At 36.7% G+C, this 121,896-nt stretch overlaps 8 protein-coding genes and 1 non-coding gene across 12 annotated transcripts; 2 read left to right on the top strand and 7 right to left on the bottom strand.

Annotated features, from left to right (window-relative positions):
- Positions 1-429: 429 nt before the first annotated feature.
- gtf2e1 (general transcription factor IIE, polypeptide 1, alpha) lies at positions 430-12,631 on the bottom strand. The gene is made up of 6 exons (XM_038275477.1): positions 12,447-12,631; positions 11,265-11,560; positions 11,020-11,177; positions 2,819-3,014; positions 2,376-2,614; positions 430-1,605 (listed from the first exon to the last, which is right to left on the bottom strand). The coding sequence occupies exons 2-6, from the start codon at positions 11,552-11,554 to the stop codon at positions 1,157-1,159; spliced, it is 1,332 nt and encodes a 443-aa protein (XP_038131405.1). The 5' UTR covers positions 11,555-11,560; positions 12,447-12,631; the 3' UTR covers positions 430-1,156.
- Positions 12,632-12,739: 108 nt separating this feature from the next.
- On the top strand, positions 12,740-18,443 carry rabl3 (RAB, member of RAS oncogene family-like 3). The gene is made up of 8 exons (XM_038275445.1): positions 12,740-12,823; positions 13,352-13,443; positions 13,775-13,904; positions 14,012-14,126; positions 14,249-14,399; positions 14,856-14,927; positions 15,509-15,547; positions 15,709-18,443. Exons 1-8 carry the CDS (start codon positions 12,778-12,780, stop codon positions 15,763-15,765), a joined length of 702 nt encoding a protein of 233 aa, XP_038131373.1. The 5' UTR covers positions 12,740-12,777; the 3' UTR covers positions 15,766-18,443.
- LOC119776828 (mast cell protease 4-like) lies at positions 15,957-18,514 on the bottom strand. The gene is made up of 5 exons (XM_038275446.1): positions 18,411-18,514; positions 18,125-18,272; positions 17,839-17,986; positions 16,411-16,668; positions 15,957-16,259 (listed from the first exon to the last, which is right to left on the bottom strand). The coding sequence occupies exons 1-5, from the start codon at positions 18,460-18,462 to the stop codon at positions 16,107-16,109; spliced, it is 759 nt and encodes a 252-aa protein (XP_038131374.1). The 5' UTR covers positions 18,463-18,514; the 3' UTR covers positions 15,957-16,106.
- A 3,443-nt stretch (positions 18,515-21,957) lies between these two features.
- Positions 21,958-25,506, bottom strand: LOC119776849 (granzyme B-like). Its single transcript, XM_038275478.1, has 5 exons — positions 25,305-25,506; positions 24,988-25,135; positions 24,681-24,810; positions 22,256-22,516; positions 21,958-22,137 (listed from the first exon to the last, which is right to left on the bottom strand). Exons 1-5 carry the CDS (start codon positions 25,354-25,356, stop codon positions 21,985-21,987), a joined length of 744 nt encoding a protein of 247 aa, XP_038131406.1. The 5' UTR covers positions 25,357-25,506; the 3' UTR covers positions 21,958-21,984.
- Positions 25,507-27,735: 2,229 nt separating this feature from the next.
- On the bottom strand, positions 27,736-31,243 carry LOC119776846 (granzyme B-like). The gene is made up of 5 exons (XM_038275476.1): positions 30,024-31,243; positions 29,770-29,920; positions 28,572-28,713; positions 28,059-28,319; positions 27,736-27,953 (listed from the first exon to the last, which is right to left on the bottom strand). The coding sequence occupies exons 1-5, from the start codon at positions 30,070-30,072 to the stop codon at positions 27,795-27,797; spliced, it is 762 nt and encodes a 253-aa protein (XP_038131404.1). The 5' UTR covers positions 30,073-31,243; the 3' UTR covers positions 27,736-27,794.
- A 3,022-nt stretch (positions 31,244-34,265) lies between these two features.
- LOC119776834 (UDP-glucuronosyltransferase-like) lies at positions 34,266-38,847 on the bottom strand. Its single transcript, XM_038275451.1, has 5 exons — positions 37,871-38,847; positions 37,020-37,151; positions 36,713-36,800; positions 36,401-36,620; positions 34,266-34,730 (listed from the first exon to the last, which is right to left on the bottom strand). The coding sequence occupies exons 1-5, from the start codon at positions 38,729-38,731 to the stop codon at positions 34,448-34,450; spliced, it is 1,584 nt and encodes a 527-aa protein (XP_038131379.1). The 5' UTR covers positions 38,732-38,847; the 3' UTR covers positions 34,266-34,447.
- A 3,894-nt stretch (positions 38,848-42,741) lies between these two features.
- Positions 42,742-42,852, bottom strand: LOC119776850. Its single transcript, XR_005279841.1, has one exon. It is a non-coding gene; the product is annotated as a U5 spliceosomal RNA (small nuclear RNA).
- Positions 42,853-45,474: 2,622 nt separating this feature from the next.
- On the top strand, positions 45,475-76,274 carry nxph2a (neurexophilin 2a). 2 transcript variants are annotated; one of them, XM_038275454.1, is made up of 3 exons: positions 45,475-45,863; positions 46,126-46,227; positions 72,845-76,274. In XM_038275454.1, the coding sequence occupies exons 2-3, from the start codon at positions 46,183-46,185 to the stop codon at positions 73,589-73,591; spliced, it is 792 nt and encodes a 263-aa protein (XP_038131382.1). In that variant the 5' UTR covers positions 45,475-45,863; positions 46,126-46,182; the 3' UTR covers positions 73,592-76,274. The 2 variants fall into 2 exon arrangements, with proteins under 2 accessions (XP_038131382.1, XP_038131380.1); XM_038275452.1 differs by having other exon boundaries at positions 45,477-45,863; positions 46,087-46,227.
- A 2,799-nt stretch (positions 76,275-79,073) lies between these two features.
- On the bottom strand, positions 79,074-99,249 carry spopla (speckle type BTB/POZ protein like a). Of its 3 annotated transcripts, none has more exons than XM_038275470.1 (12): positions 99,068-99,249; positions 97,872-98,011; positions 95,861-95,978; positions 92,478-92,599; positions 92,213-92,364; positions 91,993-92,120; positions 87,286-87,463; positions 86,581-86,636; positions 84,154-84,276; positions 81,810-81,952; positions 81,648-81,701; positions 79,074-80,562 (listed from the first exon to the last, which is right to left on the bottom strand). In XM_038275470.1, exons 3-12 carry the CDS (start codon positions 95,936-95,938, stop codon positions 80,418-80,420), a joined length of 1,179 nt encoding a protein of 392 aa, XP_038131398.1. In that variant the 5' UTR covers positions 95,939-95,978; positions 97,872-98,011; positions 99,068-99,249; the 3' UTR covers positions 79,074-80,417. The 3 variants fall into 3 exon arrangements, with proteins under 3 accessions (XP_038131398.1, XP_038131396.1, XP_038131397.1); XM_038275468.1 differs by having other exon boundaries at positions 97,926-98,011; XM_038275469.1 differs by lacking the exon at positions 99,068-99,249 and adding an exon at positions 98,788-98,940 and having other exon boundaries at positions 97,926-98,011.
- Positions 99,250-121,896: the final 22,647 nt, after the last annotated feature.

Here is a 121,896-nt window from a genome sequence, read left to right as displayed (position 1 = left end):
TAGGTGCTTGAATTTATACACCTGTGGCCATGGAAGTGATTGGAACACCTGATTCCAATAATTTGGATGGGTGAGCAAATACTTTTGGCAATATAGTGTACAAGCTTACTTTCTAATAGATTTGCAATTTTTCCACTATGTCAGACTCACTACCGGTAAGTGAAAATGGAGATGAGCACATAGGATGGCCTTGGGTAAACATATCACCAGAATGATTGACAATTAGGAGGACCACTTATTTTGATGATCCACCCGGAAAAAGAACTATTCCACTATACCTTTAACTTTCATGTTTAAGGTTTTTAACTTTTTAGATAGATTTCAAAGGAATTGTATATGTCCAATAACATTTGCAATAAAACAGACACCTTGCCATACAAATGCAAAAATCTAATTTGATTTATAGTCAAAGTAATGACACGTTACAAATTTAGGCAGTGTGGCAATATCATTTTATTACAGATTCCCCAAGTTACAAATGTTCCACTGTTAACCACACAAATGAACCAAGATCACCTTCCTTTGCAGTTTTTTTGCCTGAGATAAGATTTCAGACCAAGCCTTTTGATGAGTTGAATATTTGATTCACATCATCTGAGCAGGATAATGAAAGCAGCAGGAGCTTGTTCAGTGTTTCAGTACCCTACCCCCGCACTGTGAAGTGCTCATATCTTTCACCAGTTCTCAGACAATCAATGCAATTATGCCCATTCAACACAACTGACTGGAGACATGGAGATATATGCCCAAACGTAGACAGCTGAATCCATTAAAATAAATGTTATGTTCCATCTGTCCATGAAATGAATAAACTAGTCTAAAACGTTTGTTGACAAAGAACAGAAATATTTTATTAAATTGAAACTGACTGGGATAAAAAAAAAAGAAGCAAGGTTGGCAGACTGCAAGTTATCTGTTGTTCTTTGGTGTGGTAACTTTAGAAAAAGAAAAAAAACACTCCAGAAAGGAATATTAAAATATCAGAGCTGGAAACAATACTGACTGGGCAAACATTAGCTGTTTTAATGACAGACATCAAAGCATATGGAGCAGCATCCTGTTTCCTCTTTATTAGTTTTCCTCTGACAGTGTAAGACAACAGAGGCATCAGTCAACAATCGTAGGTAAATTACAGCATTTAAAATTTGGTGCGTCTTTAGAAGAACATGTCTTGGAAGAGGTTTTGTCCCATCTCAATGTATGCCTCCTTTTCCTGCACAGACATCTGCTCCACCAGCTCAGGCCTTTGGCTCACCTCCCTGTATGAGAACGGCCGACCTCCCACCATCACCATCGGCTCATCCCCTACTTCCTCAAAGTCATCGTCGTCATCCTCTTCAGCAGCACGATGCTGAGAAACTGTGGCAGTAGTAGGACCTGACGGGAGTTCGTCCTCTGATTCACTAGTGTCACTCTCTGAGTCACTAGCATTAGCTGTTGCAGAGGCAAGACCCCTGGCAGCGGCACTCGCTCCGCCCACACCTGCTCCTGCAACAGCCTTCTTCTCGTGGATGAGCAGGGCGCGCATCACTTCCTCATTTTCATCTGCCTGGCCTGCTCCGTGACCAGCCGCACCATCCTGAGAACCGGGTACAGCGTTGCCACCTGTAGAAACCGAAATGGAAAATGTAAAAATTTCCAGGTCTTTCAGATTTGAGATAATAATTATTCATCCACAGCAGCTATAAGCCTACAACTCTTCATTATGACAAATCTTTATAAAAGTAAAATACAAAGCTATTCAATTTGGTCACTTCTCTAGGCCTACAACACATTCAAAAAGGAGCAGAGAGGCGCCTTACAGAGGATGTTGGATTTATATAATTTGGATTCTCACTCAGCCATAAACTAATCAAGTATGATTACCTCAATTGAGCAATTAAGCTAAAATAGATGTCTGACCAGGTCTGATTGCGACATGCCCTTGTTTTAAAAAACAATGTCAGCATGTGAATACTCAATAAGGCACCACTTAGAGGGAGAAACCTCAATTAATACATCTTTTTTCACCCCCAACTCCCTCATCTTTAGATTCACTCAAAGCTCTGGTTGAAACATGGTACTGGCAGTATAATACTGCGGGGATGGGATTCCTCGAGATGGAAAAACTTTTGGGTGGTAGATTTATAACACTCTTTTTTTTCCCACTTATGTTAATATTGTGTTTGTGTTATAAGTTTATGCACAAATAAAGAAATGTATTCCACCTTTCCCTGTTTCACTGTGTGTGTGTGTCTGATTTACTTTGAAACCAGATTGTCTGTGTGTGTGTCAGAGTGAACGCAGAGACGTTCTATAGTCTTAAAAAGGAAACACTTTCATTGAAAAATGCGGCGTAAAACCAGGTATTTTTGAGGAAAGAAAAATGTACTCACGGCTCCGAAGAGCTTCAGGCTCGCTGTAAGCACCCTTCACTGTACTCTGAGTCAACCACACAGGCTGTTCCTTAGGGGGTTTGCCTTCATTGATTTGCTTCTTTTGCTCATCCTGCTCTTCCATACTGATGACCACATTTTGGATGTACAAATCACTGTAGGATGATCCTTTGTTAGACCAGGCTTCACGATGTTGTCCACCTGCAGCATTTCCTGCAGCAGCTGCAGCTCGCTCACGACTAAAAGAAAATTAAGAAAGAATTTATAAAAATACATGTAGTCACCTAAAGATTTTTTTTTTTTTTTTTTTTTACATATATGGTATTATAGACCAAACAAAAGCCGGAAAGTAGGACATAACAGGCACATTAATTTCAGTGGATAATTGTGTTCTGACTGGGGTTGTGAGCAATGTGTTGCTGTGAGACTTGTTTCCAACAGACCTCTGTTTGAGAGCAGGGATCTCAGTGGGCTCCGGCTCCAGCAGGTCATGGGACAAGTTAATATCTTCGGTTTCGCGTAGGAGTGCGTAGATGGGCTCGATCTGCTCATTAAAGCGGGCCACAAGTGTTCTGGCATCAGGGCACACCGATTCATCTTCTTCTACCTCAGTCTGACAAAAGGTGCAGCGAAACATACCTGCAGGGAAAGAAACAGAAAAAAAGGCATAGAAGAGAATTAATAACAAGTAATCCATTTTAGCTTCTGTTAAAAGCTGATGTGATGAGACAGATATGATGTTGTGACCATCAAACGGATACACAACAAGGTATTTTACATGGTATGTTTATACAATAAACATAACACTTTGTAAAAAAAATTTAAGAATCACAGAAAGAAAAGGAAATCTTCCAGGCAATTTTTAGAAATAGTGTGCCAGTCTATTCCAAGTCACTTTGTTCATCTTCCTAAAACAAATAACCGTTTCTATTAATCATAAATAGATAACTTTTAAATCCAAGTGTTTACAGCAATTATATTTTCACATTTGGTAAACAGTTGGCAATGGAAATATGGGTAAGGTAAGAACTAAAAAGAACAATGAAGGCATCAACTTAATTAAGAGGAAAATTGATGTTGCAGTAGAGCTGTGGCACAATATTTAAAAATGCTTGACATGAAAAGTGGAACTTCAGGAAATTACAAAAAGATAAGTTTCCTTGCTCTGAAGATGCCATTCTTGGCACTGAAGGCCACAGCGGGGAAGGAGGGAAATGTTTAGTTCAAAAGTTCTGGTTTATTTGATAAACTGCATGTAAAAGCAAGGTCATACGTGCAGATTTCGGTGAATCCAATTAAACAGAGTCCCCCATCATTTTGAGTCCACCAGCCCATTGGGTGCAGGCAATCAAAAAATGTAATAAAAATATAAATAAATCCAGTTACCTCGGAAGTATATTAAGTAAAGCCTTTGCCAGACTTTTTAGTTGAAAAGACAAAAAAAAAAAAAAAAAACTTTTTGGAGTTTTTATCTTTGACAACGAGGCATAAAAACAGGAGAAAAAGGGATGTGAATAAGCCCTCATGCCATCTATGAGGCACAGCAGGGGCTACAACATCAGATAACAAAACCAAACTAATGAGGCAACTTAGAGTCCGATGCTGATGTTTAAGGAATGGAAAAAGGAAACTAAAACCACAAAAAGGTAAACAGGACTGTAGATGAAAACATTTGTGTGCATCAGGTAAATGTTCACACTGTCTAGGAATTTTGTTTAACAAATAAATCAAAGGTTACCTTATCACAGACAGTTAACACTAGCCAGCATTATCTTGTCCATTGTTTTAGCAATAATTTTTTTCATCTAAAGGTCATTGATTTGCCTAATAATTATTTGTTCTTCAATAGTAAGATATTAAAATATTTTGTTTTTCTATCAAAAAGGAATTTTTTATCTCCTATATTGGCAATGACTGATATGTTTTTTCCAGTTTCCTTAAACTTTTTGGATCATGACACCTTATTAATTGGGAGCATAACAGTCATTGTTTATTTTTCAATAAGGTAGACCCTTGCCACAACTACAAGGTCATGTTTACAACAATCCATGAAAAACAATATATCCAACAATATCCAATAATCATTCTGTTAAAACATCTACATGATATTTGATAATATATGTGTACATGATGTTAGTAGAAATATCAAAAACAAATCGTGTCATGTTTGTTCTTTGAGGCTGAAAAAGATGGACGTATTTATAAACAGCAGTGGTCTAAAAAGATGTCACCACAAATTTATACAGTGCATGTGTCAGAATTTCCCTATAGAGAGTAGAGATTGACCGATATAGGTTTTTATCTAAGGCAGATTATTTTGACGTCAGTCTGACCAATCCCAGATATCTGCTGCCGACATTTTTTTGGTTGCTTCTTAGAGTAGATATCCCTTTTTCTTTTTCCATTTGCATGATAACAATTGACACATTCTACTTAATTTAAACTAGGGCTGAAACAATTAATCGGATTAATCATGATTAAGCGATTATTGAAATAATCGTCAACTAATTTAGTAATCGATTAACTGGAGTACAGAGATTTTAAAACAGGGGTGGACAATTCCAATTCCTGAGGACCGGTATCCTGCAATGTTTAGATGTGCCTTTGGTTCAACACACCTGAATAGAATAATTAGATATTTAAATGGACTCTGGAGGAACCGACTGCATACTGAGGAGGTAACTCAGCTATTTGATCAGGTGTGTTGGATCATGAATGGCTCTAAAAGTTGCAGGATACTGGCCCCCGGGGACTGGAATTGCCCATGTCACTACCCGATTCGTTCAAGAAGCACGACGAAAATGTGAAAAACATCAAAATTGTCTCACAAAAGTCATAAAACATTTTTTAAAGATGTGTGTTAGTTTTCTTTAGTGAGTTAAGGATAGAAATAAGTAGTTTTAGTACCACAATTACATTATTTATGGACACCCAGATGTATATCCATTAGCGCATGTGCAGAACGGATCGTGCTTCCGGGACGGATCGGGAAGTGACAGCCCACCTCTGCTCTAAAACATGCCGTTACCTGACCCACTTAAAACAGTAATCATATCAAAATTGTTAAGAAATATATATATATATATATATATATATATATATATATATATATATATATATATATATATATATATATATATATATATATATATAAATATATTGTATTTAAGATTAAAAAAAATGTGTTTGTTCTGTCAACATGCTCTATCCAGAACTCCTCAAGTGAAAAAGTTTTAGTTTCACCTGCTTTAAATAATAAAAAAAAAAAAAAAATCTTCTATGAGGGACCTTTGGCTATTTGATTAATTGAAATAAAATATTGACTGATAAATTCATGTGCAAAATAATCATTAGTTGTAGCCCTAATTTTAACATAAAAAAATGTATTAACCAATCAACAAAATATTAACACTGATGGCAAATGGCTCCTAACGGGAACTCCAGGCATGGCTGCTGAATGCACTAATGTATCTGTAAAGGAATCCACGAATCAGCTGATACTGAAAAAAAAGAATAAAAATTTAAAGTCAATTTCTAATAGAGAGAGCTTACGATGTTCTCAAGCTCACCAAGACATAGATAAATAAAAGAACTAAACAAATCTTTGCTTTGTTTTCCTTTTATCAACTGAAGTAGACTCCAATACAATTAGGTTCCACATATCTTTGACAAATTGTCAGTAACAAGGTACGAATAAACATCCTGCTCCTTTTAGGAAGCCCAAAATGGAAAAAGTATGAAATGGAATGGGATGGCCAAAATGTAGTTTACTTCATAGCTATTTGAATAAAGTTTTAACATGATAAAGATAATAATTTCACTTTAACCAAGTTCTTAAACCTTCTATCATTCTTAATACTTTCTTAGTAAATCTTTAGCAACATCACACAGTGCCTAATCTTGATTGCAGATTAGTATTCTAGCTGATTGAGGGAGCATATCATAAAAAGCTCATTGGGTACATTAGATGGCTAACTGGTGTTTCCAGCCCTGGTCCTTAGGGAGCCCTATCCTCCATGTTTAAGGTGTCACCTTGCTGCGACTCATCTGACTTAAATCAATGGATGATTAACATTTAAGTCAGGTGTGCGGGAATGGGGACACATCTAAAACATGCAGGGCCATGGTTAGAAACCCCCCGGTTTACCGCTAATGCTCAGTGCCATTTCCCAGGAGCTTTAATGAAACAGATCTAAGGTGAATGTGGAGAAACAGAAATGATCTTCTCAGCTCCCCTCAATATCCTCTACATGACTCTCTTGTTTGCCATATTGCTAGTGGATTATAATCCTGGGATGCAGTAGATCAAAACACTCCAACACAACTCTGCAGTGCTATATATATATATTATTATTTTTTTCCCCCCAACTTGTATATTCAACAGCCTGAGATGTCACAGAAATACAGGTATCAGCTCAACTGCAATGGTATAAAATGTTTTTTTTTTTATATGGTGTAAAGTCAAGGGGCCGCACTCCTGCGGGTCCCACAGCAAACACACGGTTCTAGGATCTGGCATATGCACCAGTCCAGCCTGTCAAAACCCGTATCGCTTACATTGTCATAATGATCCAAAGTATATTATATACAAGTTGCACTCTGACTTTTGATTTTCTTAAATATGCCTTTTTTTAATACAGCTTTGTAAAACAAAACAAGAAACAAGTGAATACCTGTGGTGCATGAAGGCATTATACTAGAGAAAACAAATATAGAATAGTAAAAGGTTGGTTGGTCAAAACGGAAGAAAAAGAATTCAATTGAAAACTTACGTTAATTGTAAATTACACATTTTGTTTTAACTGCATTTTGTTTTTTTTTTTAAGTTCCTTTATTTTGGTTTTGTTCTTTTTCCATCTGAATTAAATTGGGTCTTAAATGAAAACACATGTCATTGTTTCCCAAACATCTGATTGGCTGCTGGGTGGAGCGTTTTCTAGGATTCAGAGCAATGCTGAAAGCTAGCCCGCCCCAGAGCAGAGTACGTTACCATGGTGACTAGCCTTGCTAAGAATGAATACAGCTTTATGGTACTGGACAGTCTCGGTTGAGGCAGAAGTTGTCTTGCTAACCCAGTAATCCACAGGTGGCCTAGATAACCAAATTTTTGCTGTTGTTGAATTCTCTATCTGCTTGTACAATTGAAAGCATTAAATCATATCTTTAACGGCTGTTGTAAACAGTGTGCCCCGCCCCTTGCTTCCCAACAGTTAAGAGGACATGTCTGACCATCTGCTTCTCCTCCTGATCTCAGTTTCAATAACTGGAGCTGTTCCAACATTAGCACAGACCTCATGCATGCTTTATCCCTTTGTGTACGTTGGAGAGATAGAACCAGATACAGAGTGAATGCTCATTTTGGACATTTGGTGAAGGGAAAAAAATATAATTTTGCACAGACTAAATATGACTAAAATAACTTCTGAGAAAACCAAGTCTTTAAATATTAGTGAAAGCTTTTTTGTATGGTTTTTAAAGACGAACATGCAGAAAGAGAGGTTAAAAATGCTTATATCTGTGTCATTTAAACAAAGACAATCTAAAGGGAAACAAGGACAAAAAATGAGGGAAGAGAAAGACGTGTTTTGTTAGAGCTGCAGGGTTCTGGCTCTTCACTGAGGGTCAGACTGAGACTGAGCTGAAAGTCCAGCACTGTCACTTCCCATCCTTATGGGATCCCACTGAGTGTTGCTGGCTCCGCTGAGGCAACCAGTCCATCAGACTCTAATGTGAGATCTGGCTACTTGATCCTAACAGCCTTTTATGAGTGCCTTCACAACAGTAACAGATGCAGAAATAGCTAAAGAATTGTGAGGATGCTGTAAAAAACACCAGCTAAATGATAAAGGAAACTATGAAAAGGTCCCCCCTCCCACAAAAAACAAAACAAAACAAAAAACTAGACCTTCGATATGAGTGCATACTAATTACAATCACATAAAAAAAGGAAACAGGCATGGAGTATTGATCTTTGAGAGGGACTTAATGTGTGTTATTATTTAAGAGTTTTACACAAAAGTCACAATAATATCTAATTTAATGTGTTTTGATTCATTATCTGTAAAAACTCTTTTTTGTCGAAAAACATAAACATAAAACAGCTACTGAATATTATAGTTTATCAAATTTTTTTAACAAGTATTTCGTACAGTTTTAACTAAGCTGATGTTTTAGTTAACATTACCATCAGCTGGACTAAAAAAAATAAATACATCTTTTAAAATGCTGTTTGAAAAAAAAAAAAATCTATTTTTTTTAATCCATTCAATTCTTTTTATTGCTGCTGTGATGCTGTTCTTTCTAAACAAGCATAAAATTGATGTGGTATGCGAACATTTCTTGACTGCATAATAAATGATCAAATAGGAATGTCCTGTTGTGTTTGTTTACATGCAATGAAGAGGAAATGACAGAGGATATTGCTTAAGGAATCATTAAATTCCACTGTGAAATATTTCAGATGCTACTTTTTCCAACTAAAATTTAAGGCCGAAGGAGAGGGATAGATGAATGGCCAACTCAAGGAAATTACATTTGACTAATATGAAGCTGCTGATGATTCTATTTGCTATGAATTTAACTGTCATTTCAACAATTATGCAAATTGACAGTATATCTGGAAGGAGATCTGGGTTATTTGAATAAGCTTTTGTAAGCAATAAGCAGCACTAATATATAACTACATTTAGAAACATTTTCCTGGTTTAATTTAATTATATACTTAAAGGAAGACTTGTCTGTTAGAAATATATCTACGAAATACACCTTTAAACTACCTGCTTTTTGCTTGAGGGGCAAAAGTTATAAGCACAGCGAAATAACTGGACCTCATTCTCAGACTGTTGGAAAATTTGAATGTGATGCTTTATGGGTAAAAACCACTTCAAATAAGGAAAACAAATTCCTCTCAGGGAAAAATAAAAACGTATATATATAATAAATCAGTACAGTGAAAAATACATTATTTGTTTCTTGCCCCTACACAAATGATTTATAATTTTTACTGGTGCAGTATTACTTAGCAGCATAATTGGACAGAGTGTGATTTATAAGAAATGTGAATTATAAGAAATTACCTTTACAACATTAGTTGATGCCATTATTTTTTATTGCAAGATCAAATACCCATAACAAGGAACCTGTGAAAGTATCTGAACAGCTTTCAAAGGAGGCCATAGTGATTAGCCACACAGGATAAGGAGATCAAGCAACTGTATATAAAAATCTACCACAGATAGTGTTGCAGTTTTCACTGTTTATCCACCAAGAGGTTCACAGCTACATAAAATAGGAAGAAGCTTTAGTAATGCAAGAACTAAAATTCTGTTTAACTTGTTTTTTCTCCCCCATGAGCTGTCAGATACAGCAGGTCAGCCACCACTGCAATACTTTAAACACGTGCTTTCACTGCCATCTAGAGGCAACTAGATGGCAGTGCCTCTAAAAAAAAAAGGAAATAATCATGCCTGTGTCAATTCTCAGTCATCTGGGTCGTTAAAAAACAGAACAGATTTAAATTGTAGACAATTTACTGTCAGACATGGACTGATATAGTCTAACTTTTTGGATACATGACAACCATGAAGAAGCATGATAAAGAAAATCATTAAACAGTACCTTGTAGCATCAAAGATAAATAAAAATTATCTTTATCAAAAAGCATCAATTTCACTCTTATGTTATAAAGTCATTTGATTATAGAAACTGTATTTAACTCTAAATATCTTTGGTGATTTGTGTTTGTGAGTTTTTCATTGTTCGACATCACAAATAAAAGAAGACAGGAGAAGGAAAAAATATTGTAATCTCCTTTATAGTAGTTTGTTAAACCAGGAAAGAAAACCCAAGAGCACCAGTAATAGAGGTTATCAACATTTGACATTTAATTGCAAATAACCTCTGTAGGATTGCTACTAAAATTTATACTCTACCCAATACTCAGGAAAACCCTTGAATGCATCAACATTTTAGGCGGGCAATCAACAAGCATTTGATTAATTACATAAAAAATATTTAAACTTCCTGGATAAGGGTAAAACAGTAGAGAACAACTGAGCCCTCATTTAATAACAATATAAAAATATCAAATCCCTGTTTGGCAAAACAGTAAAGATAAAATGTAGTTACATTGTCAATAACCATTATAAAACTTTTTAAATTTGATTTAGCTGTATAATTAATTATTTCACCTTTATTTTTAAAGGACCACTGTTTGCTGATGTTTGTCCAGGAGCTTGCCATTGATACAAATAATAGTTTCTTTTTACTCTTGAGGGATAAATAGAATTCTGTTTTACAATAAACTATGTTTTGTTTAAATAATCATGGTTATGAAAAAACAAAACAAACATATTTTTAAAAGAGTAAATGAGGATCTGCTCCATAATGATGTATCCAGTAGCAGCATTGTACAATTTCTGTCTTTCTGGTAATATTCTTCAGTGATGAGCTACAACTAACTGTTAGCTTCCGCTTGGCTCCCTCATTTCCTTGTGTAATTATCACCTATATTAGCCTTCATTGCTTTTATAACTCAACTATTTAGACAAACCTACTCTGCAGAAAGAATGTTTCCTAAAACTGGCAAACCACTTTCTGTTTTTCAAGTGTAAAGAAAAAGAAGATAAGAGATGCTGCAAGTCACCTGTCATAGGATCGAAAAGCTGATTGGCTTCCAGATCCGTAAAAGTGGAGAAGCAGCAGGGGCATCTGAAGGAGGCCCGGTTGGTTGAGTCCCGCTCGTCTGTCTCAATTCGTCGTCGCATGTGATCCAGCTTGTACTTCACTACATTAACCAGCACCCTAAACAAAAATAAAACGTGTTTTCTGATTTATGCACAGTTAAATGAAACATAACTATGCGAAAAAGATAAAACTACTGTGTTAAACCTGTAGTTAATGAAATAGTAGTTGTGGCGGGTTGTCTTGCCATCAGGCGCCGTCTCTACTCTCATTCGGCACTTGACAAACTTGTCTGCCTTTAGGGTGTTGAGCACAGAACGCAGCTGCTTCCGGTCGAACTTTAGGAGCTCCAGCATGTCCTCCTCTCTGACACATGGGTTACGTATCAGTACGTCCAGAGCTAAGGCATGTTCTATTCCATAAAAACCCCTTACAACCTGCTTAGCAAGCCGCTTCAGAGCTGCTGGGACTTCAGTTAATATCTCTGGTTCAATCATTGTTAGCTGTGAAGGAAAAAAAATATTGTGATTTAAATATGCTAACAAAACATGCTTGATAGAGATGTTTTAAAACACATTGTAACTAGGGGAGGCTAAAACTACCACATGAAGAGTTCTGGATAGAGCGTATTGCATTTCTTGTACAATTTTGGCATAATTACTTGTCTGAGTGGGTTATACCTTCAGGAAAAGGCATGCTTTAGCACAGTGATCTAAACAAAAACATCTAAGCACAGAATCTTGCAACTGTTGGTTCTGTTCTTTGCTCTACACACCTGAATCCATTAGAATCAATCCAGCTCTGCTAATGAGCTCATATTGGAGGCAGAGATGCGTATAATAGTTGCAAGAGACCAGCCTTCGAGGATTGGTGAGACCACAATAGTAACTGATTATTTCAATAATCAATTGCTCTGATCCTCTCAGTTTCTTTCACTGCAGTATCTTTCAAACTGTGTCCCTTTATTGCACCCATTGTTTGAGTCAGGTGTGTGGAGGCTGTAATATACCTAAATATGAAGGGTAACCCCGTTTAAAAACCACTATTTTAAAGAAACCACTGTCATAATGGAAAAACCTTGATCAGTTCTGTTTAAAAAATCCTCAAACTGATTACTTTTTATTTTACATGACCTGGCAATGCTACATTGAGCACTGGCGGTAACAGGATTTAAGCTAAGCGTCTTTTAGCCAAGAAAAGTCACATAAACGTTGTAGTAAATATCTCGTGACACTTGTTTTGTAAACCACTATCGTTTTTTATTTTATTTTTTTTTTATTTTATTTTTTTATCAGTCTTTGCAAAACGTACTTCAAACATTTTAGTTCAATAACACAAGCTAAGTGTTTACCTCATGTGAACTACATTTATTAAAGTTCGTTAGCTTACCCGTTAATCTTCCCGTTTCACAAGTTGGACAAACTGGAATGTTTTTTAAGCCATTTCAGACTAAAGTCACCAGATCATAGTGTGAAAAATAAACAGAAATCAATCAATATTCTAGACATCAGAAGGTTTTAGTTGCTAAACTTTGCTAATGCGTTACAGAATTTATCGCGAGAACGTAACCCCGGAACTAAAACTATGAGTAGGATGCCCATTGGTCAGAAACGTCGTTGGATGAAGAAAGGTTTTAAAACTAGCCAATCAGCGTAAAGAGAATGGTCTTCAAGGCGGGGATTTGTTTTGGTCCTTCCGGAGGGTGCCTTCGTCATTAGAAATGGCTTCTCTTGACAGAGTAAAGGTGTTGGTTTTAGGAGATTCAGGTAAGTTACGCTTCATTTTACAATCTAAACACTTATATATATGCAGTACTGGTCAGCATGCATTACCTTGTAGACTTTTTTTTTGGTTGCTTGAAAAACCGTTAACGTCTTAATGTAGAGTTTAATGTAGAGTGCATTATTTGTGGATTCCTGACTAGTAGACAGTTGAAACTAATCATAGTTTCATCTTTCGATATTAAATATATTCCTTTCTGTGCCATTATATTTAAAAATCACTAAAATGTGCGATTCATTTTGTGTTAACAGGCATTCAACCACAAAAATTAAAGTTGAATCTTGTCAAAAGCTTAATAACAAATAATAACTTGATAATGATAATAGCTTAATTGAAATATGATTGATCTTTGAACATTTTATATCTTAATGTTGAAAAATAGAAGTTGTATGACTTTGCGAGATGGAGGCAGTCAGAACGTTTTTCTGATATGCACTATATTCAATTAAATGTTTGTACATTTTCTATAGAAAAATATCACTTAAACTTTTAACATTTCTTCTTATTTACAGGGGTCGGAAAATCATCCTTGGTGCATCTAATATGTCAGGGTCAGGTTTTAGGAAATCCATCTTGGACTGTCGGCTGTTCTGTAGATGTACGGGTAAGCACCATTAAAAACACAAACCCTGTCTTTTAAATCATGTGGAATAGTACTGTTTGCCTTATTTGGATTTAAATGGGTTACATTTCCCTGTATAATTTTAAACAGAAATAGTTTTATTGACTATGTTTATAGTCATTAATATTATGCATTAACATGCTATGATATTTTTGTCTTTAAGATGCTCTATTCTAACTTTAAGATACAAAAACATAAAAATTCTATCAACTTCTATGCTTGTTTTTTTGTTTGTTTTTATCCAACACACCTTCTAATGATATAATGTTGACTGTAGTACTATAATAACACAACATCTCTAATTCAAATTTAGGTTCAGGATTACAAAGAAGGAACCCCTGAGGAGAAAACCTTCTACATTGAACTCTGGGATGTTGGCGGATCTGTTGGCAGTTCCAGCAGTGTTAAAAGCACCAGAGCCGTCTTCTACAATTCAGTAAATGGTGAAAACAAAAAAAAACAAAAAACTTCTTTTCTGGTTCAGAGCTAAGAAATTTTATGAAGATAAGTTAGTTTTTTTCATCTTATGCTGTTTCTTGTTGCTTTGTAGGAATCATATTGGTGCACGATTTAACAAATAAGAAATCTTCCCAAAACCTCTACCGGTGGTCAATGGAAGCTTTGAATAAGGATTCCTCTCCAACAGGAGTCATTGTCTCAAATGGGTTGGCTTTGATTTTTTATTTTTTTTTACAATAAGAAAATTTCTTAACGTTTATCCATGCAATAAGCTCCTGCCAGTGTAGCATTAAATGCTTTTTTGTTTTTTATGTTCATCTGAATGCAGTGACTATGACAGAGAACAGTTTGCTGAGAACACGGTGCCTTTGCTGCTGATTGGAACAAAGTTTGACCAGATTCCAGAGAACAAACGCAGTGAAGTTCTCACTAGGACGGCCTTCCTCTCTGAAGATTTTAATGCAGAGGAGATCAATCTTGTAAGTTTCTGTTCTTAAATTGAACTTTAGCATTAAAAGAACAGATGTTGCAACACCTAGCTCTTTAAACAATGGTAAAATTTTATAGTTGTTTGCATTTCTTATGATAAAAAACAAAATTTATTGAGTTCATTAAACAACAGATTTTACTGTATGACTTGTTTCTTTATGCTTTGAAAAAGATATAATAAAATCAAATAATTGCCCCCCTGGTTAAAGTTGCAGTTTAAAGTGTCCTCTGTGTTTAACACAGCCCAGTGGCTGCTTGCCATGCCTGGGGAACATTGTGAGGTTAATGGTCTCAGAAACCACAGTGTCACAGACTGAGGTTAATTTTTACACCCTCCTCAGGATGTAAATGCCCCTCTCTCTAACCACCAGGCTGCCAGTCCACCACCTAGGAAAAAATAAATCTGAAAATATTTTCATGTCTAAATGTTGAACTTTTTTTTCCAGGACTGCACAAACCCAAGATACTTTGCTGCAGGCACATCAAATGCTGTGAAACTTAGTCGATTTTTTGATAAGGTGAGAAACCTAAGTACTGTAATGCACACATGTGAGCGGAATTATTGGCACCCCTCGTTTACTGATCACACAATCGTGACAGAAATAGCTTGAATCTGATTAAAGTAAAAATAAATAACAATTCTATGAAAGTGAACAAAAGAAAGCCAGATTCTGATTTCTAACCACGCTTTAATGGAAGAATTAAAACAACTAGACTCATGAAACGGGCCTGGACAAAAATAATGGTACCGGTACCCTTCATTTTATTCTTATGCAATACCTTTTTAGGCAATTATTGCAATAAAACAATTCCTGTAACTGTCAGCTAGCCTCAGGTAATTTGTCCATGTGTTTAATCTTAAATTATGTGAAGGCCAGCCCTTTTAGGACACCACAACATCATTGTTCTAAGTCTACCTAAGGCTTTCCTATTATTTTTTTTCCTAAAAGAAATACATATTCTTACAAAAGAAAGTTGATACACAAATATAAAATGTAGTTGTTTTTTCTATAAGAGCTAACAGTTTAAACTGAAATTCCAGTTATTTTTATTCATTATTACTGTTGCAGTAACCAAAAAATATTTGAACTCTTGGCAGGTAATAGAGAAGAGATACTTCACCAGAGATTCAAGTCAGGTGGGTTTTACTTTCACTTTTACTGTTTGAACTTCAGAAATAATATTTTCTAAAACCACAACCCTTTTATGGGATTAACAGTAATTTTCTTTTTTCTAAAAAGGACTCGATATAAATGTTGAACTTAAACTTAGCTATGATTTTCTTTCATATCTCTGCAGATCCCAGGCTTTACAGACAGAAAAAGGTTCAACTTCAAAAGTTTGCACTATGACTAAGTTCCATGAATGCAACATTGGTGGTCTGTGGTTTTTATCATCACATCTGTGGGTTGTAGTGCTAGAGTTTACCCCCTGAAGCTATCGACAAAAACAACCCCTCCTCCATCTCTCTCTCTCTCTCTGTGGATTATATTGTATTTAGTTGATCTAAATGTAGAAATGGAAAGAATATATAAATTCAGGTGAGGTACATTATTAAAGAGTGCTTTTATTGTAAATGGCAACATATATTTGTATTCTGTCATATGCAAATCATCTACATCTTAATGTTTTTCTAAAGCTAAAATTTCTAATGGTTTTCTTTGCACATTCTAAGTAACGCATTTAACCAGATTGCTTCATGCCCGCATCACCTCCTTGATCCATGGCAGGAAGTAATGAACTTTAGTGAAAACATGTGGATACTTTCGATTATCACATTTTTCTTTGAAAGTAAAAGCTGTTATGCCTTGAACCCTGGTGTCACAGATGAGAGGTCCACCTGAATCCCCCTAAAAAGAGAGACAAAGGAAGAGTTTATCAGGGCTTTAAAGGGAAACAAACCTTTTTTCTGTTTTGTAGAAATATATATATATATATATATATATATATTTTTTTTTTTTTTTTTTAATATTTTCATTCACTGTATACCCAGTTGATTACCTGACATACTCCTCCCTGCCAAAACTTGGTGCAGATCATTAGCTGGGAATTGAAAAACTTTCCCCAAATATTTTTGCACTCAAAGCTGAATTGGATCTTCTCTTTGGCTTCCCTCAGAAGATCTGAAACTTTTTCATCAGAGCTAGTTTTTTTTCCCCAGCCAGCTACATCACAATTCAAGTTTGCATTAATTTCCTCATTTTCTTTTGCTAATGCAATTGTCTTCACATACTGGTTGAGCTTGGCCTTTTTTTCCAACTGTGAAGAGAACACATTATAGAGAACATTGTAACATTGAAAGTAGAATTGATGTGAAATAAAAAAAAAAAACAAATGTTCAATTTTGTGTCAAGTTAGCATGTTTTTTTTTTTCATGTTTTCAAAAATATTTTACCATTTGTTGGCACAAATATTTGATTAGACTGAATCTCTAAATTTACTAAGCACTGTTAACATTTCAGATTTTATATTTTATCACTTCAAACATTTCTAAACATTGTTCACCTTAAAATTGACACATCGCAACAGAAAAACAGACGTCTGTCAGCCTGTGGTAAATATGGTTGCCCAATAAGAGGTATATTAATGCAAGTATTTAACAGTACGTACCAGGATACAAAGTGGCTATAAAATACTAAATACAGACTCTTGTGTCAGTGAGAGATCTAATTAAAAAAGTAAATTGCTGCTTGAATATAACTATTAGTTCTACATTTTGGAACCACCAGCCTCTGTCCTAATGGCAGATATTGAAGGAGACGTTCAGGATGCTTAAGCTTTACAGACCATTTTATAGTCTGATTGAGGTCAATCTTGTTATTGCCAAATTAAATGGGTAAGAAAAGGATAAATAGATAAAAACTAGTTCTTTTGTAGAACCACTTTTAGTTTTAATCTCAGTATTCAGTTTTCTTTAATGGGAGTTTATCGTTATCCCACATTTGGGCTTTGCTATATTTGCATAAGCATTCTCAATCTTTTAAAATTGTGATAACACCTACCCATTTACATCTATATTCAGGTGACTCCCTTAGTTTTCATTCTATTACATTTAATTCAAGACTCACAAGGACACTTTTAATCTTTCAGCTGTTTTTTGATATTTGAACTTGAACACATACTAGGAGTCCCAGTCTTTCCAAGTAATGTCTAATAGAACTGAACTGGTATTGAGCACTACTGTGAAAGATGGACATCCTGATGGTAAAGAACATGGTAGAGCAAGTTCAGGCAGCAAGTTGTAGGGTATTTTGCTGCATGAAGGGTTTGTTGATTTTACAGAATAGATTTTATAATATAATGAACTGAGTTTTTTTATGTTTGGTTTTGAAATAAGTGAGTGAAATTAAAGTAAGATACCACAAACCATGTATTTGTAGAGAATTATTTCAATTAGGACCCATTGTAAAATGTGTTACATGAGTTTACCTTCAGTAGCATAATGTCGTATTCATACTCCTCTTTGGATTTGTATTGTGGATGTACATGGTACTTCTTCACTTGTATCTTTTGCTGACTTTCCTCCTTCTTGCTAATGTTATGTGCCCCAAGTACAACCGTGAAGTCTTGGTAACAACTAGTAAGCAAAAATATATGTTTTATGGATAATTGATAAGGAACTTGTATCTATTTGAAATATCCTTAAAGGTACACAGAAATAACATGTCATTATTTTTAAATATGCACATTTGTACTGTTTCCAGAAAAGACTCACTCCTTGCAGTGTGCTGCAGTCAGAACATAGTCCTGACGAATAAGCATTCCACCACATACATGTTGACCTTGAATTTGTAGCGATGCCATGTAGGGTCTGGAATGTGGTCTTGCCACTGTGCCACCTGTTATACCGCTCTCTGTTGCCCCTTTAAATGAAAAAGAAATGTGATTTTTATTTTATTATTATTTTTTTTTTGTAATAAAACCTTTTTTGTAATGACGAAAAAAGTCTAGCCGAATAAGTTTTGTTTTTCATTGAGAGAAAAAAGAAAAAGATTTCTTACCACAGATTGTGATTAAAAGAAGGACGTAAATGATACCACCTGTGTGTCGCATTGTTGCAGGAAAAGGATGAATCGTTTAGTTTGCAGAGCCCCCTCACCACCTTTTGTAACCAGCCTCAAAACTCACAAACGGAAACCTGGTGGGGAGGTGTTGAAGAGGTTCATGCATTAGTGTAATCACACCTATCTTAAGTGCTACTTCTCTGAAACACGGCATGATTACCATAAATGGTCAGGAAATGTCCCAACAGGGATATATTTTTTTCTTCAATTAGTGTTTTTTTTATAAAATATAAATGATCACATAGAAATAAGTATTTTTATCACATATACAAAACTACTTTTTTAAATTTTGATAGGCAGTTTGCAGTTTCTAGGCTACGCTATTAATGAAATTTCTTTGATACAGATTTCTGCTCTGATTAAAGGCAGGATGTTTGTTTTATTTGGTTCACCTTTGAAGTGAAGGTGTTTTGGCCCAGCTGAACATAGAAACCCCAACTTTAAACCACAAACTTTCCTTTTTTCTATTGATCATATTTTTTTGCCAGAGGGTTTTTATTGTATAACTTTCTTTTGGGATTTAAATCTTGGTAACTTTTTAAAAAAGGTTTTTACATAAATAGAAAACGTAAACTACAAACATGGGTTAAACTCATGTAAATCATTGACTTCGCCTAAAAAAAAAAACAGTATAACACAGAGCTTAGTGTTATACCACAATGAACCAACACAATCTACTCTTCCTATGCGACACAGTTTACTTTGGTTAACTGACAGGGGTAAGAACTTTTACACTTTAGACCTGCCTTAGTGGTTGCATCCTGTTTTATCTAACTTTTTGTCATCCAATTATTCTATTGCATCTGCCTAAGTAAAATTATTCAGTAGGTTAGATGAGTAAGTAGCTAATCAAGCACTGTGGTACCATGGTCATTAAAGTGGGTAGGAACAGTGTGTGTAAGTCCTGCTTGCACATTCATAAAGCTTATCAGCATAAGGAAGAGTGCCCTAAATCTTTCTGTTAATCATCTGCACTTAATTTGGAGTCAAACTAACAGTAAAAAAACACAGCCTGATGACATGGCTCCCCATATAAACACAAGTTTATTAACTTTATATTAAGCCTTTTTCATGACCGAAAACAGGGGCATCCAGCTATGTATAAAAAAAGACAGTCTATCCAAGACAAAAAAAATTGCACTGACCAACAAATCTCAGCTACAAATTGCTAACTGTAGCCAAATCTCTTGCACAAGGCACAGCATATGACAAGAAAGGGACACAGTCGAGAACAATCACCAGAACGGTCACTTTGCACATGGCCAAATACATGATGTCCATATTGTAGAGAAGAAGGTTTTTGTTAACATGATAAAAACCTTAGACCCATATATGAGCTACATAACAAGTACTTCAAGCAGGTGGGAGAAAAGGCAAAAAAAAAATAAATAAATAAAAACAAATCTGTAATTTCATTTTAAGGCCTTATCACCCAGCACTACTTTACATTGGACCTCAGGACATGTGGCCTATTTTTCTCTTCTCTGTTCTTCCAGTCTCCAGACCCATGAATTAAAAAAAAAAAAAAAACTGAGTTAGTTTTGTCAAAACAGCATCTTTGGATCATGCAAAAAAAAGTAATTTGTGGATATAGCTCGGGTAACGCTTGCTTTGATTCATGGCATGCAAGTGTCGTAGCACATTTCCAGGTTACGTTTGTGTGTGGTTCGCTTAAAGCTCAGATTTCAGCTCCTTGTGAGTACCTTTTGAATCTTCTTCAGACTAGTGCATTTAGTTGGACATTTATTTGGCTTGTGTCAAAAAAGACAAGACTAACATTTCCATGACTTTTGACTTTGTACAGCTGTCGCTGTATAGGAAACCAGACCACAAACTGTGTTTTGTAAAATTAACTGAAGATCCAAATAGATTCACGGAGCCGAATCACAAGTCTTAGTAAAATTACTACATTAAAATAGCAATAAAAAATGTTTTAATCTTTTTATATGCCTAATTAAAAACAGATATAAAACATTCATTTTGGTTTCTCTATCATTAATCCACTTTGTTCCAAGAAGTGTTATTGTGCTCATTTTCTTTGCTGGTTTTTAGTTATTTTTACCTTTATTTATGTAGCTTAGACTACATAAGCTAAAATTTTCCATTTGCATTTTGCAGTCTTCTTACCATAAATATGTTTCCTCCAACACCAGAATCTCTTTGGTCAAACTGTACCTGTCTCTGAATTGATATAATTTTTTCCACCTAATATCCCAAAATTAGCCAACAAATCCATTACTTCAATCAACAAGTACTGAGTTCCACACATTTCAGACCCAATGTGAAGCTTTAATAGTCTATTCTTCTCTGAAAACATGAAGTAATTAGATGTTGTTCCCTTTCTCCCTGATGGTGCTTCAGGAGTCTAAACACCAAAAACGTATCCCCATTTGGTCAGTGACAAATCTCTTGGCGAATGACAAACACTTTCAGCATCACAAAAACTAAAAACTAGCTGATCAAAAATATAACTCTTTATATAACATTTGCTTTAATGCTGGAGATGTTTAAACAAGGAGGTAGTTAACTTTGCCTTATTGACCCCAGACCAGAATTTCTGAATGATTTTTTTTTTTTTCTGTAATGCAGAATTGGTGAAAAATGCAAATATAGGACAACAAACTCCCAATCAAGCTTATTCACTTTAAGTACAGAGAAGTTTTTATTGTTCTGTTAAAAATATATTTAATTGAAACTCTAAACTTCACTTGTATTATTTTATTCTATACTCTCACTCATAATTACTGTATGTATGGGCCTGTCTGCCATTTTTGAATAACTTAAGGGCCTTGGCAGCTCATGTAGATAAGAAACGGCCAAGGGTCAAAGTCTTAACAGTTCTCCACTTCATCATGGCCATCAGGTTTGTTGCCCTAATATTAATTGTCTCTGGCCTGAGATAGAGCGTGTAACTCATGGTGAAATTGTGCAAAATTAATATAAATTCCCACTGTCCCTGTTATACACAGCTCTTATGGCGTCTTTGTTGTACATTACGAGTGTTTGGGTTTGATAGTGATAGCTTCTTGCAAATATTAAACTTTTGGTTAAAAGCTGGTCTCAGTGATTCTGTCAATTTAGAAGATTTTAGATGGTAAAAAATAATTAACCAGACTAACTTATTCATGGAGCAGCATAGGTTACTTTTTGTATCCTGCTTAGGTCACTGGGGGTAGCGCTGGAATCAACTAAGTTTGCTTTAGTGTTTGTGGTTGGACCTTTGCGTCTGCTGTTTTCAGCACAGGTACTCAGAAAAAAAGCCGTATGACTACCATTTTCAAAAAGCTGCTGTGTGAGAAACAAAGAGGTTGAAAATCTTCTTGTCTGAAGAGTAAAGTTTCCCTCAAAGAATAAAGAGGCATTTTTTATGAAGCTTTATTGGACATAATAATAATTCCTATGGATATGCAAAACAAAAATTGCAAAACCTCTATACTATATATTTTTTGTTTTTATTCTTTTTTAAATGTAAATATTTCTCCTGCTCCCTTGGCTAATTAGGTCATATGTCTTATTTCTCCATCATCTTGTTGATCCAGGGGAGAAAGAAGCTAACTTTGGTGAAAACATGTGGGTATTTTGGATTGTCACATTCATTTTCAGCAGTGAAAGCAGTAATTCCTTGAAGCTTGTTTTTACAGATCAAAGGGCCCCCAGAATCACCCTAGAAAAAGAGATGAAGACCTGGATTATATTTTTAGAAAAATACAATAAAGAAAAAAAAAATGCAAACATTCGTTCACTGTTTTTATGCATCAAAATGGAATGTATGTGATGTTTACCTGGCATATTCCTCCCTTGTTCTTGTTAAACTTGGTGCAAATCATTCGCTGAGAGGTAAAATGTTCTTTCCAAACTTGATCACACTCAATCTTGAATTGTGTCTTTTCTGTTCCTTCTTTCAGAACAGTTGAAGTAGGTTTATTTCGTCCAGTTTTGCCCCAGCCAGCAACAAGACACTCCAGGTAGGCAGGAATTTTCTTATCTTTCTTTGGTAACTCAATAGGCTGGACATTTTTATTGAGTTTAGCATTATTTACCAGCTGTAAAACGAAGCACAGATACCTTAAACCTCTGCAGTTACATCAACTTACATTTTAGTTTTACTTGTGATTCAGAAAATTTTTTTTGTCTTGTCAAAGTTTATTTCAGTGATACTTTGAAAAACGGAAATGACTAAGTGTATATCAAATAACATCTATTTCAGTTATAAATGTACAAAATGGAAATAATTTAGAAAATAGATTCCTTGTACAAAGCAACAAATGTTTGTATTTCCTTATAGTTTAAAGCAAATTAAAATTCCAAAATTTGTCTTTTGACTGATTGATTGACTTCATGAATGGATATTTATATAAATAGTTATTGCACTGGGTGTCAAATATAGAGAGACGGGTTATTGCACAGGGTTTCAAACCTACTTCAACTCTTTAGCATGGCAACTAATGTGACAGATTTTAAAAAGGATGTACGGTAGTCATGTAATGTCCTACACATAGGAAAATGGTAAATGTCCTGTACTCATATAGGCATTTTTCAAGTCAGAGGACTTGAGCAAAGCCCTTAGTATTACATTCAGTCATTCATCCATTTACACACACTGATGCTGGCAAGCTACATTATAGCCAAAGTTGCCCTGAGGCTCACTGACTGAAGCAAGACTGCTGAACATTGACGCCGCTAGACCCTCCGACCACCATCAGTAGCTAATTGAGGTGAAGTGTCTTGCCCAAGGACAAAACGACACTAAAAGCCAGAGCCGGGGCTTGAACCGTCAACCGTCCTTCAGCAGATGCCACTGTCACCTCGGAAAACTGACTTCACTATTGATATCAATAAGGAGTATTAGCCAAAAGATAATTGGTAAAGAACCTAACTTTTAACAGTATGTGAATATGGATGGAAGCTGGAGTGGAGGAAAAAGATGTGTTTTCAAATTCAACAGGCGTTGACCATTAGATTTAATAAGATTATCAAACAAGCCCATTCAGTAATAGGGGGCTTTAACAAGGTGAGGATTGTTGCTGTGGTCAGTGCTTTAAGAAGACAGATTTGTCAAGAGCAGAGGTTACATCTGTCGTATGTTTTGTATTAAGCCTTTCTTAACAGCTGACATCGCCAAAAGCACCTTATCTTAGTAAAGGCAATAATGGAAGAGATTTCTGCTTAGGGGTCCTAAATGCTCTTCTTGGATGAAACTAAATTGTACATTTCATGTAGAAATCAAAGTCCCAGAGACTGCAGGAGGAAAATCACTGTTCCACTGATGTTTTCAGTTCTGTTGAGAACCAGTAGGGGTTACTCTGTCTTCTCAAACCCTAATTTGGTCGTGGCAGAAGACTGTTCACTCTGGGTAAGGATCCTTTGTAGGTTTCTTCCTGTTAAAGGAGAGTTTTCCTTTACACTGTCCCTACATGCGTGCTCTGTATAAGGAATTACTCCAAATTCAAGGAAACAATATAAGCGATTTTCCACTGTCACTAAATGTTAATTCCCAAGGAGGGATTTCTTGAAGATAATGACTCAGTGCAACCTCCTGGGTTTCCTTGCTTTATTCATTCTGACTAAAATGAATGAATTTTTCTAAGTTGACTTTTTCCCTCTTCTCTTTAGTTTCAAGCTTTATAGAGATAATGATTTTCTTTCTACGAGCACATGGGGGCAACTAACCCTGTCAATGCACTACTACCTCTTTTAATGACCATCATATTGCTGAGCAGGGCTGGCCAGCAAACTGTCCTAAACCCCACAGGGAAACCTTTTTTGACTGATGAGACACTAATAAGCCCACTGAACACAAATACTCCACCGGACAAGGATAGAGTTTTTAATAGAAGGACATCCTTCCATTCTCCACTTATCTGTCATGGGGGGCTTGTGCTGATTCCCAACAGTCTAAACGAAAGGATGGTTTTGTAGGGTCTTAACATCAAAATTAATTGAAATACACACAAAATATGTATTTTGTTAATGAAATGTGTGTATACATTAAGATGTCTACTTTACTCTCAAAAAGAAAATGCTTGGGGTCAAGCAATGGTGCAGGTTAAGTGTGCAAGCTATGTACAGAGGCGTTGGTCCTCAACACGGCTATCATATCTTCCTCCTTTCTATAAACTCATTTCCTTTCGGCCTACTTTCAAAAATTACAATTAAAGGCCATTAGAGCCTAAAGAATGCTTTATCAAGAACTTTCAATTAGTTTACCTTAAGCAACATAATGTCATAGTCAAATTTTCCGTCATAATTTGGATGCCTGTAGTACTTTCCCACTTTGATCCTTTGCTGACTTTTCTCCTTCTCATTTAGATCATGGGCTCCCAACACAACCTGGTCACTTTGCCATTTGGGGAAAAAAAGCAAAAATTATTCAGCTTTAATTGACGACTAGTGATATGTTTAATAGAAATGTATAATCTACCAGAATTATTTGTTTATTGCACATTATCTAATCAGCATGGCAGCTGAGAAATGCTAAAGATAACATAAACTTTGAGTTTATAATTAAACATACAGTTCACAGTGTGCTGCAGTTAGAACAAAGTCCTCTCGAATGAGTATCCCACCACAAGTGTGGTGTCCTCTGAGCTGGAGTGAAGCCATGTAGGGTCTGGAGTGAGGCCTTGAAATTTTGCCTCCAAAGATGCCACTCTCAGAGGCCCCTTTATGAAGAGGGATCGTCAAATGAATCACAAAAAAAAAAATTACTGCACAAAAATTAATAAATTTGTTTATGAAATGACAAAAAACATGCACCTAATCAAAAGAAAAAGGAAGGATGAAAACATTTCAAGAACACCAAAAGGTTAAGGTATTTAAATCTATACTTACCCGAGAGAATGACCTGGAAAAAGATGAAAATGATGCTCCCTTTGTCTATCATTGGTGCTTTAATAGAAAGGAAGCAAAGTCTGCTTCTCAGGCTGCTTTCACGCCGTTTATCACAGTCAACCAACAAACTGTCACAGCAGAAACTTTGTGGGCAGGTGTCAAAGATGTTGATGCAAGCACAGTCTAGTAAAAGCTGCCATCACACCATGCTCACTATTGCATATGTCAGGAAACTTATCAGAAGACTCTTGAAGCTACAGATAAAATATTTTCTGGTGTAAACACCCTGTTTGAAGTATAGTGGAAATCAAATTTCTACTAGTTCCAAAACCCTTACTTTGTCAGCTCATCACCCTGCAGCATTACCCAAATTCACTTGACATATAGGTGATAAACTGATGCATTTTAGGAAACTCTGGTAAGGAATTTATGGCTCTTCTAAATATGTCAAAGCAGGTACAGACCATCACACTACCACCACCATGTTTGACTGTCAGTATAAGGTGTTTGTTTTTGTTTTTTTTAAAGCTGTATTAGCTTTCTGCCACATAGATTTTTCTATTGTCCGCAATTATTTTGGGGATAATTAAGATATTATTTGGGATTATGAGATAGACCTTTGTGAATTTTCGGTCAGCACGGTTATGTGGTCAGGAAGACTGTCATCATTTGACATTTTTATGTGAACCAACAAAAATTGATCTTAACTGAGGCAAGTAAGACCTGCAGTGCTTTAAAAGAGGATTTGGATTCCAACATGGCCTCCTGGACAAGTCATTGATACATTTTGAAGCGCCAGCCAATCCTGGGAGGGTTCAACACTATTCTGTGTTTTCTCCATTTGTATAAACTGGCTCTTACTGTGTTGTTAGATTCCCCTAAACCTTAAAAATAACTGTCTGGGACATGATGTACTAGAAACCTGTCAAGTATGCAGTGTATGACCACTGGGGACAGAATGGATATGGGTCATAATATGTTGCTTATATGTTGCTCTTTTAAATCTTTAACCCTTCCTCATGTTTCCAGGTGTTTTCTATTCAGGCTCTGGTAAAGATCCTTACCAGTGTTCCCTAAAAATGTGGATTTTTATTATAGTCCAGCCTGGGTGTCACCTGTGAACTAAAATTCCTCTTCTTTTTTTTTTTTTTTTTATAAATAATGACATTTAATTCATGATTTGGGACAGTTTTTACTGTGGGCTTGAGGGCTTTTCAGCTTTTTTTCTTTTTTTTCAGCTCTTAAAAAATCATTTTGAAACTGCTTTTCACAGTTTCTTTTTTGTCTCTCAGCATGTTGAACTTTGCTTAGCATGGTGAGGTGTGGGGGCTTTCTGGTTTTGCTTTAAGAATCTACAGTGATATTGTGTGACTTATTTATTTTTTTTCTTTCTTTCTGTTTTGCAAAGAGTAAAATGTTTTATCTGTTTAAACAGATTAGGTACACATTTAGCCCAAAATGTATTTCATCTAAATAAATAAATCTATTCTCTAGCAACTGTTGCCTTGAGTGGTTGAGTGGGTTTTTGTATATTTAGACCCTAAAAACCACAAAATAACGATCAGGTTTCAAATCTTTCCCTTGCAACTGCATACTTTCTGCTTGTTTTCACTTTGTGGAGCTTCATAGCATTCATTTAATCAACCCAGTACTTATTATTAAGCATAATACATACAGAAACCCAGATGGAATACATACATACAGTGTCTCTTGCTCAGCATAAACCAAGTTTTCAGGATTTGGTCTGGAATACCTATAGCTATATTGTTTGTTTGCAGTTGGTTTGCAAACAGTTCTTTGCACCTGTAGAACGTTTATCTACATGTCACATTGTATTTATAGAAAACAAGTATAGCACCACCCATTTCTGAACTTACTCTTAAACATAAAATAAAAAGTAGAGTTGGTAGTACCATAAATGATTAGCAAGAAAGTGTTCAGCTGCTACAACAAACAAAAAAGGAGAACTCAGGAAGTTGGGTTCCTGGCCCGGAGTCTTTCTGCATGGAGTTTGCATGTTCTCCCTGTGCATGCATGGGTTCTCAACAGGAGCTCTTCCTTCCACAGTCCAAAAACATGTTATTAGGTTAAATTACTTCTCAATGGATGGACATCTGTATTTATCTGAACATTTAGGGGGGAGTTGTAGCCTAGTGGTTAGAGCTTGAAATCCTGAGGTCCTGAGTTCCAGCCCCACTCCCACAGACTGCCACTCTGGGTCTCTGAGCAAGACCCTTAACCCCACACTGCTCCCCGGGCACAGCAACAAACCAGCCCACTGCTCCCCAAGGGGATGGGTTAAATGCAGAAGTATAATTCTCCAATGTGAGATGAATACATTTCAATTATCAATTAATTAGGAGTATATTTTTTTTATTGATTTAAGACTATAGAGGCAAAAACAATATAAAACATATAATCATAATGAAAGTTTCACACTTTATTAAAAATACTTCCTTATTTTTATGAAAAATAAAAACATTCTTAATATTAGTAATTCGTCCGCATAATCTGGTTGATCCACGGTAGAAAATAATTGACTTTTGTGAACACATGAGGATATGCTGTATTATCACATGCATTGTCGGCCGTGAAAGCAGTTATGCCTTGCAGCTTTTTTTTGCAAATGAGAGGTCCACCAGAATCCCCCTGGAAAACAAAATAATAAAAGACATGACAGTCGTTTCTCAGAAACTAAAATGATGTAGACTACAAAAGAATCTTGTCATTTGACTGTTTGTGTTATTTTATCACCTGGCATATTCCTCCCTTCTTCTTGTTAAATGTGGTGCAAATCATATGCTCTGAATTGAAATGCTCTCCCCAGGTTTTTTTACATTCAGCGATGGACTGGGTCTTTTCTTCCCCTTCTCTCAGAACGTTTGATCCAGGCTCATTTGGTCCAGTTTTTCCCCATCCAGCAACAAGACAACTAATCTTGTCAGAGACTTTTTTATCTTTCTTGGGTATCTCAAATGGCTTCACATACTTATTCTTTGTGGCATTATTTACTAGCTGTAAAGGAGAAGGCAATATACAGTTAATCCAATGCAGTTGGTTGTTTTTCAATCATAATTATAATCACTATTATACACTTTATAAAACCTTCCCGTTTAATCAGCCTTTAAAAAGCATATTTGGATATTTAAAACAACCATAGCTGAGTGCTGAATACCAATGTGAACATAAACTAGATACTGAGATAGAGAGAGGAGGAAAGCACAGGCTAATAAAAATATGAATGACTTTATCACAGCATTCGTGTACCTTAAGTAGCATGATGTCGAAATCAAATTTTCCAGCGTAATTCATATGTGGAAAGAACTTTGCTACTTTGATCCTTTGTTGACTTTTCTCCTCCTTGCCAATGTTATGTGCTCCAAGCACCACCACCATGTTGCCTGGAAATCTTAAAACATGAATATTGTTCCTTCAATGACAATCCCTTTTAATGTAAAACAAGCCAGCTCACAGAAAAATACACAACTAAAGGGTAACACAAAATGTTAACAAATAGAGAATGTCCAATGAACTAACAAGGAACCAATGGGTAGTTAACTAGGTATTCACTAGGGAACACTCAGCCCTGCCTTATAATGGGACTATTGCTTTGTTACCTGGGAAACACAGAATTACTAATCAGTAACTAATGGATAGTTACCAAGGGGGGAAAAAAACTACAAGATAGTTAACAATTGCTTATTAGCGTACTACTGGTTTGTTACCATAAAAACAGAAAATACATTTTCCATGTTTTTTCTGAATAATCCTTAAACCTGCAAGATCAAAGTTTATAAAAAATTTCATTTTTATTCATTTTTTTATTAACTATAAATAAGACCATAATATGCAGCTGCTTTTCACACGTTTCAGAAAGTCAGATCACATCATCGCCCTTTTATGTTCCTTAAATGGCTTCCAATATAGTTTATAATTTGTTTTATAAAATTCTCATGCTAAAATATGGACCACAAAAAGACCAGGTCTTAGTTTACTACTTTAACCTTCTAACAAAATATACTGTTTTCCAGAGGTCAAGAATCATTTAGTTTTCCCTTGCAGCAGTTTAAAGACCAAAGGTGGACTGAGCCTTTCAGTCGACGGCACCAGGGCTGTGGAGTAGTGCACCTCTACAGCTATTTTTCTTAGAATCTGTGGTCTTTTAAGATTCAGTTAAAAGCCTTGCTTTTAAAGAGACTTTTTAAAAAATTATTATGTTATTGTATCAGATTTGTTGTATATGGTGAGTTTTTGTCCTATCTTTAACATTTGATTTTAGCTACTGATTCTCTACAGCATTTTGTGATGGTTCCATCTGTGAAAAAGCACTTAATAAAAACATTTACTCACTTTACTGCTTGTTATATATCTAAAATATTTCATCACTGTTTATTAAGAGAATTACCCACTGTAAAATGTTATCCGTTTCATTAAAAAGAACCCGTGTCACAGAAAATAAACTCACTGGCAGTGCGCTGCTGTAAGAACAAAATCCTTCCGGATAAGTATGCCTCCACATGAATGTATGCCCTGGTACTGCAGGGATGCCATGTAGGGTTTCGAATGGGGCTTGGAAACTTTGCCTCCAACTATGCTGCTTGAAGTTGCTGACGTGCCTGTAAAATTTAGTCATTTTAAAATCAGCAACAACAGAAAAGAAAATATAAATGAGAAATTACATATTGTGCAAACATTCCAAAGAAACTACATAACTCTTACCAGTGAGGTGGACGAACAGGAGATAAATTATGGTCCACGTGTGTATCATAGTGGCGGAGAGCGAAAGGATGAAGTGTAAATGGCTTGCAGACCCCCAACAGCAACCTCTATAACATCTGGGAGAATTCTAGGTAAGGTGTCAGACAAGTTCTATTTCCTGTTAAAGCTCTTTCCACACATAGAGTACTACAAAGTTACTTTGCGCTGCATGCAAAACTGTCTCGTTAATTATATATTTTATTGCCTGCATTTTAAACTTCTACAATGCTTTATTTTCTTGTTTAACTTTAGCTTATGGTTGCTTATTTTATCAAAAATTAATAAACAAATAGATGAATATTCCGACCACAGGTATAAAACAACACAAAAAAGGCAAAACCACAGAAACCCCAACAATGCAAGTTTATAGGTCACTAATTTATTCAAAAGTTTATCCACAAGGTGGTGCTTTAGAGCAACCCTCTTTTCCTCTTAATAAGCCCAGAACCCGTTATTATAGTATTATCTGTTCTGAGTGTATAAAAAAGGACATTAAAGGGTTTCAGGTCTCAAACTCCTCACCTTTAGGAGGATTGAAAAGAACACTCTCTTAAAGCATGAAGCTGTATTGCACAAACAGCAATTAACAAAATCAAAAATTGTGCTGATGTCATTGTCAGTCCTTACTTCATCTCACTGTATAAAAGAAAATATGTCTGAAGAAAAATCTTTCTGTCTAAGTTTCTGTATAACAGAATAAATTAGTAAGTTCCTATTGATTACTAAACAAGCTAGTGTGTGCAGTGACACATGATGTAACAAAAAGAGGCATTTGCTTTCGTGTGAAGGAACTTGTTTTCATTGGTAACCTTTGTGATTTGTGACAGCTAACAGAGATTTAGAAATACTTATGTCTAAATCTAGACCGCCAATAGTTAATAACTTAGTTTTTATTATTTGTGTAGTGTTTGATGTATGCTGATCTGTGTACTTTTGTTACCTTATATGAGCATGCTGTGGTGTGGGGGTTGATGCAAGAAACTGAAATCTTAGACTTTAAGCGCACCTGATGGAGCTAAAAAGGTGTGGTTTTAGGATATAAAAGGGCAAAATCTAAGTTAGGCTTTTTTTCCATTCTGCTGATAAAGCAGAATGGAAAAACCAAACTTGAGTTACAGGAGTTGTTTCCCTGTATAATTTGCTCATTTTCAAATGTTTTGTTATACTTAATTTGAATAAAACCTGTTAAAACTTGAAATACTTTTTCCTTTTTGCATTACATAGAGATTTCTCCCTTGTGAATAAAGGATCGGAGATCAAACATTTCCAGTGGTTTTTGTGTGATTTTTTTGTCAGCAAATTCAACTTTGTACAGAAAAAGACAAAGTATTCAATTAGAATATTTTATTCATTGAAATCTAGGATACGTTTTTTTTAATGCGTTCCCATTTTTTTAAAATCAGTATATATATGGGTAAAATTTCCAAGAAATATGCTACTTTATGCAGACTTACAGGTACCTGTGGGAATCAGCGTCTGATCTCTATGAGGAAAAGTTCTCTCACTGGGTTTTCAGTTACGTTTAGGACTAAGATGTAAATTGAGTTTAGGTAAGGTTTAGAGGTTTAAGTATTTATTACTAATGGTAAGGCTTAGGCCAATGGTCTGGGTTGGGCTATAGAAATGACTGAAAAACTAATGGACATCAAAGAATAGTGGAAAATCAGTGTGCACGGATGTAGGTTTTCTTTTGTTCTATTATTTTGTTGCATGTTTGGTTTTTTGGTTGTTTCTTGCATTAATTTGAAACTAAAACAGACACAGGAGATGTCACCCACATTTTTCTGGGAGAACAGGTTAACTTTTTCTCAGTAGCTATAAAACATGTCATAGCTTGCATTAGGTGTGCTTTGAAATGTATTTTCTTGGTTGTGACATTTTTCAAAGATCAATGCTTTGGGGGATGCTGTTTTATAGGAGCTTTTTCAATTACTACTTTATCTTTGTCAGTGCGTTTTATAGTGCACAATATTTTATTCTCCACTCTAAAGGAGTTGGTATTACTTTCTAATAGTTTTACCATAGCTAACAAAAATGGTTAAAAGCTGTTTCATTACACAAACACTAATTAAATCTTCCTAAAGGCATACATGGTATGTTTGCTGCTGCCGTGTTGAAAAGATGGTCTGTCCTGATCTGTTGCTCTGTTGGTTCTGTTGATGTTTTCACTTTGTGTTTTGAGTTAGGCTTCGATTTATGTTATTCTTTGTTTGCTGTTAAGATTTATATCACTTTTGAAATACTTCTTAGTTTAGCCATTCTTTTTTGATGGTTTTTCAGTTATCTCCTGTTCAGTATTCTTTAGTATTTGCTCCAGTTTAATTTTGCCATTCATTGGTTGCAGTTAGGGCTGCTCAGTGGCACAGTAGGTGGCACTCCTGCCTTGCAAGAAGGTTCTTGGTTCGATTCCCCTCCCTCGGGTCTTTCTGCATGAAGTTTGCATGTTCTCCTTGAGCATGCGTGGGTTCTCTCTGGGTACTCCAGCTTCCACCCACAGTCCAAAAACATGACTGTTAGGTTAATTGGCTTCTTTGAATTCACCTCAGGTGTGAGTGTGTGCATGAATGGTTGTTTGTCTCTGTGTTGCCCTGGGATGGACTGGTAACCTCTCCAGGGTGTACCCCACCTCTTGCCCGTAGACAGCTGGAGATAGGCACCAGCAACTCTCACAACCATGCTAATAAGTGTGACAAAATGGATGGATGGATGGACAGTTGCAGTTATCTTTAGGTTATGTTTCCCATGGCTTCATAGTTGTCTTACAGTAACTTAAATCGTCACCAAGGGCCATCAGTGGGTGCTCCTCATCTCCCTGGGCCCTTCATGGTCACCCCTCTCCATCTGCTGTGCCGCGTAATTAGTCCTAAGTGGCACCTCTTTAACTGCTCCTCCTCTTTGTGTCTCTCAAGCTGCACCACCTCACTGTGGGTTTAAGCTGCGGCCACCAAGGCTCCTGCACCACAGTTTGCGCTCTAGTTTTATTTTGCCATTAATTGTTTACAGTTATCTTTAGGTTATGTTTCCCAAGGCATAATAGGTATCTCCAGTCCCTTTTCCTATCCTCTAGTTTCCTTTTGGTCATTCTGTATTTTCTAGTCATTAGTTTAATTCCCCTTTAGCTACATTAAAGTTTCTTCCTAGTTACTGTATATTTAAGCCCTATTGTATTCCCTGGTTACTCTCTGTTGCCCTCTAGTGTCCTTCTCCTTTCCCCTAAGCTCCCTCTGTCCACACCTTCACCCAATTAGTTCATGACTGCATTCATTGTTCTGTTAGACATATGTACTCCTCTGCAGTTACACAATACTGGGTTCTCTTCAATACCTCCTGAAGTTTTGTGTTACCCTCTGTTCTGATTCCTGTCTTACCTGGGTTGTTTTTGTTTTTTGGAGTTATGCTTTTGTTGTCACAACCCCATTCATTAAATCTGCAAGAAACCATCTCTGTCTTTGTCTCTGCATTTGGGTCCTCTACAAACCTCCACTCAACTTGGTGAAGTTATGACATATCTATAATCTTAGGTACCATAAAATTAATTGTTGTCATGATTTGACCAAAATAATCAATAAGAGGAAACAAATTACTATAATTTCAACATGTTTCTATGTCCAATAAATATTTGTTGGTAGCAATAATAGGTGATAAAACATCCAAAGTACATTAAAGTTTTAGTGTGATTTTAAAGTTAAAATCTTGGAAAAGAGCAACTTCTTCTTTACCTTGGCTAAATGCGACGAGACCTTGAACACATTCATATAAAATAAGCTAAACACATAAATTTCAGTTGAATATTATTTTTTTGAATAGTAAAGAACTAATAACTTATTTCCCAGAATTGTATGTGCCCTGGCACATGGATATGGTTTCAAGCCTGCATTGTTATTCTTCAAAATAGGAAAAACACCACAAGTTAGGTGTGTGGTGATTTTCCAAAGCAAAAGGTGTAGGTTATCAAATTTGGCTAGAAGAGGACCCAAGAGATTTGTTTACAGGTTTTATACAAGTGTTCAGCACTGGTGGTAATAATTTAAAAGGGTTTACATTTTGTCTATATAAAGTTTAAAACTATAAGAAAATACAACCCCTTGAATTTCACCACCCAGTGGAACTAAACTACTTTTAAATCAAACTCTGTCTGGGTAAGTTCAATAACCTCATTTTTTCGGCAGAGATTAGAGTGTACTGTCACTAATCTTACTAATATTTTTAAAAATTGTATTTATTTCAATCACTGAGAAAAGCTGGATGACAAAAATATATGCCAACTTAGTTTTTTAGATTTTTCTGGCCAAATAATGAATAGCATTATTCACATATACACATTTTACAGTACACCAGACAAAACATTTACAGTAGTGTTTGAAGTATTTACTTTGAGATGGACACTACTCAGATTTCTTCTTTCCTCCTCTCTTTCCACAGCACTTGCGAGTGCAAAACAAACAGGATTTCAAAGTCACCCACAAAACGGTGACAAAAACTAAAAGTAAAAACCCGATAACATCCAGGCTGTGGTACTGGAACCAGTTCAAATCATGTGCAGCTACTCTTAGATGTGGGGCTCCTTTGTGTCTCATTACGAACTCAGACCAGAAAACAGCCAGGTCCAATGGCTCCACAGGGCGGTCCAGATGTATCTGCGAAAGCTTCACCATCCGTTCTTTGTATCTATTGAGAAGACATAATTAGTTAGTGAGGAAAGGAGGAGGGGCTAAAAAACTGATTATGAATAAAGGCTGGAAATCCAAATCTTTTTCCATTAATCAATTTGTTCTTTTCCCCATCTAGACCTGTCATGTCAAATTTAAGACCTTTTCAAACCTTTAAATTCTGGATTAAATTATTTAAGTCCTTAGGTTTTAAAAATGGTTCAGTGAGAAGTTTTCTATGACCAGAAAATACCTATATTACTAAGGGGACGTAATCTTTTTTCTTTAGAGAGGCTGTTTGAATAGCTTTATCACCAAAGCTATACAAGAAAATATCCTCCAGGCAGGATTTGAGCAGAAGCGGCAGTCCCTTTACAGCAAAAGTAATTTCATCCAAAAATAATCCTAACCATATAATACCGAATACACATTTCAGAGCATCTAAGTGGAGTTGTCTGTGATAGGCCAACAGAGAAGTGTGCGTTTAAAGGATATGTATACACTTTTCAAATCTAAATTCTGAAGTGTTGCTGGAATTTATTTTCTGCAGCTTAAAAATATCCAGTGCAGACAATTGCTTTCAGAAGTCACAATCAAATATATAGAGGACAACAGTCAGTAATTTATTATTTTATGTATGTATAAAACATCTGTGAAAACGTTAATTGTTAAACTTTGGTTGTTGTTTCCCTTGTTTCACTGCTTCAAACAGATGCAATAATGCAACTCTTTAAAGTAGTATGAATCCCTGTGAAATAGAATCTCAATAAAATACAGTTAACACCCAATCACCAAAGATTTCAAATAAGGAACGCTAAATTGTATGGGGAAAAAAAAAAAAAAAAACTTGTGCAAGAAATGTGTGTTTTCAGGTGATCTATAAAAGTTCCTCTCACAAATGATAATATTATTGGTTTGCCCAATAATGAGTAGATTGCATGTACTTCTGTCAGTTTTAGAGAGCCATAAGTCTTTGTAATACTATACTTTAGTAGTATAATTATTTTAGAAATGAAAATACTACATATTAATTATGGTGCACTTTATATATTTATCTAAGAGTGCTACAAACAAAAGTGAAGAACTAAAAGTAAAAGTTAATATTAAATATAAATGATGAAATATTAAACATGGGAAAGTTGTTTTTGTCTGCTTGTTTACATAACTGGATTTACCTCAGCCAATTCCTCTTCAACAATCACTTGACCCAGTATACTGCAGAACAGCGAATGCCCATAGCAATTTCAGAAAACATAACTGTGCTTTTTGCAGAGCCCATTAAAGAACATTAAAGGCAAAAAAAAAATCCTTTGTAGCCCAAAGGCGGCTGGAGTTTGCCTGAATAATTTTCAAATACAATTAAGTCTGATTGCCTTCCAGTTTAAACCTGATATGTGGCGGAAATGTTTATACTATAAAATAAAAACAGCAACATCTAAATGTTCTGGATGACAAAGATTGAGATTTTCCAGACTCTGCTTTAATTATTCTAGTTCTTTCCACTTGCTTACTTATCTGCCTCTCTGAGCAAAAATCCATTTAACTGATGTCTTCTGAAGATGAAATATAGGAAATTGCAGTTTCAGGCAACCCTCTTTAAAAAAAAAATATTCAACTAATTACAAAAATGTTTATATAAATTTTCAATTATCCTTTAACCATTATTAAGTTATAAATTAAGTTTCTTACCCTTTATCGTTGATAACTTTTTTCAGCGCAGGTACCAGTGTTTCTGTTTTCAAATCAAATATATCGTACTTCTCAGCAACACTGCGAGACACCATTCGGTGTACGTTGTCCCCCTGGTCCCCAAAAAGTGGAAGCATCAACATAGGAACAGCATTACAGACACCTTCGTAGATACCATGGCTGCCACCATGAGTCATGAAGAGTTTAGCTTTGGGGTGGGCTGTAGAGCAAAACATGTCACATCGATTTTATTATCTTACTTACAATACCGTGAGAATTTTTAATTAAAATGTATTTATGCACTCAACATACCTAGGAGATCATTCTGAGGTAACCATTTCAGAAGCTTGACGTTCTTGGGCATATCTTTGGGTACTTTACCTGTATATCTCCAGAGCACCTGCAATACAAGCCAGACCAGCTCATAAACACGTGCAGACTGGATGTTCAGTCTGGCACATGTGCAGCAAAGTAGAGAGCAAAGTTCAGTAGCTCAACATAACCTTACCCCCATGTGCTGTGTGTGCAAAATTTCAATGTAAAATCATTGATAAGATTGAAGTGTTGAGTTAATGTCAACTGAACTGACTGAACCAGTGATGAAGTTGTGAATAATTACCCTCTGAGGAAGTTGGCGAAAGGCATCAAAGAACACTTTGGCCTTAGTTTCTGGCATGTCTGATACCATTGAGCCAAGTGTAAAGACAATGAAGCCATCATCTCCTGAGCCATCCACAAATTCCTTCAGGTCCTGCAAGAGGGTTGACAAGACAGTAAAGTAACCACAAGAAAAGTGAACTATAAGCTAAATCCAGTGTAATTATTTCACAATATGTAAAAAGTACATGTATATTATAAGACTTTAGAGAATTAACTGCATGTTTACAGCTACCAGGTTTAAAGCCTTTTTGAACAGCAAGCATAACTGTCTGCCTATAAAAACAAATCTATTGTTTTTGAAAATTACTTGATCCCTGTTGTCACAACGGGGCCCCGCATTTCCTTTCCTAGAGCCTTTTGGAGGAAGTCCATAAATCTGGATTACATTGCTCTCAAAATGTTTCACATTAAGAGGCAAACTTAGTCTACAACAGCCATAATTCCTAAAACAATAAAAGTACTATAAGCAGAGTTCAACTGTGTGTTTGAGCTTGCTATGGAATATGATTTTTTATTCATGTTTTTCTTCCTCTGGAAATGGGTAATGATTTAAAGTTTTGTACATTTAAATGAAAGCATTGCTGTAATTAGAGCAGCTCTTTAACTGATAAATATGTTTAACAAGGAACATTTAATCAAATGCTAACATGGCACATTTGTCTTGCTCAGAATTCATTAGCAAAATGTTTGTCTTTTTTTACAGCTTTATGTTGCATGTACCCAAAATGTTTGTTTAACAGATTTGCCTTGATTAAATACAGCTAGAAAGCATTCTTTCTTTGCCCTGAACAGATAAGTCTTCCTACTCACTTCTGGAAGAGGAGCTGTCTTTGCACAGTTGATCCCGCCTATCAAAATCATGTTTGGCATGAGAGGTTTGGGCCAGTCAAAAACAAAGTCATATCTGAGAAGCCAGATGGCCCCATGGCTTATGAGTTCTTTGTAAGACATGCCGTCTTTGATGCGCTTGCTGACCAGTTCATCAAAGTGGCGATACATGACTGTGCATATGTGAGACTCCAAAAAGGACATCATCATGTTTTTAACCCTCTCTGGGAAGGTCATACGGTCTGTGTTACCAGAGAAAGCCTTGGGGACGTAGGAAACAGGAGAGGGGCACTTGTTAGCTTTAATGTCCAGCTCACAGGGAAGACCGCGCAGAAAATACACTGCAGGAATTGAAAAAATATGTGCCAGAACAGAGCCACAGGGAAGGAAAGGATCTGTAAGCAAGATGTCAAAACCTTCTTTCCTGAGTTGATTCATCAAAGGCTCATTGTCCAATAAAGCTTCACAGCCCAACGACTGAAGAGAGGTAAAAGTCACCAGACGCTCCACATTAACAAATAAATCTGCAAGTCCTGGTTTTTGGTCGAATAATCCTTCCCGGAGCTTGTTAAAGTTCTCATCCAGTTCTTCTTTGGTATAAGGCACTTTGTAGACCTCAGTCTTGTAGCTTTCAGAACCTTGGATCAACAGGCTGCTTTCAGGCACCAGGACCGTGACATCATGGCCTCTGCGGCCGAGCTCCTTTACAAGTATCTTCATACTAAGCCAGTGGCTTCCATCCACGGGCATAACCAACACCTTCCCCCCCTGAACGGGCCCCAGACCAAGGCAGCATAGCAGAGCCAGTAGCCCCGCTGGAGGAAACCACACCCTGCTTCTCATTGCCTCCTCTCTGCGCTGCAAGCTGAGCTTTGTGTGAGATTTAGAGCTGCCTGTTCTAAAGGGGTGGCGTTCTGTGTGTGTGCCTGTGTTGAAATTCTGGAAGAAGTGCGGGTTGCATTTTAAGTCAAGCCTTTATATAACCTCAGGAGGACAGGGAAGATTCCCAGAGCTTTGTAGGGGAAGTGTCAGCACTGAGTGTGTCTTCAGTTAATCATTGTTTTGTATAACTTCACCGTTCCCTTTAAGGAGTTGTAATATTCCTTTGAAACTCATTCAGGAATTTTATTTCATTTATTTTTTTGTTGCATGACCGTTTTCTGCATTCTAAAAGTTTTTAAACTATAGTGTTTTAGAACTTGCAAGTCATCATTTGACTGCATGTTCTGCTTGTAGATTTGAGCAAAGTCCTCTCTGTTTACTTTATCTGTTCCCTCCCCCTGGAAAGCACGCAGACTCGTGCCTGGTATGCATTTGTAGTTGTAATACCTGTTTTTTGTGTCACGCACATAGATGCATACACTGCCGTTGTAGTGAGAGCGATGGCGTGCGAAGCCACTGGTAATAGGAAACCAACTCCCCTCTGAAAAGAGGAAGTGGATACTATCAAACCATCAATTCCTGGTATTATAGCACTGGTCACAACTTGCCTTACCTCCATAAGTCTAATATTGAAAGAGAGAAGAACAAATCTTGGAGTACTCATTATTCTATTATTTTAGATTGTGGGGCACCAGCAGATTTATCTAAAACAATCAAAGCTAATTATTAAAAATGGTTCAAGCTTGAACTCTGCAACCTAGAGTTCCTTCCCATTCTGCCCTTCCCCCTCTATCCAACTATTGTTGACTGTCTTAAAGGGAAAGCTTGTATTTTTTTGCTTCCCTTTACTTTTTGTTTTGGGTGGGGGTGGGGGGGTCTAGTTAAAAGGTATGAGTAGCTACTTAAAATACCTTACTTTCCAAAAAAAATCCCAATTTTTCATGAACAAATTTACTTTCCCTAAAAACTAAACTAAGAGAAAGGCAGAGTGGGTGCAGTTCTGAAGGAGACTCCCACCATCTGATAAAGATGTCAAAGAAGTTTTAGTAGTCCGTACAAAAACAACTTTAGAAAGGTAAAACTGAACTGCAATCAGATTTATATAAATACATGATTATTTATAATTATGACGGATACTTTATTTTAATTCTGTTAACTTTCTGGTTTGTAACTTTACTCACCTGAACCCATAAAGTTTCCATGGAACGTGGTAAAAATCGCATGGAAAGAGAAGATGATGCAATGTGTGGGTGGAAATGTCTTCTTTGCATTTTGAGATGATACAGTCTGAAACGTTTTAGTTGAAACAGAAGTAAATTGCGTTGTTATTTTATTCAAATATTCTTTTCATATGATTTCAGAGTATAAAGTCATGTAAAGTGAAATCAGGTGGCAGCATCAGAAAAGCTTTTGGGTGATGGGTCTAGATAAGTAGTTTTAAACCATTCATTAATATACAAATAGTGTGCCACATTCATATAAAGCACATACTCCCTCCCTTCAGCACATTGTATTTTGTGATAGCTAAGGATTCGATAAACTGTAATTCATATAATTTCATTTGAATGAGACAGTGATTGAGGCCAGAATATTGCATTACCGGCTCCACCCGGTTTACAGACATTAAGTCTAAGAGCATTTCGATTTAATCAGCAGAAGAATGACAGAGCAAACACACCTCACTGCATGCAGCCTTTTTAATCAATCATTTCTTAACAAAGTAAAAACTGTTAGAAAGAAGCCCCTCTGCTCTACATAGGAAACCCTTTGAAACATTGTCTCATTTCAGTTGCCTTCTTTTGTTAATTCTTCAAAAGATCTGTCAATTGTAAACAGTGAGTGGTTTAAAGTATGAATGTGTGCTTTCAGCCCCACTGACCTCTGAACATAGATAGCAAGGTGCAAATAGGTGTGCACCGGATTTTAGCAGCTTTAACCCACTCACTTGAAAAATCTAAAAGTATTACTGGACTTAACGTAGCTTGTTAATATCCAAGAGTTAAATATTAAGTACAAAAATCTCCAAATTATATTGATATTGCACAAAAATTAAAATGATCACTGCGGTAGCAACCTCTGCGGCAAGAAGTGATAACATTTCAGTCGTACTGTATGCACTGGATCTTCCTTATTTTGCATTTTATTACTAACTACACTAAACCTATTATGAGATTTAGAAAGCAGTCAAAGGAGAAATTCAGACTTCCTAAACCTGATATAAACTTTAATGTCCCTAACTTTTGTCATAAGCTGTTTAGACATCTTGGACCCCAACATGTTAATGATGGAAGTTACATTCCACTGTGAATTGTTAACCCACTAAATGTGAAGTGCCTCTAATTGAGTAAAGTATTTTGTAGTTTAGAATATTAGATTGTTCCTGCAGATGCACTCAACAAATCACAATTATTCAAATGTCTATTAATTTCTTTATATCAGTTCGGAGAATGAAACTAATATATTTCTTGAATTCATTACCCATGAATCATATGTCCTAATTTTTGTTCATTTAAATTACCCGTTTACCATATTTGTAATGATTTTGGTGTTGATGGCTGACTTGATTGCTCATTTCATTCACCTGTATAGCTCTGTCCTGTTTTCTCATCACTGTTCTTCTGATCAACCTGCTCCTGCTTCTAATTAAACTCCTTGGTCCCAGCTATCAGTGCCAGATTATTCTTGAGCCTTTGGTGTTGAGAGTTCTCTAGCGTTTCTCTAGTGTTCTGATTGTCTGATCCTGACCCATTTCTGTATCTGGACCTTTGAGCCTGCCTCCAGCTGTCTGATCTGTTTGCCTGGCCTGTCTTCGGACTCCTGTCGGATTCTTCTGTGGACTGAACCTGGATCTGCCTCTTGATTTCGCCCTGTGGATTATCCTCCCTTCTTTCGTCAGTTTGGATCTGATCTGCTGTCAGCTCTGCAGCCTTCTAGGCTTCCGTGTCTGGAACACTCTGGCAGCGTCCGCTGCGTCATTTCAACCGACTGGCTGGAATCATCCTCCATCAGATTATTGTGGTCACTAACCTGTGTTTCTCTTTTATACACGTTACTGTTATAGACGCCCTAGCCGCTGATACCATGGATCCATACCCCGTTTGTTAAATAAACGTTTTAAGGTATTTCACATTCTGTCTTGCCTGAATTCTGGGTCCTCTGTTCCGAAACTTTACAATATTTTTAATAAAATGTGATAATTTAAGAACTGCTATGACTATATTATGACTCACACATTGGAAGACTGCTGTTTCATGTTGTTGCACAAACTTTTCAGTGTTATTCTAATGAATCAGTAGCACCAGTATTATTTCAAAATTCAAAGGCTCTTGGAAGTTCCCTACTAATCTTGGTTTCTCAAATCAGAAGTTTAGTTCCTTTATTGTTTAACAATCATGCTTTTTTTGCCCGCTAATTGTACCTATACCCCTTCAAATTAAATATAACATGTTTGAATGTTTTTTTAATAGTATGAGTTGTTTATTTGGATATTACGTGAAAAAATTTCACCGCCATTGTTAAAGTTCAAGTGGCAAGTACTTTTTTTCCTAGCTTTTATTGTTATTACACTGTCACAAGTACAGAGCAACGAAATTATCTCTTTTTATTTTACCCATCCTCTTGGGGAGCAGTGGGCTGCCATTGTGCGCAGCCCGGGGAGCAGTGTGGGGTTAAGGGTCTTTGCTCAGGGACCCAGAGTCGCTGACTGTGGGAACTTCAACTCAGACCCTCTGGATTCCAAGTGCAATGCCCTAACCACTAGGCCACCACTCCCCATAGATTTACCTCTGCATTTAACCCATCTCCTTGGGGAGCAGTGGGCTGGCCCTGTGCGACACCCGGGAAGCAGTGTGGGGTTAAGGGTTTTCCTCAGGAACCCAGAGTACAGGCTTTGGGGCTCAAACTAGGTACTTGCAACCTTCTCAGAGCACAATCGCACTGCTGTAACACTAGGCCAACACTCCCCCAAGAGCACCCTACCTCTCAGTAGGGCATCAAACTTTAGGATAAGTCTTGTTGTTCCCCTGCATGGAAATCTTTAGGAAAAGGGGAAAGATTTGTACGATCTGAAGAGAAACAAGAGTGCCTCACAAGACTACTACTTCCATCATATTAGACTGTGTCCCATTATTGCAAGGTCCCAAGGTCCCATTATCTCTCTATGTCCAGCATAACACTGATGTTTTTGAGAACTGTGGTTACATTTTCACCTGAAGATAGTGCTTCTGTTTAACATGCAAAATCTGTAATACAACCTGAATTAAATCCAGCCCAAAGATAAGTTGTAGCAAAGCTTAAATCAAATTTGAGATGAAAATATTTCTTTACAAGATTTATTTGGAGATGAAGATCTAGTTCTAGTTACCATCAGAGGAGAAATTGTTGAAAACTTGATATGAATTAAAAAAGTCTGAGGCTTTTTTTTTTTTTTAGGTCAGATTAAAGAAAGTAAGGAGAACGTATAAAGAGAACCAAAGTGCTATGCATACAAATGCTCAAAGCTGAAATCAGTAGGTTGTGTCATTTATCCATATGATGGCACCAAATACCAACAAAGCAGAAATTATCTTCTGAAATATTTAAAGCTTTTCTCTTTTTTGGTTTAGATCCCGAATGCTGATCAGTATGTAATAATTTTAGAGAATATACAGCATATCAAATAAAGTCTGACTATTAAGTTTGCTGATGATTGGTGATTTTGTTCGTGATTCAATCACAGATCCGTCATTCAAACCACTTGAACGTTTTGTTTGCATGACTGGTTGGTTCTAATCAGTGTGTCAATAATTTATTTTCATCTGAAGCAGCCTAATCCATCATACAAACCAATTTTCAAAGGTTAGATTACACTGATGGCTCAGGTCTAGCTCATAAGAAAGGACGAGAGTCAGCTTGTCTGACATTATTCACTCATACATACTTATTAATAGGCCTACCTCATATCACCTGTACACCAAATACATGATTAGCTTCTGTAGTTCAAAGACTTGGGCACTTAAGTTATATTGAGAGTGATAAGACAAAAAGTGTCAAAAGTTAATTCTGTGAACTTTAGACCTTTCTTAACTCTGGTACATTACTTGTCAGACTGAAGCTTGGTCAGTGTTATAATTTGTCATTTTTATTGAGTTGTTATTGAACTGGTTTTATCAATGTTCTACAATAGATATAGAGATACAACATTTAATACTATATAGAGTATTGAATAAATGCATGACTTTGCTCTTCCTAGGTTTTTTACTTTACTGTGCACTTTTCCATGTTAATGTACTCAATTAGCTTATAATTTTTTTTTTTAAACTGCTCCAGTTATTTAACAATTAAGGACTATGTCAATCGAATAAAGGGTTTTAAATAAAACATGAGATCAATGTCACTTCTTTTCCCTCTTCATTTATTCCGATCAGGATATTTAGAAATATAAGCTTTTTGCAATAAGATTTTTTTTTTCCTTGTAGAGTATATAAATGTAAATTCAGCATACTTTGAATGATCATGGGTTATATATCGAACACTATGAAAGGAGGGGTGATCATAAAACAGCTAACAGTGCTCCACTAAGTAACCCTTTATTAGAGAATGGCAAAAGAAATGCTTTGAAAGCAATAAGAGGTTCCGTTTGCAATTTCCCATAAGCCATGTTGGGGACACAGCAGACATGTGTGTCAAATTTGAGTCATGTAAAATTTTCTGGGTTAACTAGTAAAATTCTTAGTTTCAGAAAAGAATGAAAATTAAGCTAAACTACCAGTTCCTGGTGGTGGTAGTAGCATGCTATGGGGAGGCTGTGATGGAGAATCCAGAAAGTATCCCTTTTCCTTTTTTCATCATTATTGTATTTCTTGCACCTAACAGACACTTTACAGATAACTGGACACAGTTTACCTATTTTGCAAATAACTGGCAAAAAGTACCATTATAATGGAGTAATGTGAAAATACAAACCGAGTCACATTTCAAAATCTTACTATGAAAAACATAAATAAGAACATGTAAAATTGTCTTCCACTTTTAATTGTTTCAGTATCTGTCCTATATGTTTCCCTAAAAAACATTAAAATCAGGACTCGTAAATAAAAAAAGGAAAATAGGCTCAACCATAATGAATAATTTTGCATGACACTGTGGGCATAAATCACATTCAGCAAGACTTCCTCCATAAAGGCTAGAAGACATCAGACTGCGTGTAATTATTCTATTAATGTCTTCCACTCAATTAAGTTAGTGAAAAAAATGCTTTATTCTAATTAATTTATTTTGACTTTAAAGTGTACATTTTTGTGTCATTGCAACCGCATGGTGGAGCCAAAGTCCCAAAAATCATCTCAGTCCGCCAGTCTTGGTAACTCTGAAAGACTGTTTGCCATCGCTTCTAGTATGAGTTCAACCGCAGTTTCAGACGTTTTCCAAACGATAAACTTTTACTAATACACTCTGATTTTAGAGAGATTCCGAAGTACGATTTGAGAAAAAAACATTTGCAAACAGAAAACTAATATTTCACACGCAATAACCGAATAGGTTTTGTTTCATATCAAAGCACCTTCAATAATATTCCATAATGACCGCTTCTGTCTGCCTTGAAATTTCCCATTCTCCATGTTCTTAAAACTGGAACTCATTCACTTAAATTACCTCCTGTACATATAAAGGGTTAAAAAAATTATTTAAAAAAGGGAACAGATAACTCTGTGACATCAAGCCTCTTACTTCTGCCTTAAATGAGGAGAGAGGGAGCCTCTCAGAGGAAGATCTTCAGGTCTCGCAGCAGATGCGCGCCGTCCTTGGATGCTCCAGACGCGCAGCGGAGGATTTTGCGCACTGGAATCAAGCAGAGCTGAAGAAACGGTCTGCCTGACTGACCGCAGTCTCACAGGCACTTGGACTCATTTGGTAGCATTTTAACTCCGCTCAGAGACAACTTCCTGCTCATATCGCTCCGGATTTAACAGAATAAAACTGTTCGGCTGGATTTGAAACTTAGAAAACTAAGTCGCTGCTTGAAGAGGAAATTCCCACATCCTGAGAGACGGGGACGTTTAAAGAGGATTGTAGAACTCTTTGCTGGATTGGACAGGATTTACTCCAGCTTGAGGTATCTATAAGGGAAAGTTATTTTTCTTCGTAACTGTACCAATAGAGCGTCTATCACTTGATATATATATATATATATATATATATATATATATATATATATATATATATATATATATATATATATATATATATATATATATATATATATATATATATATATATATATAATTTTTATAATTTTTTTCTGTGTGTGTGTGTGAATCTCCCTCTTATGCTCGCAGGTGATGTTTCAGCGGCATGCGTGTCTTCTCCTCTCCAAGTCTTCCAGAGAGGTTTAAACCGCCGCTTATCTTGAATAAACCGAGAAGTCGCTGAAGATGGGAGCCCTGCAAACATTCTTGCTGTTTTTCCTATTGCACCAGGTGAGTAATGGGTTGACTCTATATTGACTGGTTATTTCTATTCTAATGTCTCTCAGCAAATTGCACTTTAAAACTTGTTCTATCCATCTATCTTTATGCAGAAATTCAAACTGCATCATTTACCTTTTTTTTTCTTTAATGACACATAAATTCATGCCATATTTGAGTTTTATAAACTGTAGTGATTTTTTATCTGGACTGAAGTTGCTTAGTGCAGAAGTGTCCTAAAAAGTCGTTTATGGTGAATCTATATAGATGATCTACTGCAGCATTTGGAGAAAATGTAAATTAAACAATAGCAAAACAGTAAAAATTCAGTAGCATCTTTACAGACAGAACCTATGGCTTTGTTGTGATCTTCGGCTCTTGCTCAAAAAAATCTAATGCTTTGAATTTCATAAAATTTTTTGAGCTTCTCTGCAAAAAACATATTATTACCACATATAATTAAAGGTACCTTCTATATTACAGCTATGTTTTAATTTAATTTAGCTCAACTTAATCTAGAATAAACTTTTATTTAAATAATAATTGAATCCTGCCGTGATAACGCCTTGCTGTCTCTTAGAAAATGATTTCAAATATTTCTTTTTGCCTCATTTTCAATTTTCAGTATTTTATTTTAACAAAGACGGTTTTAAGGTTCTGTTTTTGTGACCCATTTAAAAGACATTCTTCTTGTAGTCAAAATATATATATTTTTTTGTCCTAAGTCTGGGGAAAGTTGGATCACTGATTTAAATCTGGATAAACATCGGATAAATATTTTTGTTGTCAGTTTTTAACAAAATATGATAGTCTTCTAAAATTGACACATTAAAATAAGAGATTAAAGTTGGGGGGAAAAGGGCGATGGATTTTTTAAAGCTTTAGTCGCTTCTTCTTTGTAAATCACATAATACTTAGAGAGCAAGGAAAAGAATTTTGGCTTAAGTAGAAATTCAACGCGTTGAGCTTTTTTGATATAATCTTCCTCTAGTGTAATTTTGTTTTCATTGCAGTAATCTCTGTATAGAAAGATTGGGATCTCTTGGGAAATTCAAAGGGTTTTCTCTTCTTTGATGAACATCTGCTGTGTCCACTCTCTATTTTTTAATATATTGTGGGTTTTTTTCTTTTTTGGTTTTATCCTTATTATCCGCCTTCCATGAATAGAATTGAATGGTAAATGCCATCGGATTGAAGAAGTTCTTCACATCTGTGCTCAATCCTCTAAGAAGGCTTCTTTTAAAGATAGCCTTGAACTGTGCTGCAGCTGCAGCAGAAAGCTGTCTCTTCTGTTGTAATCAGCACTGAGCCTGTTGGGAGCTCTGCCTCCAGAGAGAAAGAGGCAGGCCACCTCCCCGGGGAGGCTCTCTTTATATGCCCCGGTGGCTTCCCTCCCAGCACACCCACAAACGTCTGACCTGGGACATTTTAGACTTTATCAATATTACTTCCACTTTGTAGGCTTAAGAAAGGCTTAGTTCCACTCAAAACATAAAATAAATACACAAGAACCGTCTAAACATCATATACATTAATGAATTCAAATGAAAAAGAAAAAAAAACATACGGAAATCCAACAGGATGCAAAAATGTTATATTTTAAAATATTTGAAATCTATTTATTTGCGGTCGGAAAACCATGAATATATCCACCTCCTCCCACTCAGTTAATGCGCACCTTAAGTGGTGAAAAAATAAACCCCAGTCTCAGCATCTGTGCCAAACCCCAGGGACAAATAAGAGGGTCAAAGCCATCCTGGGAGAATTGGTTCTACCCTGTGACATCTGCGGCAGTTATCCCCAGCTTAATGACAACAGGACAATGTAGATGAACAGGAGACATATTAAAGCTTCTTCGCTGTCATCCTTCTTCCTGTCTTGGATAACATTATTCCCAGAGTTTCACACAGTGAAATATAGTTTTTTAAAACTCAGATTAGGATTAGTTATAGGGAGACACTGACAAAGAATGTAGCGATTGGGGATGTTATAGCAAGTCTCTGTGTTGTTTTTTTATTTTGGAAGAAAGCCTTAACAAGACACTTGGTAAAGGGCTCGTTCACCTTCTGTGCCTCCTAGCACATACAGTGCTATCATTATGGGGACTTATATATGTATGTATATTTAAAGTATGTTTAAAAAGTAAATAAACACCTGGATTAAATCAGAGAGGGAGACTGTATATATTTCATTTTCATAATTCTGACATGCCTGCGGTCTTTCCATCAAACTTTGATGTGCAGTGATTTAAGGGATTACAAGTGATTTCCAAAAGCTTTTGGCAGTAGTTGTGTACTTATTTATCAAAGTGCAGTGATTGCAGCAGAAGCCAGCTCAAGAAGTGGCCCTTGGGAGGCCCGTTCTTACTCATCCTTTTACCATTTTGGTTTTCATGCCCATCTCAATTTATAGTTATAGTATTGGGGGGAAAAAGAAGCAGGAAATAAACAACCCAGACATCATCTTATTTTTTGTTCTCACAAAAAGAACAAAGGTTTAATGGATTTTGAATCTCTAGCTCATGTGAAATCTAAATGAATGTGAGTGAATTCCTTTTTATATAATTGTAAATAAATTGTGGCAGTAAGAGGTTAAAGTATTCCTGATTGGTCTAGAATTATCCAATCTGGGTTTAAGCTGTGTAATTTAGACTTTGTACAAAGAGTGGCTGGTTTTATTTATTCCTAAAATGATTAAATAAATAAAAGATATAAAAGGTAAAATTGCCCTTTAAGTTTGTGCAAAGACAAAATCCAGGTCCGCTTCATTGTTTGTAATGTTTATGCTGCTCCTTGACAGGGGGATGCCCTGGGCAGTGAGCCATGTCAAAAAAGCTGCATGATGAGTTATCTCTCTGCAGAGGATGAAAAAAGTAGGAATGTGAACCTAAGTAGTATTTGTCACTAGTTTCTTAAAAAAAAAAAAGACAGTTTTTCATCCTCAGTTTCTCTGCAGCGGCAGAGTGAGCGGCGCTCCTTTCAAAGTCAGTAACGGCTCCGGCAAGGACAACACTTTTATCCCTGTCTTCGTAACAAAACACAGATTCTACACAAATTCCCTCTCTAAGGACCTTTTAACCCTCTTTCCCTTACCCATGCTCAATTAGGTTTGGTTTTATTATTTATTTACTGTATGTTTAAAGGCAACTTAACACTGGGAAGTGTAATAAAATGTACAGTTGGGGGGATTAGGAGCAGCTCTTTAATCTCACGCTCCTGATAATGCTGCTCGGGCTGATTGATTAGTTTTTCAGGAAGCTTATGTCAGAAAAACCTAATCCGTCTTTGGATTGTGCCAGCCTTGTAAGGTTTTCCGCGCTGCCACTTTATCATGGTGGCGAATTACAGAGCTGCTGGGCTGTGATAAGGTCCTCGTCTCTTTTACAGACCCCACCGCCCAACCCTTTTGCACACTTGCACAACCCGCCCCCCCTCCCTCTGGACAATAAAAAAATGTGTTTATATTCTTCACATCCCTGCTCTGCCTGGTCTTCACATCAACCTCTCCCAGGATTTGCCTTGTAAGAAAGAGACCAGGGAGGGGGGAAAAAATAAAAAGAGAAGAACTTAAGTCTTCAAAAATCCACCAGAGAAATTGGGTGGAGAGGGAGAAAAATGTGAGAGAAAATGGGCAAAGCAAGGCCAGAGAAAATTTCTGTGGAAGTGATTAAAACATGGATTTGACAGAGTGAAGAGGGCATGTATGCATGTGCTGCCTTCCAGGAATCCTTTAGGAGCTTACATGGTGCTGATGTGTATCTCTGCACATATTGGGGTCACAATCTTTCCAGCCATAAGGCTTGACTTGATAATCCCTCATAAACAATACCCGTCTGTGACATTTGCCATCCACGGTCCGCATGTTGCTCATCACCCCTCTGAAGGAAAAGGTTGTCGTTTTTTGAGGCTTAAATCCCTCAAATGCAGCCTGCAGCCACAACAGGTTGTGCTTTTACTGTATGGATCCCTGCAAGCTGTTCCTCTCTCGATCCTCATTTACAACCAACGCGGCAATGCATCCTCGCTAAAGGTCCCTGAGTGAAAAGACAGAAGCTCCCAATGATTGATTGCTGGCACACAATTGCCCTTTGCACTGACAAAAACGCTAATCTGGAAAGTGGAAAGCCCATTAAAGACATAAGCCAAACAGTTATTAACGTTACGATTATTTTGACGATTGCTGCTCTTTTGATGTAAGCAGACTAATGGAGTTTTGCATTAGGCGTGGGGAATTATTGTGTCATTTATCATTATCGTAAAAATAATCTATATTTTGCTGAAGAGTTATTCTTTCTAATCTCTAACTAGAGACTTTTGCAAACTGCGATGGAATTAAATTATTTTCCAGAGTAACAGTTCAGTTTAATACAACAGTCATGGTTTTCTGGTTACTTTTATATTTAGACTAGTGTTTTTTAAGTCATTAAGCTCTAGCTAAATAACATGGTCACAAATTTTAAAATAATTTATTAATAATAAAAGGAAAATAAATGCTCTGCATCATTGAGTCCACATTACCCCTGTTTAGAATAAACTGAAATGCAGAGCTGTTTTTTTCAGTCATCTTTCTGATCGGATTTGGTGTTTTTGATGGAGGAAACATAATGTTAAATGTGTTGTTGAGATTTGTGGTCTTGGTCCATAGCTATGAATTTTTATAGCTGTTTTTCAGCCCTGGGCGCCTTAGAGCGGGAGCCTCTGCTACCTTATAGCTCTGTCATTACTGCTCTGCAATATCTAAAACGGGCAGCATTTTCTGATGTAGAACTATTACTGTTTAACAGACTGTTGACTGCGTTGCTCTTCTTTCTGAGCTGGGCTGTGACAACTAAAACCACGCACTTATGCTTTATACCTTTATTTTTTGTGATGAACCAGAACAAAGTTGTGTTTAATTGTAAGGTTGAAGAAAAAATGTACATGCATAACATTTTAACTTTCACAAAAAAACATGATATGCATTTGAATAGATGCTGCTTTTTTCTGTCTTTTGCAGCCACCTTCATTCAGAAGTTAAATTGGTTACAGGGACGCATAAGAAATCCTCTCTGTAGTTTGTCAGATGAAAAAAAAAATGTAGCTTACTGGTCTACTGTATGCATAACTGGTCTACATATAGCAGAAAACCACCATCATAAACACAACATCCCTACAAATGAACTATGGTGGTGACAGCTTCCTGCTGCTGGGATTTTCTCCACCAAACTGGGAAACAGATCAGATCACCCTACCCTAACAGGGTAACAACACTTAATAAAACCCCAGAATTACAAGAGAATGATGATGAAGATCAAAGCATGTTCATGTATTGGAACGGCTTAATCAAATCACAGAGCAAAATTCAACAGAACAATTTCGGAAGTTATGCAGTAAGGATCCCCATTGGATCTGTGCTTAAACCAGTTTGTGAAGACTTGGTCACAGGTTCTCTCACTATATTTTCAAAGATGGTAGAGGCATAGATAAAAGCCTTTAATCAGATTTGGATTTGTAGAGAAGTCAGTGTTTGTCTATCACATAATGTCAAGAAATCTTTTCCCTTCCTCTTTCCCCTCTCTCTCTAGAATATGTTTCTACTATGTTTTTATAGATGACAGACAGACAGACAGACAGACAGACAGACAGACAGACAGACAGACAGACAGACAGACAGACAGACAGATTACATTATAAGAAGGAAAATCACTAATATGTTTATATGTTTTTTTGTTTTGTTTTTTTGATGCATTGTATGTTTGCCCTTCTTTCAGCCACTACATCTATAACATAAAGAAATCAGGTAAAAGTCTGGCGCTGGTTGACAAACCTTTGCATCCCATTAAAATACAATAACCTTTTTTATGGTCGCTAAAGTGGTCGGCTTATAAAAAGATGTAACCATCAACACAAACACCAATGGAACCATCAGAGCTTAGGGAATTATAAGTTTACTTATTTTTATAAAAAAAAATGTATATTTTATAGGTTTCTAATTTAGAACTTGTTTGTTCAATACATTAAACTAATTTGTTATCTTGACCTCAGATTGTTACACAATAGAGGTGTTAATAAGAGTGTGAAAGGATGCAATCTGAATCAAATGTTATAAAATAATTTTCTTTCATTTATTCTGCATTTTCACTTCTTATGTCTCAAACCAGCCAACGGTTTCTGCTTTTTACTGTCTGACGTGCAAAGTTTTTAATTACCACCCGCTTCGGTCCTGTAGCAGGCAATCACACCACATGTCAGAGCTCAGGAAAATGATTGACCTCTTTAATTAAAAACTGCATGGTTTCCCTGTAAAAAGGCAAGGTGTGACAGCTTCAGAATAAGTACAATAAATCTCACCCTCTGATTATTCCTACTTTTACATTTCCTCCTGCCGCCAAGCTTTAGAGGCCTTTCTTTTGCTGCTTGTCATTTTCAGCCCTAACAAAGCTCTGTCAGCTTCCCAGTGTCTTTGTGTATTTCTTGTGATGTACCTGTCTTCAGAGCGTCTCAGAGAGAAAGGAAGTAACGTCTTGCCAGCTCTCGTTTCTTCTTCAAAGGGAGCTGTTTTCTGTGAAATCAGACGCTGCTCAGTAAGCTTTTAGTATGGAAACATTTACTCTGTCAAATTTAGCGGATGCACGTTTGAACAAATCAAGCAAAACAACCGCCTGTTTTTTTGTGTTTTTTTTACTCTTATCATTTCCAGCAAGGAATTGGAAAGAACAAAATGATAAACGATAGTTTTCACAGAGAAGCACTAAAAAGTTTAGAGGAACATTCAGAAATTTTTTTCTTTTTAAATTGGAATCTGAAAAAAAAAAAAAAAACTCCTGACAGAATATTAACCGTACAAGGCACCATGATTCCTCTTGAATAATGTACAAAGTTTATCGTTGTTGTAAGGTGTTAAAATTGGCCAGGAGATAATTACACTGAGTCCTACATGCTTTGTGGTATTATCCTCTTCAATCCCTGCTATCAGAAATCCCGAGGTGTGCGGCAGGTGTCAGGAGCTTGCACAAGGAGTTAGTGCTCTGACCATGTAAGGGGATTATGAAAGTGATGATGCACTGAAAGGTAACGCCTGCCTAAAAGTGAAGTGTTGAGGGCTTTGCTGCTGTGGTATGTGACAGGTTCCGAGATAAAACAAGTATCCAGATTACCTGGAGGCTCTCTTCTAAGACGCTCCGCTTACCGACTCCTCCTCTCCTGCCAAGACCGTCGTTAACACTTCCCCAACATCTGACAGCATCGCTACATTTAACTTTCCCACACTTAGTAAAGCCCAGTAACATCTCATTTTCACCCCAAGGGCCTTTCGCAGTTCATTCTCAAATGGGCAGGAAGCAGGATGTCACAAAGTGTGCCACAATTGATATTTTAGTCCGTTTTCACTAAACTGAATTATTTAAATCACCTACATTTCTTTCAGTGTAATTTTAATTATTAATGCCTGTTAAAAAAAATTTATGAGCACAATCTGAACATTGTTACAGATTGTGCTCATTATGAGCTCTTGACACAATCTGTATTTACAGAAATCTTGACAAATAGTATAGTAATTATTGTGATTTTACCTGCTTATCAGATGAACATTAGATTATGGTTTTTAATATATAATTGGATTTAAGTTCTTTCTATCCTTTGCATTGATTTTGATTTATTTTCAGCAGCAATATAAAGCTAACATGAGCGGAACTGTTGGACAGCACAGTTGACACACACCTCGGATCAGACCTTTCAAAACATTTTTTTTTTTTTACCAGGTTTACCATTAAAAAACTTCTGACCTACAGATGCAAAACAAAAGAAACGTGACAACTTAATGGGTCTTATTCTGATCAAATGAGATATAAATACAACCTAAGGGAATCTTCTGTATTGGTTGTTAATGTCAGACTTTGAACAAGCGGAACCAGCAGTTGCCCCCTAAACTAGAGAGTGGCAGCAGTGACTATTGACAGGTTTAGCGCCTGACTCAAAGAAGTCCAGAAGTATTACTGAAGACTAAAACATGGGAAAGGTCTCGATCTTTTGATCAAATAAAAAAAGCAGAGTGAATCAAGAAGGTGAGAACAGAACAAACACCAGAGGCTGCCGACACACGCTGTGCCTTATTTATAAACTTACAAAATGTTTTTAAGGAACTATTACCAAAGGTGTCCCTCATGCCAAGGAACATTTCATTAAAATGTGGCAATGGTCCAAATAGTGTGTTTTAGCTATAGGTGTAAATCACAATATCGGTCAAAATATGCTGCCTGGCGGGGGTCCACTCTCTAAATTTTTTATTTTTTGTCTAGAACTTCCACATGTCTGTGTTTTTCCCCCAGCATGCTATAAAGGATAATCCTCCTCCAGTTTGTTGAATGATTTATAGGTATTTCCTTTGCTCTTACTAATAACCAGTCCCAGTGAGATTAATAGTTTAGAATCATTTAGCCTTCTGATAACTTGTGCCAGAATGGACAGTAAAATGAAAGGGATTTGAAAGTGCCCACTTGCTGAGATCCAGCATATTTCATAAGTGGTGAAACACCTTGATCTGAATCAAAATAAGGGATTTGATTCTTCCTGATGTAGATGTTGTCTGGCTCAGAAGTTTGGATGAAAGTTGAATCAGCCTAACATTCATCTGAAGTCCAGAAACATCCTTTTTATAATCTCCCCTTTCAGTTTAAAGTGAAGTATGTGACTTAGAAAAATGCCATCAAATCACTTTCTTTAGGCCTTCGTTAGGCTTAAAATATATCTTATATATATAGGCTTATATATATTTCATTTTTAGATGCTTTTCCAATTGATAAGTATTTTATCAATACATTCCAGGCCAGAATATTTTACCATTAAGAATTAATGGTCAGTAATACAATTAATTTAATAGAATTATATTTCTTTTTGTTGCTAGTGTGATGTTCCATTTCTTGTTTAAAATTAGAAACTCTGGTAAAAGCAGTATAGGGCAATACCTTGCTCAAAGGGATTTCTTCAAAAAATAGGTAGAAGATGCAGCACATCTATAACTGCTAGAAGTTTCCAGAGAAGAACACATCACCCAAATTCTCTGCAAACCTTTCAGACTCCCCATTATCTACAAAATGCATTACACAACTGCCCTCATCACCCACCAGTGTATTCATGGCAATGATGCTGAATACTTCAAGGACCTCCTCACACCCCACTCATGCACCCGCTCCCTCCACTCACATAACACCAACCTCCTCCATCTGCCTCGCACAATGGTTGACTGGGCCTTCTGTTCAGCTGCCCCTAGCCTGTGCAGCTCCTTCCTCAACCACCTGAAAGCTCCACAGACACTTGCTGCTTTAAAGACTTTGCTTTGTAAGCAGGCTGTTTCTGCCCCTGACTGAGCTTTAGTTTAGAAATTTTAAATTGTAGCATTTGATTTAATTAATAGGGATGCATTATTATTAGTATTAACTCAAAATAGTTGTTCAGTCATTGCTGAATTGCTGTTAATCTTTGCATTGGTTTTTCACTTTTTTAATCCTTAACTTTAATCCTGACAAATATACAGAAATGTCCGTACTATACTTATATACTATAATTTGACTGTATGATCTGGTGAGATGACATGTGTTGTGAATTGACACTATATAAATAAACTGAATTGAATTGAATACTTTTGATATATAACAGAGAATAGAAAGGTCAAGAAGTATTACCATATAATGATTTTTAGAGATTTGATATTATGACTGGTTTATTAGCATTGCTATAAATAGAGAATATAATATCACTACAGCACCATTACATTACTTAAAAATACACGTATTTCCTCCTTCTTGTTTTGAACATTTCATTATTTGAGTAAAACTTGAAATTTCTACATGTAATATCTAATTACAGGTTAGAAAAGTGTTTGTATTTGCTGTCTGAAATCTAATTTTCTGAAACATCAGTAAACTCATATTATTATTTTCTTACCATCTCCGACAGCTAACTGACACACACACACCCACACACACACACACACACACACATATCCCTCCACACACATACAAATTCATTACTCCCTGTCTCTTCTCGCTCACTCATGCATTCATTGCTGTTTTATTTATGTCACCTGTCTCATTCACTTCAGCTAAACATCAGTTAGTTAGAAGGTTTGGAATATGATGAAAGGCGGGACAAACACCAGCAGTTTCAGTTGGAAGCATCCAGATTTGCTTAGTTTCCCTGAACAGATTTTTGATCCATTTGTCTCATTATCATTATTACTGTTATTATTATCTGCATGTCTTCATTTTGAGAATTTCCACTGAGTCTTTTACCATCCATGAAGTAGATTAATAATCAGTTGTATAATAATAAAAATAATAGGAAAAAGCTAAGTAGTATTTTGAGGGGAATCCCATCAAATATTTTTTTCTTTCAAATTCACAGATAAACACCTTTTTTTTTTTTACATGGTTTTACTACTTTACTACTTTATCACTTTATAACTTTATTAAGATTACACCAACCCTAGACTTTAGATGGGTGTGGTATTAAAAGGCCCACTGTTGTATTTGGTGTAGGTATAGGTGGTGCTAAATTTTCCAGTTGATCCAAAATGTTAATTTATAAAGATATATTCATTTCAGGTGGTTTTAATTCTAAAAGCAAGATGAAAAAAAGTCAGTTTTATACACAGAACTGTGATTATTCAAAATTGTGGCTATAAAGAGGACAGAGAATGTTGAATCATCAAGAGATGTTGATAAATCATTAAAGAAACAAAATAATCACATTGCCATAGGTATAAATGAATATTGCCTCCGATTATATGAAAATATACGTTTAAATGTTAAGAAATCCAACTCAATACATTCCATGTCCATAAAGTATTAGTGTCATCTAGAAACATCTCTATGTTATATAGTGGTTGTGCATTGGGAGGAAGGATGTGCTGCCACACGAGGACAAAATAAGATATTGTTTTGTGTAATTTCCATCTTTTCCCATTTGAGGATCATCTGACAATCTAAACTTAGTGTTCAGTGCTATCTACACAGCATCTGAGTGTGCTTCAATATCCCTGCAAATTAACTGCATAAATAGGTTACTCAGCCACTTTTTTAAACATATTTTATTGCTGTGAGGCCAAGTTGCATTGCTGATGCCATAGAATTGTTTGATACGCGCCATAATTGTGGAATCCTGATTTAGAAGAAGCTCTAATATATGGTCAATTATAGTCAATAAGAAAATAAGTGGAAAGTTCATTTATTTCGGTAAATGAAACACATTGTGGGCTTAATAAAAGATTGCTAATTTAAATTATTTAAACAAGCTTAATCTGAACATAATTTATTCTACTGAATATGACTGCATATATGCCACAGTGTCTGATGCATACAAAGGTGATGCTTGAGCATTATTTACTCAGTGGTGGGTATTTCTGTATCCTGTTAAAAGCAAAGCTCCACACAGATGTGTGAAAGCAGGTCAAATGGGGCAAAGAACAGAGGATGAGTGGGGGCTGCTTTACGTTTAGCTCTTTATAACTGAATACTGAATCAGGTTTCTACAATTTCATGCATACAGCTTGTTTACAAAAGGAAAGGGAATTGTGAACAAGCTTTGGATTTTAGTGTATATCTTCTTGCAGGGAGTGGCTTTAACGATAGAGAACATCTGAACATTCCAACAGTCAAGTTTGTCACTGTCCAAATTAGATGACTCTAGGCATCATTTGAGTCAGACTGCTCTGACACAGAAGAAAAATACTGAACTCTGTGATTGAGGTAGAGCACAGCTACACTGACACTGTAAACATGAATAATGACTCACATTATAAGATTTATGGTAGCCAGAGGAGGGTTAAGTCACATGCTATAATTTATGCTAATCACAGAAGAACCTCAAGTAACATCAGGAGGGCACAAGAAGCCAGATTCAGAAAATGTTGCTTGAATACACTTTTTGACACCAGAATAACTCAAGTGGAGCCTATGTCTGTGTTAGTATAATTAAAACGTTAGAAGTAAGCGTACATAGTGTCTAAAAAAAGAATATGGATCGGACTTTTATTTTACATGAGAGTAAAAAACAGTAACTCTGGATAGGGCTGGGTACCGAACTTCGGTACTTTTATGGTACCGACCGAAATGCTTCGGTTCTACAGAGTATCGAAACATGCCTCGTCTTTCGGTACCAAGTTTCGGTGATTGGCTGGAACACTTAAGGTGATTGCGTCATCCAGGAAAAATACACAGGTGGTCACGCCTACAGCCAGGGTTCATGTGTATCTTTTGTGAACTGGTTGCAGCGTCGCGGAACCCCTTTACATGCCCCCCAGGTCAAAAGTGCGGCTTCACTTTATTAAGACTGATGCTAATAGTGCACAATGCAATACATCGTGCACGGAAATAATTTAAGAGCAGAAAGTCGCTCTGTGTTTGACTGCAAGAAGAGCGGACCGCAGCCAGCGCGACCATCCTCCTCTCAGCAGCCCGTGGGCAGAGCAAAGCCAGAGCGGAGTGAATCATGCTGCTTTCAAACTGGACGCAGCAAGAGCAGCAAAATCTCGTCTGCTGCTTCATTTTTGCTGCTTGTACCAGCTTCTGACGCGCTGCTGAAGAAGCTTTGCTGCTCTGGCTGCGCGGTCGCAAAGTGGGTCAGACGCGCGTTGGGCGGAGCTACTCTATCCTTTATTTGCCTTGCAGCTATATTTGCTGTGATCAGTGGGAATAAAGTAGTTTTATTATGTTTTTAAGTGGGAAAATCCACCTGAAAACGTAATCAGTGCAGTCAGTTCATCCTGCCTTCAATATTTCTGTCGGAGCCGCTCAGACCCCCCCCATACCAGCGGTGCGCTGTCAGTAGGATCCCATTCAACGGGCTTGTTTGTCAGACATGGTAATTTTTCTAAAGGAAAACTGCTAAGTAAAAAGGTCCTCACAATGTAACAGTGAATATTAGACACTGAATTATTTATTTTTTTATGTAAGAGGAAAAATGTAAATGGAAAAACAGAGCTTAAAATAAAACTCAAGATTTGTACTTTTTTATGTTGTGTAATTTTCTTTTTTTTCGAATTGATATTATAAAACTGGTATCGAAAAAAGTATCGTTCAGGAACCGGTATCGAAGTGAAGGTATCGGTATTGGTACCGGAACCGAAATTTTTTTAACAATACCCAGCCCTAACTCTGGATGGTATTAGAGAAACTGAACTTTGTTTAGGCCTCTCTCCGCTAAAGTTGACAATTGCAAAATTAAATCAAAGGGCATATATATTAGTATTTGTACAACTTTTACTTTTAAGCTGTGTTCAGACTTGTTGCTCTTAAGAGTTTTCTTTGAAAATATTTAAATAACTTGTATATTTCCCTCTAATATCTAATATTTCTAATATCTCCCTCTGCTGTTACGTGTTCATATTGGTTTGCCTCCTGTGCGTTGTTTCATACTTTAAGATTTCCTGGTTGTTAAATAGGAAGATATTTGCCTTTAAGAAATTGGACAATGGCCCAAACACCTATCTAGAAAGATATTATCAACATTATTATTGACATATATGGTATACTATTAAATAATTTATTCAGTTTTCACGGTTATTTAGATTTTGTCTTTTTTAAGCAGAATTTCGGAAGTGAAAAAACAGTGCTTAGTGCAGAAGAAAAAGTTATTTAAATGGAGTTAGAATTAGCTGCCAAAATCATTTAAATGATAATAAAGGTGGAGCAGAAGGTGCAAAAATGGGCAGGTGAAGCATGATCTACTGTTGGAGGTGATGGGAGAGGTGATGATTTTTACAAATATAAGTCTTCAAGGGATTGTTTGAAGGATGAGTGAGATGTTGCTCAGATGTAGCTTCAATGTGAACTAAAGCACAGCCAGTCTGGATTGCTCTGTTATTTAGGTATTGTGAGGATATTTTCCTTAGATTAGGGAAGATGTTACTAAGTCCAAAAAGCTGAGTGCTCTATTGACAATCAATATGGATTTGCATTATAGGTACCTCAAACTGTAAGTACTGAGATTTTCTGGTTTGCAAATTCTGGCTGTTGCTTGAACCCCATATGCCCATAAAATATCACATCATGTACATTTTCTAATTAGATTTTCATGTACTAAATATTTTTTATGTAGTAATCTTTTTATATGTTATAACTTACTTTGCCAATCCATACAATAAAAGAAGATCTTTATACTGCAAGCACACATGATATGTTTTTCTCTTTTTTTATCACTTTTTAATTCTGTTTTCATTTAACACAGCTAATTTCATAATAGTTAATGAGCTTACAATTAATTCAATTGATTATATTACACAACATGTTTCCCTTAAGAATCTTATTACTGCTTTCATATTTACGATCCAGTAAATGGAAGAATAGAGAATTTGATTTTTTTTTTTTTTTAATAACACATTTTCTATCATAATTTGAGTTTCTCAGTCTTTGAGATAACATGGAGTGAGTAACACAGACTAATGATCAAAGGAAGGGGACAGTTCTAAGTGATGCATAACATTATAAACATTTCACTTGCTTTATTCCATATCCCTATCTATTCACTTACCTGCACTGCATGGCAATTAACATGAAAAAAGAAAGAACCGTATGGAGAGAGTTATAAGCATTTATTGGGAGCTGCATGGAAAAAACCTGTTATTTAAATATTTAAAATCCTTGCACGATTTAAATTAACTTTAAATATTCGTCCTATTTTGAACAATATTTCTAGTCTGATATGTGAACAAACGACAGATATTCAAACTACTGGAATAGCCTATTTTATATATGTGTGATACATGTAGTGGAAGTTAAAGTGTCACTTGTTTGCAAATAATCCAGGTGTTGTTTTTTGGTTTTTACTTTTGTAGGTTAGATTACAGTACAGCATCATATTTGTCAAAAGGTTATTCTTAGGGTGCAATCTGTAACACTTATTGAGCTCAATATGTCCATCTGTCATTAGGTTTTATCCTGTTCTATAGCCTTACAAGGTCATGTTGAGCCAATGCTTCAAATGTGGTTGGAAGGTAAAATGCTGATGTACAGTTTATCAGACAGGAGTTGCAGTCAAACAATTTTTCATTCATTTGGTTCAGACACTAAGAAAAAAAGGTTCAGCTGAAGATTAATATAGTGGCTAACATGAGGAAGGGACGAGAGGAGAGGGCAGCTATTGCTTCGAAATGTGAAAGAACTGTTAAACCTCATGGAAAAGAAAAAAAAATCCCCATTCTTTAGATTTAAAATTTTTCTGACCATGAAATGTGATGTTATATGTCCTAAAAACACTGAGTGCTAACATAGATTATAAGAAGTCGGGGTTTTTATTATGTAGTTTGTACATAACTGTTACTTTTGTAAACTGGTCTTGTGGAATTCATTTTTCTTTAGGTCTAAAAGTAGGCCTAAAAACTTCAAAGCCTGGTAATACCTAAAGCTAAAACTTATATTTTACATAAGTCTGGCACTAATCTGATCTGAGCAAATCAAGTATAATATATTGTAACATGATTACATCAAAAAGCTCACTGTATATTCACTGCTGTCAATAATTACCATAAAGAATATCAGTCAGATAATAAATTAGGATTTAAAAGTTGTTGAGCAGATGAGTGCAGGCACTAAGCTGTCTAAATTCCCACAGAGGTCGGTTGGTAATGGACTGAAGGATTATACTGAAGGGTAGTAGATATGGTGCAGGCTTACGCACACACTAACGGTAGCTTTCTGTGATTGGTAAGGCACACCCCAGTGTGGATTTGCTGTTGCGATCCACCACAGTGCTGAAGCACCTGCCATGTATTTCCCCGACCGGCCTCTGATTAAAAGTGATGGCTCTGGAGCGTGAGGCTGTTCCAGCGATCAGAGCACCAATCTATTCTACAGCGGGGTGGAGGCTCTTTGCTCAGTGCTTTCAAATCGCCTCAAGGGGCTCCTCTCCTGGAATCGGCTGTGGATGTGAATCATTACAAATTATATGCCCCGTAACATCAAGAGGAAGATGGCCGGGAAGGTCTTTGGGCAGGTGGGAGATTGTGGGGCTGAGAATGGTTTTAATGTCAGCTGAGCTGTTTGTCATGTTGGATGCTTGAAAGCAAGTTGCTGCAGCCAATCTGTGCCCTAATGCTAACAGCAGCGGCTGAGCAGCTGACAGGTGTTGTGTTTCAGTGGTGTTGGAAAGGTAATACCACAGGCGATATTGAAGGTGGTGCAATTTTAGTGAAGTGTCCAGATTTGCACAATGCAGGAAGGTATCAAGTTAATGAAGCTTCAGGCACAGAAAATTAGTGGAGAAATGGATTGCACCACCAAAGTGAGGTCAATTTACACAGATAAATCCATGAAGAACAGCAGGGTGCATGATTGGGACTACTCTGCTTGCACTGATGAGCAGGTTAATTGCCCATTTTGTTTATTGTGAGAAATGCCCAACACCATTTTCCCCCAGACACATATCCAAGCCTTATATGCTGGGAGAAAAACAAATCCTGTATGAAAAATTCAAACAGATTATATTTGGCGCAGAGGCAGCATGTTAATTTAAAAGAAAATGTGTTTTGCTTACCTATATGAGACTGTACCGTTAGCTGTATCAGACTGAGACACATTTCTGTGGCTGCCATCAAAAATGGCAAAAATCGCCCGCGGCCTTGGACCCATCACAGCCAAGCGCATCATAGCCAGCTTCTTGTTGCAAATACACTTTAATGGTGTCTTCTCACATGATGCAGATGCCAGATGTCACTGGCTTCTTAATAACTTTCTAGAGGGCAGTTCTGGTCACTGTGGCAATTACCTTTATGTCAGGCCTCTAAAAGATATGTCTACCCACGGGACAAACAGGCAGCCAGCTCCTTAATGGTCATTACAGACAAACGTCGAGACTGATTCATCCGCGTAAATCTTTGCTGCTCAGGCTACTGTCTGGATTTCAGTTGTTAACTCTCTCAATTAAACTAAAAAATGTCTTCTTAATTAAAAAAAAGTCATTTGCTGCACATTCTGTTTGAAACTTACAATTGCAGAAAACAGAAAAAAAGACATGCACCTAAATATTTAAAATGACATTCATTCAAAGAAAAAAAAACATTCTTTGTAGTGTTATCTTCTCTGTTAAATGCAAAAGAGTAAAACATTCTTTATATTTTCAAATTTAATTTAAGAACAAAGCTGTCATCAGAGAGATTTGTTGAGCTTAGGATGCACTTCTGACCAACATGAAAAGGTGTAAACTAGACCTACTACAATAAGTGCTTGTGAAGATGAAAGCCTGTAGGTGCTTCTGAGATTGAACAATAAACATCATTTTTTCTGTGATACAAAAAGGAGAACCTGGCTTTGAAAGGTTTTTTTTTTTTTTTTAAAAGCTGTTAAGACAGAATAGTTTTTTTTTTTACCGTACCATTCAGATATGCTAGTATACAAATGCCTGAATGCGTTGTGCTTCTGTACTGTTTTTCTCTAGAGGCAATTATGTTCCAGTGTTAAAAAAGAACATTTTGTAAAGTGATTTATCAAACCTGACAATAGGTGTAAATGTTAGTTTGAATGTTTGTCTCTTTGTTCAGGCCTTTTCATGAAGTAGCCTTCTGTGCGGGATATACGCAGTTTATTATTTCCTTCATTCTGCTATGGAATAACTGAAGCTACTAGGATTTTTAAATATAAATTCTCTGCGCTTTATTTAGTAACTTATTAGCTTTAATGAATAAAATGATCATGTGTGGCACATATATGAGTTTTGAGTTCATTGATTCATTTAATACAAACATAGGTTACACTTTAATTAACATGGGTTTAGTACACCATAAATAGTGCTATTATCAGGCATATAGCAAGCATTTTGTTCTAAAACAATTCTATTTATTATTTTAAAATGTAAATATAGAGAAATCTATGCTAGTATTAATGAGCAATAAATATGTTTTTTTTAACAAGCTGTCTGACAGTATTTTAAATATCATGCTTGAGGTGAAAAAAATATTTATCTTAGTAATGGTTTTCAAATTGCATAACTTATACACAGAAATAAAAAAATTTGAAAAGCAAATGTTTTTAACATTATAATATTTTATTACATATATAAAGAAAAAATAATGTTGGAAAAAGTTTATAATATTTGGACCACATTCATTTACCTATGAAACAAAAGTCAGTAAAGCTATTTTTTATTTACTTCTTTTTTATGTTGTTTAGAGGCTTGTTTGTTTGTTTGTTTGTTTGTTTTTGTTAATAAACCTTGACTTCGGATATAAATGTGTCTCGACACAGGGGCACATTTCTCCCAGACGGGCCATGCCGTTCTAGAAGGATTTATGCTTTGGTTTCACTGTCATGCATATTAAGACTTGGATGAAACCATTCCCAAAGCTTCCAGTAAAAAATGCACCGAACATTTGGAGGATGCCAAGTCTCCATAACAACCACTAACTACATGCAAGATGGTTGTATAGGAGGCATAAAAAGAGTTATTTTCCATCCTACCATTGCTTTCGAACATAAAGGCGTTTTGGCAAAACTTAGATGGAATTCTAAATGTCACTTTGACCAAGACCAACTAGGCCCCAGCTGAAAAGGGAAAAGGTTAACAGGCAGGTCTACTCATGCTTTTACCATCACAGACACATTCAGCCACCGAAACTTCTCCATTATTTGGATGTTGATTAGTCTAAGTCACATTTGTGTGTCCTGCCTGCAGTAAGTAGATAACAAATAATATGTAATTTAAAGCGCACCAAACTCTTTTAAAGTATCTTCTTAAAAGTTATTCCACAAATAGAAAGATTGTGCATATTATTGCAACCGTGGAGGTTCAACTAACTCAAAAAAAGTAACTCACAATGAAGATATAAAAAAATAATTATCCATATAAAGTTTTTGTATCTAGTAATGAAGAATTTCCCAACTTGCAAGATAACTTGTTTTTTTGCTATTTTTATTCTTATTATTCCTTTTTTGCTGAGAGGGATTCCAACCATTCATCAGTCTATTTCTATGCACTCTTCCATTCAGAGTTGTGGGGGAGTTGGTGCCTATATCCAGCAGACTTTTGGTGGACGGCAGGAAACACCCTGGACAGGTCACCAGTCAGTCCATCACAGGGAAACAGTGAAACACACAGGACAAACAACAATTAAAGGACACACTAACACCTAAGGGCAATTCAGAGAAACCAATTAACCTTGCAGTCATGTTTTTGGACTGTGGGTGGAAGCCTGAATGCCCTCTGAGAACTGGGTATTGCACCTTTATGCTTGAGTCAAGTCGGATCAGTAGGCGGTCCCCAAATGTGCCTGAGGACAGGGCTGTGCCAACCTAATGCAGATATCATTTTTTTAGGCTACCTCTAAAGGTGGGCTGAAAAAGGAGAAATAAAAAAAAAAATTGTCCCTGATGCATCTTTAAAACATTCAAAACTGTGTTTACTGCTGTCTGGACACAATGAGATAAGCATCGGGAAGCAGTTCAGCTCTCCCGGAACTTGCGCAGGCATTTAAACAGCTTTAGTATTCAGTCAAGATGTGGGAGTTTGCAGGAGAGTTGCTGCCGTTTGGAAAAACAACCAGACTTTTGAAAGTTGCGAGTAAAACACAACAAGTATTTTGGCTAATATGACTAATTTGTTTTTGTTTACCCTACTACAAACATAGATTGGGTAAAAACACTGCCAAATTAGATAGGTTGGTTTAACCAAAAGATTGGTTGAACACATTACCTTCAACCTGATTAAAACTAAAAACTGTGAAAAAACCTAACATGTTTTATTTTTTATTGTTTGAATAAAAATGACTAACATCTTTCATTTTGCTCATCATTGTCCAATTTGCACAAACACTTTCACTGTCTGCTTGAGCTTATTTCACTAAAATGGCAAAAAAAAAGGTGTACCTTAACTGGTTTTTCTCTTCTAAGACACTTTACACAGTAAAGAAACTTACAAAAGATTGTATTACACAGACCAATCATTAACAATTTCAAAGGAACTTAAATGGCAAAAAAGATAAAGAAAAACAATTGCAAAAAAAATCACAGATTATATTACTAACTGTAGTTATGCACTCCACCAGTAGGTGGTGACATGTTCACATGAAGTTTCATGAACTGCGGGGATCGTTGAAGCTATTAGCCCAAATGGTTCAATGCCTCATGAGGCTTCATATCACCATCACTAGTAGAAACTAAATCTGGGAAAACCAGGTACCAGGAGACCTAAAATTGGTTAGTGAGTATTTATTGTTATTTTTATAATTCAAATTAGCATTTCATTATTTTCTGACCCATCACCAAGAGCCTGTTTGACTTGGGAGACCCTATCAGGGGCATTTATGCCCCCGACAACATACCCTCTGAGATCATATGGGCACTAAAACCACTCCACCACATTAAAGTGGTGGTTAGTTCTTAAAAAAAAAGTTGTTTAAAAAAATCTAAAATAATGAACTTTAGCTTATTGTTCCTTTAATTTATGTCTGAGTATTTTGTATGTATTCTTAACTGTGCATCTAATGGATTTTTCTACAGTATTAAAGTGACAAAAAATCTCTAACAAGATCCAAGATTAGCCTTTTACCCAATTCAGAGTAAGGGACAGAAAGAAGGAGATTATTTGAGTGAAAAGTGTAATAGTCAGTGCTTTGCAGTGTAATTATACATGCAGGCACTAGTCCAAGTGCTGTCTTATATAAAATGACCTGGTCTGGCATCCCACCTGTGAGTATAACTCACAATGCTGTGTTGACAGTTTTCAGTTTTTAATGAAGCTCAGAGAATAGAGGTAAACAAAGTAAATTATTTGAAGACACTGGGAAGAAGAATACATTTAGCCGTATGGAAATCATATTTAAATTTTAAATCATTTTGTCTTAAACATGTATATAAAAGTACTCTTTTTCAGACCATATTGTTGACCATAGTGTGTGTGTGTGTGTGTGTGTGTGTGGGGGGGGGGGGGGGGGGGGGGGGGTGGGGTTCTTCATTTCGTATGTCGCAGTTAATATACACAATGGTTGAAATAAGAAATAAGAGTCATTTACTGTACCACTGAGTTCTGTCCCAGTGTTCACGGGGATGGACGTCTGTGTCTGCAGCAGGCGTACAGCTAACAGAACTGGCAGCGTTGCGAGGCAAGGGCTCCAACATGTACGGCTGTAAACCTTCTACACCAAACCAGGCTCCTGCCCTCCTGGCGTCCTCTTCCACAACATCTTTGTCCTCATTTTCCTCCTCTAAATAAAAAAATGTATGATGTTCAGTGGTCGTCTGGAACACTTCAGATAGGTTGATATGCGTTAGAGATAAGAAAAGTTACTCGTAAGTTATGCACACATTACTCATAGGTTATGGACAAGCTAGACACCACAACTTATGAGTAACTTACATTTTACGTATGTCAACGATCAGATAACTTACCTATAACTTTTGGGTGACGTCTGACATACACTGGCATAAGTACTTGTCGTATGTTGACGTTTACCAGCATAGTTCAGCGTGCTCATAACTTACACAAAATGTACCCATAACTTATCCATCATATGCAAGCATTTTTGCTAGATTTTTTGTACATCAGGCATACCAAAAAAAGTTTTTTAGCTTAATAGACAAAACCAGCAATAAAAAACTGAAGGGTGGGCATAAGAGAAGAAAACATGAACAAGATTAGGATTCTAGATGATTTAGTGAGCTTGTACATTGAGAACATTTTGAAAAACCCTCTATATATGTTCCAACCTGAGCATGAACATTTATTTAAATGCTTGGGGTTTCATGTCAAAAGAAGGATTTCCAAAAGGTCAACCCTATTATGTAGATGGGCAATGGCCCGGCTGGTCCTGTGTTGTCCCCCACTGTGACTGAGCAGTTGGTACATATGGATGATTTGTTTATCAAGAATGAGCGGTCATACTTAGGAGGCCTCAAGCTGGGAATGAGAGTAGATCAGTTTAACCTTATTAACAATATAGGCATGGCTTACCTGATCTATGTAAATTAAAATAAACTGCACATAGGAAACTAAAACAGCCAGTTCAATTGAGTAAAACCCAAATTGTGGTCTGTGAAGTTTTGCTTCTGATTACTTTTGATCCCCTGACTAAAATTTGATCATTTATTTTGATATGCCTGGAATCAGGGAATGTCCACATCTACAAACATGTAAAATGTAATGATGTGGCAGGGTGTGATACTGGAGTTGTATAAAATGCTTCATGGAGAAGCAAACACAGTTGGTAAGCACTGCCTTCTGTGACCCTAAGCAAATTCTCTGGTCTGAGCAAGATTACAATTTATATAAAAATCTATTGTTATGTCTCATGGTTATTTAATACATATACATTATGAAGTGTTATTTAAATAGTTTGACCCGAGTTATCTCTTTTCACGGAAGAATCTGGGATAGAAAGCTTAAAGATGTGAACACAGACATTTCCTTTACAAAGATAAGAATACACTAGAATGATATATCTATCTTCAATGTTTGATTTAAATTTTTATTTTTTCACTGTTTTTGTACATCCTGCGAGCGGTTGCTTACAAAAGTGGAGGGTGCAATAGCTGAGCTAATAATACAAATCAGTTATTTTGTCAGACTTTTATTTTCATTTTGTATACACATAATGTATACAAAACTAAATGTCCTTTTGTATAGCTTTCAGGTAGTAAATAAGCAGCAGTTTAGCACTGAAATGAACATTACTATTTCATAAAGTGCAGCAGTGATCAAATGTAAACAGTATTGGGAGAAAAAACATGGTGCAAAACGCAATAATATGGAAGTTAAGAGCATTTAAAACCAAATATATATGGTGCAAATATGCAGTATTTTGTTTTGGTGTTAACAGTGATGCAAAGTCTGTGACTTGATTTAGAGTTGTTTTGTAACAGGAAAATGATGTTCATACCATGTAATATTCAATATATTTTGAAAGACTTGTCACAGGTTCAGAATTTGTTAGCGAGTCTGATATAACATTAACTGATGTGTTGCATCAGGGCAAGGTTCATGCATTTTTCTTTGTTTTTCTGTCAGACATACAGGAAAAGGAAGAAGCCATACCACACAGACAGATATTCACCAATCTTTGCCTCGTGCTGCTGAAATGAAGTCTGCAGTTATTATCATAATAATGTCTTGTTTCAAGTCCCCCTGAAATGCCTCTAGCGCTCCAGCACCGATTAAGAAATCTTAATTAAGCTTTTGTAGATTCTCCTTCATCAGACCTTGCCTTGTTTTTTTTTTTTACTAACACTCATACTCTTTTTGTCAGATTTTTTTTTTTTTTTTTTTTTTTTTTTTTTTTGCGACAACACTCACCTAAATGAACAAGGGGTTGGCAAAGACAGTTAGAAAGGAGGCAAAAGAAAAGCCTGTGTTTTGAGTACAAGCTTTTAAGTTTCCTGTGCTTCATCTCTCCCAAGGCATTTAAGTATTAGATATCCCTGCGCTGATCCGCCTGTTGTCACAGCAATTTCCCCAGTTGCTCATCATGCTTAAAACTGCTCTCTCATTTCCATTATAATCATCCTCGACAAAGCTCACCTGAGATTCACAATGAAAGACAATTTAGTTTCACCTCTGGAGCAACGCAGCATGAAGCGCACTGTGTAATGGATAAAACAGTTTGAGGTTGTTGGAGAAAACAAGAGTTACTTCTTTGTTTGGTTCCAAGGGTGAAGAAATGTTCCTGCTGGGACTGCACAGATTTTACATCCGGTCAGAAGTGTTATTTTTTGTTCGTGGAGTTAAATCAAATTAACAACAGAGCTCACTTGAGGTACTAGTAAACGCAGAGCATCTGCTGGGGATATTGCCACCGGTGCCTGGTCGATTAAATGGCTGTGGCTGTCATGAACTACACAGGGGGAACATTATTACATTGTTGCCTCATTTATCCATGTTTACAGGAAACAACTGTCTTAATTAAGCATTTTGCAGGCTGATGGATTGGCTAGTCTAACTTTCTCTAGCAGACTTATTGATTTCACATTCCATACCCAGATAGCCGAGTCTTTTTCCTCCGCTTTAGGCGTTAGGGTGCCACTGCAGCGGGGGACATAAGCAGCATTTAAAAGAAGCTGTAATTATAAAAGAGCAGCATAGGATGCATGCAGCCCTATTACGTGTCAGATGGAGAGCTTGGTAATGTGAGTGCGACAAAACAAATTGAACCAGACGACCTACTTTGTTAGCTTTGTACACATGTGTTTCAGTTAGGCTTACAGCAAAATTATAATTAGTCTGGGAGTAGTGCACAGCATCTTCGGTGAGGATTCAAACAGCCGCTGCCGTGTGCTCTCAACATCTGCTTCTCTCAGTGATCCCTATAACATGGCCTGGGGGGAGAGAGAGCACTACTAATTACTAATAAAACTAGCTAAGCCTATTGCTGTGAATTACTGCAGCTTTATCTGAAGTGGACCAGAAATCAAGCCTGAAGCAAAAAGGGGTTTGGATACAAACAAGAATGGAACACATTTGAATGCAGTGTTTGGATTAGAGCAATGCCTGACATACGTTATGATACCACAACAGTGGTGGACATTAGTGCGGGATTCTGAAATCTTACTGACAAAAAAACAGTTGAGAAATTGAACATGAATCTTAGGCAGCTAATGCTAGTTGATGCTATGATAGTTTATTTTTGCTCAAGTAACCTGAAATACCTTCATCTGTAGGTTGAATATTTAAACAAATGTTGCTCAAAGGGAAAAAAAAACAAACAAAAAAAACAATTTGAATTTAATTTGAAAAGAACGCTCCAGAAATCAATGTATTTGGGTCTCTTGAAACAGAAATATAAGTTATAAAGAGGATTAAAATGATGACTCCTAAAATTACCTAACAAAAACTAGTGAATTAAATTGGGAAGTAGAAAGCTATGAAATGGCTCTGATCTCAAAACAAACTGTAAATGCAAAAAATTAGTTCGAACTTCATGCAGCTTGAAGGAATAATTTTTGCAAACTTCTGTCAGACTGTTATGTGGCCACAACTACGTTTTGTCACTTCTGCTTATACTGCTCCTTTCTGGTAGAAAATGCAATCCCACCTGAAGTTGCAATTCCTCCTTTTAGAGACAGGATTCACCATGCAGGATCTAAATTCTTGTTTGACATGACTGGCATGCACAGAAAGGTGCAGACCACAATTATTTACCACTTCTAAGTTGGTTCTATTTTTTGACTTTATAATAATTGAACTTTATTGATTTAACATTGGAGAAATTACCTCTGCATTTAACTCATCCCCTTGGGGAGCAGTGGGCTGCCATTGTGTAGCGCCCGGGGAGCAATGAGGGGTTAAGGGTTTTGCTCAGGAACCCAGAGTGCAGGCTGCAGGGATCAAACCAAGTACTTGCAACCTTCTCAACGCACAAGCGCATGGCTCTAACCACTAGGCCAGGGGTCACCAACATGGTGCCTGCGGGCACCAAGGGGCCCTCAAGGACCCTTAGAGTCTTCTGAAAATAGAACGACTCAACAGTGAGCTACGTTTGAAATTTCACTGTATTCTGTTGCTCTTCTTTTTTTAATTGGGTTATAGAACATTTCATCATTTAATCATATATGGCATTTAAGCATTTATAGAGATTTCAAAATAAAAAAAATATCTAAAAGAAAATTATAAATTTAAATAAAAATTATAAAGATATGTTTATAATGTATGAAGTTTAGGTGAACGTTGACCCTTGCAATTCACAGGTCAGTATGGGTAGCCCTTCCTGTGACTCAGTGCCCCTGAATTAGCCCTCAACGGTAAAAAGGTTGGTGACCGCTGCACTAGGCCAACACTCCCCTCTAAGACTTGCAGCTAAAATAAGTTTAATTTGGGTTCAACAGCTTACCTAGAACCGATTAATACTCCAACTTAAAACACAAATCAGGCACATCATAACTTCACCAGAGTCACATTGTGAAAGGAAGTGTATTAGCAATTTGCAAAGCACCTCACTTTGGCGAATGACATCATAGCACTATGATATTGGGTGATCTTCTGCCATCTGCATCAAACTAGGATTTTTTGTTTTTGTTTGAAAAAATCTGTTTAGTTGGACACTTTAATTGCTTTAACAAAAATGACACAAAAAAATATGTATTACATCTGTTTTATGCACAATTGTTTTAAAAACCTTTTAGCATTTGTATTTGGTTACATCAGTTAAACATTATTGGAAACTTGTTTCTGTATGCTTACAGTCAAATTACATTAGCACTCCAGGTTTTATTACTCCACAGCAGTGGATTCTTATTTCTTCAATTTTTACCTTAGTCCCAAACAGAAATGTATCTTTAAGAAAGTCAACATTGTACTGTTAAAGGAAAGCAGAGAAAAATGATTAGGATTTCAAAGAATAATTGGTTAGTAATTGGTTGTAAATAATATTTGTGAATCATATTTTAATTGCTTTGAAGGCTGAATGCCCGGCGTGATGCGTCTATTTTAATATGTGCTTTATTACCTGCTGATGCAATTCTATATCGAAACTAAGAAAATCAACTGTGAATAGATGTAATCATATTTATATTTTTCTAAAGTTTCTTTGGATAGCTGTAAAAGGCAAATGAATAATTAAACATTTATTGAGTAATTGATTCTGAATTATTTATTGGTTCTCATAAATCTCCCAAAAAATTTTGCAAAGTTTTAATCTAACTTTATTTTTTTTCTCTACCTTCCCCCTGATTTTTATGTAGGTCACGTGCAGGAAAGTGCATGGAGGCGCCACGGAGCTCATCGAGTGGAGGGACGGTGACAACGGACACAAGATTTCTCCCACGGGGGCAAGTCCACGGATTCTCAACCCCCTGCGTTTGTTTGCCAGAGGCTCCCCGGAGCTCAAAAGCAACATGAGGGAAATGGCATATTTACAGAACACGGAGGACTTTTGGGACTGGTTATCTAACCAGACAGATGTTCAGAGTGCACAGGCCAGAACTAAACGCAGACCCATCGTGAAGACTGGCAAATTCAAAAAGATGTTTGGGTGGGGGGATTTCCACTCAAACATCAAGACAGTCAAGCTCAACCTTCTGATAACTGGGAAGATCGTGGACCACGGGAACGGAACGTTCAGCGTTTACTTCCGGCATAACTCCACAGGAATGGGAAACGTCTCTGTCAGCCTGGTGCCACCCTCTAAGGTTGTGGAGTTCGAGATCGCCCAGCAGTCCACATTGGAGAACAAAGACACCAAATCGTTCAACTGTCGCATTGAATACGAGAAAACAGACCGGAACAAGAAGACCGCCCTGTGTGGCTATGACCCGTCCACGGTGTGCTATCAGGAGCACACACAGAGCCACGTTTCATGGCTGTGCTCGAAACCCTTCAAAGTCATATGCATCTATATAGCCTTTTATAGTGTGGACTATAAACTGGTGCAGAAGGTATGCCCTGACTACAACTACCACAGTGAAACACCATATTCTTCCACAGGATGACATAACTGTTAGGTGGCAGCAGCCTTGTGTTTTTTCTCCAAATTATGTAAATGTGAAACTCTAAACTTACTGTCCCTAAAAAAATAACCCTGAATACCTAAAATTGCTCAAACAAAGTCACTTTGCATTTAGACATATACACTTGAAATATTTGACAAAACCTCTGTAAATATAGCACATGTATCCAGGAAAAAAAAAAAAAGCTTCAAACAGTAGGTCTTCAGACTTGGTTTTAGAGGTTTGAAGAGGTCAAAAAGCAGTGCTAGCTCCCATCACAACAGAACAGGCTCGTTATCGTAATTAGTGTGTTGTCCAGATGTTTTCCTTAAAGCTAGACCATGGGCAAAGTACAAACCTGCATTCTGCCAGTGTTGGAGCCAAAAATTGTGTCTGCTAATTGTAATAATTCTAACTTAACATATGACGCTATTTTGATTCATCTTAATAGTTATTTTCTAAAAAGATTTAGTTATTTAGTAGGTCACACAGTGATTCAATAATGCAGTATATTATTTAAAAAATGGGTAAATGGTTTATTGACTTTGAGGTATAACTGATTTTCATTTATGCAAGGAAAACTGAAAAAAAACGTCAATTATTTCAAATTGATTCAGCGAGTGTCTTTTCTTAGGGATTTTAATAAGCAAGGATTAATACATTTGTAGTTATCTTTCTCATGTATGGCTTAACAGGACAATAACCAAGCATTTCAACCTTGAACATGACTAAATGCATTGATCTAATCTGTTTTAAAGACTGATGAAATTGTTCAGAATTAGTGTTCTGCAAACATATTCCCTCTGCTTGAACTTTTCCACATAAATCTCCCATAGGTGAAGATGTAAATCCTTTTTACTGCAGTAAAATCTAAAGGTCTTTTGGGTTGTGCTTTTTTTTTTCTTTTTTAAGTTGAATCTTTGTAGGAGTTTATTGGTAATATCTCTGGACTTTGAGGAATGCTAACTAAAGAGCTTTGGCCAGGGTTGTGTTTAGGTCTGTTGTCCTGCTGGAAGGTGATCCTCCACCCCTGCTTCAACTTTTTGGCAGCCTCTAGCAGGTTCTTTTCCAGCATTACCATGTATTTAGCATCCTCTATTTTCCAATTAACTCTTCTAATTTCCTAACTTAAAAAAAGCATCTCCACAGCACAATGTTGCCACAACCTTGTTTCACTGTAAGAACAGTATGCTTAAGTTAATTTCTACTGTTAGTTTTTGTCACAGATGGTTTGCATGTAGACAAAACAGTGACCAGAGCATATTTTAGTGTGTTTTTTTTTTTTATTTGTGGACCTTAAATGACTTATGGTAAACTGCACATGAGATTTCTTAAGGGTTTCCTTCAAAAAATGGCTTTAATGAAAGCCAGATTTGTAGTGTGCAAATCTAATAGTGATAATCCATCCTCGGTTGCGAGGTGTTTGGTAGGGTGTAGGATATACCTTGGACAGGTCACCAGTCCAACACAAATTTATAATGGTCAAACAACCAAGTATCCATACAGTAACTCTCAGTTCAGTGTGCACAGATAACCTATTACGTAGTTTTTTACAGTTTTTCCATGCTCACAAACAAGAACATGTGCACAGCACCTAATAACGTATTCCCCTTCCTGAGCAGTGGATCTATGCAGCTCCTCTGCTACCAATGCCTACATGTTTTTAAGTGACGTCTGATGCAAAATGGAAGCAAAGTGTTATAAAACTAAAGAAATCACATGAAATCTCAATTAAATTGAGGTTTTGTGGAAAAGTTCAAGAGGTAGAAATACTGCATTAAATTTCAGCTCTAGAGTGGATTTTCCTGTCCCAATTACCCGAAGGTGTGTGTGTGTGTTAAACTGGTCTGAAATCCAACATCTGTGTTTGCAGGATGCAGTTTGAGGCATCATCCTGCCGAGCGAGCCATGCAGTGGATTAATGTGTCAGGAGAGGAGGGGAGGCGGATGTAATAATTGCAGGACAGGTGGATTTAGTGAGTCTGGCAGACAATTATCAGTACTTTGTCATGGTCCTCCTAGCAGCCCTGACATTACCTGTCTTTAATAGGCTTTAATTAGCCTTGGAATTTCTATTCACCAAGAGAAGAGAAGCTGAAAAACGGAAAGAAATGGGCTGAGGTAGAAAAAAAAAAAAGAAATCTGTAATTTTAAGAAGTGGGAATATATTTGAGACATCAGGCTTTTCCCAATCGTGCAGCAAGACTAAGCTGGCAGACTTAAAGTGGAAAACATCCAGTCTGTAAGTACACGGTGTAATGTGCTTTGACATTGCAATCACCAAGACAGTTTTAAAAGGTTTTGCTGAAAAGCATCATCACACAGAAAGCCGTAGATTGCGTTGCTTGCACACACCCCGGGGTCTTAGGTTAGGGCATGTGACACAGATGACACTGCAATTATTTCAGTTGATGCTACTTCATGGTCCCATCATCTGTAAATGATCCTGTCACCTTTTGGGCGAGGTGAGGTGTATGATAAACCAGAGTCTCTACTGTACAGTGATATTTTTAGTTTTACTCGTGCCAATGCTGTGTGTTTAATATGTAACTCTAAAACCAGATGTATTTACCATGGCTTCAGAGGAAATGATGTCAGCTTATTTCAGTTTTCCTTAAATGATCTACCATTATGTGTGCTTTTGGTGTTTTATCAGAACTATCATGTACATAAATGTTAAACCTACCGCCCATTGTCACAGACTGCTTTATTTTCCATTTTTGTAATTTCACATTGTGTTTTTGTTTCCCACTTGGTTCGTTTCCTGTAAAAGAGGGGAAAAAGGGGGAAAACATGTATGTGTGTAGTGTGATTACACATGTTCATATTCAAAGGATTTTAATTTTAACATTTAATAGTTCAGGATCACTTTAAGTCTTTATGGCATTAAATCTTAAGAGCAAATTGGCTACCAGCATCTTGTCACACCAAGTCTGCCCTGGTCTATTGATGTTCAAAGTTGTCTCGTTTCATTCCTGAAAGGACTCCTCAAAAGGATAAACACACCATTTTTAAGAGGTACATTTCGGTGTAGCTTTTTAATGGGCAATAAATCTGTGTCAACAGGCGTGGATGATACCAGAGGTACACCTGAGGGAGCACATCCATTTTGCTGTGGCCATCAGAGACAGGGGTCTTTTCATTCGCTTCCATTACTCTTATCTGATCAGCATGAGGCAGCTACTCCTTCAGCATCAAGTCTCTCCCTGCCTGCACTCATCCAAATCCTTAAAAATCATGCTGATATGTGTTTCTGTTTTTATGTTTCGCTTCTCAGAGTATTAGCTTTTAAAATGCCCACTTATGTGACGATAAAATGAGTTTACATAATTTACAGCTTCATATTGAATACAAATAACACATCTCGGTTAATTGACATTGATTGCTGAACGAGTTCAAGACCAAATGAAACTAATGAGATATGAAATTGAAGGGACAAGTCAGAAGGAAGGCTTTGTTAAAAGATTATAGTATATCTTCCTGGCATAAATCCAGATTTAGTTGGTTCTGGAGGCTAACGCTAACAGCTAAATCTGAGTGTCCAAAGCCAAAGGGTCTGCCGTGTTAAAAAAGCTGCAGTCTCAGAACAGTTTTATAAACATTTCATAAACAATTTAATAAACAGTTAAACTGATGGTAGATTTAGAGCAGATAAATATTTCTGCCAATGTTATTGTCTACGTATAAAATATAGGAAACCAGCAGAACATCAACAATAAATTTAATGTGTAAAATAAAAATGAAGCAGTAAAATAAGGAAAAATATTGTAGCGTTATTTCTATTTAACTTCCTTGGCTATTACTATCACATTATTCTCTAATCCCATCGCTCTCAGGATGTTTTATACAAAATAAAAGATGGACTATATTTTACCTTTAATCATCACGTACATTAATTCCAATTGATGATGCCACATGGGCCAGTAGTAGGGCGAGTGCAACATGTGCAGAGGCTGCAGTCCCTAAGAGTCATGTCCTGGTTATTTTCTGACCCCTGACAACTTGATGCATGCCCCCCCGTCCTCCATTCTTCACCCTTTTTCTAGTGCATCTTATAGAAAATAAAGGCAAATAGTACCCCAGTAAAAAATAAATAAATCTCTAATCTCTTTGTGAAACATTGGTAAAAAGAAAGAAGAAGAGAAACTGTAAAGTTTTATGGATTAAAGTTCATCAAAAAGTTTTACAGGACCACGACACATTTATATGGTAAAACTATATTTTGGTTTAGGAAGTCATTAAATTACACAATTGGACGAATTTTATATAAACCAAATATGTTTTTAATAAATCGACAAAAGGAAAAAAAGATTATCATAAATTTTTTGAATAAAGGCTGCCGAGGGATGCACAGTTCAAGGTAAAGAATCCCATCAGTGTTCCAGTGGCCTGTATCAGGCACTCCCCAAAGTAGGGCAAGCTACAAAAGGTCACTGCTAAAGAAGCTGCTGGGAAGAGGTCTGCGTCCGAGCTTATTAATCGAGAAAGAAAAAGAAAAGAAAAAAAAACAACAGAAAAAGATGCACAAGCCTCCAGGATAAAGCCCGGAGAGGATCATAAAGCCATGATCCGAGACATGGGATACATCTGTCGACATTTTAGCTTTAAAAATAGTTTTGCAATGAAATATGAACATTTTCTGAGAAAAATTCTTTTGGGGTTTTCATTAGAATAAAAACTGAAATAGTAAAAAGGGTGCATGAAATATATCCAAATTTTAGTCTGCCTTTTAGAATGAATTTACTGAACTGAATTTACCTTTTAATTTAGTGAGGTGCTCATTCAAAGCAGACACCAAGAAATGGACTTATAGCAGGTGGGTTCAGTTCACTTCACAAATACGGACATATTCCTTTTGGTTTCTCCTGTTGTTGCCTCATCTAGTGCAAAATTTGCCACCATCTAAACGACAGAATATTTCAATTTTGACAGCACCACTGCGGGCTCCTTCTCTTTCAAGCACTACAGTTAGTGGAGGAAAGCGAAGGAGAAAGATAAAAGGTTGGAGAGGCATCCTGAAGCTGAGATGGTATCAGGCCTTTTCGAAGGATCTGTGCTGAGAGGGGCGGACGTGGATCAGCAAGCCGCTGATGAAGATGTCTCTTCCAGCAGGAAAGAGCGGCCTCGCATCCACTTTAATTAGAGCTGGGCCCTCGCATTCACATAAAAAGAGAGGGAAAAAGTCTTTTATCTGTTTTTTCTTTTTTTAAAGAGGGGGGGTAACGTCTACAATGGCACTTTAACAGTGCAGTCTCAGTGCATTTCTTTTTGATTAGGCCTGTTAGGCTTTGTAATTATAATTGGGGGAAAAAAAAAAGATGCAGGAGAAAGGAACGGTAAAATCACCACAACATAACATGCCCATCCATTAACACAGTGATAAAAAGAAGCATGGGATGGTTTTAACCCTTCTTCCTGTGGTAGAACAGATCCTAACAACCTTCAATTAAGTTAAGGAAAACATTAATGAAGCTGAGTCACTTCAGACTGCTGGAAAATGTTTTAATGGGTTAATGCAGGCATTCTTGCAGACAACGACTTCATAATTTTTCCAAAGTTTCAACGTGACGCTGATTGACGAGCAATATCATAGAAAAATGATGTTACTCTCACTTTACAAAATCCTCCGAAGTGTCTGTCACACCACACTACATACAAGACGGACTGAATAACCATGACAACACCCCCCCCTATTGAAACACAGAATAACATTGCCAGTAGAAGTGATGCTCAGCATCCTACAGATATCCAAGCATGTTAGAGGAACCTTTTTGCACATACTCAATTCATGTAATTCTGCACAGATGTCAATTAATTGCAGAAAACGAGTTGTTAAAAACATAACTTTTGACACTTTCTTTTGACAATAAAACAACCATGCATTAGTCTCTCCACTTTTAGTTCACCACAATATACTGAGGATATATATTTGCAAGTTGGCAATACTAAAAGGAACAAATTCATTTTTTTTAAGAAGAGTTCACAGATGTATGGTCTGGAATATGTAATTTGAATGGGAGACGGAGAGCTTATTTCCATAAACTTCAAATGTTTTTTTTTGTATATTTGGGCCAAACAGAAACTTTTCCATCATACATGGATTGACACTTGTCTTCATGATGGCAGATTACTACCCCCCTCCCCCCAACAAATACACAATAGAACACACTTTCTTGTACATTGGTCTTCTAAAGATTGTTCAATTGTCATTTACATAGAAATGGTGCCATCAATATGGGGCATACGCATATTTTCAAAAAGTGTAAAGAGCTGACCTTGCACTGAGCGTTCATGCTTTTTAATGTCTAGTCACAAAACGGGCTAAACATTACAAATATATAATATTTCCCATTTAGTTAAACCTTTGTTACGTTCCTATAGAACTCCATATCAAAATGACTATACATGGGAACTAGTGCAACCTGGAGGAGGCCTGGTCTTTGTGACAAGGCAGGCACGGAGTAAAATAGACGAAGTGCTGTAGAGCAGCTCCAGAGCAATGGCAGATATATTAAGGCCATTTTGAAAATTACAGGAAATAAAAATGTAGAAGAGAGCTTCGCTAGCTTCCCGTGCTGAACAGAGTTCAGACGAGACAGCGAAGCAAGCAAGCAACACCGATTGAATCAATTGTTTTCCAATCCACAGATGACAGACTTCCATGTGCCAGCCTCCCCCCCACGTCTCTGGTCAGAAAGCTCCACTCCTCTTTATTCAAGTGTGTTTCAGTTTTGGTGGAAATAAGAGTGGCACACTCACTAGTCCTTTCTTTGTAAAAACCCCCAATTCTTCACACCCTTCTTTATAGTCCAGGAATAAAGTCGGGCAGTCAGGACTGTTTTAGGCGCTTCCTAGGAAGACCAAAGGGTGGGCACTGTGCTGAAGCCAGGGCACGGAAGGCTTCAGCTACCAAGTGAGGATGGGACTGGATCATTGACTTCCAGCCTGCGGTCTCCATTATGTCTGTGGCGTGACTGTAAGCACAGGAAAAAAATGAAGTCAACACTAAGACGTGACAACACATTAAAAAGCAATAAACATAAATGAGATGATAATGCAGGAAAGCTCCGATTCAGCAACTTGATCATCTAGAAAAGGGACACTGGTTCTTTCTGATAATTAATAAGAAATCTTTGTTTGATTCAAGCTTTAAAAGAGCTGGAGAACACTTGAAGCAAATAATATGAATCCTGAACAAAGTGTCGTAAAATAGCTCTTAGTTTGTGTTTTAAACCCTCCCTGCCTGCAGATATAGTCTATTTGGAAAAGGTAACCCTTTTGTAATCTTAAGGTTAAGGTAACCTATAGATCTAAGTTCTCAATAGAATAAAACTTTATTGATCTCACAATGGAGAGATTCACTTCTGAAATAAGCTCTTATAAACAACAGAAAGTGCACAAAAGAGGAAAAGGTGCAAGAATCATCAATATACAGTATCATATGTACAGTAAAGTGGTGGCAGGTAAAGTGCAGTTTCTGGTTTGTTAAATAGATAAAAAATTGTACAACCAAATATTGAAAGCAATCACTAGCTTTGCTATCTGCTAACATAAAATAGTGAAGACTGTTTAAAACATCATTAATCATTTTTCAATAGAAAAATCCTGTTTCTAATGATATCTTAATCCAAAGATGTCACCTTCTGCTACTTGAAAAAAAAAAAATCAATACTGCCAATTCAACTCTTCAGAAAAAGCAGCGAAATGAAAAGGTTCTAGAAAATCCTGCTCAGGCCATCTCTAATTCAGCATCCACCAATGCATGAGCAAGAAACAAAATGAAGTTCACCATTTCAAGGTGTCCTGTAGCACGGCATCATCAAAAAAGAAAAACTTGTCCGCTTCCTTTTAAGAACAATCTAACAATAATCCTTTTCCAGGGTTTATCCAAGTATGAGTCTATTAATAACTTGGATACAAAGATATGGGGCTTCAAACTGAAAAGGCAAACAGCACTCTGTCTGCCGTGGCTAAAACAATGAATTCTAATGCATCTGGTAGGGTAAGAGATAAGAGTGTGTTATTAATCTTGTGTCACATATATCAGCTAATTACATACTTGCTATTCCAGTTCTTTCCATCTTTACAGCCCAGCTGTCTCAGGACACTGCACCTATGGCAAGGAGATAAAAAGGTAAGCATTCGGGGCTGGTAAACAGAAATGGCAGCAGGAATTTATCACCTGGCTTTTTTTTTTTTTTTTTTTTTTTGCAATACTTGCCTGTTGATAAAATCTATGGCTTGTGCTTTGAGTTGCTCCGCGCTGTGCAAGTCAGCCAAGATGAGGGTGTCGGCCACATTCTCCACTGAAAGGCTGTTGCACAGGGCCTCCTCACACATGACCTTTAAACGCTCCAGAGCATACTGGAGTGGGGGCAAGAGAGGGAAACGGAATACAGCAGTGACTGAAAGGTTGGGAGCTACATTATTTGGTTTGTTAGGTACAATTATTTTAGAATGTCTGCAAATCAGCTTTTAGTTAAAGCTTGCTTACCAAATCTAAAATCCCTTAGTAATGTTTTATTAAACTACCATTATCACAGAAGAAGGAACTTCTTTCTAAATTAAACTGGCTTAAAAGTGCAATACATATTAAGCTTTATCTGCAAACCAAGAATGATAATGGAAAAAAAAAACACACACACACACACACACACACACACACACACACACACACACACACACACACACACACACACAAATAGCTTCCTGGGTTACCAGAAACAAACATTCCCTTCAAATATAAATGTGCAGGTTGGATATAGCTAGCATCTGACTTGCTACCCGTGGCTTTATTTTGCCAGTAGGCTCCTCTTGTTATGCCTACATGTTCAATGCGTCTCCTGTGGTGCATCTCCTCTGTGCACGTTAAAGTAAAGCCAACAGAGGTGGAGGAAGAGGTGCTCCGTTCAGGGGCTATCAAAGAGATGTGTTCAAAGGGGATGGAATGGTGGGGGGAACTAAACTTCCATGTGCAGCATCACCAGGAAAAACAGTGTGTTCAGGCAGCAATACATCGATACAGTAACTATTAGGGGTGTCAACCCCTTTTTTTAATCCCAATGCAATATTATCCTGATTTGGCATTTCATTTAAAAAACAGCACTTTTCCAATTAAAGAAAATATAATAAACAACTTGGTAAGTGCAACCTTGCGTATTTTAAAATAAAGATGAGTCTTCATTTTGCATCAATTTAATTGGATTAATCATTATTTAATCCATGTATAAGTGTACTGTTACACCCCAACATCGTTCAAACCAAAGGAATTCCCTATGACGACACATGTAAATGTAGATGGATTTTAATTTGTTGAGTATTGCCAGAATTGGAAAAGGCAGATTAAACGTTAAAGAATAATTAAAATACAAACTAATCAATATGTTTATGTTTATCAATAAACAAAGTTTCTTCTTTCTAGTCTCACGAGTAAACAACCTAAATACGGACATTCCATGCAAACTATCAATTCTAAAATTACAGAAGAGACCAGAAAAACAAACATTAATTTGCATTTGGTCTGTTTCAAAAAGAAGAGCAACTTTCAAATGTTTCAAATGCCAATGTTAAGAGTTTGTTTAGCATTGCTGTTTTAAGCCTTTTGATATGAGGTTTGTCAGAGTCTGTAAATGCAGTTAGACAACCAGAAAATAATAAAGACGCCAATGTGTTATAGCCACATAGGTTTCACAATTTCCCATAACCTTCTGAAATAGAGAAAGATCAAACAAAATAAATGAAACCTTTCAAAATTTGTTAGACCATAGAAATTACAATTTCAAAGAAATACAATGGATGGTTGTTCTGTGTAATTGCTTTATAGGGGGCCTTTCACACTTTCTTGTGTAATTATTTTTACTGCAATACAATAAGAAGAAAAATCTGACCTTTTATTCTAATCAAACTTAATTGAAGACTTTTTAAAGTGCATATTTTACTTGGATTAAATTGATCAGCAGTGCAGGAGCTTTTAATTAGTAACCCTTGCCTTGCCGTTTTCCAGCTGTGGAGTATAAAGGTGCTCCAGCAATCATTTCTCTCGGGCATTGCTCATAAATGAAGACGGTAAAGGACCCTGCTGCTCAGCTAAGACAACAGCATGTTGATTTTCTTTAGCCATGAAATAATTAAAAAAAGGTCTAAGAAAGGACAAAGAACCCATATGTGGAAGGATGTAGATGGTAATATTCCTACCTGCAGGTCTTAACTCATTACATAAGAGTAATACAGGTTAGGCACTGAGATATTTCAACATACTTTACATTCCTAGTGGGACATATAAGGGCTCTAAAACAGTTATGCACAGCATCATAAAATGAAGTATGGGGAGATTTTATTCATTAGTGTTTAATTTAAGCACTTCTATCTATAATAGCTTTTTTGTTATTCCCAAGCGCTAAAGTAGAAGCCATTAGTTGTTGTTTTTCTTCAGATTATTAACTAATATTCATTTAGAATTTTAGAGGAATAGCAAAACTCCATCCTCCACTTAAATAAAAGGTTAAAGGGAGATAATGTTCGATCATAAATAGAGCTGACATTGCTAACCTTTCACAGGTACTTACTTTATCAGCAGCCGCCAGCAAATTGTCTGCCATCTTTTCCAAGTTTGGTGCCTTCCCTGTATAAATGAAGCCCATCATTTCCCTAAAGACATCTGGATCCACATCACTAATGTCAACACGATTCTGCAGATGAAACAAAATGCTTGTTAACTACACATAAAAACATGATGTTTGAAAGCATAGATTATAGAGACTTGAAAAACTTATGAATTAATATTTTTCTGTTTCCCCTCACATTTTGTAAACTGATAAACCAGTACAAAATGACACAATTGTGATATTGAGGAAAAGGATAAATATCTTGCATCAATGCAATACAATCCTGAAAAGTATGGATTTATGTGTAGTCAAGTATTTTTATTGTGATGCCTTAAAATATTGGCTGGTAGGGGGGGCAGATAATTGAGTCCTAGTCCTGAGTTCCTCATTGCCTGTATAATTTAAATGTGTTCTCCAGCACACCTGAATCAATGGACTGCATTTTCCCTCAAGGGCTGCAGAGGTCTGTTAATCACCCATTTATTTAAGGGTGTCTAAGTATCAGGAGGCAGAGAAACAACTAAAATAATGAAGGACAGTGATTTTCTGGGGGAACTGGATTGAACACACCTGCTTTACACAAAATCCATGGCAACCAATTGAATCTAGGTCCACCTTATTAGTAGGTGAATCCAACTGTGTATAATCTGGCCTCTACGAAAAAAATAAAGGGATTAAGTTTCCAAAATTCCCCATAGCTGACACAGCAAACATACAAATCAAGAACCTACAAGCAGATAAGATCAAACTTTTTGGCCTGCATGAAGAACACCAAGCTTGGTTAGAGCCAACAATACACGTCACCTTGAACTAGAGCTGGGCGATATGACCTCAAATCAATAGCATGATTCATTGGGTAGGTTTACGTCGATAACCATAAATGCACGATAAATGCTCCTGCTCCTTTTTCAGAAATAAATTTATTGAATAAACCATATTACATATTACTTTAAATTTAACATTAAGGTATTGTACTCATTCAGGTTTAAACATTCAACAATGTCTCATTGAAGAGGAGAACATTTTTAACTCTCTTGCAAACAGCTGGGCTGTAGGTGGTGGAGGTTGGATGTGTAACTGAGTAGTCCCGACTGTTTTCAGACAAACTTTTCATTTCGTGTTCTTTTGCTTAACATCTATGGAGTAATTTTGGTGCCATCGAACTGAGCGTGCAGTGAGAATATGTACATTGTTTAAACTTGCACACCCTTGTATCCGTGCGCTCAACTCTAACAACGAGCTCTCGACTTCTCTGAGTGTTCTCTGCTCTCGTTCGGCTCCACAGGATTAACTGATGTAGTGTCGTTTACAGCTGTGTTAAGACGCTTTTTCAATGGGCTCATCTGCCATTCTCCTTGTTTACGCTTTTGACTGGATTGGTGGAGTCACGTGATTACACAACTATTGCCGTGTCTTAAAGGGGAAGGAAATACCAGCCACCAGTGCACACAGGAGAAACGGCAGAATTAAGTTTATTTCCTTTACCAACATGGAACAATTGTCACCAGTAATCGCAGTGAATGACGGTAACTGTAAAAATCTGGTTTATTGCCCAGCCCTACCTTGAACACCACATACCCAGACAGTAACCTGTTTGCGGTAGCATCAAGCTGTGGGAAACATTTTCTTTATTATTTCACCAAATACAGACCAATCCAAGAGGAAAAAACTCAAGTCTGGGAAAAAGGTTCACACTTTAGCCGGACAGCAATATTATAATTTTGCCAGTCATGGTCAACGGATTAAAATAACAGCTTGTTTACATATTAAATGTCCCAATCAATGTCTAGAGCTAAAACATATTAAGAGCCTTTGGGACGACTTAAAAGATGCTGTTTAGAGGGAACCTCCTTGAAAAATGTCTTTTGATAGGAATTGGTTGCAATGGGTTTTACATGCATCTTTACTATTATTTAGTTTTGCATCATCAAACACATTTTTGGACAAGATGTTGTTGCAATGGCTCATGAAAGTGGTGGCGGTAAAAGAGCAGAATCATTAATTATATACAGTTAATAGAGCCGCAACAAAATTAACCCAAGTTAGTTTGATGGCGATTTTATTACAATTTTTCATTTCTTTAAGGGTGCAATAATAAAGGGGCTTACTATGCAGGTATTACACACTTAAAAATGTGTTTTTTTCCCCCTCCAAATGCAGTTATACACTGCTTTTACTTGGTGTGTGACGTTAAAATACCAATAAAAAACACAATGAATATTAGAAGTACAACAAGACAAGACATGGAAAAGTTTAGGAAGTCTGAAGCATAGCACTGTAAAGCTAATAAAGATGTGTTCTAATTGCTAAAATATATTTCTTAAACAGTCATGCCTGCAGCATGACGAGTCCCTCGACAGGAATCAAGTTACTCAGTGCTGCTCTTACCTTTTTACTTTCTTCCATTTCATGTTCGAACATTGCATTAAAGACTGGGGACCTCGCTGTTAAAATAGATACAGAAATGAATAAATAAGCGTGCATTTAAAAATGATTGGTCAATGTCTCAATAAACACCTTCAACAATATGGCATGCCTAACATGTTTATTTGCACTGCTTTAAACATTTCATTCACCTCTGCTTTGAAGGCTTTTGTAGGTCATACTGAGAGCCAGAGTTTCCTACAGTACAAAAGCTCAAATGCTGTTGCTCACTTGTTAGTTACTCTGGATTAAGGTCTACGCTCACTAAGTACAGTAAATATATATATATATTCAACACTCTAAAAAAGTGCAGCATTACTCCCATAATATTCACGCTGTAAGCATTTTTCTTCTCGGACAGTTCAGAAACCGCCATGACTAATCGAGATAAGCGCAGACAGACAGCCTCTCAATCTCCCAGATCCCACAGTCATCTAGGTCAAGCAGAGCCAAGCAGGAATGAAGATGTGGATTAGCAACCACTGCAGAACTAGGCAGCAACAAATCAAGCCCAGCACACAGACCCTTCTTAGCCTCTGAGGTGCTCAAGGCTCTTTCCAAGAGGTCATTCAGAAGAAGCATCGATGTGTCTTTTTTTTTACTGCCACTTCTGATGTTGCACTGCTGAATGTTGTGTGCCAGTTCTGATGGGGGATGAAAATGTCCTACCTGCGAGGATGGATTTGTGCGCTTTGAACTCTTGGCCTCCCACATAGAGGCTGCAGTCTGTGAAGCGTGAACACTCCCACAGGTTCCCGAGGTCATCAGACAGCTGACACTCTGGTACTTTCAGCATGTTCATGTTGGACTGACCCGAAATGTTGACAGAGTCCTGGACGACACTTACCTGCACACATAAGATAGACAAAGAAAGAACATGAAGCAGTCATATTTCAATTATTTAGTTTCTTACATGCAACAGTATTCAAATCCATCTAACTTTTTTACATTTAGTAATTTTACAAAAATAAACTTTACAGTATTTTTCTTCTGATTTCACTAACAGACCAGCAGGAACTAGAGCATAATTGTGAAGTAGAAGGAACAAGATATGGTTTTAAAAAATGTGTACAAATAAAAGCAGACCGTCACTTTTTTTTTTTCTGCTATGACAATATTTTATAAAGCAACTTTGTCTTTAGGGCTACAATAATGGTAAAATATTGGTCTTCAACATCAGTTAGAAACATTTTTTCTTAGCAAAATGGCTAAACAAGATTCCAATGAGCATCAAACCTCAGGTTTTAAGTCCAAATCACACAGCAAGCATCAAACACCTTTCAAATATAATTTTGATTAAACATGCCTGCATTCAATAATTAGGGTATTAGTAGAATTATTTATAATTGCAAAGTTGATTAAGGTAAAGTGTAAAGTTTGTTCTATGACTTCTGCAGCATTTTGCATACAAGCAAATAAAAGTTCAATTAGGTCTTATCTGACTATAGGAACTGCTTTCACATATTCTCTCTGTACCCTGAAGTTAGTGTGGCACACGGGTTAAAGCAGAAGGTCTGCAACCTGCAGCTCCATAGCGGCATGCAGCTCTTTGGACCCTAAAATGGCTTTTCATGGTGGCTAAAAATAAAACTAACTAATGCACTATAATAAATACCAGTCTTCAAACCTTTTGTGCTTTTTTTATTACCGTATTTTCACGACTATAAGGCGCACCTAAACGTCTTTTTTTCCCCTCAAAATGTGGGGTGCGCCCTATGGTGCGGTGCGCCCTATCTGCGGACGTTGTTGAGACCACCATGAGTATGTGAGAACCTTAAAGGGGGAAGTGTGGGCATGGCTTGTGTATAAAAGAACAGGTATGTGCTTTATGCAGAACATTGTTGTCTTAACAACCCTGGAAATGGCAACGAGACACGCCTATGAAGCCCAGTTTAAACTGAAGGCTATCAGCTACGCAGAGGAACATGGAAATCGAGCAGCTGCGAGAGAATTCAATATAAATGAATCGATGGTTCGCAAGGGGAGGAAGCTGGTGAAGAAGACGCAGCTGAGTTTCCGCGGACATAAGGCGAGGTGGCCCGAGTTGGAGGAAAGACACGAGCGGTGGATCGTGGAGCAAAGAACGAGTGGGGCCAGCGTTTCAACGGTCACTGTTCGACTAAAAGCAGTAAAGCTGGTGGAAGAAATGAAAATTGAAAATTTTCAAGGAGGTCCATCGTGGTGCTTCCGTTTTATGAAACGGTGCAATTTTTCCATCCAGACCAGGACTACAGTTGCTCAGCGACGTCCGGCGGATTATGATGAAAAGCTGGCGAGCTTCCACTCTTTCTGCAGCCAACACATCGCTGACAAAGTCATCCAGCCAAGCCACATCACCAACATGGACGAGGTGCCGCTCACTTTCGACATCCCGGTGATGTCGGATTTAGCGCAGCTGTTTAATTCAGAAACAGAGGATGAGGACTTTGAGGGGTTTGATTAATACTCTGTAATAAATACTTGAATAAAGCACAATCATACTCGGTTTTGCTCCAGCTCTATTTTTCTACCTGAAAACTTAATTCAACAGCAGCCTCTGGGCCGCGGCGCATCCGGGCTCACCTCCGCAGGTGTTTTTTCATCTAAATAATCTAAATCTTTTTAAGTGAGAAAGTCCACCTGAAAATTTAATCATTGCAGTCAGTTCATCCAGATTATTATCCTGCCTATGTTTTAAGTTAATTTATGCGTCAATAAACTGTATCAGAGGAGTAATCACAGCCCTGTGTCAACAGCGATGTGTCTCTCACGGCCGGTTCCCAGGTTTGAATAATACTTTGTAATAAATACACCTTGCAGCTTTATTTGCTGTGATCAGTGGGAATAAAGTAGTTTTAATATGTTTTTAAGTGGGAAAATCCACCTGAGAGGACATGTACCTGTATATAAAAAACGCGCCCTATAGTCCGGTGCGCCTTATGTGTGTGTTAAATACAGAAATGGCACACATAACTGAGACCGCGCCTTTTAGTCCGGTGCGCCTTATGGTCGTGAAAATACGGTAATAATATTTGAATTTTAAAACATAATGTTTAAAGAAGCAGAAATGTTTTTAGATCAATATTTTTTATTACCTTTGAAATTATTTGTTTTATTAAAATTGTTTTATATCACATAATTCCTTATAGAAAAAAATACATCCTTTATCTTTATTATATCGATTTTCCTTATTTTACATGCTAAAATACAAATAAACTGTTGTTTTTTTTAAGATGGCAACAGATTTCCAATGGCAGATATTTAAAAAAAAAACCTGTTAGGTTGTGTTTTATAAAAAAAAAGTCATAATATTTTGCATCTCTAAATGACTTTAATAGGCCGGACTCGGTACAAAATACATCCTTGGTTATGAAAGGTTGCAGAGTCCTGCATTCAATTAGGCAGTTGGTTGCAAGGGATTATATTTAAAAGTAAATAGCGATTAATGATAAAAAAGCATAACTCATTAATCTTGTTTTATCTTGTAGAAAATCCACTTTCTTTCCACACATTTTACGATGCTGTGCTTCTTTGCACCGGTCTATCACATGACACCTTAAAAGTACTCCAAGTTGTAGTTGTAGCATGACAAAAAGTGAAAAGGTTCAATATGTACAGATACCCTTGCAAAGCGGCATATATTTATATATATATAATTTATGAGAATAGCGTTACCCTCTCTGTGGAAATTGGCAGTTTTTCACGAATCATGGCAGCATTCAAGCAGCTACACTGATACACTATATTGCCAAAAGTATTTGCTCACCTGCCTTGACTCACATATGAGCTTAAGTGACATCCCGTTCCTAATCCATAGGGTTCAATATGACGTCGGTCCACCCTTTGCAGCTAGAACAGCTTCAACTCTTCTGGGAAGGCTGTCCACAAGGTTTAGGAGTGTGTTTATGGGAATTTTTGACCGTTCTTCCAGAAGCGCATTTGTGAGGTCGCACACTGATGTTGGACGAGAAGGCCTGGCTCTCAGTCTCCGCTCTAATTCATCCCAAAGGTGTTCTATCGGGTTGAGGTCAGGACTCTGTGCAGGCCAGTCAAGTTCATCCACACCAGACTCTGTCATCCATGTCTTTATGGACCTTGCTTTGTGCACTGGTGCACAGTCATGTTGGAAGAGGAAGGGGCCAGCTCCAAACTGTTCCCACAAAGTTGGGAGCATGGAATTGTCCAAAATGTCTTGGTATGCTGAAGCATTCAGAGTTCCTTTCACTGGAACTAAGGGGCCAAGCCCAGCTCCTGAAAAACAACCCCACACCATAATCCCCCCTCCACCAAACTTTACACTTGGCACAATGCAGTCAGACAAGTACCGTTCTCCTGGCAACCGCCAAACCCAGACCCGTCCATCAGATTGCCAGATGGAGAAGCGCGATTCGTCACTCCAGAGAACGCGTCTCCACTGCTCTAGAGTCCAGTGGCGGCGTGCTTTACACCACCGCATCCGACGCTTTGCATTGCACTTGGTGATGTATGGCTTGGATGCAGCTGCTCGACCATGGAAACCCATTCCATGAAGCTCTCTGCGCACTGTTCTTGAGCTAATCTGAAGGCCACATGAAGTTTGGAGGTCTGTAGTGATTGACTCTGCAGAAAGTTGGCGACCTCTTCGCACTATGCGCGTCAGCATCCGCTGACCCCGCTCCGTCAGTTTACGTGGCCTACCACTTCGTGGCTGAGTTGCTGTCGTTCCCAAACACTTCCATTTTCTTATAATACAGCTGACAGTTGACTGTGGAATATTTAGGAGCGAGGAAATTTCACGACTGGATTTGTTGCACAGGTGGCATCCTATCACAGTTCCACGCTGGAATTCACTGAGCTCCTGAGAGCGACCCATTCTTTCACAAATGTTTGTAAAAACAGTCTGCATGCCTAGGTGCTTGAATTTATACACCTGTGGCCATGGAAGTGATTGGAACACCTGATTCCAATAATTTGGATGGGTGAGCAAATACTTTTGGCAATATAGTGTATCTGAACAAAATGACACCTCATTTAACTTCTCCCTTGAAAGAACATTTTCCATCACATTCCCTCTTCTTGACATTCTCAATTTAATTATTTTGAAAACAAGCATCAATTTAAACGTAAGATGGGAGAAACATTTAACTCTGTAAAAGTAAAATGTCATTCGATGCAAATTTAAACTGTGAGACATAATTCAGTAGCTCAAAGTTGTAAACTGGTCATGACATGAATTTATTACTTTTTCTATAAGAAAGGTTAGACACTTGGCTTGGGTGTGAAATCAAGACACAAAATACTTCTTAATGTCTTCAATAAACTTTGAGTAGGTTTAGCAGGAAAACAGAGAAATGAAATGAAATGCCTATTTGGTAGGTGTAAATACAACGAATACACCAAAATTATGATCATATTTACCTCACAGAAAAGTGTGAGTTTGTCATCTGGAAGGAGACCATTAGCTTCATCGAGGAGGAAATCTCTCCTTATAAACTTTTTGAAGCCCCAGTCTTTGCCCTGGACAAATCTATACGCTCTTTGGCTCTCTGCAAACAGAAGAGAAGTAATGCTGTGTGTTAGAATCCACTTCAAACTTGCAAATCAAAAACACAAAAAGCCTGTTATCACTTCGACTTACCCATTGCTTTTGTTTCCTCTCTTTTAGCATTCAACAAAGAAAATTTAAACTTTGCTCGGACTTCACTTTTTGGACAACTAACAAGAAGTAAATACAGTGATAGATAATCTTTGCTTTCATCATCAAGTCCCTTTGGATTGACTCGCAGACACCTGGAGCAGGAAAAACACAATGAACATTAGATTATCTATAATCTTTTGCACATTTCCAAATTTTTCCATGGCCAGAACATTAATCCAGACTGTAGAGGAAACTACTTTCATACCATTTCATTTTGTCATTAGGCCCCGAGGAGAAGGTTGAGCTCTTCAACACCTCTCCCATTTCTTCTCTGCAAAAACTAAAGTTGTTTATGGTCCACATGTAAGAAAACTTCACAACTTTGACCTGAAAACAGAAAAAAATAAATAAAGCACATGAGATCTTTTTAACTGGAAATGGTGGAATTAGCAATCAAGTCAAACATTGCATGATGAACAAAATGCAGCCATAACCTAATTCCAATATCATAGCTAGGGCTGGGTATTGTTAAAAAAATTTCGGTTCCGGTACCAATACCGATACCTTCACTTCGATACCGGTTCCTGAACGATACTTTTTTCGATACCAGTTTTATAATATCAATTCGAAAAAAAAGAAAATTACACAACATAAAAAAGTACAAATCTTGAGTTTTATTTTAAGCTCTGTTTTTCCATTTACATTTTTCCTCTTACATAAAAAATTCAGTGTCTAATATTCACTGTTACATTGTGAGGAGCTTTTTACTTAGCAGTTTTCCTTTAGAAAAATTACCATGTCTGACAAACAAGCCCGTTGAATGGGATCCTACTGACAGCGCACCGCTGGTATGGGGGGGGTCTGAGCGGCTCCGACAGAAATATTGAAGGCAGGATGAACTGACTGCACTGATTACGTTTTCAGGTGGATTTTCCCACTTAAAAACATAATAAAACTACTTTATTCCCACTGATCACAGCAAATATAGCTGCAAGGCAAATAAAGGATAGAGTAGCTCCGCCCAACGCGCGTCTGACCCACTTTGCGACCGCGCAGCCAGAGCAGCAAAGCTTCTTCAGCAGCGCGTCAGAAGCTGGTACAAGCAGCAAAAATGAAGCAGCAGACGAGATTTTGCTGCTCTTGCTGCGTCCAGTTTGAAAGCAGCATGATTCACTCCGCTCTGGCTTTGCTCTGCCCACGGGCTGCTGAGAGGAGGATGGTCGCGCTGGCTGCGGTCCGCTCTTCTTGCAGTCAAACACAGAGCGACTTTCTGCTCTTAAATTATTTCCGTGCACGATGTATTGCATTGTGCACTATTAGCATCAGTCTTAATAAAGTGAAGCCGCACTTTTGACCTGGGGGGCATTTTAAAGGGGTTCCGCGACGCTGCAACCAGTTCACAAAAGATACACATGAACCCTGGCTGTAGGCGTGACCACCTGTGTATTTTTCCTGGATGACGCAATCACCTTAAGGGTTCCAGCCAATCACCGAAACTTGGTACCGAAAGACGAGGCATGTTTCGATACTCTGTAGAACCGAAGCATTTCGGTCGGTACCATAAAAGTACCGAAGTTCGGTACCCAGCCCTAATCATAGCTCAGGATTTATGAAGTGAAGTTCAGTTTAAAGTTTATAATCAGTTTATACTATACACTGCCTTACTTTTTTCAGTTTCACTGACAGAAAAAGATTTACATGTTCTGTTATTTTCTCTGCGAATAATCCGTTCAGAATAATTTAACTTATATTCAAAGCACTTAAAACCCAACTTCAATCTAAATACACAGACTCAAATTCTATTACATGCATTACAATTCGATACTGAATATAAATCTATGCATTTAATTACAATTTATGCAAAATAATAGATTGCTTCATTAAGTGCATGGCACTGCAGCAATCTCTCCTCTTTTGAAATATCTATAGGGTCCTTTGCTATGATAAAGTTGAGCAAACCGTTATTGCAGTACCTTTCTATAATGCAAACATGTATGTGTTATAAGGTTCATGGCATAGAGTTAAGATTATAGCTTCTTAAGAATGAGGTCTGCTTATGAAAAGACCGCTCTCAAGACTAGCTATTAGTTTTAGCCTGGGCTACCAGCTAATCTAGATTTCAATAACTTAAGGGAATGCCAGAAATGATCAATGCTGGGTAAACATAAACTGATTGTAGCATTAGTAATGATCTTGCCTTCAAAAAATATCATCAACGATCCACTTAGCCTAGTAAACTAGCCCCACCGATCAGCAGCCAAAATCATTTTTGCCTGCGAGTTGGTCTAGCCTCGATCAACGCCCCAGGCCCTAGAACTGGCTGGCCAATCACAACGCAGAGATGTGTTTAGAATGTCTGGATGCAAAGCGGGCGGGGTTTTGAGAGCGTGACGTTAAAGCTGCGCGATGCTGGAGAAATCACAACAATAGCATGCGTTGCGGCAGCAGCAGCTTTCAATGGAGCGCTCCATTGAATGTTAAAAGTTCTCTTTGCTGTTGTTGTTCAATAAAAGTACATTTTAAGATAATTAAAGGCAAGAATATTATACTTTAAAGCATCACTATATGATCCATTTACCAATTTCATGCGTAATTAAAAAAACAATTTCCAAAGTTGAGGAACGCGGCAACCAGCGGAGCCCCAAAGCTAAAGGCAGCCAGGGCTAACCACAGACTGTCTGCAGCGGCCCTCTCTCGGCATAGTCATGTGTGAAAGACCACTGGCTCTGATGGCGATTTTTGACCCAGCTTTGGAATCAGTTTTGGAAGGTTTAGACTTGGGGTTTTCTTTGAAATATGAGCAGGAAGAGGCGCTATGCTCAATTTTAAAAGAAGGACATTCGTCGTTTTACCGACAGGCTGTTGGTTTACACTCCCCCACAAGCTTCCTGTCACGCTTCCTACATCACAGTCAGCTGCACTCATTGGTCAGAGCGTTGGCCAATAGGCACAGACAGCGGTTTGAAAAACAACGGGTTGTTCTCATCAACAATCTTCCGATGTCTCATTCAACAGGGTCAGAATAAATAACACATTTCATCTCCCATTTAGTCTGGTTTACCGGTCTACTATCCACTAATATTGACAAGTCTTAAAAATCTCCATACTGACTGTTTGAACGGATTCTCTATTTAGCACCAGTTCTCTTTCAACAATCCAAGAAGCAATCTACCCCCGCCATACGGGTGTGATAGAAGAAACAACTCAGCTCTAACGAAGACCTCCTGAACTGTGGGACTAGCTTTGACTAGCTTATTTCAAAATTAAGAGCCACTTTAGATGCAAGTGGGCCCCATTGAAAGGAAAACAATAAAAGCCGATCTAAAAAACCGAAGCTGAATCAGATAATTGGTTCTACTTTAACCTTAAAGTTGATATCACCATAGATCACATTGTTCATGCAGGACATGCACCACATAGGAAAACTAAAAGTGCTGCTTTTAACCCTTGAGGAAAACAAATGTAAGGGTTAATATGATTCAAATTAATTATATTTATATGCTCAGGATGCTTTAAGTAACTTGTATTTTTACGGGGTTTTCAGTCTCTGGCACTGTTATTTTGAGATAAATAGGCTGAGATGTTTAAGAAACCGAACTCTGATAACTTTCCAAACTCTCTAGAAATCTTTTCATAAATGTTTCATACCTGTGTGTAACACCAGCTCTCTGCCACAGGTCCACTTGACATCTCCCCAGGAGGAGGAGGGGTAGGAACCCGTGACATCACTGGTTCGGATGTACCACTCACTGACGTCTTTAAAGCTCTGACAAACAGAAAAAAGAAAAAGGAGTGTTATCTCTGGATAAATTATCATGAAATATGATTTCATCATTCTCTAACAGATACCTGGCAAAATGTGGATTAACTTGATATTTTAATAAGGTTGCGCTTGATTGTGAGGTGATTTTGATAAATGTCAGTTGGCAGGAATGTGACATTTTTAATATGGTATCTTTGAACAAATACATTTCTCAGTTCAAGAGAAATTTCTCATGTTAGCAGCTCTTCATTACTGAAAACTAAAATCTGTTCTATTAACTGTATGGGTTTTTGGTAATGTGAATTGAAAATATAATATTTATCCTTCCAAAGGTGGTTCAAATGTGTGAGTCACTAATTGTTTTAGTTGTTTAGTTCATAAATTTGGATGCTGAAATCTTGCCTTCATTTCCTATCATATAATAAAGAAACAGTAACATTTGTTGTTGTTTTTTTTTTTATAAATGGAAACAGTCGGTGATGCATTTTTTCATGTGTAAAATGAAATGACTAGAAAAATGAAAATGGAGACTAGAAAAATGGGTGTGCTAAATTGTACTTGTGCTAAATTTTATATATATTTATATATATATGTAAATAAATTAGGGCTGCTAATCAATAAATCTGTCAATTCCTTTTTTATTAATTGATTAATAATTGGATAATGAATCGTTCTTTATAGAAGATTTACATATTAACAGACAAAAAACTTTATTTTATCTTAAATGCAATATATTTTGTTACAATTTACTAAGTAAGTCGCTATGTCAGCTAAGGGCATGTTTTAGAGTCTCTATACTCCAGTTAATTATGAATCGATTACTAAATTAGTCAACGATTATTTAAATAATCGATTAATCCAATTAATTCTTTCTGCAATATATGAAATACACACATAGACACACATTGCACCCCACCAGAGTAACCTCACCAAAAGAAATTATACTGCCATCATAACTTAGTTTGACAATGATGGACCTGGTGCTCAAAGTTACGTAAGCATGGTGAATAACATTTTCTTATTCCATGCCCTTAAAACTTTTTAACCTAAGTTATTGCAATAAAAACAAGACATTTAAACTTAAATTCCGAAAACAATAAAAACAGAAGTAAAGGATGTTGTAAAAGAGGTTATTAAATCATTTGTATAAGGCTTTTCCTATAGACTGCACCAAGATATGCAAATAAGCAAAACATCTATTTATAAGCATGCTCTTCAAGTAATCTATTAATGTTTTTTAGCAAGCTCATTTTAACAAAATTAATTAAAAGAAATCTGCAACAACTGACAGTAGATGTTTTACCTGACCAGTGCCGTTTGTGCTTAAAGTACATATTACGATACATTAGTGAGGGTATATACTCCACTCTCTGCCTTGGTTACAAAGGGCAGCGCTCTGTTACTGCTACTGAGGTATACCAAAGTTCTAAAAGAAAAGTCTCAAAAACTAAACAAGTTGTGTTTTGTGTAGTTCCTATGGTTTAAAAATTGCTTCAACGAGAAACAATAGAAAGTTATTACGTTTTCTGCAGTTGTAATCTGTTCACACAATCTGTTGCTGTGCACTGCTAATCAGCTGACTGATAAAACACAACAACCAATTTCCAATCTGTGCGTCTGGAAATATTATCAGTTGAAAATACATAGAGATTGTGTCTACATTAAGGTGTTATCCAATTTATCATTTTAGCCTCTTTGTCATTAGATATGCAACACCATGCAAGGCAGAACACATGGGTGCTGTATATATCAATTTTTAAAGATATTGCGAAAACATTCAATAAACAGATCTCACACAGACCATACATGTATAAACATGCATAGACTTGCTACTCCAAATCTATTTAGTACAGGATGTCTGCCCCCCCCCCCCCCCCCCCCCCCTCCCCAGCTTACCTACAAAATCTGAGTAAAGCAAGATGAGCAATGAATGAAATACGTTTGCATCACCTTTTGGATTCTTGAAATGTATAATAATGGAGTTCTTCCTCTATGTATTCACCGACTCCTTCATTGTCCCATCTTCAATTGACACCCTAAGAAAAACACAACAAAACAAATAACGATTGAGACACGAAACTGTCCAGGTTACTGTCTAAAAACATAATACTTTCAGTATTCATAGCAGAATCTGAAGCCCCCCCAACTTTAAAAAGAAGCATCATGGACACAAAAAGGGTATCACGACTAAAGAACTGACTAAATATTAAATTTAGACATGGGCTCATGTCGAGAAAACTAGTCTTAAACATAGAATTACTGCAAACTAGCTTGATTTTAAACATTTAACCTTATGGTAAACCTAGTTTCGAAGCAAACGGTCTCGAAAATCAATTTGATGAAGTCATGAATTCACCAGAAACTCCTGTTTGGCTAACACATTAGCTAGAGTTTTGCAACAACGCCAAAAATGGAACTGTGTATGCAAAGCGGACATACGTCCTTCTAGAATATCTGCACTACACCAACCGCTGTTACTTGCGTTTCAGGAAAAAAAAAAGAAACAATTATCGATATTTAAGATATAAAACGGGTGCGACAAAAGATGGGATGAAAAACAACTATTAGCAAACACGGGTTCCAGTTAAAACAATCGTTGCTGGCCGTCATCTACATTGTTCCACTGTTCAGTTATTACATATCAGTCTGTTAAAGAGTTCTAAAAAAAATGGGTAATCATAACTTTATCGAATGAAACCTTGGTGTTATAAGCGGTACACATTTGGCTAACCCTAAGCTAATGTTTCCATTAGCTAGATTAACTTCACTTTAGCAATCAGAGCGGATATTTAGCGAATATCTGTTCACAAACCATTTGTAATCCCCCCTTTTTTTGCTGTTATTCCTCGACCGTAACCTTCTCAAATCAGGAATGCGTCAAGTTAAATCAGGAAGGTGATGTTTAGGCTCCGCAATAGCCGGTGTAAAACAAAGGCCCTTTACTGATCCCAATGACAGGATGCTAACCAGAAGCTAATGTAAACCCTCACGCTCTGATACAGGAGGTAAAAACAACATCAGCTAGCAAACGGCTAATCCTTCCCCCTCCTGGTTGCTGACAAAAAGTTTAAAAAGACGTCGTGTTGGCGTACCTTTTAATTTTATATTCCCATATATATCGTATAACACATATGGCTTTGTGTTTTACTCGCTCCGTCCACCGTGCGTCACTTTGGACTCTTTTTCATTCAGTCTCTTCACAAGGTTTCTTTGTCTAATTTATCTGGGCTAGCATACAGTTGTCTAGCTGGCTTGTAGCTTCACAGGCTGAAAAATATAGCTCACTGCGCACGCGCGAAATTCTGGTAATGCTCAGAGACTGGATACTCTACAAATACGAATCTTTAACTATATCCAGATAATTTAGTCATGTAAAAATAAAGCAAACTTAAATATTTATTTAGATTATTTGCAAATATACTGAAAAAATGTCCAGCTGTTTCTTCCCCACTGCCATCAGAAAGCTGAACCGTTAAAAAAATAAATAAATAAATAAAATAATGTCAGACTCTGCATCACACTAATAACACCGAACTAAAAATACTGCATATTTGCATCATATATATTAATTACAGAAGAGGATCAGGGACACTGATTTTTTTTTTTTAAAGTTGACTGATTTTTAAATTTTATTTCAGTTTAATATGGGAAACAAGTCAGAATTCCGACTTTTTTCCTCAGAATTCTGACCTTAATCTCGGAATTCTGAATTTTTTCTCATAATTCTGACTTTTTTCTAAGAATTCTGACTTTTCCTCAGAATTCTGACTTTAATCTCCAAATTCTGACTTTTTTCTCAGAATTCTGACTTTTTCTCAAAATTCTGACTTTAATCTCAGAATTCTGACTTTTTTTCTCAGAATTGTGAGAAAAAAGACAGAATTCTGAAATTAAAGTCAGAATTCTGAGATTAAAGTCAGAATTATGAGAAAAAAGTAAGAATTGTGTGAACAAGTCAGAATTCCCAGAAAAAAGTCAGATTTCCCAGAAAAAAAAAATCAAAAGTCTGAGATTTAAGTCAGAATTCGGAGATTAAAGTCAGAATTATGAGAAAAATTGTGAGAAAAAAGTCAGTCAGAATTATGACTTTTCTGTCATAATATACTGAATTAAAGTTTAAAAATCAGTTAACTTTTTTTTTAGTTTTTCAGTGGCCCTAATCCTCTTCCATAATTAAGGCTCTGAACTTCCATATCGATGTGTTTTTTGCACCATGATTTTTCTCCCAGACTGTTTACATTTGATCACTGCTCCACTTTATGGAATGGAAATGTTTATTTAAAAGTTGTCTAAGTACACTGTGTTAGCAAAGGCTGTAGGAAAGTATAGTTAGTCTTATCTTTGGCTTGACCCTGAGGTTCTGGCACCTATCCACTTTCGGCCACCCCTCAGTGTACATTGGTTATTATCTGGCCACCCTTATAAAAATTTTGTGGCCACTCCTCTGCATAATATTACAATACATTGGATTATCTCCTCCTGAATGCAAATGTTTGTGGATGATGTAGGCAATGTTAGGCAGAAAATTTATATGATCCTCATAAAGTTGAAATGCTACAACCTGGAAAAATGTTAAGAACAATTATTAGATTGCCTTGGGCCAGGGAGACATAAAAGGACCTTGCCAATATCTCCCAAAATGTAGATCTTGAACAGTGTCTAGATGCAGGTGCCAGTATTTGTTGAAAGGAGCCAAGCTAAGGAACGGTGGTGAACCATGCAACACAGTAATGGAGAAACCATGAATCTTTCATTAAGGACTTTTGTACTGAGCCTCTTCCAAGTTCAACCTGGTTATTTATGACGACTGTACAAAATACCAAGGTTGTGAAGTTTGCAGAAATGCACGTGTGGTCAAATGCATCCAGTACAACGACAACAATCACAATGACAACAGATAAGGTGGACCACCAAAGTGTTGATGTAGGAATAATCTTTTTATTAAAATGGGGAAGACATTAAATTATATTTGACAGAATGAGGAATAGATGCCTTATCTCTACATATACTAGGGATAGCTGTGGAGGTTGTTATAGGCTTCAAGTAACTTTATCTAATGACTTCAAGTGCAAATGCTTAAACACATAAACACCTCAAGTGGAGAGTGAACTCTTCCATCCTGGGTAAGAAGATATAAAAGCATCCCCATATCCCCAGTAGTAATGCTTGCAGAACTGGGGAGCTCAGTTCTGACCTCATTCTACATATGTTTGGTGGGGAGTTTTCTTACCTTCTTTATTCTTGTGGTGATGCAGCTGCTCTGTCTGAGACGTAGGGTTGGGATGGCTGCATAGAAGACTGTGGGAAACAATTTACTCTTCACATCAGACAATACTACCAGATGTAGGAAGAAGGCCTCCTGCATCACGAAGGTCCCCACACAAAATGTTTGCTTCTCTCTCTTTAGGCATGAGGCTGAGAAGCATCAGGAGCAGAACCACCGGACTAAAATGCAGCTTCTACTGCAAAGCTGTAGGACATGCAACCCTAGCAATTGGTGCATTTATGTAATTGTAGTGTACTCATGGTAATTAAGTTTATTGAGTGATTATGTTGATCTTCTTTTCTCCACTTATATTTCTCTATTCATCTGATACTCAAAAGCATAATTTCTCACAGGACCTGCTACTAACACCACACCCTCAGCCGTTTAGTGGAGTCCACTCTCCAGCTGGTCCGGCCTGTTTAAGCAGCCCAAGCAGGACTAAACAGTATCACATCACTTTACAATTTAATGAACATTTGCAGCTCTAGCATTAGAAATAATGGGACGGCTGGCCACCTAAAATTCAGAATACCTAACAAAACATGTTTTGAAATCCTTTTCTGTATCATGTTGATTTTTTAATGATATTCAATTTTTTTCATGATTTTTGTATATTGAGAATTTGTTTTGCTGCCAAATTTGCCTCAGAACATTTTTTTTAAGAGACAGCTTCCTACAGTAAAGAGATTGCTGTTTGGTTCAAATGACTGTAAAACTTTTAAATTAATGTGATAAATTACATCCAAGGTAATAAATGGCAGACTATATGAAAAAGCAAGCACACTCGAAGGAACACTTTAGTTTGCACAAGGACATTGTTGTACTTGACATTTCAGCATTTAGACATCAGGGGAACCAAGATGACCCTTATAAATATATAATTTACATAATGTATAAATAAAGAAAAGTTATAGGTTAAAATAGAGGGAATATTGAAATTTCCCTACTAATCTTTCAGAAGTTTCAAAACACATTTACAGTAAATTACAACATTGTTTGAACTGAAAAGGAAAATTAACAAACTTAAACATAAAAAGCCAGAATGTGAGTTTTTTAATATAAAGATCTGTCCAACTTCCATTATTGTCATATTTGACTGCATATATCCACTACCAAATAAAATAAATTGGTTTTGCCTCAGAACTGTAGCTATAAACTAGCAGGAGATCTTTAAAAAATAAAAAAGTGTACTTTCACCACATCATCCCTGTATTCAAATCATCTTGCATTCAATATCTTTTCTGTAGGGAATGCCATTATTATTATTTTTCCAAACAAATCCATTGCATGCAGCTGTCAAATCAAGTAAACAATGTAATTCAAGATCTGTGGCTTGTATTAAAGGGCAGATTTGGTTTATTTCATATCAGAAATAAGCAAGAGGAAAACAACCAAGTGACATTTAGTAGCCTTCCTACATCAGACATACCACACTAGCTACTTTCTTAATCTGCACTTAGATTTTAAGACTGGCATTTAGTTTGCCCAGCTGCTTTATAATTAAATATCAGTGATGCAGTGGTGATTTTTTTTTTAAAAGCCTCCCCAGAAAATTTTGCATAATAATTGGGCAACTATGCATGTTTAAACTTCATAAATGCAGTCATTTCACTGCAATAAACGTGTGTTAAAAGGTGCTTCATTTCATGAGACTGTAGCGCATTAATCAGCTGTTGAGCCTGCTCCCAGACGCGATCTCCCTCCTGCCCTGAAGCAGCAGGAAGCTGCCTATCATCTCTATGAGAAATCCCCATTGAGGCTCAAGCCTCTGTATATTGAGGCAAGCAGCAAGAAAAAAGACCCTATGGGATAACACGCAAAAACAAGTCACTTCCAGTGATGCTAAGCCTTTAAGGGGGTCTATGGAGCGCAGGCAGGTCATGAAATTGGCTGCTAGATGCTGATTGGCAGAAGACTATAGGACTTTTAACTGACAGTGGCCAGACAGCAAGGAGGTTTTCCCCATGAGACGCAGATGAGAGAGGAAAAAGTGATCAATCAGTCAGAATGTAATCTTGTATCTGAACTCTTTCTATGTTCTCTGAAATTAGTTTAGATCTCTTAGCAACACCTATTTTTTGCTGTTGCTGTGATGTGTTTGTTAATGTAATACATTATGTTTGGATTTCATTGACACTATTGAGCCTCCTTTATTTCAGGGAGCAGACACTGCTCTCCTGAGGGTCAAAGGAGAAAAAAGTATGCACCGGCTTTAAAAAAGAATCTTTACATAGGTCAATATGAGGATTTTATAAGTATGGTAGCAACATTCCACAGATCTGTTTTAAGCTGCAATGAATTGTAAACTGTTGAAAAGCCAAGGTTTCTAATGCTATGTTGGTGTTCAAATGTTCTTGTGAACTCACACCTCTTCCCTACTGTACATAGCTTTATGGGGCTTTCACACCAAACTTGTGCCACACACAAGCTTGGTTTATGCTTGACACATCTGTAAGGTCTGTGCGGCCAAACTGCATCATTTTTGGCTCCCAAGCCTCTTCGTCCAGCATCCATGCAGACAGAATGTCTGCATCTTTCCCCTAATAAACTTAGTAACTATGCACACAGAAAACCACATGGAAAACCCATGGTGAGGGTATGCGAATTTAAATATCTAGAGGTCCTGTGATGTAGCTCATAAATACCACCATTATCTAGCCTAGTAAACTAGCCCCACCTGCCAGTGGCCAAAATCATTTTTGCCTGTGATTGGTCTAGCATTGATCAATGCCTCAGGCACTAGAACTGATGGGAGAAAGAACAACAAGGAAGATGGCAACAACAATTGAACAGTTCTCGTTTGACTCAGCTTTGGAATTCGTTTTGGAAGGATTAGACTGGGGTTTTCATTGAAAGGGGAGCAGGAAGAGGCTCTACACTCATAAATTTCTGAGAAGGACGTATTCGCCATTTTACGGACAGGCTGTTTGTTTGCACTCTCCCACCAGCTTTCTGTCGTGCTTACTATGTCACAGTCAGTTGCGCTCATTGGTCAAAGCATTGGCCAATAGGCACAGACATGGTTTGAAAAACAACCGTTTGTTCTCAATCTACCGATGTCTCATTCATTGGGGCCAGACTAAATTACACATTTAATCTTACATATAGTCTGGTTTATCAGGCTAACCATTATCAACAGATTGTGATAAAAATTTTGGAAAGAAATTACCTTCACTCTTGGATGGCACAAGTTAGCTTTGAAAAGCGTGTAAACTGCTGTGGTATACCTCGTCCAGTGTGGTGTTGTCATCCTGTAGTTTGTGCTGGAGCCACTTAGAACAGGGGAAAGCAGCACAGAGCATAAAAGAGCATAAATGTTGCAGACCCAGTGATGGGCGTCTCCTTTTCCACGCAGGTTATGCGTGCGTCAAGCATAAGGAGTCCTCAAGGCACAATCTGAATACCTTGCATGATCTGATAGGTCAGATCATGCAAGGTCAGGCGAGACCAAATTCAGGTCTCGCCATTGTAATTGTTATCCAATAGTGCTAATAGCAAGGAAGGAGCTAGAAAGTTGGGGACTTTTTTACATTCCTGGCCACTGCCAGCAGCTATACGGTTGCCCACAATCCTTTGCGTAACAGGACCACCCCACTGAGTTCAACAAAACATTTATTTATTCTTGTGTACTTGCGACACATACTAATGTACACACCATATATTTTGAGTTTTGTTAGGAGACCTTCATCTGTTCTTTGATTTGATTAACCTTTTTTTCTGTTGTTCTCTACCTGAAGGCAATAGTCAAAATCTTACTAGCATCATTCATGTACATGTCCGTCGCGTGATGACATCCATAAGGCCAGGGCCTTTTTGTTTTTAACAAAGCCGTACATAGTGCCTTTCCTACTCTGGATAGTGTTCTTACTATTGACTCCATGAAAGGTGAAAGGGCAGGAGCTGGGTACAGGAAATAGTTGCTACAATTTTAGGTATTTGGATTGAGCCATTGGCTGTGTCCAAACTTACGCCATAACCCCTTAATCCCTAAATCACAATATATAGTTGGGACTATATAGTGGACTTTATAATGAACTCAGTTAACTGAGCGTTTGGGCAGATGATTGTTTTTTTTGCTCCCCGTTGGTATGTGTTGAACAGACTGGGGGGACACGGAAAATATTAACTGTGAAGTTGGCCTTAGTCTTTCTTATTTTATATAAATGACTGCTTCATTTCTCTCTTAAACTGTATCTTCACTGTCAAAACATTTTGGTCTTCAACAGAGTGATCATTCTCCTTGAGGTGTAGGTGCACTTCTGTGTCTTCTGTGTCTAGAGCCATACATCTGTCAAGAAAAAAGCTATTTACATCAAAGAAAATAAGACCAGCTATAATTGATTTAATTCTATTCTAATGCAATAGTTAGTAGATAGTAGAAAAATGTTTTGTATATTAATGAAGTGTTTACGTTGATAATGATGATTTTCTACTTACTACAGTAACTAAATAATGAAAACATGACATTCAAGATAAACCGCCTAAATACATGGATTTCAGAGATATTAGACATAATATAAAATTTCAGAATTTTTTTAATTTAATTTAATTGTACATTATTAAAGCATACCATTTTCAGTTAAGGACAAAATATAGGGAATCTGGGTCTGGTAAGCCAAAATAAAAAAGAAATCTTGCTATGATGTTCACCATGGCCCAATTTCTTGGATTCCTTTGCCACTTTCTGGTTTCTCTGTTGTGTCAAACACAATACTGGTTCTTGCAATCATTTCTCTGAAACTATACCTCATAAAGGCTCCTTATGATCCTGATATAACAAATTCTGCCTCAAAGGGATGGAATGGGGAGAGAGCAATAAATGACTATCTGTGGTTCAGTTTTGATTCATGTACAAAGTGTTGTACACTTTTAGAGCTTTTTTTATGGGTTGTGATGAAAAATACCCAAGAGCCTTTTTTGTCAAATATAGGGAAGTTAAATGTCATATTTTGCTGACTACATCAAATGTCTTTAATACCAAAGTGGTGATGCACTGACCCATCTTGAAGTTTGTTGATATGATGGCATTTGAAGGGATAAGGGTAGAATATAGGAATTCTTATCACATATTAAGATCAGTTTGATTTCTGAATTGCAAAATGGTCTTTCCAAAGTAACTCAATTTATTAACAGTTCTATTGAAATCCACAACGTATTGAGAATAAACTGTATAGTATTCACTTTTAATTTTTGAAACACATCAGTATGAAAAAAGTTTTTTGCTTTGTTGTTTTTTTTTATTACTTAGGTTTAATTTGGGCAATGGTATTCTCTAATTATACTCTTATTTAGAAATGCTGTCTCTACAGATCATCAATAGTCTTAGGTCATGCTTGTTAATTCTTGGTCATTCTTCTGATCACCGCTGCACTTTAAAAATGGAAATGTTAATTTCACTGCTTTAAGCTGCTTATTCACTGTTGAAAAGCTGAATGCATCGAAATTTCGTTTTGTGCACACTCTGTGTTCAGTGGCGCTGTGGGTAGCACTGCTGCTTTACAGGGTCTTTCTGCATGGAGTTTGCCTGTTCTCCCTGAGCATGTGTGGGTTCTCTCCAGGTACTCCGGCTTCCTCCCACAGTCCAAAAACATGACTGTTAGGTAAATTGACTTGTCTAAATTCTCCTTAGGTGTGAGTTTGTGCTTGAATTGTTGTCCTGTTTGTCTCTGTGTTGCCCTGCCATGGACTGGCGACCTGTCCAGGGTGTACCCCGCCTCTCGCCCATTCACTGCTGGAGATAGGTACCAGCACCCCTTGCGACCCCACTCAGGAAAAGTGTGTCAGATAATAGATGGATGGCCATTATCTGAGTATATATATATATATATATATATATATATATATATATATATATATATATATATATATATATATATATATATATATATACGTATATATATATATATATATATATATATATATATATATAAGATGTCTGTGGTTCTTGAATCTCTAAATAAATAATATATTGATAGAATGTAAAGTTTTTAAAAATTACCTATTAAAAGATCAGAAGATTATGAAAAACATACAAATCTGAGCAGGGAGAGTATTTTAATGGTATTCACATGGATCAGAAGTAGTTATAAACCATCTATCTACATCCTTAAAAATGTAACTCGAGTCCTTTGGAAGGATTACTTCTAGATATTTAAGTCTGCCTGCTCTTTAAACTGGAATATTTTGTATAAAACTGGGACTCTTATCTCTGGCCAAAGATATTATATTTTGCCAGTTTATAGCAAAAAATATCACCAAAGGACTTGATAAAATTTAACAGGGTACGTGCAGGTGTTCAGGTTGGGGAAAAAAGGACCACATGGTTTTCCTATAATGGAAACTGGTGGTCCATGTCACACAGATGTACAGGTTTAAGAGTCATGTATTTTCTTATTCAAGCAACAAGCAGCTTTATTATGAATACAGGGGCCAAGTGGACAGCCTTGATTTATCCCTCTAATGAAATATATATATATATATATATATATATATATATATATATATATATATATATATATATATATATATATATATATATATATATATATATATATATATATATATATATATATATATATATATATATTTATATTTATATTTATATTTATATTATTTATATTTATATTTAAACTTTTATCCATAAAATAAGCTGAGCCCAAAAACAATTTCCTCTCATACCCTGAATAGATATTTAAATTCTAACTGATAATTAAAACTTTAAAATTAAAACACATTACTGCCACTTATTCTAGCTTTCCTAAATATGATATAAAATATAAATCAATCTTCAAAGAACAATGAATAATAATCTTCCAGGAATTAATCCTATATAATTAGTCTAACTAATGGTAGTAATATACATATTCAACGTGTTTATAAGGTATTTTGTAAGGATTCTGTGTTTAGCAACACAATAGGATGAAAAAGCTATCAAGCACAGAGTTGAAATACCCCCCAAATATCAGGTGCATTTCTTGATTGATGAACGAGTGTACCCTGTAATCATTATGTATCTACCACCTAGATCAAGTTGGTGAAAATATGTCTAAAGGGTATTGCTTTAAAAATTAGAATTGTTACTCTTTGGCTTTAATGGAAAGTGGAAGCCTATGATGTCAGCTCATATCAAAATGAAAGTCGAGCTTTTTAATTGTTATATGGAAGTTTTCAGGCACTAACACTTTAACAAATAAAGTATAACTTTATAAAATGTTTCTGTTACATTTATTTAAAAATGAGCATTTGGTGATAATAACGTTTCGTTTTGAACTGAACTTTAACCCAAAATAAAGGTTTATTTTTCTACTATAAAATTACACTGCTAACACAGAAGCTAATTTATTATGGGACCAATATATATTTTACACTATTGTAAATTTGTAATAGTAGTTTTAATTCTGCTTCTATCCAGTGCTTTCCACAATTCACAATATGGATTTTTCCATTTTTATACATCACATTAACATCCGCAGGATAAGCAGTAGGGTTCATGTTCATATCAATATGAGGAATAACTGGTTCCCTATAATATGTCACCCAATTAAATAGAGAGACAAAATATTTATCGATGACTTTCTTTAATGCATGTTTGATTTCAAGATAATTAGGTTTAAAAAACTCTTTCATCTTTTGTACTAGTTGATGTGTCTATCTTGTATAAAAACCCCTTGCATGAAAATCCAACTGAGCAATGAATCTTTTTTACCTCCATTGTTCAATGTTCTAATTAAGAGAATCATGACCCAACCCTGATATTGTACCTGACAAGCATTGAGGGCCTTAAATGATGAAGAATGATCCAGACAGAAGTTATGAGCATGAAGAAAGGCTGCCATGACAATGCGAAACCCCGGTGACCTCATCAGAACATGGCCATACAGATGTCGAGATGGAACTCGGATTTGGACATTAGTCACACATTCTTCCACTGTCTTCGAACTACAAAGATAAGGCTAGACAATAGGGGGATGGAAGAAAAGCACTGTCATCTACTTTCATCAAATCTAAGTAATATCCTATAAGTGAATAACCAAATATTCATTAGATTGATATGAAAAATAACTATTAATAAAATATTATGAATAGCTCTTGAGAAAGTTCTTCATGAACTAATTTAAGTTTTTCTTTTTGAAATATTCAAAAGCATGAACTCCTCCTTTTTAATAATCAGATCAAACTATAGGAATATTTTACCTTATGTAAATTAGTTAATGTCCATGGTATTACATTTATTATGTCTCTATTATCATGATGGTTACAATAAACAGACATGTAACAGAAAACAGAAATTACATTAAAAAAACATTAAATGTGCTGTTCTTGCAATGATTTTAAACATAATCTGCTTTCCTTTTTATCTACTAAGCAAATTACACATTTGTTTAATGCATTTGCTGCTAACCCTAAAATAGCTTCTTGTACTAAAAATTATATGAAATATTGATATGAAAAATAACTATTAATAAAATATTATGAATAGCTCTTGAGAAAGTTCTTCATGAACTAATTTAAGTTTTTCTTTTTGAAATATTCAAAAGCATGAACTCCTCCTTTTTAATAATCAGATTCAATTTCAATTCAATTCAGTTTATTTATATAGCGCCAAATTCACAACACATGTCATCTCAAGGCACTTTACAGTTCAACCAGATCATACAGTCAAATTGATAAAAGTTTTCTATCTAAGGAAAACCAGTTGATTGCATTGACTCATTGACTCAAATACAATCCCCCACACTAAGCATGCTTGTAGCGACAGTGGAGAGGAAAAACTCCCTTTTAACAGGAAGAAACCTCCAGCAGAACCAGGCTCAGTGTGAGCGGCCATCTGCCGAGGCCGACTGGGGTTCAAGGAGACAGAAGCAGAGATACAAAAAGCAGCTGTAAAAGGCGGCCCCGTCCAGGAAACACACAGCCAGGCAGACGAGCTCCAAGGCAGCTCCCATGCCAGAGGACGAAGAGAGCACATCCACTCAGTCACGGTCAGAGAAACAGGACCACACTGGAAAACAGGCCGATCTCCAACATCTATTAACAAGGGTGTTGATAGAAGCAGCACAGCTGATGTTTTTTTCCAGGATGACGTCACAGACAAACAGGAACAGACGAGGCAAAGCTACTCTGAGGAAAAGCAGAGAGAGCAGAAGGTTAGAGATTGAACTAACAGATTCTGCAGAATAGGAGAACAGAGAGAGAATGAAGCAGAATGATGAAATGGGGGTCCCTATGTCCTCCAAAAGTCTAAGCCTATAGCAGCATAACTATAGAGATAGCTCAGGATAACCTGAGCCACCCTAACTATAAGCTTTATCAAAAATGAAAGTTTTAAGCCTAGCCTTAAAAGTAGACAGGGTGTCTGCCTCACGGACTAAAACTGGTAGTTGGTTCCACAGGAGAGGAGCCTGATAACTAAAAGATCTGCCTCCCATTCTACTTTTAGAAATTCTAGGAACCACTAGTAAACCTGCAGATTGAGAGCGAAGTGCTCTGTTAGGAACATAAGGAACAATCAGATCTCTGATATAAGATGGAGCTTGGCCATTTAAGGCTTTATATGTGAGAAGGAGGATTTTAAATTCTATTCTTGATTTAACAGGAAGCCAATGAAGAGAAGCCAGGATAGGAGAGATATGATCTCTCTTTTTCATTTTCATTAGAACTCTGGCTGCAGCATTTTGGATCAGCTGAAGGCTTTTAACTACAGTTTGTGGACTTCCTGATAGTAAAGAATTACAATAGTCCAGCCTTGAAGTAACAAATGCATGGACTAGTTTCTCAGCATCACCCCTGGACAGGATATTTCTAATTTTTGCAATGTTCCTCAGATGAAAGAAGGAAATTCTAGAAACCTCTTTGATATGGGATTTAAATGACAGGTCCTGATCAAAAATAACACCAAGATTTTTTACTTTATTATCTGAAATCAGTTTAATCCCATCCAAATGAAGTGACTGGCTAATCAGTTTCTTTTTCAGAGACTCTGGTCCAAAGACTATAACTTCTGTTTTGTCTGCATTCAGAAGCAGAAAGTTAAGAGTCATCCAGGTTTTTATGTCTTCAAGACATGCCTGTAATCTATGTAATGGGTTAGCTTCATCTGGATTTATAGACAGATATAGCTGGGTATCATCAGCATAACAGTGGAAATTAATCCCATGCTGTCTAATAATTCTACCAATTGGGAGCATGTATAAAGTAAAGAGAATTGGTCCTAGCACTGATCCCTGTGGTACTCCACAGGTAACCTTTGAGCGTGTTGAAGATCTATCATTAACATGAACAAACTGAATTCGATCAGATAGATAAGATTTAAACCAGTCTAGTGCTGTTCCTTTAATTCCAACAAAATATTCAAGTCTTTCTAAAAGAATATTATGGTCAACTGTATCAAATGCAGCACTAAGATCCAACAGGACGAGCACAGATACAAGTCCATTATCTGAGGCCATGAGAATATCATTAGTGACTTTCACCAGAGCTGTTTCAGTGCTATGATGAGCTCTAAAGCCAGACTGAAACTCTTCAAAAAGTTCATTATGGTGGAAGTGATCGCAAACTTGTTTGGCAACTACTTTCTCAAGAATTTTGGATAAGAAAGGAAGATTGGATATAGGTCTATAATTGACCAAGTCATCTGGGTCAAGAGACGGTTTCTTAAGCAGAGGTTTAATTACAGCAATCTTAAAAGCTTTAGGTACATATCCCTGTAACAGAGATAGATTAATCACATCTAAAATGGAGGAGGAGATCAAAGGGAATACCTCCTTAAATAACCTGGTTGGAACTGGATCTAACATACAAGTTGAAGGCTTAGATGAAGACAATAATTTTGCTAATTCAGAGAGTTCAACTGGATCAAAGCAGTCTAAACCCGGTTCAGATTCCATGACTACCTCAGGTACAATCGCGGATAGAGGAGTGCTTATGATCTTATTTTTAATAAGATCAATCTTATTTATAAAGAATCCCATAAAATCATTGCTGCTAAGAGCAGGTGGAATGGACGGTTCAACAGAGCTATGGCTCTGGGTGAGTTTGGCAACTGTATTAAAAAGAAATCTTGGATTATTCTTATTCTCCTCTATTAATGAGGAGAAGTATGCTGCTCTTGCTTTACAAAGGGTCCTCTTATACAGCAGTAAACCATTTTTCCAGACTAGGAAGGACTCTCGCAGGCCTGTGGAGCGATATTTTCTCTCCAGTTTCCTAGCATTTTGCTTCAAAGTACGCAGCTCTGCATTAAACCAAGGAGCAAGCTTTCTATTTTTAACGGTTTTCATTTTCAAAGGAGCTGCGTTGTCTAAGGCAATACGCAGAGAACTAGCAACCCCATCAACAAAATCATCAACCTGTGAAGGGGAATAAGCTAAGCTTTTGCACTCTGCAGCACTGCTCAGTGACACAGAGCAGAGAGAAAGTGAAGCAGATTCTTTAAAATTTATAACTGCACTATCTGATAAAGATCTACTAAAATTGAACCTTCTTTTGGCGGAGGAGAACTCTGTTAAAGTAATCCTGAAGGTTATTAGAAAGTGGTCAGAGAGGACAGGGTTGTGAGGAAATACTGTTATTTCTTCACATTCTATGCCGTATGTCAGCACAAGATCCAAAGTATGAAGATGAGAATGCGTGGGACTATTCACATTTTGAACAAAGCCAATAGTGTCTAAGATAGCATTAAAGGCTGCTCTTAAGCTATCGCCTTCAATGTCAGCATGGATGTTAAAATCTCCCACTATGATGACCCTGTCAGTATTTAATACCAAATCAGAAAGGAACTCTGAAAACTCATCTAAAAATTCAGAGTAAGGACCTGGTGGACGATACAAAGTTACAAAAAGAAGAGGTTTTCTTGCCTTGAAATTTGGATCAGGGAAATTAAGGGTTAAATGTTCAAAAGAGTTGTAGGTATTAATTGTTTTGGGAGTAATCAGTAAGTCAGACTGGAAGATTGTTGCTACTCCTCCTCCTCGCCCAGAACTTCTGGGGATGTGAAAATTTAAATAGCTTGAAGGAGTTGCCTCATTTATGCTCACATAATCCTCTTGCTGCAGCCAGGTTTCTGTAAGGCAAAACAAGTCAATGTGATTATCACAAATCAAGTCATTAACTAGTAGACTAAACTATAGGAATATTTTACCTTATGTAAATTAGTTAATGTCCATGGTAATAAATTTATTATGTCTCTATTATCATGACGGTTACGATAAACAGACATGTAACAGGAAACAGAAATTACATTAAAAAAACACATTAAATATGCTGTTCTTGCAATGATTTTAAACATAATCTGCTTTCCTTTTTATCTACTAAGCAAATAACACATTTGTTTAATGCATTTGCTGCTAACCCTAAAATAGCTTCTTGTACTAAAAATTATATGAAATATTGATATGAAAAATAACTATTAATAAAATATTATGAATAGCTCTTGAGAAAGTTCTTCATGAACTAATTTAAGTTTTTCTTTTTGAAATATTCAAAAGCATGAACTCCTCCTTTTTAATAATCAGATCAAACTATAGGAATATTTTACCTTATGTAAATTAGTTAATGTCCATGGTATTAAATTTATTATGTCTCTATTATCATGATGGTTACAATAAACAGACATGTAACAGAAAACAGAAATTACATTAAAAAAACATTAAATGTGCTGTTCTTGCAATGATTTTAAACATAATCTGCTTTCCTTTTTATCTACTAAGCAAATTACACATTTGTTTAATGCATTTGCTGCTAACCCTAAAATAGCTTCTTGTACTAAAAATTATATGAAATATTGATATGAAAAATAACTATTAATAAAATATTATGAATAGCTCTTGAGAAAGTTCTTCATGAACTAATTTAAGTTTTTCTTTTTGAAATATTCAAAAGCATGAACTCCTCCTTTTTAATAATCAGATCAAACTATAGGAATATTTTACCTTATGTAAATTAGTTAATGTCCATGGTAATAAATTTATTATGTCTCTATTATCATGACGGTTACGATAAACAGACATGTAACAGGAAACAGAAATTACATTAAAAAAACACATTAAATATGCTGTTCTTGCAATGATTTTAAACATAATCTGCTTTCCTTTTTATCTACTAAGCAAATAACACATTTGTTTAATGCATTTGCTGCTAACCCTAAAATGGCTTCTTGTACTAAAAATTATATGAAATATTGATATGAAAAATAACTATTAATAAAATATTATGAATAGCTCTTGAGAAAGTTCTTCATGAACTAATTTAAGTTTTTCTTTTTGAAATATTCAAAAGCATGAACTCCTCCTTTTTAATAATCAGATCAAACTATAGGAATATTTTACCTTATGTAAATTAGTTAATGTCCATGGTAATAAATTTATTATGTCTCTATTATCATGACGGTTACGATAAACAGACATGTAACAGGAAACAGAAATTACATTAAAAAAACACATTAAATATGCTGTTCTTGCAATGATTTTAAACATAATCTGCTTTCCTTTTTATCTACTAAGCAAATAACACATTTGTTTAATGCATTTGCTGCTAACCCTAAAATGGCTTCTTGTACTAAAAATTATATGAAATATTTAAAGGTTTTATTTAATTTTGCTTTAGAATTATGCTTTTGTATCTGCTGTTTGTTTTCGGTTCATGTAGAAAAATCTTGCTTGAAGTCCACTTTAATTATTTTACTTTTGACCCAAAAGTATGAAATGTATTTCTTTGATCATAAGAATTGCTTGTAGTTGAGGACTACAGACTTCTATATCCCCTGGGCAGCAGATATGTCCATGACATGCTTCATCATGTTTTTAGGCCTAAAACAAAGAACTCTTAAAAAAACACATTTTGTGCTTTATATTTTTAGTTATGGTAATGCAAAAGTAAACCATACCTTGTGCAAAATAATGCTATTGTCTTTGATAGACCCTAAAAAATTAGTTTTAGTATCTAAATCTTAAAAAAAAAAACATTAAATAATACAGTACCTGCCTGCCTGACTGACTAACTAACTACCTTTCTCTTTATCCTATTTTAAAGTGTAGATCCCTCTCAAAATAAAGGCCATACATAAACAAAAACTGGCAAAAAATTATATATTTTGATTTTTTATAATTTTCTTTAAAACAAGAAAGCAAGGTAAATTTAGATTTTTCACATAAGCATGATTAATTTTAGGTCTGTCATAATCTCCCGATTATAATTTTTGGTTCTATTGCAAGCTTCACTTTTCCCTGATTTATGTCCAGCTGCGTTTTTAGGTCATTGGTTTCATTTCCATTTTGTGTTATCCTAGTTGTTTGTGCCAGTGCTCCTTCCCCCAGCTTCCTTCTAAATCCTTCTGTCCACACCTGCTCCCAATCAGTTAATTGCTCCATTCATTGTTCTGTGTGGCTCATATACTCCTCATCTGCAGTCACTGTTTATGGGAATCTCTTAATTTCTTCTTTCTGTAGGTTTATTCCTCCCCAGTGTCTCCAAGTTTCTTGTGTGATCGGTTCTGGATTATAGCTTAAGTATTTTTTTCTTTCTTCATTTAATTTTGCAGGAAATCATCTCGGTCTCTTCATCTCTGTGTTTGGGTCCTCAACAAGTATCCACTAATCCTGACAAGGTCAAACTTGATAAATCTGATCTTCTATTCATATAAAGTCTAACCTTGAAACACCTTCCCAAACTAATCACAGTGCCAGAGATAAAACTGGGGCAGCAAATTATTATTTTCTTTATACTGAGCATGAATTTTTGATATTACCTAAAAGGTGTCCTTTACCTCATGCTAGTGAGCATCGGACTAAATACAGAACTAGATTGTTAAAATAGGCTTATTTCACAACTTCTGACCACACTATTACAATGACTAAATTAATTAACATGTAGTTAAAACTCTGTGATGGTGATGTGGTTGTTTTCTGTTATGTATTTCAATCTGTTTAAAGGATCTGTGAATGTTCAAGGTAATGAAAATAGAAATGTTTATAAATAAAGAACGGCAAGTGTTTAAAAAGCCAAAGCTCCTTTCCAAAGTGGCAGAAAATGAAGTGAAAGTGGAGTGCATAAGAATGAGCGCAACTCCACACAAGATTAAATTAGACTTGTGTCCAATTTCATTTCTCTTCATTATGCATTTCCCATGTTTATTGTCAATCTTTGAGCCTTTTTCACAAATTTGACAGGGCTGATTATGTAGTTTGAGGCAGATGCTCTGCTGCTAAAATGTCCATTGACAATTATTGCCATTCTTCATAGCTCATTTCCCATGGAGCAAGAGACAGAAATTGCACACTGGCTTGTGTTATTAATAGTGTCGTTTGATATGCAAATGAGAGACTAATTTAACCAAAACAGACAATTTTTGTTCTGGTTTGATTATTACATGAACTGTGACATTCTTGGAAATGTATTCCAGTTATTAGTTATGATAATAGCCCATTTCAGCAACATTCATCCAAGTCTCAGTTGATTAGAGACGGAAAAAAAAAATCTAAAGTGATAACTTGACAAGCTGTTTCTGGACTGAACCCCTTGTCCATGCTTGCTTGTTTTATTCTCTGTCATTCAAACAGAAGGATACAATTATAGTAATTGACATGTTTTTATATAGGAATACTTCAGTATGTAATACTCCAGGTGTATTTTCTTACATGGTATACATTGCCTTGCAAATGTATTTCCACAAAAATATTTCAGTATTATGTTATGTTGAATCACAAATATGTTTGAGTTTTTATTTAACACAAAAATATAATGTCGCACATTTTATTAATGAAATAAAAAAACTCTTTAACTTCAAATAAAAATGTATGAATAGCAATCTTCCTATTTGATTGGTTTTTTGGGCTGGCTGGTTCCATGCCTGCATTAGATTAGCTCCAGTGATTGTGACTGTCTTCCTGTGTCTGCCCTGCCCTCAATGAAACTCATCCCCTGGACTGCCTTTGCCTGTCATTAGTCTGTTCGACCTGCTTCTAGTCTGTTCAGCCTGCGTTTATTAGCTCAAAGCCTATGCCAAGCCTGCTCAGTCAACTTCCACCTTCTCAAGTCTGCTTGTTGCAAGCTGGTTCAGGTGTCACCTGCCTTCTCGAGCTTGTTAATAGCCTGCTTACCTACTATTTTAGGTTAGCATAAGAAATGTTCAATAATAATCTGCATAGGTCTGGTCTACATTTATAGTTTGCCCTCTTTAATCTGTTGACATTAATAAGATGCTGTAGAAAAAATATGGACAACTTTCAATCAGCCTCAGTCGGCATGTTCTTAAGTGATTGTTTTAAGAGCCTGAATGATCCCCTTGTCAACCCTTCATATTCGGTGTAGTTACAGCCTAGTTTGAAATCACTTGAAAAAGTTTTGCACAACGATGCAAACGGCCTCATCTGACCCAAGCAGGGACAGTCTTTATTGTTCTGTCCCAGATGTGAATATGTAATTATCTTGCAAAACCCTGAGCTTGTCATTGTTAGGTCATTGATGCCTAAATAACCCCAATAATAAAATCTTCCTATTGATATTTGAAACTTGAAAGGACTCCCAACAACGTAACAGGGCTCCAAATATTTGTTTTTATATATTGAATCAAAAACCCTTACAACCAAATAATAGGGAGTATAGAAGTGGTAATAAATGTCACCTGGGTATCTTTTTTTTTGTCTAGTCTAAAATCTATAGCAAAGATAGAAAAAAAATGGATAAGCAATAACAATGTTTAGTTTCTACAAAACGAAAACAAAATCCCATTTTTTTTAGGTGTTCAGTCATTGGATCATGGTCACACTTAACATTAAAAGAACAAAGTAATTAGTCCTATTTACCTTTTATAAAAGTAAGCAAGATTGGTAGAGTTGTGGACATAGAAGTCCTTTTATGCGTTACAATAGTGATAACAAGTTATTTTCAAACTATATCATGAATTTAATGGAAAGTCTTATATTTGGTGTAATAATTGCACTGATAGTCTGACTCATTATTGGAGCTGGTTTAATGTGAAGAACCAATATTAAAGTAGAATTCTTAGATTTGTAAACAGCATTGTCTGTGAGGATGATTGGGTGAAAAAGTCTTAGAAGAAATAAGACATCACAGCTTGATGATGAATCGTCTCATTCTTCATACAGCGAACTGATGATAACCTGTCGTTCTTCTGGTCTGCTACACCTGCACACTAACAGGCCGCAGAAACTGGCGTCTTCCTGACAAGCTCTTGTCTTCTTTGCCCTCTCATCTCCTTGTTCCATAAAAGAGAGTTTAGAGGGCTTTTATCTGTGCCTGTGGGTACAGTTTCCTTTCTGCAACACAGAGGAATCCAACCAATTAAGCTGGTGTTTCTATGCTTATGAACCATGCATCAGAGGAAGGGCTCTAAATGTTTTGCAGAATTTCTGTCTGTATAATTGGCAAGTGTCTCGCTATAGCTGATGGAAATAAGTGACATTACTGGCAACTTGTCTCCTTATGTAAATCTTGGTACTGTTTTGTTGTATCATCTTATTGTGTGTAATGAGAGAGGGCTCTTTCTGATGTTCTTTGGTCTCGGTATGGATTTCTAGGCTAGATAACAAGAATTCCAAGTTTGCCAAAGTGAGATTTATTTTAATGCTGTTTTTTTCTCATCCTGCTGAATGGTTGGTCACAACATTTAAACATATTTTTTTCTTTTCCAGACAGATTTCCAGATTTTCCAGATTTCTATTTTTTCTCTTTTCTGGCCATGGTTTGATATACACTACCGTTGAAAAGTTTGCGGTCACCCAAACAATTTTGTGTTTTCATGAAAAGTCACACTTATTCACCATCATACATTGTGAAATGAATAGAAAATAGAGTCAAGACATTGACAAGGTTAGAAATAATGATTTGTATTTGAAATCAGATTTTTCTACATCAAACTTTGCTTTCGTCAAAGAATCCTCCATTTGCAGCAATTACAGCATTGCAGACATTTGGCATTCTAGCCGTTAATTTGTTGAGGTAATCTGGAGAAATTGCACCCCACGCTTCCAGAAACAGCTCCCACAAGATGGATTGGTTGGATGGGCACTTCTTGTATACCATACGGTCAAGCTGCTCCCACAACAGCTCAATAGGGTTCAGATCTGCTGACTGCGGTGGCCACTCCATTACCAATAGAATACCAGCTGCCTGATTCTGCTAGTTCTTGCAAAATTTGGAGGTGTGTTTAGGGTCATTGTCCTGTTGTAGGATGAAATTGGCTCCAATTAAGCGCTGTCCACTGGGTATGGCATAGCGTTGCAAAATGACTGATAGCCTTCCTTATTTAGAATCCCTTTTACCCTGTACAAATCTCCCACCTTACCAGCACCAAAGCAACCCCAGACCATCACATTACCTCCACCATGCTTAACAGATGGCGTCAGGCATTCTTCCAGCATCTTTTCATTTGTTCTGCGTCTCACAAACGTTGTTCTTTGTGATCCAAACACCTCAAAGTTGGATTCATCCGTCCACAACACGTTTTCCAGTCTTCCTCTGTCCAATGTCTGTGTTCTTTTGCCCATCTTAATCTTTTTCTTTTATTGGCCAGTCTCAGATATGGCTTTTTCTTTGCCACTCTGCCCTGAAGCCCAGAAACCCGCAGCCGCCTCTTAACTGTAGATGTTTACACTGGTGTTTTGCGGGTACTATTTAATGAAGATGCCAGTTGGGGACCTGTCAGGCGTCCTTTTCTCAAACTAGAGACTCTAATGTACTTATCTTCTTGCTCAGTTGTGCAACGCCGCCCCCCACTTCTTTTTCTACTCTGGTTAGAGCTTGTTTGTGCTGTCCTCTGAAGGGAGTAGTACACACCGTTGTAGGAAATCTTCAATTTCTTAGCAATTTCTCGCATGGAATAGCCTTCATTTCTAAGAACAAGAATAGACTGTCGAGTTTCAAATGAAAGATGTCTTTTTCTGGCCATTTGGATCGTTTAATTCACCCCACATATGTGATGCTCCAGAAACTCAATCTGTTCAAAGGAAGGTCAGTTTTGTAGCTTCTGTAATGAGATTAACTGTTTTCAGATGTATGAACATGATTGCACAAGTTTTTCTAATCATCAATTAGCCTTCTGAGCCAATAAGCAAACAAATTGTTCCATTAGAACCCTGGAATGATAGTTGCTGGAAATGGGCCTCTATACACCTATGTAGATATTGCACAAATAAACAGATATTTGCAGCTAGAATAGTCATTTACCACATTAGCAATATATAGAGTGTATTTCTTTAAAGTTAAGACTAGTTTAAAGTTATCTTCGTTCAAAAGTACAGTGCTTTTCCTTCAAAAATAAGGACATTTCAATGTGGCCCCCAAACTATTGAATAGTAGTGTACATCAACAAAAAAGTTAGCTTGGATTTATGACTGAGATTAGATTTTAATTTGGAACCTCCAAAAAAAGAAACATAGTAAGATGGATGGATGGATGGATGGATGGATGGATACTTTTATTAACTAAAGCTTCAGTTTCATACATAGCATATGCTTTTGTATATACAGGTGCTGGTCATAAAATTAGAATATCATGAAAAAGTAGATTGATTTCAGTAATTCCATTTAAAAAGTGAAACTTGTATATTATATTCATACATTACATACAAACTCATATATTTCAGATGTTTATTTTGTTTAATTTTGATGATTACAAATGACAACAAATGAAAATCTCAAATTCATCATATCAGAAAATTAGAATATTACTGAAGACCAATAAAAACAAAGGATTTATAGAAATGTTGGCCAACTGAAAAGTATGAACATGAAAAGTATGAGCATGTACAGCACTCAGTATTTAGTTGGGCCTCCTTTGGCCTGTATTACTGCAGCAATGCGGCGTGGCATGGAGTCGATCAGTCTGTGGCACTGCTCAGGTGTTATGATAGCCCAGGTTGCTCTAATAGTGGCTTTTAGCTCTTCTGAATTGTTGGGTCTGGTGTATTACATCTTCTTCTTCACAATACCCCATAGATTTTCTATGGGGTTAAGGTCAGGAGAGTTTGCTGGCCAATTAAGAACAGGGATACCATGGTCCTTCAACCAGGTACTGGTAGCTTTGGCACTGTGTGCAGGTGCCAAGTCCTGTTGGAAAATGAAATCTGCATCTCCAAAAAGTTGGTCAGCTGCAGGAAGCATGAAGTGCTCTAAAACTTCCTGGTATGTGGCTGCGTTGACCCTGGACCTCAGAAAACACAATGGACCAACACCAGCAGATGACATGGCACCCCAAACCATCACTGACTGTGGAAACTTTACACTGGACTTCAAGCAACGTGGATGAAGTGCCTCTCTTCTTTTCCTCCAGACTCTGGGACCTTGATTTCCAAAGGAAATGCAAAATTTACTTTCATCAGAGAACATGACTTTGGACCACTCACCAGCAGTCCAGTCCTGTTTCTCTTTAGCCCAGGCAAGACGCTTCTGACGCTGTCTGTGGTTCAAGAGTGGCTTGACACAAGGAATGCGACAGCAGAAACCCATGTCTTTCATACGTCTGTGTGTGGTGGTTCTTGAAGCACTCACTCCAGCTGCAGTCCACTCTTTGTGAATCTCCCCCACATTTTTGAATGGGTTTTGTTTCACAATCCTCTCCAGGGTGCGGTTATCTCTCTAGCTTGTACACTTTTTTCGACCACATCTTTTCCTTCCCTTCGCCTCTCTATTAATGTGCTTG

This window comes from Cyprinodon tularosa, unplaced genomic scaffold (genome assembly GCF_016077235.1).
Source record: "Cyprinodon tularosa strain WSP-4 unplaced genomic scaffold, ASM1607723v1 ctg96, whole genome shotgun sequence".
In the NCBI taxonomy this organism is placed as follows: domain Eukaryota; kingdom Metazoa; phylum Chordata; class Actinopteri; order Cyprinodontiformes; family Cyprinodontidae; genus Cyprinodon; species Cyprinodon tularosa.
The sequence above is the reverse complement of the archived record's forward strand: the minus strand, read 5'-3'. Positions and strand labels throughout refer to the sequence as shown.

Bases quoted from the DNA above. Each gene is read 5' to 3' on its own strand.
- gtf2e1 (XM_038275477.1), bottom strand. From the start codon at position 11,554: ATGATTGAACCAGAGATATTAACTGAAGTCCCAGCAGCTCTGAAGCGG. The intron at 11,178-11,264 runs GTTTAACACAGT...ATTTTTGTTTAG, and splicing joins TACTATTTCATTAACTACAG to GGTGCTGGTTAATGTAGTGA. The intron at 2,615-2,818 runs GTCTGTTGGAAA...ATTTTCTTTTAG, and splicing joins ATCCCTGCTCTCAAACAGAG to TCGTGAGCGAGCTGCAGCTG.
- rabl3 (XM_038275445.1), top strand. From the start codon at position 12,778: ATGGCTTCTCTTGACAGAGTAAAGGTGTTGGTTTTAGGAGATTCAG. The intron at 14,928-15,508 runs GTGAGAAACCTA...AACTCTTGGCAG, and splicing joins TTAGTCGATTTTTTGATAAG to GTAATAGAGAAGAGATACTT. The intron at 15,548-15,708 runs GTGGGTTTTACT...ATATCTCTGCAG, and splicing joins TCACCAGAGATTCAAGTCAG to ATCCCAGGCTTTACAGACAG.
- LOC119776828 (XM_038275446.1), bottom strand. From the start codon at position 18,462: ATGCGACACACAGGTGGTATCATTTACGTCCTTCTTTTAATCACAATC. The intron at 17,987-18,124 runs GTGAGTCTTTTC...TTTGCTTACTAG, and splicing joins ACTGCAGCACACTGCAAGGA to TTGTTACCAAGACTTCACGG. The intron at 16,669-17,838 runs GTAAACTCATGT...TTCTCTTCACAG, and splicing joins ACGACATTATGCTACTGAAG to TTGGAAAAAAAGGCCAAGCT.
- LOC119776849 (XM_038275478.1), bottom strand. From the start codon at position 25,356: ATGATAGACAAAGGGAGCATCATTTTCATCTTTTTCCAGGTCATTCTC. The intron at 25,136-25,304 runs GTAAGTATAGAT...CTCTTCATAAAG, and splicing joins TTTCCAGGTCATTCTCTCGG to GGGCCTCTGAGAGTGGCATC. The intron at 24,811-24,987 runs GTATGTTTAATT...CAAATGGCAAAG, and splicing joins ACTGCAGCACACTGTGAACT to TGACCAGGTTGTGTTGGGAG.
- LOC119776846 (XM_038275476.1), bottom strand. From the start codon at position 30,072: ATGATACACACGTGGACCATAATTTATCTCCTGTTCGTCCACCTCACT. The intron at 29,921-30,023 runs GTAAGAGTTATG...TAAATTTTACAG, and splicing joins CCTGTTCGTCCACCTCACTG to GCACGTCAGCAACTTCAAGC. The intron at 28,320-28,571 runs GTACACGAATGC...TCTCCTTTACAG, and splicing joins TCGACATCATGCTACTTAAG to CTAGTAAATAATGCCACAAA.
- LOC119776834 (XM_038275451.1), bottom strand. From the start codon at position 38,731: ATGAGAAGCAGGGTGTGGTTTCCTCCAGCGGGGCTACTGGCTCTGCTA. The intron at 37,152-37,870 runs GTGAGTAGGAAG...ACCCTCTTGCAG, and splicing joins AGACAGCTCCTCTTCCAGAA to GACCTGAAGGAATTTGTGGA. The intron at 34,731-36,400 runs GTAAGAAACTTA...TCTTCTCAATAG, and splicing joins AAAGTTATCAACGATAAAGG to ATACAAAGAACGGATGGTGA.
- nxph2a (XM_038275454.1), top strand. From the start codon at position 46,183: ATGGGAGCCCTGCAAACATTCTTGCTGTTTTTCCTATTGCACCAG. The intron at 46,228-72,844 runs GTGAGTAATGGG...ATTTTTATGTAG, and splicing joins TGTTTTTCCTATTGCACCAG to GTCACGTGCAGGAAAGTGCA.
- spopla (XM_038275470.1), bottom strand. From the start codon at position 95,938: ATGTCACGGGTTCCTACCCCTCCTCCTCCTGGGGAGATGTCAAGTGGA. The intron at 92,365-92,477 runs GTATGAAAGTAG...TTCCTGCTCCAG, and splicing joins CCTAATGACAAAATGAAATG to GTGTCTGCGAGTCAATCCAA. The intron at 84,277-86,580 runs GTAAGAGCAGCA...TTTCATCTGCAG, and splicing joins AAATGGAAGAAAGTAAAAAG to AATCGTGTTGACATTAGTGA.